This window comes from Eumetopias jubatus, unplaced genomic scaffold (assembly GCF_037043125.1).
Source record: "Eumetopias jubatus isolate StellerSeaLion01/CBP00866 unplaced genomic scaffold, mEumJub1_p1.0 scaffold_10, whole genome shotgun sequence".
NCBI lineage: Eukaryota > Metazoa > Chordata > Mammalia > Carnivora > Otariidae > Eumetopias > Eumetopias jubatus.
In genome coordinates, this window is record NW_028274816.1 from 21,103,811 (window position 1) to 21,226,529 (window position 122,719).

General features: G+C 41.6%; 3 protein-coding genes across 3 annotated transcripts in view; all 3 read right to left on the reverse strand.

Annotated features, from left to right (window-relative positions):
- The window catches only part of CMTM4 (CKLF like MARVEL transmembrane domain containing 4), a 61,323-nt gene extending 30,718 nt beyond the window's left edge, over positions 1 to 30,605 (reverse strand). Inside the window, exon 1 of the mRNA XM_028091993.2 lies at positions 30,420 to 30,605. Coding sequence (XP_027947794.1) covers positions 30,420 to 30,605 — 186 coding nt within the window. The remainder of the gene's footprint in view (positions 1 to 30,419) is intronic.
- An 18,167-nt stretch (positions 30,606 to 48,772) lies between these two features.
- On the reverse strand, positions 48,773 to 72,890 carry DYNC1LI2 (dynein cytoplasmic 1 light intermediate chain 2). The gene is made up of 13 exons (XM_028094913.1): positions 72,751 to 72,890; positions 72,502 to 72,575; positions 70,339 to 70,455; positions 66,036 to 66,266; positions 60,782 to 60,951; positions 59,617 to 59,710; positions 58,484 to 58,619; positions 56,246 to 56,357; positions 55,618 to 55,677; positions 54,804 to 54,845; positions 54,284 to 54,401; positions 53,100 to 53,216; positions 48,773 to 51,746 (listed from the first exon to the last, which is right to left on the reverse strand). The coding sequence occupies exons 1-13, from the start codon at positions 72,855 to 72,857 to the stop codon at positions 51,646 to 51,648; spliced, it is 1,479 nt and encodes a 492-aa protein (XP_027950714.1). The 5' UTR covers positions 72,858 to 72,890; the 3' UTR covers positions 48,773 to 51,645.
- A 4,469-nt stretch (positions 72,891 to 77,359) lies between these two features.
- Positions 77,360 to 118,960, reverse strand: TERB1 (telomere repeat binding bouquet formation protein 1). The gene is made up of 17 exons (XM_028091608.2): positions 118,898 to 118,960; positions 109,833 to 109,943; positions 109,517 to 109,645; positions 107,012 to 107,143; positions 106,239 to 106,299; positions 106,029 to 106,144; positions 105,809 to 105,931; positions 100,216 to 100,368; positions 99,450 to 99,581; positions 98,112 to 98,237; positions 96,580 to 96,737; positions 88,945 to 89,294; positions 87,263 to 87,327; positions 86,856 to 86,951; positions 82,544 to 82,693; positions 82,179 to 82,244; positions 77,360 to 77,547 (listed from the first exon to the last, which is right to left on the reverse strand). The coding sequence occupies exons 1-17, from the start codon at positions 118,926 to 118,928 to the stop codon at positions 77,360 to 77,362; spliced, it is 2,187 nt and encodes a 728-aa protein (XP_027947409.1). The 5' UTR covers positions 118,929 to 118,960.
- Positions 118,961 to 122,719: the final 3,759 nt, after the last annotated feature.

Sequence of the window (122,719 nt, forward strand, 5' to 3'; positions counted from 1 at the left end):
AAACAAGACCAGAGTTTCAAAACATAATAATCAAACATCCATGATATAATCCAAAATTACTTGGCATACAAAGAACCAGGAAAATCTCAAATCACATGGAAAAAGAAAATCAACAGATGCCATTGCTGAAATGACACAGTGCCGGAATTATCAGGTTACAAACAGCTGTAGTAAAAATAATCCAAGGAAAAAGGATGGATGAGTACTCTTGAAAGAAATAGACATAAAGTCTCAGCAAAGAAAATGAGATATTTATATATATTCTTTAGAACCAAGGGGCGGCTGGGTGGCTCAGTCTGTTAAGCATCCAACTCTTGGCTTCAGCTCAGGTTGTGATCTCATGGGTGACGAGATCCAGCATGTGTCGGGCTCCACATTCAACCGGGAGTTGGCTTGAAGATTCTCTCCCTCTGCCCCTCCCCTCCACTCACGCTTGCATGCGCATGCTCTCTAGTAAATAAATCTTTCTTTTTTTAAAAGATTTTTCTTTCTTTATTTGACAGAGAGAGACACAGCGAGAGAGGGAACACAAGCAGGGGGAGTGGGAGAGGGAGAAGCAGGCTTCCCGCCGAGCAGGGAGCCCGATGCGGGGCTTAACGACTGAGCCACCCAGGCACCCCTCTAATAAATAAATCTCAAAAAAAAAAAAAAAAAAAAGGCAGCAGCAACAAGTGGAAATTTTAAAACTCTAAAACACAATATCCTAAATTAAAAACTCAATGGATGGGCTAAAAAGCAGAATGGAGCTGATCAAGTAAAAGAACCTCAAGATAAATCAATAGAAATCACCAAATCTGAACAATAAAGAGAAAAAAATTCAGAGAACCTCAGGGACCTGTGGGATAATACCAAAAGGTCTACTTATTTCTGTCACTGGCGTCCCAAAAGCAGAGAAGAAAAAACGTGAAATAGAAATGAGCATTTAGAGAAATAATGGCAGAGAACTCCCCATATTTGACAAAAGACATAAATTTAAAGACTCGAGAAGCTCAGCAAATCCTAAACAAAAAATTAAAGAAGTCTGTGCCTGGATGCATCATAATCAAACTGCTGAAAACTAAGGAGAAGAAGTCCTAAAAGCAGCCAGAGAAAAAAAGATGCATTCTACATAGGGAAACAATGATTTGAATGATGCAGATTTATCATCAGAAACCATGGAGGCCAGAAAAAAAAGGAATAGCATTTTTAAAGTGCTGAGAAACAAACTGACAACCCAGAACTCTATATCCAGCAAAACTACCCTTCAGGTTTAAAAGTGAAATAAAGACATGCTTAGAAAAAAGAATTAAGAGAATTCATAGCCAGCAGACCTGCTCTAAATGAAATGCTAAAATTTCAAATCTTCAGACAGAATGGATCCCAGAAGAAAACCTGGAATGTCAGGAATGAAAGCAGAGCAACAGAAATGGTAAAAATCTGGGTAAATATAATGGACAATTTTCTCCTCTCAAGTTCTTTAAAATATGTATGATGGTTGAGAGCAAAATTTCTAACATTGTTTAATGGGGTTTCAGTGTATATGACAACTAAAATGAGGGAAAGGGTAAAGAGGTAAATGAACCTATGTGATGGTAAGGTTTCTGTACTTTACCTGAGGTAGTAAAATAGTAATTATAATTAGACTGTAAAATACTATAAAGTAATTCTTAGAGCAAACGCTTTACAAAACCGAAAGACATATATGGTCAAAACTCAGCAGATCAATTACAATGGGATACTAGCAAATATCCAAATAATCCAAAAGAAGAGAGAAAAGGGAAAACCAAGGAACAGAGCACAAAGAGAACACACAGAAAAAAAATAAATCATAAAATGGTAGGCCTAAATCAAAACCTATTAATAATAACATTAAAGGTAAATAGTCTAAACACACACCGATTAAAGATGGATATTGTCAGAATGGATTAAAAACTAGGATCCAACTATATGCTGTCTTTAAGAAACTCACTTCAACTATAATGATATAAGCAGGTTAGAAGGAAAATGACTGAAAAACATATACCATACAAACACCAATTAAGAGAAAGCTAGAATGGTATATTAATACCAAAGGACACTGAGAGCACAGAAAATTGCCATGGATAAAAAGGGATATTAGATAAAAAATAAAAGCTTCAATTCACTAAAAAGGTATAACAATCCTAAATACATATACAATAATAGAGCCTCAATACACATGAAGCAAAAACTGATCCAAATGGGAGAAGAAATGAACAAATACAGTTGAAGACTTCAACATTCCTCTCTCCGAAACTGACAGAAGTAGCAGACAAAAAAATCGGCAAGAACATAGAAAAATGATGGATCAAAGACTGAAACATAAGACCTAAAACAATAAAACTCTTAGAAGAAAGCATAGGGGAAAAGCTTCATGACACCGGACTTAGTAATGATTTCTGGGATATAACAAGAAAAGCACAGGAAACAAAAGTAAAAACACTTAAATTTAACTACATCAAAATTTAAAACTTCTGTACATCAGAGGACACAATTTACAGAGTAAAAAGACAACCTAGAGAATGGGAGAAAATATTTGCAAATTATATCTCTGATAAGGGGTTAACATCCAGAATATATAAAGAACCCCCCACAACTCAACAACAACAACCAGATTAAAAAATGGGCAAAGGACTTAAATAGACATATTTCTCCAAAGATGCACAAATGGCCACCAAGCACATGAAAAGATGCTCAACATCACTAATCATTAAGGAAATGCAAATCAAAATCACAATGAGGTATCACCTCCTACCCATCAGGATGGCTACTATCAAACAAAACAAAACACAGAAAATAACAAGTTTTGGGGCGCCTGGGTGGCTCAGTCGTTAAGCGTCTGCCTTTGGCTCAGGTCATGATCCCAGGGCCCTGGGATCGAGCCCCGCATGGGGCTCCCTGCTCCGCAGGAAGCCTGCATCTCCCTCTCCCACTCCCCCTGCTTGTGTTCCCTCTCTCACTGTGTCTCTCTCTGTCAATAAATTAAAAAAATCTTAAAAAAAAAAAGAAAATAACAAGTCTTGGGGCGCCTGGATGGCTCAGTCCATTAAGCGGCCGTCTCTTGATTTCAGCTTAGTTCATGATCTCAGGGTCCTAGGATCAAGCTCCACATTGGGCTCCACGCTCAGCAGGGAGTCAGCTTGAGGACTCTCTCTCTCTCAAATGAATAAATAAATCTTAAAAAAAAAAAAGTAATGAGTGTTGGTGAGGATGCAGAGAAACGGAACTCTTGTGCACTGTTGATGAGAACACAAAACAGTGTAGCCACTGTGGAAAAAAGTATGGCAGTTCCTCAGAAAAATTTTTTTTAATATTTTTAATTTTATTTATTTGACAGAGAGAGGAACAGTGAGAGAGGGAACACAAGCAGGGCGAGTGGGAGAGGGAGAAGCAGGCTTCCCACCGAGCAGGGAGCCAGATGCAGGGCTCGATCCCAGGACCCCGGGCTCAGGACCTGAGCCGAAGGCAGACACTTAACGATTGAGGCACCCAGGTGCCCCCCCCTCAGAAAATTTGTTTTAAGATTTTATTTATTTATTTGACAGAGAGAGAGAGAGCACAAGCAGGGGGAGCAGCAGAGGGAGAGGGAGAAGCAGACTCCCCGCCGAGCAGGGAGTCCAATGCGGGCCTCGATCCCAGGACCCTGGGATCATGACCTGAGCTGAAGGCAGTTGCTTAACCAACTGAGCCACCCAGGCGCCCCCGGTTCCTCAGAAATTTTTAAATAAAATTACCACATGATCCAGCAATTCCAATGTTGTGTATATATCCAAAAGAATTAAAAGCACGGTCTATTTTTTCAGACCGTGCTTCTTATTTAATTCTTTTAATTCTTTTAATTTTATTTATCTTTATTTCTTTTAATTCTTTTAATCTGTGCACCCTTGTTCATAGCAGCATTATTTACAACAGCCAAAAGGTGGAAGCAACCCCACTGTCCACTGACAGATGAATGAACAAATAAAATGTGGTATATACATACAATGATTATTCAGCCGTAAAAAGGAAGGAAATTCTGAGATATGCTACAATATGGATGAACTCTGAGGGCATTACGCCAAGTGAAATAAGCCAATCACCAAAATATAAATATTGTATTATTCCAACAAAAAAGTACAATGGTGGTTGCCAGAAGCTAGGGGAGAGGAAAATGGGTAGATGTTTAATGGGTGTAGAGTTTCAGTTTTGCAGGATGGAAAAGTTGTGGAGATTGCTTGTACAATAATGTGAATATACTTAACCCTACTGAACTGTACTTTTAAGAAAATGGTTGTAACAGTAACTTCTATGGCATGCATATTCTATCACAATTTAAAAGTATGTATATAGAAGTACTGAAAAATACCACAACCACCTGAATCTAACTAACATTTACAGAATACTTCACCTGTCAAGAGGATAGTACACGTTCCTCACAGGTACACTTAGAACATCACCAACTGTATCTTGGATCAGAAAACATACCTTAGTACATTTAAGAGAATCAAAATTGCATGAAGTGTGTCAACTATAACTCAACTTAAAAAAACAAAATCAGGGGCGGCTGAGTGGCTCAGTCAGTTAAGCAGCTGCCTTCGGCTCAGGTCATGGTCCCAGGGTCCTGGGATCGAATCCCACGCATCGGGCTCCCTGCTCAGCGGGAAGTCTGCTTCTCCCTCTCCCTCTGCCTGCCACTCTGCCTACTTGTGCCCAGTCTCTCTGTCAAATGAATAAATAAAATCTTAAAAAAAAAAATCACAAAAAGTATGTTCTCTGACCATAACAGAACTAAACTAGAAATTAATAATGCAACAAAAATTGGAAAAATCTCCAACATGTTAAACAACATATTCTTGAATAATTGATATGTCAAAGAGGAAGTCTCAGGAGAAATTAGAAAATATTTTGAACTGAATGAAAATGAAAGTACAACTTAAGAAAAACTTGTGAGATGTAGCTAAACCAGTGCTCAGAGGGAAGCGTGCAACACTGGATGCTTATCTTAGAAAAGAACAGAGATCTCAAATCAACAATCTAAATTTCCACCTTAAGATTACTTTTTTTTTTTTTAAGTAGGCTCCATGCCCAGTGTGGACCCCATTGTGGGGCTTGAACTCACGAACGTGAGATCAAGACCTGAGCCAAGATCAAAAGTCAACCGACTGAGCCACCCAGGTGCCCCTTAAGAAACTTTTCTTAGAGCAAAGTAATCCTAAAGTGAGTAGGAGAAAGGAAATAATAAAGAGTTAAAAATCAATAAAATTGAAAAATAGGGAAATATCACTGAAACAAACAAACAAACAAAAAAATTGGTATAGTTCATTAGCCAGATGGATACGGGGTGGGGGGAGGAAAAAATTTACCAATTACCATGAATAAAGAAGACGATATACCTATGGACCCCCACAAACATTAAATGAATAATATAGAAATACCACAAACAAATCAATACACACAAATTTGACAGTGATAGGGACCAATTTCGGGAAAGCCACAAACTACCAAAACTCACCCAGGAAGTAAAAGAGAACTTAAATAGTCTAATATCTATCAAATAAATTGGATTAATTTTAAAAATCTTCTAAAAAATAAAATTCCAGGCCCAGATGGTTTCACTGACAAATTCTACCAAACGTTAAAAACAGAATATGAACTCTACAAAACTCTCTCCCAGCAAATAGAAGAGGAAGGAATACTTTCCATCTCATTCTATAAGGCCAGCATTACCTTGATAACAACCAAAGACAGTTCAAGGAAAGACAACTAGACTTATATTCCTCATGAACATAGACACAAAAATCCTTAGCAAAACACTAGGAAATCAAATCCAGCAATTTGTAAAAAGAATAGTACATCACAACCGACTGTGATTTAATCCAAGAATAAAAGACTGGTTCAATTTTCAAAAATCAACAGATGTAATCCATCATATTAACAGCTTAAATAACAAAAAACACATGATTATGTCAATGGCTGCAGAAAAAACATTTCACAGAATTCAACATTCATTCATGATAAATGCTGCCAGCAAACCAGGAAGAGAAGGGAACCTCCTCAACCCAAAAAAAGAGCATCTACCCAAAATCTACAGTTAACATACTTAGTGGTGAAAATGAATGCTTTCTCCCTAAGGGGACCAAAGCAACAATCTCTACTCTCACCACTGATACTCAACATTGTACTGGAAGCGCTAGCCAGTGCAAGAAAAATAAAAAGAAGGCATACAGACTGGAAAGAAAGAACAACTGTCCCTATTTGCAGATGGCATGATTGTCTATGCAGACAATCCCATGGGAATCTCTAAAGACGCTCCTACAACCAAGTGAGCTAGAACAGTTGCAAGATCCAAGGTCAACACACAAAAATCAATCATATTTCTATATCCTAGCCATATATCACCAGAAACCAAAATTAAAACAACAACAATCTGTATCAGTTACAAGAGTGAAAAGACTGAAGCACTTACACACGAATCTAACGAAATGTGTACAGGATCCACATACTGCAAACTACGAAACACTGAAGAAAGAAATCAAAGATGAACTAAATAAGTGGACAGATATACCGCATTCATGGACTGGAAGATTCAAAATAGTTACAATGTCAATTCTGCACAAATTCATCTGTAGGTTTAACACAATTCCAAAATCCCAGCAAGATTTTTTGATAGAAACAGGTTGATTATAAAATTTATATGGAACTAAAATAGTCAAAAGGATTTTGAAAAAGAACTAAGGTAGAAGGATACACATAACCTGATTTAAGAATTACTACACGGGCGCCTGGGTGGCTCAGTCAGTTAAGCATCTGCCTTCAGCTCAGGTCATAATCCTGGGGTCCCTGGGATGAAGTCCCAGCATTGCATCACATCAGGCTCCCTGCTCAGCAGGGAATCTGCTTCTCCCTCTCCCTCTGCCCCTCCCCCCAACCTGAGCTCACTCTCTAGTGCTCTTGCTCTCTATCTCTCTCAAATAAAATCTTAAAAAAAAATTACTATAAAGCTACAGTAATCAAGACAGCATAATATTGATCAAAGGACGCACACACAGATCAATGGAACTGAACCGAGAGCCAGAACAGACACACAAATACGGCCCACTGATTTTTGACCAAGGTGGAAAGGCAATTCAAGGAGAAAGAAAAGCCCTTTCAACAAATAGTACTGGAACAGCTTTATATCAATAGGCATATATATGAACATCAACCTACATTTTTCACCTTGCATAAAAACGAACTCAATAGGGATTATAGATCTAAACGTAAAATATGAAACTGTATTTCTTAGAAAAAAACATGGGAAAAAATCTTCATGACCTAAGATTAATTCTTATTTATGACACCTGAAGCACAATCCCTGAGAAAAAATTGACAAACCAAATCTCATCAAAACTAAAAATTTGTTCTGCAAAAGGCATTGTTAAGAGAATGAAAAGAAAACAGAATGAGTTAAACTATTTACAAGTCATGTATCTAACAAAGGTCTTCTATCCAAAGCACATAAAGAATTCTCAAAATTCCACAGAAAATAAATTGTCAGGGCACCTGGGCGGCTCAGTCGGTTAAGCGTCTGCCTTCGGCTCAGGTCATGATCCTGGGGTCCTGGGATCGAGTCCCACATTGGGCTCCCTGCTCAGCGGGAAGCCTGCTTCTCTCTCTGCCTGCTGCTCCCCCTGCTCGCTCGCTCTCACTCATAAATAAATAGACAGATAGATAGATAAAATCTTTTTTAAAAAAACCCACAACATGAATGAATCTCGAGTGCATTACACTGAGTGACAGTCTCAAAAGGTTGCATACTCTGTGATTCCACTTATATGGCATTCTGGACTCGACGAAACTACGGTGATGGGGAACAGATGAAGGGCTGTCAAGGGTTGGGTGTGACTACAAGGAGAATGAAAGTTTTGTGGGCTGGTGAAACTGCTGTGTCCTAACTGCAGTAGTGGTTACATACGAATCTAAACAATCACAGAACCGTACACCCAAAAAGTCCATTTTACTGTATTTTAAATGAAAAAACAGAACACGTGGAGAGCACCAAAATCCTTGGCATGTGCCCAAACCTCTAGAGCTCAAATTTGTCAGTTTTCTTATGCTCTAAGAAAGAAATGGTGTGTGCTCCCTAATTAAATATGTTCTTGCTGATTTAATGCAAAACCAGAATGTGACAAATTCTAAATTAGCCTTTAAATGCTGTTTTTCCAGATTCAAATATAGAATAAAAGGCTTCAATTTTGCTATTCAGTCATCAAACAAAACAAAAATAATCTAAAGAAAGAAACAGATTAGGGCGTCTGGGTGGCTCAGTCGGTTAAGCGTCTGCCTTCAGCTCAGGTCATGACCTCAGGGTCCTAGGATCGAGCCCCGCATCAGAGTCCCTCTCCCCCTCCCTCCGCAGTCCCCCCTCAAATAAATGAATGAATAAATCTTTTTAAAAAATTCATTAAAAAAAGAATGAAACAGGGGTACCTGGATGGCTCAGTCAGTTGAGCATCTGCCTTCGGCTCAGGTCATGATCCCAGGGTCCTGGGATCGAGCCCCGCATCGGGCTCCCTGCTTGGCAGGAAGCCTGCTTCTCCCTCTCCCTCTGCCCCTCCCTCTCGCTCATGTTCTTGCTCTCTCAAATAAAATCTTAAAAAAAAAAAAAAAAGAATGAAACAGATCAATTTCCAAAATGGCAACCAAAAAGCAAGTCAGAGTCCACTGGACAGGGACAACCAGAGACAGCGTAAAGCATGATGAAGCGGGCGCCTGGGTGGCTCAGTCGTTGATCGTCTGCCTTCGGCTCAGGTCATGGTCCCAGGGTCCTGGGATCGAGCCCCACATCGGGCTCCCTGCTCAGCGGGAAGCCTGCTTCTCCCTCTCCCACTCCCCCTGCTTGTGCTCCTGCTCTTGCTATCTCTCTCTGTCAAATAAATAAAATCTTTAAAAAAAAAATAAAAAAAAATAAAGCATAATGAAGCATTCGCTCAGATGCTAGCTGTTTCTTTGGACAAAGTGTTCAACATTCACGTGTTCGATATTCAGAGTGTTAATATGGAGTATTTTTTGGAGTTATAAATATATCCAAAAGCAAGTTATAGAACTGCATGTATAATACCCCATTTCTACAAGTATGCACATAGGAACAAAGTCTAACACAATGTATACCTGCTAGTGGAAATTCTCTGTAGCTGACTGAGAACAGTATACTGGTGATTTTTACTTTTTTTCCTCATTTTTCTATATTTGTCTGATCTTTTTAAATTTTATTTTTTTAAAAGATTTTATGTATTTATTAGAGACAGAGAGCACAAGCAGGGGAGGGGGCAGAGTGGAAAAGGAGAAGCAGACTCCCCGCTGAGCAGGGTGCCAATGCGGGGCTCCCAGGACCCCCAGATCATGACCTGAGCGGAAGGCAGATGCTTAACTCACTGAGCCACCCAGGCGCCCCTGATCTTTTTTTTAAACAACAGATACAAACTAACTTTAAAATCAGAAAATAAGTTTTTTCACTTTGGAAAACAGCATTCAAGTTAAAAATGTGGCATCTGTATTACAGATCAATTTATGTATGACTTAAGACTGTGTGCTTCTTGACATAAAGGAGCTTTGTAAGCCTCATACCGTACCAGATCCCAAAAGACACTTTACCAGATGGGTGGCTGGAGAATAAGGAACAGAAATATAGAAAACTTCTCAACAGAAGCGGTCACCTTCTCTGGTGTCTCTAAATAAAGAAGGGAGAAGAAAGCAGGCCAATGGTAATGGTGTTCAGATGGAAGGAGGCCCGTGAGTGATGGTGAGCAGGCAGAATAGATCCTGATGTGGGACAAAGGCAGGGGAGCGGACCCAGGGGGAGACCAGGAAATGTGGAAGAGGTATGAAGGAAGGGAGAGTTGGAGGAAGGCGTGTGATGGGAGAGTAACAGTAGCTTCACCGGAAAAGATCTGTCTGCTCACCAAAACCTCAGAGAGTTAACTATTCCGTCCCTTTCCCCTCCCCTAGGAGAAGTGACCCCAGGCTGCTGCTTGCACAGGGGTGTCATGCTCAGGACCCTCAGTGCATGAGAGGGGTGGACATCTGAGCCCGGGGCAGCCAGCCCACAGGCCAGCCAGGCACCTCTAATTTGACCTGGCTGGGAAAGCACCACCCAAATAAAGTCAGTGGCAATCAGGCCAATCCGACGCTCTCTGTAATTCAACTGCAGTCAGCAAGCTAGTGGCAGAGACAGCAGACAGACCTGGGATGAACATTTTCAATAGCCTATCAGAGGCAGGGCCCCTGGCTGGCTCAGTCGCTGGAGCATGCGACTCTTGATCTCGGGGTCATGAGTTCAAGTCCCATGGTGGGTGTGGGGTTTACTTAAAAATAAATAAATACAATAAAATCAGAATATATTTTATAATAAGTATCAATATATCTCTATCAGAAAACAACACGACTGCAACTTTCCTAAGCATTCTTTCATGATTCTTTGGACCTTTAAGAGCTGCTTATTGGGTTATGCTATCATTTACAGAAAATACCTAAGTGTACACCCTGCAGAGTCTGAATGCTGTCCTGCACTTATGTGCAGCCATTTAACAGTGAAACGTGGTTTGTTCCATGGGGCCTCTTAATACGGCATTCCTTACAGCCAAAGATGGTGTTTCCCACTACAAACGAGTGAGGCGGCAAGGTTTTTAACATCTCTTCCTTGCAGTCTACTTAGTTTAAAACAGTATTTTCCTCAGCCAGTTTTCTCTTCTTGGAAGCAACCAAGCAGAGCGTTCACTTTCATTAGGAAAACCACCTTCCTTCACCGTGGTTTTCACCTTTTTTTTTTTTAAGATTTTATTTATTTATTTGAGAGAGAGAGAGAGCATGACAGGGGGGAGGTTCAGGGGGAGAAGGAGACTCCCCGCTGAGTGGGAAGCCCGATGCGGGACTCGATCCCAGGACTCCAGGATCATGACCTGAGCCGAAGGCAGTCGCTCAACCAACTGAGCCACCCAGGCGCCCGGTTTTCACCTTTTTCTCGGGTCCTTGACCAGACTTGCTCCTGGAATTCTTGCGGGTCCTTGGCTATGTGAGACAGATGCTGCCCTCCACAGTGGGGTCGTGGCCCCTGGGCCCCACCAAGTTTTTGCCCCCAAGTTCTCAGGCCAAGTTAGCGCTCATAAGCCCCTGCCAGATAAAAGCCCAAGGGACAGATACCTGTCCACAAGCAGCCCCAGGCGGCAGAGGAGGAAGCACTTGGGGGCCTCAGGTTAGAATGGGGCCAACATGAATCTGGGCAGAACCCAGTCCTCTTTCAGATGTGATTAGTCCACAGTCCAGTCTATGAAGGGAGGACATGGGCCCTTTGTGGCCCAGGAGCCACGGGATGCCCTTGACTGGGCAGCTAGAAAGAAACGCTGAGTCCCAGATACTCAGCTCAAGTAAAACCCCCAAGATTCGTGAGGCCCTGCCGCTTGGCCCTCCTAGGGTTCCCTCCAAGGCCTGGCTTACCTGTCCTGCAGCAAAACCCAAAGAACCTATGTGTCTGTTCCTGGCAAATGAGAGCTGACCAACACTGCAGGGATGGGCTCAGCCTCGGGAGCAGCCCGCCCAGCTGGTAACGAGGCAGCTCGGTGCACACACCCCTACGGGAACTCACAGAGGGGAAGTTGTATCCAGTTATCTGCACCAACCCCTACTACCCATCACACGTCATCAACTGTTTGACAGATGCTCTGCGCGGGACTGAAAGCTTTTAATTTCATCGACATGGGAGCTCTTGTCAAAATGAGTCAGCAAATTACTTTTTTATCTGTCTTCATTCAGTCGTGTGGTATTAAATACATCATCATCCACATACCTCACAGAGGACCACACAAGATGCTGGGAGGCCCGGCACACGCACGTGCTTATTAATTCAAAATAAATCTGTTTAAAATACTCTATCTGGAAAATTAAATTTCAAGTTTACATTTGTTGCTTTATTTGGTATTATTTAAAAATACACTTTCCTATCTAGCTTAATATCACAGCTAAGCCATGTCTCAAGTATGTTTCCCAATTAAATAACGAAAACATAAGCTGCTGCCTACAGGATCTTTGTGCCAGTTAGAAACAGATCCCAGTCTGGGTGGGGGCTTGCCCTCTTGGTAAGAGGGCAGCAAATAAAAAATGGCACACACAGGGCGCCTGGGTGGCTGTTAGGCGTCTGCCTTCAGCTCAGGTCATGGTCCCAGGGCCCTGGGATCGAGTCCCACCTCAGGCTCCTTGCTCAGTGAGGAGCCTGCTTCTCCCTCTCCCTCTGCTGCTCCCCCTGCTTGTGCTCTCTCTCTGACAAATAAATAATAAAAATCTTTAAAAAAAAAAATAAAAATGGCGCACACACACACACACACACACACACACACACACCTGGGGCTGATGAACTGGAAGAGGCAACCCTTCCTCCCAGTGGACACTGCCCAGTGCCAGGCATGTGCCGTGACAAGTGCAGCATGCAGGGTGGGTCTCAGCCCCCCTCACCCTCCCAGTTACACCTACTGTGCAGCACACAACCTGCCCAACTGTACAAAGTAGCTCTGGACAATGGAGATTTACAGCAGGATGATGAAGACTTTCCTTGTTCCTCTAGGACAATAATACTGCTGAACCATTCTGGCTAAATCCTGTATCTGGCAGGTCTTAATGACATCTGTGTTAAGTATTAAGTTTACTGCTGCAGTTGATTAAGTGACCGACTCTTGGTTTCTGCTCAGGTCGTGATCTCATGGTCGTAGGATTGAGCCCCATGTCTGGCTCCGTGCACAGCACGGAGTCTGCTTGGGATGGACTCTCTCTCTTTCTCTCTCTAATAAATAAATAAATCTTAAAAAAAAAAAAACAAAAAAACAAAAGAAGAAAAGAAGTTCACTGCTGCAAACAGGTAGAATAAAAAAAAATTTTTTTAAACTTTGTTTTCATTTATATTGATCTGGTCTAAGACACAATGATAGATTTTACAGTCCATCAAAAAACAAAAAAGAGGGGCATGTGCACCCCAATGTTTATAGCAACAATGTCCACAAGAGCCAAACTATGGAAAGAGCCTAGATGTCCATCAACAGATGAATGGACAAAGAAGATGTGATGTTACGGAATGGAATGGAATATTATGCAGCCATCAAAAATGATATCTTGCCATTTGCAACTGGAGCTAGAGGGTATTATGCTAAGCAAAATAAGTCAATGAGAGAAACAATTATATGATCGTACTGATATGTGGAATTTGAGAAACAAGGGAGAGGATCATAGGGGAAGGGAGGGAAAAATGAAGATGAAACCAGAGAGGGAGACAAACCATAAGAGACTCTTAATCTCAGGAAACAAACTGAGGGTTGCTGGAGTGGAGGGGGTGGGAGGGATGGGGTGGCTGGGTGATGGACATTGGGGAGGGTATGTGCTATGGTGAGCGCTGTGAATTGTGTAAGACTGATGAATCACAGACCTGTACCCCTGAAATAATACATATGTTAAACAAACAAACAAACAAAAACAAAAAACAAAAAAGAACTGCAGGCCTCCTACAGAATTCTGTGGAACTAGACATAGAGGAGGGGCTCCACAAACTACTGACCCTACTGGGCACCCCCAGGCTTCCCTCAATCTGGCAATTTGTCATTCTTTGTGGGTTTCACTCACCTAACTAGCTTGGCAGCCCCTGGGGCCCCCAAAGTCCCACCCCAACAGCTGAAGCTTTTCTAAAGCATCTAATGCAGATGAGGCATATGCAGGGTCTTCCCAACTACCTCACCAAAACCACCTTGAGCACCGCAATACCAGTAACGCCCTATTACCCCTCCACGGTCATCACACATTTCAGGACTTGTAAAGAGCCATCTGGATGTATCCCCTGTGACAAATGGGGGTCTGTGTTCCCAGTTTCAGCTCCAAAACCATACTCTAAAGGAAGAGAGACCATGCCGGCAAATTATCCTGAGCTCAATTTATTATCAGACAAATGAAGGGACAAAAAAGCAACTTTATTTCTACCAACTTTTGGATTTTGTTATAACCCAAACTTTGGGACCCCCAAGTCAACTGACCGTCCCAGGACATTCACTTGGGCAGTTTGCATGGGCCGATTAGATACCTGCACTTTCGGCAGGACATCGGAGGCAAAGACCTGATTTGTCCTATGTGGTCTTTACTAAACTACTGACCTAAAAAGCGCCCGAGGATACTTTACTCCTCATCCTCTCCCCCCATAATCACATAAAGGGTAAGAAAGAGGTTCTGAATTTGGACAGCGGTTCAACTGTCTTCACAGAGCGGAAGCAGCTAAGTCACAGGGAAAGAGGTTCAGGGTCCAGGGCCACCAACAAACTAGGTAGCCATAGGTAAGCCACATTCTAGGGGGTCAGATTCGTTACCCATAAAACAAAGGAGGGGCATATATGAATGGCTTCAAGTTTCCTTCTAGTATAAAGTTCTGATTTTCTGAATCTCAAGGTGTTGTGAGCCATCTTGAACCTCCACTATTGATTTATACCATGATCTCACCTGGCTACAGACTTATGTCTACCTCCCCCTCCCCAATTCATATGTTAATGATGGTATCTGCTCATGGTATCTGGGGCTGGAGCCTTTGGGAGGTTATCAGGGTTGGATGAAGTCATAAGGATAGAGCCGTCGTGATGAGATAAGTGCCCTTATAGGAAGAGGGAGAGAGATCTTGCTCTCTTGCTCTCTCTCCATGCATGCACAAAGAGGCCATGGGAACACACAGCAAGTTGGCTGTCAACTACATGCCAAGAGACCTGAGAACGATGCTTACCTTGCAGGTACCCTGACCTTGGCCCAACCTCCAGAACTGTGAGCAATAAAACTACTATTGTTTAAGCCACCCAATATATGGTATTTTGAACAGCAGATGAAGACACACCCTCAACATGAATTAGTTGTTTTTCATTTCTTCCTGGACTCAAACTCACTAGCACATCAAACTGAACTTGGATGAATTGTTAAGTGCTTACCAAGCAGCCAAGTGTTTGCTACTGTGAACACTAAACAGGAGAAAACTGTGTCTCTGCCTTGCAGGTGTTTACAGACTTACTACAATTAACTCTAAGTATACCCAAATCTGTTCAGAAAGCCAGAAAATCCAGGGGTGCCTGGCTGGCTCAGACAGAGGAGCTGGAGACTCTTGATCTCTGGGTTGTGAGTTCGAGCCCCACACTGGGTGTAGAGATTACTTAAATAAATAAAATGTAAACAAAAAATAAATTTAAAATAAACTTAAAAAAAGAAAGCCAGAGGGGCACCTGGGAGGCACAGTTGGTTAAGTGTCCAACTCTTGGTTTCGGCTCAGGTCATGATCTCAGGGTCATGAGATTAAGCCACACGTTGGGCTCTGTGCTCAGCTCACCAAGTCTGCTTGAGATTCTCTCTCCCTCTCCCTCTGCTCCTCCTGCTCGTGCTCACGCACGCGTTCTCTCTCTCTCAAATAAATAAATCTTTTTTTAAAATAAAGGAAGGAAGGAAGGAAGGAGGGATGGAAGGAAGGAAGGAAGGAATCATAGAGTCCAGAGAGTGAGGGACACATGTAGTTTAGGCTGGTGCTCCATCACAGGACACCAATCAGAACAAAGAAAACCCATGATGGGCACGGCACAGCCAGGAGGAAGAGGGGGAGGGGAGCAAACAGGGAAGAAGATACAGGACCCAGCCCTACCCCAGCCCACTCCCTGCTGGGGTAGCTTCTGGCGGGGCAAAAGGCTGCAGTGCCCTTGCAGGATCAGCGTGTTACTGCGGGAGAACAAGGAGCTTCCAGCCAGGATGAGGTGGCAGATCTAGGTCAAGAGAACCTGAAATGGGAGCGTGATTCAACTAGAACCTAGCTGGAGGAGCCAGGACTCATGGGCATGAAGGGTAACGGCCAGGATTCATCAGGTGCTTCTCTCAGCCAGGTTCCTCTCCAGGCACTTTCTATTCAACCTCACGCCAACCCTGCGGCGGCAGGTGATCCTCCTCCCTGCATACCGTCAGTTCTGGCCTGACTCAGGCCCCTGAAGACCAGGCTGAGGACTAAAGGGCATGGCCCCAAGTGTAGGTGATCAAGATCTATTTCTGTGAAGGAGAGTGACCAGGGAAAAACAAGCAAACAACAGAGACATCCAGAGTGGCGTACAGAAAGCCGTCACAGAGGCCCTTCCAGGGACCCAGCAGCTCAGCTGGAGGAGCAGAGGACGCGGAGAGAAAGGGACAAATGACACTGGGAGGGCCTTAACATGCATGCGGTGGATAAAAATCCAGCCCACACAGGCCCCTCTCCAGACATCCCACATCTCAGACTAAATTGTGAAAGATTTTGAAATGGACCAAAAGGGTTATCGAGTATCTTCAATGCAAGAACGGGCCTTGTTAGAACATAACTTTCCAAGTTATCTGATCCTATGGGATTTGTGCCTTTTATGGCCTTGGAGATATTTTGCAACTCTTTTAAGTTGTACAAAACTGATAAGCCGTGCAAATGACTCTTGTCTGTAGACAGGCAAATTAATTGTCTGGTGGAGAGACAAGTGATCCCCCTTAGAGCCAAAGTTGCGTCTATTGGAAATTCATTTCATGGGTGTGTGTGTGTGTGTGTGTGTGTGTGTGTGTGTGTGTGTGTGTGTGTGTGTGTGTGTGTGTGTAAACCCTTGAATTTTCCTTTGAACAGGTTGTAATCTTACTGCTTGACTCTTACTGGTTCCCTCATTAATTAATAAACTCATATTTGTACGAGAGTTGTGATTTTATCCTTTAAAAATTATCTTTTAAGACCCATAAACCAGCTAAAGTGCAAACGGATGCCAATATTGTGTCGTAGCTGTTCTACGGGGGAAAAACAGGTTCCAGAGGTCAACAATTCTTTTAACCCCAAGTACTTTGAAGTGCTGGCTCAAGCAAACAGGAAGACAATCTAGCCCCAATTTTTACCTCTCTACCCCTCTTCCACCAGCAGTCTCCAGCTTCCTCACAACTTTCACTCGCTCTGATCTCAGAAATTCTTAAATTTCAGTGGCAATGCGAGGAGCTAAAAGAGAAGGACTGAGAGGCTCCCCTTTATACCGAAACCAACACCTCTCCAGGCTCTGACAGATGTGACCCCCTTGCTGTGGAAGAATCAGGAGCCGGAAGGGTTCTCAAGGCTGGCAGACCTACCAGGAGCCGTGCGGGCCGAAGAGGGAAACAGAAACGGACTAAGTCCCTGTAGGACGGGAAAGACGCGTGATGTTGGTGCAAGGCTCAAAACCTGCCTAGTGGTTGCAGAAACACACACGAGGGGGTTCCAGGCTGCTCGCTGAAGGTTGGCTGCTGAGCTCCCCACCTCGTAGCCAGGGGACCATCAGCAAGTTAGTGAGATCAAAAAGCCTGTTTTCTCATCTGTAAAGCATCTGCCTCATAGGACTGCTGTAGGCATTAAAGGAGAGAACACATGCGTAATACTCAGCAGTCTGGCACATAGTAAATGCGCAATAAATGTTAGCTTCAATAGTTTTCTGACTGAGAATGAACTGAATATAATGTAAAATAAAAACAAGGACTATAATAAAACCTAACTGCCACCTATAAATTGCATTTGTCACATCTTTTCCACTCCCTTTGCCAAAAGACCAACTGGGTCTTCATTTCTCACCTGAATTACTCAACGTCTCCTATCACGCAGCCTGTTCTCATCTCATCCACCTCAAAATCATCCCTCCTCACCCCCTTTAACCCAGCGACAGCCAAGAGAAATAAGAGAACCACTTAAGTGATTTTACATTTTTTAACAGCCAGATTTTTAAGAAGTAAAAAGAAACAGAATTTTCATAGTATATTTACCCAGTTATATCCAAAGTATTATTTCAACATGTGATTAATATAAAAAATAGAGATATTTCACATTTTCTTTTCCTATTACAGCTTCAAAATCTAGCATGTATTTTATACTTACGCACATCTCAATTCGTACTATCCACATTTCAAGTAGCCTCAGCTCCAACTGCTCCCCATCTCTTTCAGGAAATCCAGATCCACTGGCCTCACAAATCAGGCCCTTGCCAACCTGGGTCCTCCTCCCCTTACCCAGGCTTACCTGTCCTCCTTACCTGCCCCCCCTTTGCTGGGATTGCCCCCAGCTCCCAGCACCTGGTATATTTCTCCCCCACAGGACACACCACACCTGTGCCAGCCACTGGCTATTCAACACTCAACACGTAAAGTGCCCGTTTCCCACAAGGGCTTCCTTGCCAAGCTGTCCCCGGCCTCTAGGAGGGTGCCCTTGGCTCTGGTGGTAAGAATGGTTTGTGTGCTTTTCCACCCCATACCAAACCCTCACTCCCAAGCCGACTATGAGCCCATCGGAGGCAAGGACTTTTGTCCTGTTTATGCAGAACAGGAGATGACCCAGCCGAGGGTTTCACACACATATATAGATCTTTTTTTTTAAGGGGAGAATACGTTATCACTTTTACCATTTAGCTACTGATCTTGATCTAACTCTGAAGTCATGCAGCCAACTCTTAAAGTATACACATATACAGGGTTTGGCCCCAAAATGGTTGAGACATAGTAGGCAAGCTAAAGAAGCAACTACCGCTGGGACCGCCATTGTTCCTGGGGCTTGGGTTGTTGGGGTTTTTTTTGTTTTTTTTTTTATTGGCACAGAAATCTTTTAGCCTTAAACTGTTTTTCATAGCTGTGCTGGAATAAACGGGAAACCACAAAAATGAAGGCTTCCACTGCGCCAGTCATCAAATTGTAGTGGTAAGAAAGAAGCCATCCAAAACTATCCACATCTGATTGAACTCTCAACGTTTTAAGTGTTTATTAACCCATATACTTCCCAAATTTAACCAATCATTTTAAATGCTCAGAGACAAAGTTCTGGGTTTCAGTATTTCCTACAGCCCCCTCCAGCCTCCAGAAGATTGAGGCCTCCCTTCCCAGGGCCCCATGGAACTGCTGTTCTTTTATGTTCATCAGAGAGCTTTATAAAGACAACCACTAGGACCAGCCTCAATCCGAGTTGACTTTTTCTTTACACATGTTAAGTTTCTGTGCTGAGGGCTCTCGAAAGATGCTGGTTTGGCGGATCCTGAGCGATCCTCTCTCTCAACATGTTAATCAGAAAGCAGACAACTTCGATAATAATCGGAGAATCCCTGGTTTTCATCTTACACTTTCCGAAGCAAAAAGCTTGGCGAGGCCTCTTATGGTTTCCCCTCCTTTTACAAAAATCTGCCTTCTAAGCAAAAGCTTCTGTTTCCTAGTAGCAATAGATACCCTTTTCAAACTCACAGTTTAAAAAAAGAAAAAAAAGAATTACAGTGGCATTTTGTTTCCATACTTTTCTCCCCAATATTTTCCACCCAGAATCGAGTCCAGAAGCTTATTTGTAAGTACACAAATACAGGTTATTTTTCCCTCATAGATCCCATGTTTTCAAATAGTTTGACCTTATAAACTACCTTAAGTAATACTCCCTTACTTTTCTCTCTTCATATTCAACTGGCTGACCAGGGCCTTACTATGTGCCAGGCACTGCTTGAGACCCTGGAGATATAGCAGGAAACTTAACACACGACACCTCTGCTCTCAAAGAGCTGAAGTTCTAGTCGGGTGGTCAAAGCTATGAAGAAAAATTAAGCAGGGAGAGGGGATCAAATGTGGGGGTGAGGGGTGCCCTACTTTACACAGGGTGCTCAGGGAAGGTCTCTTTGGAGCAGAACATAAGAACAACAGTGCTGGAGAACAGAGCCAAGTGACATTTTTTGGGAAGGGGGCAGGGAGCGGAGGATGCAAGAATAAATCTCAAATGGGAAGACTCTGAGGCAGGAGTATGTTACTCAAAATGTCAATCAAAGCTTCTGATCAACAAAAAATAATCAGTACCATAAAATCCCAGCCAAAAAAGAAATTGGCCTGATTACTATTTAATGCAGTTATATTAGTCTTTTTGAAATGTAATTAGTACCTAGCCCCCCAGACTCTCAATCTCCCATTTCTACATTAATAAACTCTAGGGGTCCCGGGGGGACCCCACTCTGAAAACCACTGCCAGACCCCACCGTTTAATGTCTGGAGACAAGACCACACATGAGAGGCGCTGAGATGAACACTGGACCCCACCTCGAGTGAGAATCTTTCACACAAAAATCTTCCCCATCAAGAAGTTAAACTGCTTAAAAATAAAGCAAGATTTCCCAAAGGAGGTGTTGCTTTCTAAATTCTGTACGCTTCCACTCATCTGTCCCTTTTCCAACCAGCTGCAGGCCTGCTCCCCAGCCCTGGACCACTTTGAACGGAGCCTTTGAAAGTTTAAGTTGGCTTTCAGCCACCACACAAGATGCTGAGGCCATCCCCTGGTCCGGGGGTGCCTTGTTCTCTCATTCTCTACCTCTCCCGTTCTATCCTTCTTCCTCCTGGGCTCTCCGAAGTCCCACCTCGCTAATGAATCCAAATCCCAGCTCATCTCGCCCTGCTTTTTACTTCTCGCGCACACACACAGCCTGTCCACCAGCCCCCCCCCCCCCGGGATAATCTTATTTTCCAAACAACAATATCAGGACACGTTGTCAGTACATGAGTACTTGTTATATGAATCACTATAATTGCAATGCTTGGAATATTTCATAATTTAAAGTATTTTTTTTTAACTTCAGATGCACTTATACATTGTCTGATGAGACAGCATGGCACGTTGGGACCATCTGGGAAAATTCAGAACCTGTGATCACAGTCACGGGTCTTTGACTACAGCTCTATTCTCTAATAAACAACTGGATTTTCCAGAGAAATCAGATGTCATCCCACAAAAGGATTTGAAGCTACTTCCAGCAATGAGGAGACGAGGCAGTGAGAGCACCTGTGGGGGGAGGGCCAGAATGCTGGCATTCCCAGGTTATTTCAAGAGCCATGGAACTAGCAGAACCACTGTATGAAACAATCAGCCTCAGCGGCCACACAGACCTCAGCCCTTTATGGAGTGGACCACCTATGTGCTGTAGCTCAGGTATCTCCAGAACTCCCTCTAGGCTGGAAATATGCCTCTCCTGAGCACCCAAGCAAGGCATCCGTTTTACCAGGAAGGACAGGCATCACGGATTGGGCAGTGCACATACACTCCCGTCTTAACTCCTCTAAGCATCCTCTGAAGGGCCATGACCTGGGAAAGGCTCTTGCCACGCTCCAATTATGAAAAAAGGCCCTCCTCCAGGGCCATCAAGGAAGAATTGATTTTGCCATGTGACTCTGGAGGAGCCAGAAGGTCTTACTGAGCTCACTGTTCCCCATTGGTAAGCACACTGGAGAACTGGAATAAACTGGGACCTTCAGGCATATTGCAGAGAAATGCTGACAGAGTCCATAATTTTTTTAATGCTCAGACATTTAATGATACTTCCCTTTGACCAGTGAAAGCATTCCTTAAAATGTAACAAAAAATAGTAACAAATCAAAATAAGAGTGCAGGACATTTACTGAGCATTCTTCTTAATAGCAAAAAATTGGAAACCATGATCTTATTGAGCCTCTGGAAGAGAAAAACTCCAAATATCTTTTCATTTGATCTGTCATACTGAGATTTCTTTTTTCCTCATTTCCTATATGCTACAATTTTTAAAAATGGAAATATAATTGACATTTAACAATTTTTTAGTTTCAGGTGTACGACATAATGATTTGATATTTGTTTATATTGGGGAATGATCACCACAATAACTCTAGTTAATATGTGTTATCATCCATTTCTATAAATTTTTTTTCTTATGATGAAAACTTTTAAGATCTACTCTCTTACAACTTTCAAATATGCAATACAGGATTATTAACGTTAGCCACCATGCTACAGCACATTACAACCCCATATAATGTTTTAACTAATAGAATGAGGGTAAATTCCTCTCAAATCAAAGTAATTTTGCCTTTAGCAAATAAATAAATCAAGTGCCCACAATCGTGCAGAATGCTTGTTTTTGTTTTTGTTTTTAAACAGGAAAAGCTACTGAAAAAATGTTTAGGCTTTTAGTTTCTTCAAGAGTTCTGTATTGTCTAAATTGTTCTCCCCAAGGGCCTCCAAATTACAAAGTAGGTAAAAGTAAGTTAAAGGTTATGGTCAGTACCTTAGCTTTCAGGCTAACGTATGTTAAGGTAGAACTTTTTTTTTAATATTTTATTTATTTATTTGAGAGAGAGAATGAGATAGAGCATGAGAGGGGGGAGGGTCAGAGGGAGAAGCAGACTCCTTGCTCAGCAGGGAGCCCCATGCGGGACTCGATCCTGGGACTCTGGGATCATGACCTGAGCCGAAGGCAGTCACTTAACCAACTGAGCCACGCAGGCACCCAAGGTAGAACTTTTAACGGCTACCGTTTTAATAATTTTTTTTAAAGATTTTATTTATTTATTTGAGAGAGAGAATGAGAGATAGAGCACGAGAGGGAAGTGGGTTGGAGGGAGAAGCAGACTCCCCACTGAGCAGGGAGCCCGATGTGGGACTCGATCCCGGGACTCCAGGACCATGACCTGAGCCGAAGGCAGTCGTTTAACCAACTGAGCCACCCAGGCGCCCTTAATAATTTTTTAATAGAAGATATTTGCATGTGGCATACAATTCAAAAAATATAAAAAGTCATACTTAGTAAAACTAAGTCTCCCTTCCACTCTGGCCCTCAGCCACTCATTTCCCAACTTGTGTCATTTTAGAGATATTCTAGAGTGCCAACAGGTCTGTAACACGTTGTATGTGAGGCACTTTGCTCAGGATTTTGTATGCTAGGCTCATCAGGGCAGACAGTACTATCATCAACCCCAATTTATAAGTCAAGAGACCTGCTTGTGGCGTGAAATGAACAAGAAACTGGCCAAACGTCTCATACTCTCAGAACCGTCCCCACCATCTTCCCACTCCCCAAAACACACACACACACGCACACGCGCACACGCACACACATGCACACACACGCGCACACGCACCCGTAACAAAGGTGACTTGATGTTAAGTTGTTCTCCCTATCCCCTAAATATTCTCCCACCAACTTCACCATCTGTTCGCCTGGCTAATTTGACTTTCCATATAAATTTTAGAATCAGGGGCACCTGGCTGGGTCGGTCGGTAGAGTATGCTACTCTTGATTTTGAGGCTATGGGTTTGAGCCCCACACTGGGTGTAGAGATTACTTAAAAAAATAAAATCCTTTAAAAAAAACCCAAAACTTTAGAATCAGTTCGTCTCTATCTAAAGAAATCTTGCAGGGATTTTGGGATTGTGTTAAACCTACTGATGGATTTGTGGAGAATATTAAACCTATACTGAGTCTTCTGTGGGGCACCTGGGTGGCTCAGTCGTTAAGCCTTAAGCATCTGCTTTCGGCTCAGGTCATGATCCCAGGGTCCTGGCCACTCCGCGAGGAGCCTGCTTCTCCCTCTCCCTCTGCTGCTCCCCCTACTTGTGCTCACTCTCTCTAATAAATAAAATCTTAAAAAAAAAAAAAACCCTATACTGTCTTCTAAACCATGAACATAGTATATCTGTCCACGTACTTAGGTTGTCTTTAATTTTTTCTTTGGTGTTTTGTAATTTTCAGTGTACAGATCCTGTACATATTTCATTAGATTTATACCTAAGTATTCCATTCTTTTCAGAGCTATTGTAACGGTCAGGGTTTTTTTTTTTTCCTGTTTCTAATGATTTATTGCTTTTATTGTTAGGATATGGAAATACTGATTTTTATGTCTTGACCTTGTATTTTCTAACTGTGCTAACTCACTTATTAGTTCTAGGAGCTTTACCTAGAGATTCCCATGGGATTGTCTACACAGACAATCATGCCATCTGCAAAGAGGGACAGTTTTCTTTCTTTTCAGTCTGTATGCCTTCCATTTATTTTTCCTGCACTGGCTAGCACTTCCAGTACAATGCTGGATATCAGTGGCGAGAGTACAGATCATTGTTTTGTTCCCCATCATAGGGGGAAAACTTTCATTTTCACCACTAAGTATGTTAGCTGTAGATTTATTTTATTTTATTCTATTTATTTATTGACAGAGAGAGGCACAGCAAGAGAGGGAACATAATCAGGGGGAGTGGAAGAGGGAGAAGCAGGCTTCCCTTGGAGCAGGGAGCCCCATGCAGGGCTCGATCCCAGGACCCTGGGATCATGACCCGAGCGGAGAGCAGACTCTTAACGACTGAGGCACTCCTGTAGATTTTTGATAGACCTTTTTTGGGCTGAGGAAGTTCCCTTCTCTTCCTAGTTTGCTGGCAGCATTTATCCTGAATGAATGAATGTTGAATTCTGTGAAATGTTTTTTCTGCAGCCATTGACATAATGTGTTTTTTGTTATTTAAGCTGTTCATATGGTGGATTACGTCTATTGATTTTGGAAAACTGAACCAGTCTTTTAAACCTGGGATAAATCACAATGGGTGGTGGTGTACTATTCTTCCTACATAATATCCCTGGATTTGATTTCCTAGTATTTTGTGGAGGATTTTTGAGTCTGTGTTCACGAGAATGATTGGTTTATAGTATTCTTTTCTTGAACTGTCTTCGTCTGGCTTTATAAAATGGATGTGTACTTACACTTTCCTGAGGTCTGGGATGATAATTTTATTATTTTGAACACCAAAAAAGTTAAGAGTGGTTTTAACTTTGCTTTTCTGTTAGAATTAATTTGATTTTAAGTCTTTGTACATGTACAACTTCCAAAGATAACAATAATTTCCTAAGTGAAAGTGAGACTGTTTTACAAGGAGCCACTTTAAGGTAGACCTGAGAACCCGCTGCAGTGAAACCCACGACTTCACCCACAGGCCCTGTCACATCCCCACACAGAGCAGGAATAGTGAGGGGTTTTGCCCGCTGGCTTGAGATAAAGAGCAGACAAGGTTTCCATCAAATAAAAGATATGTTATTACTCAACCCTGAAACGTAAATACTCATATTTGCCTTTGAATTACCTAAGAAAGCACCTATCAGACACTAACTTCTTAGTTCTTACGATTCCTAAAATGCTTGGTCATTACTAACCACATTATACTATTGAGGAAGCCAAGACAAGGATAGGTTTAAGAGATTTCAAGATCAGCGGAACTAAAATCTGAATTTATTTATTCATGAGAGTCAGAGAGAGAGAGAGAGAGAGAGAGAGAGAGGCAGAGGCAGAGGGAGAAGCAGGCTTCCCGCCTAGCAGGGAGCCCGATGAGGGACTCGATCCCAGGACCCTGGGATCATGACCTGAGCCGAAGGCAGACGCTTAACCATCTGAGCCACCCAGGCGCCCTTAAAATCCGAATTTAAATACCTCATATCACCCAACTTGGTTATAAAAAGTTCTAAAATAACGACAATGCAATGTCAGAAAGTCGATCAGGCATGGGAGAGGCTTAAGTAAAGGATCTGAGGCAAAAGAGCTTCCTGAGGGTCTTTTTAGAACTGAAATACTAGGGGCGCCTGGGTGGCTCAGTCGGTTAAGCGTCTGCCTTCGGCTCAGGTCACGATCCCAGGGTCCTGGGATTGGGCCCCGCGTCGGGATCCCTGCTCCGCGGGGAGTCTGCTTGTCCCTCTGCCACCCCGCCCCATGCTCATGCTCCCTCTCTCTCTAATAAAATCTTTACTAAAAAAAAAAATAGAAGTGAAACGCTGACTCTCTTGGCACTTTTGAGAAGGCCCATCCCACTGAGGAAGTGGACGGACCTGTTGGGTGAGGGGCAGGACCCCACACAGGAACGGCACACTGGCACAATGGCCACTGAGAAATCGAAACCCTTGTAAGTCTCTTAAGCATGCAAAAGTCACCCAAGCCATCACCAGGCTGGCCAAAAACCACAGAAATGTCCTTGGACTCAAGGTCGCCTGCTCTGTGCAACTCAAAATGACGTGTTCAGGAGGCAGTAAAGAGCGCACTCTGAAACCAGACTGCCGCAGGGTTCAAATCCCAGCACTACCACCCACCAGCCATGGGACCTTGAATGAGTGTGCCTCAATTTCCTCATCCATAACATAGGGGTAACAACAGCAGAGTAAGCTCTCACTAAATAATGCCTACTGGGGCCTGGCCTCTTCTGACCCTGTCCTAAATCATGGTATAAATGACAGTATGCCTTCCCCAACCACCCAACCCCCAACCCACGAGCAAAACTCTGCTTTCAACCAAGCTGATGAGAAAAAGCAAAAGGCCTACATTAACTATTTCATTAACCAATGTTTGGAAGCTAAAAACCAATAAGCACTCACAGAATCCACATTCACAAGGAAGGAAGGAAGTACTGGGGGCACCTGGGTGGCTCAGTTGCTAAGCATCTTGTCGGCCTTCAGCTCAAGTCATGATCTCAGGGTCCTGGAATCGAAACCCCGCATCGGGCTCCCTGCTCAGAGGGGAGCCTGCTTCTCCCTCTCCCACTCCCCCTGCTTGTGTTCCCTCTCTCGCTGTGTCTCTCTCTGTCAAATAAATAAATAAAATCTCAAAAAAAGAAAGGAAGTATTAAAATCAATAGTTGAAACTAAGTCTTTTTCCACAAAGAAAAGTACATTTTTATTGTTTTATATAACCATGAGACATTCTTCCCAGCTAAGAGATAGATATAAATTTCATTTTTAAAAATTTATAGGGGTGCCTGCGTGGCTCAGTTAAGCATCTGCCTTCGGCTCAGGTCATGATCCCAGGGTGCTTGGATCAAGCCCCACGTCGGGCTCCCTGCTCAGCGGGGAGTCTGCTTTTCCCTCTCCCTCTGCCCCTCTCCCAGCTCATGCTTACATGCTCTCTCTCTCTCTCTCTAAGTAAATAAAACCTTTTAAAAAATATTTAATTTATGGGGGCTCCTGAGTGGCTCAGTCGTTAAGCGACTGCCTTCGGCTCAGGTCATGATCCTGGAGTCCCGGGATCGAGTCCCACGTCGGGCTCCCTGCTCAGCAGAGTCTGCTTCTCCCTCTGACCCTTCTCCCTCTGACCCTCCCCCCTCTCATGCTCTCTCTCTCTCATTCTCTCTCTCAAATAAATAAATAAAATCTTTAAAAAAAAAGCTTACTGGACTGAGCTACCCAGGAGCCCCAACAATTTAACTTTTAAATCACTAGGAAGTTGGGGCACCTGGGTGGCTCAGTTGGTTATGTGAAGGACTGTTGATTTCAGCTCAGGTCATGATCTCAGGGTCCTGAGATTGCTTAGGGTTCTGTGCTCAGCAGGGAGTCTGCCTCTCTCTCTCCGTCTTCCTCTGCCCCTCCCCTGCACTAGCTCTCTTTTTAACCTCTCTAAAATAAATAAATAAATTTAAAAAAAATAAATCACTAGGAAGTAAACTATTTTTAATTCAAATATATAATTGTAATTTGGGGATGGCAATTTCACCAAGTTTCTTTAAAGACAGGAAATATTAATTAGCAGCAATGATATCTTTTATTACACACTAAGCACCTAAAATGCTAGGTGCTAATTACTACATCACTTCATTCTCTTAATCCTTTTAGGAGGCATAGGCTCGTTTTACAGTAAAACCTCAGCCTTGAGGTTGAGTATAATGGTTCTGATAGAGAACTGATTGCTAGCACCTGTGTGAAGCTTTAATATTAAAATGATATAGAGGGGCGCCTGGGTGGCTCATTCGGTTAAGTGTCTGAGTCGAGTTGGGCTCCTTGCTCGGCCGGGAGCCTGCCTCCCCCTCTCCCTGCCTCTCCCTCTGCTTGTGCGTGCTTGCTCTCTCTCTCTCTCTCTCTCAAATGCATAAATAAAATCTTTAAAATAAATAAATAAAATGATATAGAAAGATAAGTTCAGGGGGTGGCTCAGTCAGTTAAGTGTCTGCCTTTGCTCAGGTCATGATCCTGGGGTCCTGGGTTCCAGCCCCGCATCTGGTTCCTGCTCAGCAGGGAGCCTGCTTCTCCCTCTCCCCCTGCTCATGCTGTCTCTTTCTCTCTCTCTCTCAAACAAATAAAATCTTAAAAAAAAATAATAAGTCTGAAACTTGAATGTGCATGTGAATCACAGGAGGAATCCTGTTAAAGTGCAGATTATGATTCAGAAGGTCTAGGGTTGGCTCTCCAAGTCTGCATTTCCAACAAGCTCTCGGATGCTGGTAATGGTGCTGTTCTATGGACCACACTTGGAGTAGCAAGGATTGCTACAGGTTCCAAGAGGCCACAAACCACAAAAAACATCCATGAAACAACTAAAATGAAAAAGTGAGATTTTTCTCAAAAACAATATGTTAGCCATAATACAAGCTCTAAGGTAAGAATTATAACTTATCCATATTTCCTGATGGGATTTTGAACTTTGTAAACATCTTAAAAATATCTTCATGATGACTTCTTGTTTAAATCTAGAGTCCAGGGGCGCTTGGGTGGCTCAGTTGGTTAAGCGACTGCCTTCAGCTCAGGTCATGATCCTGGAGTCCCTGGATCCAGTCCCGTATCGGGCTCCCTGCCCGGCAGGGAGTCTGCTTCTCCCTCTGACCCTCCCCCCCTCATGTGCTTTCTCTCTCTCCTTCTCTCGCTCTCTCAAATAAATAAATAAAATCTTTAAAAATAAATAAATAAAATAAATCTAGAGTCCAATTTCTCGGAGCTTTGTGGGGGATCCCCCCTGCAAAAAACCCTGACTTGATATCAAGGCTGAGAAGCCAAGTACATGGAAGACTGTTTCAAGTTGCCATACCCTTCAAGCAGGTTCCTTTTTTTCACTCACCCACACATCCTCTTACTGTTTAAATTCAAACATGGGACAAATGGCAGAGTTACGTGAGATTTTGGGGGCTGGGCCCGCAAGTTTTTCCCGATGAAAAGCAAATTTCTACAAGAAAACAGCATCTTACCAAAAGGCAATGACAAATACCACCGGCTTCCATTTCTGGCCTTAGGTGACAAAGTCCCAGCGATGAGATGGCAATCAGCACTTTATACAAACTACTGATTTTCATTCTTTTACCAGATCCTTTGAGTGGCTAGTTCTCTTTACTTTCAAAAGTCCACAGAATAAACAAAGCAAGGTACTTAGCAAGGCCCTTTTTTCCACCTGGGTCCAAGTTCACGCCCTGCTCTTTTTTACTCATTTCTGATTATCTGTGCTGTATTCAAACATTGGCTAGCTGCCTCTTTTAAAAGGCAGTTATACACCACTCTCCTCCCTCCCCCACCTCCTCCATTCTCTTTGCTAACAGCGATGCCTAACTACAGAACCAACATATCCCTGAGAACATTCCAGCTTACCGGAAAAGGTCAGTTTAAAATTCTAGATAGGGGTAACCTATTCCATTTGCCTTTTTTAGAGTCCTTCAAAAATATCCCCTGGCCATCAGCAGAACAAGCCGAAGAGAGAGAGAAAATAGTCTACGATTCTGCAATTTACAAACACTGAGACCTTCATTTAAAGGGTGTCCACATTTTATATTGTTCCCAAGGGATGTTTATCTATGTACTCAACTAAGCATAAGCCCAGTGCCTGGAAGAAACAATGTACACACATTGCAGCTCTAAGCAAATGGCTTCTCTGGCCGAGAAGGCTATAAAGTTTTGCTGCCGGGCCTCAGAGGAAGGCCTACCTGTGACAGGGAATATGGGGACACGTTTTTTTTTTCCTGAATTGGAGCATGCCTTGTCCACAAGAGAGCTAAGCAACTGCCCAGAGAGGCCTGTTACAAAACCATAAAAGAGGGGCAGAGGTGGCAGGCCCCTGCCCTGAATAACCTGGAAGCTGAAAAGAAGAATTCTGAGACATGAGCTCTACTATCGGCAAGTCTGACAGAAAGTTGTTTCTGTTGCCTCCAACACTGGCTGCCCTCCTCCAGTGATTTAACTCTGGGTACCAATTGGGCAATGCCAGCCACTGTGCTGGGGCAGAGGATTCAGGGATGCTGGTTGGGTCTTCTAGGTTAATTAGCGGGAATCAAACCTCTGCGGTACAAACTGGAGACTTTGGGGGGCAGATCTGGGCACCCCCCCTGCATCTAGGCTACATGCCTCCATTCAACACATTTATTGAGTGTCTACCCTATGCCCTGCACTCTGCTAGGTGCGGAGGAGGAAATCAAGCCACAATCCCCAGTGGTGGAAGCAGACAGAGAAGGGCCTTCAGCGGAGGTGGAGGTTGTGAGGGCCCCGAAAACCTGCCACAAATTGCTGTGACCAGTAGTCACCCAGGGGACAGCATGACCTCCGCGCCGGCTTCGCTGACCACCAAGCCCAATAATGAAAAAGGCTCGCGACCGCGAAGGCGGGAGTGAACAGGTAGGCCCGGGGGGCAGGTGTTCAGGTAGGAGGCGCACAGCTGAGGCTGCAGGGCTGGAGAGGGCAGGGTCCCCCGGGAAGGTGGGAGGGCGGCCCAGGACCCCGCGAGGGAGAGGGGGCGCGAGCAGCTGGGGTCTGGCCCGGGGAGGCGAGTGCGCGGCGGCGGCCGGCAGGGCCTGCGCCCCCGAAGCGGGAGCGGGGAGTGAAGGCGCCCGGCTAGGCCGCCCGCCCGCACCTGGGTCCCCGCCCGGCACCTACCACTTGGGCGACCTTGAGGCAGCCGAGCGCGCCGCGCAGGTAGTCGGGGTCGCAGCGCAGGCCGGCCAGCCCGCGGCGCTGGCTCACCGGCTCGGTGGTGGGTTGGTACGGGCTGCTGGCGCCCGAGATCATGGAGGTGCTCGAGGCCTCGCCCTCGAAGCCGTCCAGCTCCTCGCCGCTCCGCATGCTGCCGCCCGGCCCGGGCCGCCTCGCGCGGCCGGCCCCCGGCGCCCGGAGCTGGCGGGCTCAGCGGGGCCGCCGCATCGCCGCCGCCGCCTGCCTGACCGCCCGCGGCCCGCCCCGCTGCCGCCGCCGCCGCCTCCTCTGCGCCTGCCGCCGGCTGCAGCCGCGGCTCGGTCCGCTCGGGCTCGGCTCCCGCCGCCTCGGCAGCGGAAAGGGAGGGAGGCGGGAGCAGGAGGAGAGGGAAGGAGGCGGGAGCCGGCGCAGCGGGCCGGGAGGGGGCGGAGCGAGTGCCCACCCGCCGGCCTCTCGGCGGCGCTCCGCGGCTGGGGCGAGACGGAGGCGGTGGCCCGCGCCTAGGGGCCTCGGGGGGCGGGGCCTCGGGGGGCGGGGCGGGCGGGGCGGGGCGCCGTCTCCTCGGACCCCGCCCTCACCTGCCTGTGCGCAGGGGCCGCAGGGGCACGCTCCAGGTCCTGCGATCCCCGCGTACGAGGGCGGGGGTCGTGAGGACAGAGAGGAATGAGGGCTGAGGGAGCGTCAAAGTGGACCTAGAGTACACAGGGTTGCTTTCCCAGGGTGCTGCCGTAGTTTTTCCTCTGGAGAAAGTGGGGTCCTCTGCAGGTAGGCTGGGAGAGTTCCCGCTGAAGACCAAGATGTGCTGTGCGACCCCCTGCTGCGAACGGCGCTTGGTCCAGGGTGGGTTGGACCAGAGGAGGCTAAGGGTCTGGGTTCCCACCCTGGGCGCCTTGCAACATAGCAGAACTGAAGCCAGGGACTGAGCGCGGCGGGAGTGAAAGAATGAGTGAGAGGTCGCTCAGCACGAGGTCTGCAGAACAGACACGATAAATATTTGTAACTCCCAATGTAAAGTTCTAGATCCACCGGCCTGACCGTGGAGGGGCGCTAACACATTGTAGACCCTCGGTAAGCAACGTTAGTTGCCTCTCAGCTGAAAAGATTTTGCAATCTCTGTCTAATCGTCAAGTCAGGTTAAACACAGATTTTTTCCTCTGACGGGCATTAATTAGGGACCAATTTGCAATTCAAGTGTGAAGGCTAATTTTAAGCTCGAGTAAAACACTGACTTTCTAAGAATTGTTGCTTTGGTACTGAACTCTTACACACCAGAAATATTGAGAGCTTCCTATGCTCTAGGCACTGAACAAGACGCTTGAAGAAGGTATTACTGTTCCCATTTTACAGAAGGGCAGATTAAAACTCAAGAGTGGTAGTAGCTTGTCCCCAGCGACACAGTTCCTTGGTGAGCAGAACCTGGGTTCCAACTTTTCACCACGCAGTATTGCCTAATATATAATGTAGAAAGGCTGGTGAACTCCAAGCTGAGATGCAGTAAACACCATAACTAAAAAGATTTCCATTTAAAGGGCTTTCACCTTTAGGTTACCAAAGATGGGAAAGACAAAGATCTCTAATACTCTATCCAACCCTATTGGGCACTTACTGTGTGCTAAGAAATATACTAGGATCTGGAGACAGATTGCCAGGTAAACAAGACAGGTTGGATGTAGGCTTTGGCTTCTGATGTCTCCCAAAATCCCAGTAAAATGACAGTGATGGGGATTTGGGGTGCGGGGCATAAAACCATTGGGACAAAGAATGGGAGACAAGGGCAACAAAGTGTTGGAAACAGAATAGCAAATGGGCCATTGGTAACTGACTTAGCAGACCCAAGAAAGCTAAACCCTACACTGGCACAGGGAAAAGCTGAACTACAACCTAGGTTATATCACAGGACAGAGGGCTCTGGAACAGGCAGCACCAAGCCCATGTCGGAGTAGATCACTAGGCACAGTGGAGGGCGGGGGTACCATACTGAAAATTATGTATTTGTGTGTTTCTGTGTCTCTGTGTATCTCCTTGGATGCCAAATAATATGAAAGCAAAAAAAATTTTTTTAATTCAATAAAAGAATTAGAGAAAAGGAAATCTTACGGGAGGTAGAGCCGAAAGACAAAGAAATGGGAAATGAGAGAAAAGAAAACTAGAAGAATAGTCCAAAAGAATAATAGAATAGTAAGACTTCCATAAAGTTAAAACCAAGAAAATGGAGGGAAGAAACCATAAAATAATAATTCAATAACATTTTCCAGAACCAAACATGAATTTTGGACAGTGCCCAGGACAGTGAATGAACCTGGACTTGCACCCAGGCCCATGGGACTGGCAAGGAGAAGATTCTCAAGGTTACAGAGAGGAACACAGCAGGTTTCACTTTTATAAAGGATCAGGAATCAGAAAGGCATCAGACTTTTCTACAGCAACTTTGGGAGCTACAAGGAAATGAAGCAAACCCTTCCACATCCTGAGGAAAAATGATCCTCACCTCGAAATCTGGTTCTGTCTGGAGTATCAATCAGTTATGAGAGTTGATGTCTCTTTCAGACATGTAGAGACTCCCTTTGTCCTTTTCTCAGGTGGCTGCTGGAGGACACCACCAGAACAAGGATTTAAACCAAGGAAACAAAGGACATGGGATCCAGGAAAGGGTGGATGCTGCCTAGAGAGAGGTGGTGAGAATCCCAGGGTGAGGGGACAGAGGCCCCAGTGCAGCAGGGCTGGGAGTCACCCAGTCCAGACTGGAGCAGCCAGAGCCTCTGAGACTTCTTCAAGATGAAATTCATGTGTTGAATATACAGAAAGAGAGATACATAGTTTTGGGAAAGTTTTGACATAAGGATAAATGCATAGAGAACTAAGCAAAAATTCATATATATTTATTAACTGCAGGGAAAAGAAAATGATGCATAGAAAATAGGTATGGTAAATCTCAAGGCTCAGCTGTCAGTAATATTTGCATAACTATAATAATGTAAACAAGGAATGCTCATCTAACCAGAAGTAACTGTAGCAGAAAAGATAGAGGGACAGGGTGTGTGCAGGTGTGGTAGGGAGAAGGGGAGGGTATGCAAGAGATCTAAATACTCATCATCTATCATGAGAGATCAGTAGATGCTTAAAACTGAAAAATCAAGGGCGCCTGGGTGGCTCAGTCGTGAAGCGTCTGCCTTCGGCTCAGGTCATGATCCCAGGGTCCTGGGATCGAGCCCCGCACCGGGCTCCCTGCTCAGCGGGAAGCCTGCTTCTCCCTCTCCCACTCCCCCTGCTTGTGTTCCCTCTCTCGCTGTGTCTCTCTGTCAAATAAATAAAATCTTAAAAAAAAAAAAAAGCTCAGGGGGGCTCCGGCTGTCTTAGTGGAGCGAGCGTGTGACTCTTGATCTTGGGGTCATGAGTTCGAGCTCCATGTTGGGTGTAGAGATTACTTAAAAAAACAAAATATTTTTAAAAATTTTAAATATTTAAAAATAAAAGCTAAGTTAAATACAATTTTTTTAAAAAGGAACTTGAGAGTCCGTGGTGAGCAAGGCAGATACAGGCCCTGTCAACATGGATGTGGAGAGCAAGTATTGAAACCTGTAAGCATGTGCTCTGGGAATTTCCAGCAAGGATTTAATTGAATCTCTGGATCAGAATTTCGGCTGAGATTTGAAATGTGAACAGCAGTCAGCTAAGCAAAAGAGATGATAAGGTTTGATGGAAGTGTGTTCCAGGCAGAAGGAACAAGATGTGCAAAGGCCCAGAGACAAGCAAAAGCAGGGCACTGTGAAGAGGCTCAAATGCAGAATTTAAGGGGAGGAGAATGGCAGACAAGACCTGAAGCTGGAAGGAGGACGGCAGACAAGACCTGGAGCTGGAAGCAAGCCTCCCGCCGGTCCCTCCAAAACTCTTATGGGCCATGTGACAGGGTAGACTCTGAACAGGCAGTGTTAAGCAGGAGAGTGGCCCTGGGGAGGCCTGACTTTAAGAACTCTGACTTCATTGAGGGAGAAGGATTGAGCGGAAGCAAGATTAGAGGCTTCCTCCGGTACTTATTAACTGTTCCCTGTTCCTGGATACTAGCCTAGGTTTATTTTTAGTTCTAGGGACAGACTCAAAATTTTTACTTCTGGTTTTTAACAGAAGTTAAACAGACTTCCAAAGGCTGTTGTTAGGCATCCCACATAGTAATGGTAGGTACAACTTGGTATTATGGTGCCTTCCTCAGTTTTAAATTGTAATATATCATGAGTCTGTGACTGTAGCTGGGCCTCCAAGTGTCTGTTAGTGCTGAGATCAAAATGAGGATGATAAATGTTAGAGAAGTGGGCAGCCTTCTGATAGGTTCCTTGGTTTCAGGGTCTGGTCCACATATCCAGGGCTGACTCAAGGCAACCAGACTCAGAAGAGCCTGATGGACAAACCAGATGTTACTTTATTAATTGCTGCCAGCGGATAGACTCTACCAACAATCATAATGCTAATTCGTATCTCAATCCCCGAACTCATCCTGAAAGAGTTTCTTGGAGCATAGCATCCTTAAATAGGGGCTATTCCCCAGGATACCCTGGCTCACCTGATCAGGCCCGGCCTGGCCCAAGTTCCTCAACCTCTCATTTAGCCCTGACCTTAGTTCCCTCCAAGGGCAACCATCTCCAAGTCTGGGGGCCTCCTCACTCTAGCCCCACACCACAAACACAGTGATTCCATGGACTCATGGAAAGTTCTAACCTCAAGAGCATTGGTCCTCCAAGGACTTCAGATTCTTAATTCCATGAAGGACTGGGAGCAAAACACCTTCCTGAATGGTGTGGTCCCTGGTGGTCTTTACCTCGAGGCAGTGCCTGGCGTTGTTGAAGCAAAAGGGCGTTCACATCCTGAGGCCACTCCCTAGCGCATCTCTGTGGGTGTTGAAGGTGGGGGTAGCTTTTCCTGTAACTTCAATTAAGCAATAGATCTAATCTACTTTTAATAAGCTCAATAATTAGCAGGATCCCTAGAGACTTCTTCAAACAAAAATATAGACGGTGGTGAGGAACTAGAACATTTCAAGCATTAAGTATATAGTGGGAAGATGAATTAAGTTTAGCATTAACAATGATCGGTGTTAATATCAAAATGAACCAAATGCCCAAGAAAATCTGATGTTTAATGTCACAAGACTAACAAGTTAAGTTTGAAATGATTTCACTTGTAAATGGCCTTTCAAGGAAAAGTCCCCATACAAATTCCTTATGTCTGAAGGATTAGACTCAAAGATGTAAAAATAAACAACCCATTTTTGTGTTTGAAAGAAGCAGATGCCCCTGTCCTCCATGGGGGGACTGACCGGACCCCTCCAGCCTCGTTCCCACACGCCTGGAGGGAGGGGCTGGGCCTGGGCGAATTCCAGGCGGGAGCAGTTCGGGGGTTGGAGTTAACTGCTGCTTCTGAAAAAACTTGTTCTCTTCAGCCAGAAAAATGCTCTCCAAGTCTTCTCTAAAAATAGTACTTGCTGGGATTTTCCAGTTTGACATTCCTTCAGTTCCTATGACCAAGGACAACTCGAGCCAATCCATCTGCACCCCTTCCCAGAGACGCCGATGGAACCCCACCCTCCGTGGGAGGCCAGTTTGAAGGTCCTGCTGCCACCAAACTTTGTGGGCACTTGACGATTCAGATTCAGGCAAAGATTCGCCCGCTCAGCAGCTGCCTTGCTTCTCCCTGGCGGCCCTCCACCTTCTCTTCTCGTGGCAGAGAAGAGGGAATGGTTTTCTAGGGAAAGTGGAAGGTGTGACCATAAGGAAATGTGGGTGCTGCCTTCACTTACCTCCAGTCCCCGTGGCCATGCCAGGCCAGATGCTGACTACACTAGCCTGGGAAACTCAGGGAGCTGCTGCGGTAGCCAGGGGACAACATACATAAACCCAACCTTTGCCGATGGCCCACTTCCATGTGCCAGCCACTGGGCCACATGCTGCAGCCTCGAGGCTCTCACAGCAGAACTGTGGGCATACTCATTGTGTGGCCAGAGTGCGCATGCTTGCTTCTGTCTGCCTAGCATCCATCCCCCTGCTTCTAATGACAGCATCCCACCTTGTTCTGGACTGCTCCTTTTCAACTCCGATTCCCACCTCTCACCTCCCAGGTGATGCCTACCCAGGGTCTGCCCCTGACCCAAGAATGACCAGTCCTGGTTCCCTTCTACCCTAGATTGGCTAGGGTGGGCTTGGGACATGAGTTGAGCCAATGAGAATCCTACCCTGGGCTTTTTCTCTCTAGAACGCAGGGGTATACAGACTTCAGTGTGCATGGGAATCATTCAAGGGGTAGATTTTCAGGACCTCCTCCCAAGAGTCTGATGCTTAGGCCTAAGGTGGGGACAGGAATCTGCTGCTGCAAATATCTATAGCACTACCAGACCAGTACAATTGCCTGGGGTAGGGGAGGCAGGGAAAGCTTCAAGGAGCTAACCCGAGTCTTGAAGGCTATGTAGGAATTCACTCAGCAGCCTGTGATCCCGCCAACTGTTCTGCCTTCTTGAAGCAGTCTCCTTGCCTGGTATATATGGCCCCAGGCTCTCCTGATTTTTCTCCTACCTCTCTGGTTGCTCTTTTCAATCCTCTTTTTAGGTTTGGTCCCTGGAGTTCAGTATTTCTCGGGGTACTAGCTTCATCACCCTTCTTAACTCCACACCATTCTCCTGAGCTCCAGCTACTTACATCCACTTGCCCATTAGACGTTACCCTTGGGTGTCCTGAATTCCATGAGGCTAAACATAATTCATAATCCCACCTGCTGGCACCCCAACCTTGCAACCCTGCCCATTCCTTTATGAGGCCAATAGGAGGAGGAGGAGAAGGCATTTTTAAAGTACGTTCCATGTGCCCGACACTGCTCTACTGGGTTTTCATATATTACCTCATTTAATTTTCAAAACAGACCAATGAAGAGGGCTAACTCCTAGATCTCCTGTAGGGCTCAAGCCAGATGTCACCTCACCCAGGAACACCTTCCTGAGTCCCCAGGCTGGATCAGCTGCTCCTTCCCTGGCTTTCCCAGCCTCTTGCATCAAAGTATCTACCCATCCATCTGCAGCCCTTCCAGACCATGATCTCTGTTGTGTCCTCTGGGTCTGGCCCAGGGCCAGACATGGGGTAAGCATGCAAGGAACCATTTGTGGAACATAAGACCATATTCACTGGCTATGTCACCTCAGACAAGATGTTAACATCTGTGGGCCTCAGCTTCCTCGTCTGTAAATTGAAAAGGGTTTAGAATTGTGTCTGAGACAAAGCAGAAACTCAGAAAATGTTCACTCATTATTGTTGTCATTATTCTGAACAAGCAGGGCAAGACATTCTGTAAAGAGGAGATAGCCTAAGCAAAGGCCTGACAGAGAGGCCTGAGGGGTTCAGAAAGAGGTGAGCAGTCTCAGTGTGTGTTCAGACGAGGGTTAAAGAGTCTGTGAGGGGCAGGGGCAGGGATGGATACGCAGAGAAGGTTGGGAACACATTCTGAAGGCCCCTGCACTCAGGAGAGCCATCAGAGTTGTACTGGGCTCTTTAAGCAGGGGACTGACATGATCAGATTGGGGTGAAAACAAAAAGTAGAGATGAATAATTCAAAGTCTTATCGTCTCTATCAAATGGGTAGCAGACTCTGTTACCTTAAATAATGTATAGAGCCCTTTATTTTTTTTTTTATTTATTTATTTAATTTATTTATTTGACAGAGAGACAGCGAGAGAGGGAACACAAGCAGGGAAGTGAGAGAGGAAGAAGCAGGCCTCCCGCGGAGCAGGGAGCCCGATGCGGGGCTCGATCCCAGGACCCTGGGATCATGACCTGAGTCGAAGGCAGACGCCCAACTGACTGAGCCACCCAGGTGCCCCTGTATAGAGCCCTTTAAAAGAAAAAAGTTTATAGAGCACCCAAGAGGACATCTGTGGATGCCTAGGGATCCCCAGACCCATTTGGGGAAACCCTGGTGCAGCCAGAAACACCCCAAGAGTTCAGGGAGCCTGATTCTTGAAGGGGGGACTGGAGGTCACCTGGATCTGTGGGCACCTGAGCTCAGCCTCAAAGGCTGGACAGGCCTTAGGCAAGGGGTCAGAGTGGGCAGGAAAGTATGATAGTAGGACAAGCCAGGAAGCCAGATTAGAGGAGGGAATGAAGTAGTGGCTGAGGGACTTATTTACTAAAGAAGTCATGGGGGTGGAGAGGTTTTAGGAGCTACTGTCAAAGGCACAAATGTTACATGGCTTTTGCTCTTTAGCCTGTATACATGGGCAGACTTGAAAGCTGTTTGTTTTTTAAGATTTTATTTATTAAATTGAGAGAGAGCAGGGGCGCCTGGGTGACTCAGTTGGTTAAGTGACTGCCTTCGGCTCAGGTCATGATCCTGGAGTCCCGGGATCGGGTCCCGCATCGGGCTCCCTGCTCGGCAGGGAGTCTGCTTCTCCCTCTGACCCTAACCCCTCTCATGTGCTCTCTCTCTCATTCTCTCTCTCTCAAATAAATAAAATCCTTAAAAAAAATTGAGAGAGAGCAAGTGCACAAAGTGGGGGGAGGGGCAGATGGAGAGGGTAAAGCTGACTCTCCACTGAGCAGGGAGCCTGATGCGGGACTTGATCCCAGGATCCTGAAATCATGACCTGAGCTGAAAGCAAACACTTAACTGACTGAGCCACCCAGGCACCTGAAAGTTTGGGTTTTTTTTTTTAAGATTTATTTATTTTTTTGACAGAGACACAGCGAGAGAGGGAACACAAGCAGGGGGAGTGGGAGAGGGAGAAGCAGGCTTCCCACCGAGCAGGTAGCCCGATGCGGGGCTCGATCCCAGGACCCTGGGATCATGACCTGAGCCGAAGGCAGATGCTTAACAATTGAGCCACCCAGGCACCCCTGAAAGTTTTAATTAAATGTTATTTACTTGGGGTTGCCTGGGTGGCTCACTTGGTTTGGCATCTGACTCTTGATTTCGCCTCTCTTGCTTTGTCTCTCTCTGTCCCCAAAATAAAATCTTTTTTAAATAAATGTATACTTGGAAACAATCTCAAAATTACAAAAAAACCTCCAAAAAACCAAAAGCCTGTAAGTACGGTACAAAGAACTTTTTCCCCCTTGACTATTTGAAAATAAGTTGCCAACCTAATATCCCATCACACCCAAATACCTTAATAGTGCATATGTCCTACAAACAGGGACATTGTCCTCCTTTACCAGAATACAACCATCAAAGCCAGGAAATTACTGATACGTTACTACGTGTAATCCTTGGATCCCATTCAAATTTTGCCAAATGTCCTTATGTCTTCGTAGCAAAGTGATCCCACTAAGGGTCATGTGTTGCCTTAGCTGCCCTATCTCTTTAGTCTCCTTCAGACTAGAACAGTTCCTCAGACTCGTCTTGACTTTCATGACATTCACACTTTTGAAGATTACAGCCAGTATTTTGCAGGAATGTCCTGTAATTTGGGTTTCTCTGATGTTTCCTCAGGATTAGATTCAGGTCATACATTTTTGGCAGAAATATCCTAGAAGCGATGTTGTGTTCTTCTCAGTACAGCCTATCAGGAGGCATATGATTCCTGTTTGTCCTATTACTAATGTTCACTTTGATCAGTAGATGGCTTGTCTACCAGCCTGCTCCATTGTAAGTTACTCTTTCTACCCCTTATAATGAACAAACCTGAGTCACATTGGGCACAAAAATAAATATTGATCATAATGGATAACCCATTGAATAAATCATATAAATTGAAATGATGAGGAATGAGAAATGGAATGCTGTTTCTGATTAAACTTTCAATTTATTTATATCAAATATAGACTCATGATTTCCTATTTTTTTTAATGGGTTATAATCCTTTTACAATCTTTTTTCCCCCCTCAAATTGTGTCTGATTTGACTCTGGGCTCCTGTGGGGTTTTTTTTTGTTTTTCTGTTTTTGACATGTCTCCCTATTCTTTGAGCCCTTTCTTAATTTCTGGCACAGATCTCCCAAGCTCACTTATACTTTCTCTGTCCCAGCCCTAGAATCAGCCATTTCTCCAAGGAGCCCCAATTTATTTTACTGGAGACCAGTATTTAGAAACCAAAATCTAGGCATGAGCTGCGCTCACTCAGGCTGATGCTGCTCCCAGGCCCTCTTGGTACAAATAGCTAGGGAATATACATATGTATACAAACACACACATATATGTGCATATATGTATTTATATCTGTGTGTACTGAAAACCATGAGTTCACACTAATATCTCTAACTCCATTATTCTATTTTTCTCTTTTTTAAAGATTAGAGAGAGAGAACATGAGTGGGGGGAGGGCCAGAGGGAGAGGGACAAGCAGACTCCCCACTGAGCAAGGAGCTCAACGGGGAACTCGATCCCAAGACCCTGAGATCATGACCTGAGCCAAAGTCAGATGCTTAGCCAAATGAGCCACCAGGCACCCCTCTCATTTTCTCTCTTTCCATTATTTGTTACTCCCTTCTCTGGTGGTGAGAAATCTGGCTATTATTTTTCATACATTAATTTACATGATCAATGCCCCTGTATGTAACCACTTTCCAAATCTCCATCACCCCAGGCCCTGCACAGATGCTCTCCTACCACATGACCCCACATTGGGCCCCTCCTCTCATGTGGGGACTCACTTCATCTGACTCAGGTTCTGACACTCCATGTGGATGCCCTCCTTCCCCTCTCTGGACTGATACCTGGAGTTAGGCCAGCTCCCCCATGGGTTTGCCGACTTCACCCCACTTGGGCTCTGATGCCCTATGCCCCTCTCCTCCTGAAGATGTCATCTTCACCCCCCTGAGAAGGGTGAGGAGGGTTTTTTAATGCCAGGCCATTCCCCCATCCCCACTCATAGGGACATTCTCTTCACTCTGCTCAGTTTCCAGAAACCGGCTTTGGGTCACCATAGCTTCTCACTCCAGCCCCAGCCACCTACTCTGCTCTGCCCACCTAAAAACTTTAGGGCCAAATCAGTGGGGAAGAGGAAAAGCATCAATGATCTGAGGTTTTATTTTGAGCAGAGAAGCGGACTGTGGTGGTAACTCACTGCTTGCCCCGTCTGTTGCTCCCAGAAGACTATTAGTCCTGGAGGGGCCGAGCCTACCTTGTTTACCTCCTCCTCATCAGTATCTCAAGTGTCACCCACTCGTGCCCACTGTTCCTTGGAAGATGGCAATGGTTGCTGAGGAGAGGCAGGGGGAGGCCCCAAGAGGCCACATACCCCAAGCACGTATTTGAAAGCCCACGCATGCAGATGGTGGGGAGCGGCCTTGCCCAAGAATCAGGCAGTTGCCCAGGTGATGGAATTTATAGTGTGCTGAAAGCTTGTCTGCCCTAAAATAGCTCTCTTGCTCACTGTCTAAACTAGCAATTTATTTCTTTGTATTTAAGGCCTGGTGTTTAGCACTGCCCCTGGGGGTTGGGGGAAAGTGTACAGATTAGGTACAGGAAGGCAGCCAAGCAGGAGCAATGACACCTGGATTCTCAGTTCCCTTCTGTGGGACAGTGACAAGTAACTTCCCTCCCTGGCCTTCCTCCCCCACCTTGAAAGTGGTGATTTCAAGCTCTAAGGTCTCTCTCTCACACAAATAGGTGAGGGCTGGTTCTGTTTCAGGACCATCTGCACACACGGCACTGCACATGGCATTCACCTCAACGCATCCAGCCTATGAGGTATGAGATGGATTCTCCTCACCACTTTCCAGATGAGGATGCTAAGATACAGAGAGGTTACGTGACTCACTTGTCCACAATTACACAACTCTTAAGCTCTGGAGCGAGGACTCAAAACCCAAGCCTACCTGACAGCCCATGTGTCAGGGCTGGGGCTGTGGGCTATGTTTTTCCTTTTATGTCAGAGAAGTTCCGGTTCAGCTCAATGCCAGAAATACTTATGGTTCCAAGCGTGGGCGAGAACCATCTGGCAGAGTGGCTGGTTTGAGGATGTGTTTGGTGATGCCTCCCTTGAGGACTCGGAGCAAGGAGAAGTGAGGCGTTTGCTGGATTGCCCTTTGTGCCTGTGACCGTGCCGCCCCTGGGAGTTGCAGAGACCTGCTCCCAGGGGTGAAACCTCCTAGGGGTGTCCCTGTAATGCTGATTTCCCTGGGGGCAGGGAAGGTGAGAAGAATAGGTGGGCAGGAGAGAGGAAAGTGAGAGGCCACACAGAAATATCACGAGTCCAAATTCCAAGAGTCATAAAAATAGGGATCCTGACCCAGCCTTAGTAACCCTGCACATGAATGTTCTCAAAGAACATTTTGCAGAACCTAGAGGATGTCCATAGTCAACAGCAAGCTGGGAAAGCCCACACTTGAGCTCTTCTGAAAAGTCACACCTACCCAGTCACCCATGAAACAAATCAAAACAAAAACCCATTTAACCCTGAGTCTTCCAATCCCACTCCACCACCTATAATGATACACACAGAACACATGGTGGGAAACCTAGATTTAGGCATTTATAGATGCGAAGGGGGACATCAAGAGCAAGGCTGCCCAGTGTGGGGCAGCGGCTGCACCGGAACCAGGGGCATGCTTGTGCAGTTACAGCAGTGTGAAGCAAATCTCCCTGCTGTTTGTTCCCTCCCGTGCTGCTATATATGAGACATGTCCTCTAAGATGGGTTTTCAGGGTGCAAACCACCTAAATGCTAATTGGAACCTCTGAAATACTTTCTCAACATGCACATTTCATTTGTATACAAAGTCTAAAGAACCATAGCCTTTAGTTTCCTATATACTCCAGGGTTTAATGCCCGCATTTGTTAGCTGATTCTGAGTAGGTCAAAAACGGATTCACAGTAAAATGGCGCCAAATATTTTAAATATCAAGGACAGATGTAACATGCCACAGACTGCTGACAGATGTACCAAGCACCCCCACTCTTTAAAATAAGTTACTGCCTTAAAAAAAGGAGTTTTAAGCAGTTGAATTCTTCCCCAAATAAAAATTAAGATGCTTATAATCTGAAGTTCACATCTTGCTTGCCTTTTCTAGAACTTTAAAATAGTTGATTTAAAGAAGCTGATTGGGTGAGGTGGGTTTGGAGAGGAGGTAGGGTGGGGAAGACGGAGGAACCTGATGATCATTTCCGAATGTTAATTCAGTTCTATGCAAGAAATAGGTTCAATTAAATGTTCTAGAAAAACATCATATATGAAGCTATCTCGGCGGTCTTGTGATTCATCTTGGTTGATGAAAACAAGATGTAAAACAAAGTTAAGTGTTAACAGTTCTGGAAAAATCTTAACTTTACCCACATTGGAATTTTTTTTTTTAAAGATCTTATTTACTTATTTAGAAAGTGAGTGCACGAGCGGGGGGAGGGGCAGAAGGACAGGGGGCTCAGTCTCACGACCCTGAGACCATGACCTGAGTCGAAATCAGGAGTTGGCCAGCCACTTAACTGACTGAGCCACCCACGCGCCCCAACACACTGGAATTTCTTAGGATCGGAAACACTAGAAAGGTTAGGCAACTCCTGTCTAAAATGCTGCCCAAAGTTGCAAAAGGGACCTCATGACCTCAACCCTCCCACACAGAGCCCTGGTCCCCGCTGATCTGTTGCCCACCCTAGACCCCCAATGCTGCCCTCTCAAACCTCTCCTTTCCCTTCAAGCTCCAAGATTCCCTCAGACTCAGAGTCCAGGGAAACTTCTGGGCTGCAGCTCGCCTACGGTCTGGCTTTGTACCAGGAGGGTGCACTGTCCACCCACGGTGGGCGTTTTGGCTTCCTCCTGCTACAGCTGTGTTGTTTCTGTCTCCTAATCAGCACACACCACCTGTGCCTCAAGTGGCAGAGCATTGGGATGGCACTCTGCATCCCTGTGGCTATCTGCAGGCCTTGCAGGGTGAGAACTACAGTACTAAACCGCAAGCACTGTCCTTGCCTCCAGAATCCAGGGTCAGGTGTGGCATCCCATGGGAATTGCACCAGGCAGATACCCACCAGTTATCCATTCCTTCAACCTCTATTTCCTTTATAGATGAGATATTAAACTACAAAATGTGAGATGCCACAAATGGAAGGTGTAGATTCTACACAGGTACAAATGGGGTTGCTGGAACAATGTTTAAATTATAGTTTCCGAGAGGTATCTTCAGGGCCAACAATCACACTGAAGACCAACCACATGCCAGGCACAGGTGTGCATCGTCTACTGTTCACAATGACTGGAAAGAAATTTTATTCCTTCCTTTACAGAGGAAGGAGGCCTAAGAAGGGTGTGAAGGTCCCCAATTTGCGCTGCTTTCTTCTTTTTTTTTTAAAACATTTTATTTTTTAAGATTTTATTTGACAGAGATAGAGAGCACAGATAGGCAGAGCGGCAGGCAGAGGGAGAGGCAGAGGGAGAGGGAGAGGGAGAAGCAGGCTCTCCGCAGAGCAGCGAGCCCAACGCGGGGCCCGATCCCAAGACCCTGGGATCATGACCTGAGCCAAAACCGAGTCAGACACTCAACCGACCGAGCCACCCAGGCGCCCCTCTCATTTTGCTTCTTCATCAGTTCCACATCTGTCTAAACTGTACTTTCCTGATTCAGAAGTAGTGAGACTTCTGTAAGGTCAGAGAAAGCACCCATGCCAGTCCCATCAGGCCAGCTGCCTCCCTCTGTGTGCTGCCACCAATCCAAGGAGAGAGAAGGAATCTAGAGTGGGCTGGTAGTGTGTGTGAGGGCCACCAGGCAGGCTGGCCTTGCATGCACACTCAGGGATATCTACACTCGTGAAAGTTTGTATCTTAGGGCCCGACAAGAGCCCTTACCTAACAGGTGACCCCCAAAACTCTTCATGCCATAAGAGGAAGAGGTCCTTCCAAGATAGGAGAGTGGCAGGCCCCTCAACCCACCTTTCTCAGCAAAGAAACTGTGATTACAGCCCCTTCTCCCTCTGTATAGGTATACTCTATACTTTCTCTTTGGGTGCATTCTCTGCCAGTTTTCCCACCTAACAAGAACGACTTCTCCATCCAGGACAGAAATGGAAAAAGGTTAAAGAGCAAAATACATGCGCTTAGCACCACAGATGAAAACACTTTCAATGAGTAAATTTCCCTCACCCACTTTACAGGAGTACAATACACACCAGCAGAGCACCACAATTAGCTCAAACTCCAAAGCTAGATGTCCTGGGTTCAAATTCTCACTCTGACCTTAGGAGCTGTTCAGCCTTGTTTCCTCTCCTGGAAACTAAGATGGGGATGATGGTAGCACCTGCCTCACTGAGTTGTTATAAAGATTCAGTCAGTGTATACAAAACATCTAGAGTCACTGGTATATAGTGATCTCTAATAGCTTTGCTATTACAATGCTACTGCTAGCACCATGAAATAAAATAAGCCCCCAAGTACGTCTTTATTTACCAAACTTCCAAAACTCAATTTCAAGGCAAAATAGAATGGGTTAATAATTTCTACAACTGACGGTGTTCAGAATGATGTAACCTTTAAAAAAAATGATGTAACCTTCACGGAAGGGATTCTGATAACATCTTTTTTGGGGGGATTCTGATAACATCTAACAAAAACTACAGAGGTACATTTACCTTTGACTAGGCAGTCCCTCCCCACTGTTAGGAATTTACCCTGAAGATACATCCCCACAGATAAAAACAACATATGCACAGTTATTAATTGTAACATTATGTACAAATAAGACCAGATATGTCCTAAATGTCCACCTATGAGATTGGGTGAATAAGCTGTGATACATGTGCATAACTGACTACTATGCAGCTATAAACAAAAATAAAGACTTGAAGACAGAAGACTGAACTCATAAATCAACTTTTAGGCGATGTTAAGTGAAAAAAGTATATATTGTATGTCCACTGAAACAACCTAGATCCAACAGCATCCAGTTACATTAACCATGCCTACAGTCTAGACTAAAATAAACACCGATTCCCACTAAAAAGAACCAGGACTCCTTGGAAAAAAAAACTAATTCCAGGTCAGAGGCAAGGGAAATGCAAGATGAGCCTGAAAGATCTTTTTGTGCCAGAAAGTAAGGAAATGCTCCAAGACCAATGGGGGCATATCAAAAGGACACAGCTGTATCTGAGTCTAGTAACCAGTATATATAAAGAACTCTTACAATGCAACAATAAGACAAATTCGTTAATTTAAAAATGGACAAAGGATTTGAATAGACAATTCTCCCAAGATATACAAATGGCCAATAAGTACATGAAAAGATGCTTGACATCATTAGTCACTGATACACTACTTTATGCTCACTAGGATGGCTATAATTAAAAACAAAAAACTCCCAGAAAACAAGTGTTAGCCAAGATGTGGAGAAATCAGAACCTTTATATATTGCTAGTGGGAATGTAAAATGGTTTAGTTGCTGTAGAAAACAATCCGGTGGTTTGTCAGTTAAAACAGAATTGCGATATGACCCAGCACATACTCTTAGGTATGTGTCTACAGAACATGTTTACACACAAACTTACATATGAATGTTCCTAGCAGCATAATTCATAATAACCAACTGAAAACAACCCAAATGCATATCAACTGATAAGGGGATCAAATGAAATGTAGTTTTTTATCCATGCAATGGGACGGGCATTACTTAGCCACACAAGGAGATGAAGTACTGGTACATGCTACGACATTGATGAACCTAGAAAACATTAGATTCAATAATGGGGGGGGGCAGAATTTGGACTAATAGGTATGAGGTTTCTTTTTAGGGTGATGGAAATGTTCTGGAATTGGACAGAGGTAGAGGGTACATAACATAGTGAATATTACTAAAAACCCTTGGACATTTTATTTATTTATTTTTTAAAGATTTTTATTTATGAGAGAGAGAGAATGAGAGAAAGAGAGCACAAGAGGGGGCAGGGTCAGAAAGAGAAGCAGACTCCCCGCCGAACATGGAGCCCGATGCGGGACTTGATCCAGGGACTCCAGGATCATGACCCGAGCCAAAGGCAGTAGCCCAACCAACTGAGCCACCCAGGCACCCTTCTTTTTTTTTTTTTTTAAGATTTTTATTTATCTATGAGAGAGAGAATGAGAGAGAGCCTTGGACATTTTAAAGTGGCAAATTTTATGTTGTGGATTATAGCTCAATAAAAAGGGACACAGCTGGCTGAAGGGGCTCCCACTCATTAACTATCGGGCAATTTGAGCATCAAAAAGAATGAGTTACTAGATTATAACACTCTGAATTAAAAAATTCACAGTGAAAACGACCCAAAAAGGGAGAGGGAAGAAAGAAAACTACTCTTTATAAATGAATGCCAGCTAACGCAGGAGGAATGATGGGATAAGAAAAATGACCATTTAAGACTCCTAATGAGATAACTGATTTAGGCAAGGGTCATCAGTGTGGGTGCTCACAACTGATGTGTAAAAGGTGGCTGAAGACCAAGATACTCAATGGTACCACACACAGTTTATTGGCTAGATCTGGGGGACACCACCTTTACCAAAGAATCAAACCCAACATCACCAATACAGGGACAACCCGATGTGATGCACTAGAACATAGACAACCTCACTTATGTATCCCTGCAAAAAAACATTTAACCTGAATTGAATCATGAGCAAACAATAAGACAAACCCAGAATGTGGGATTTTCTATAAGACAACTGACCTGGACTTAAATATATTTAGGGGTAAAATGCCCTGATGTTTAAAACTTATTTAAATGACTTAGGGAAGGAAAAGTGTATGCGTACATGCGTCTATGTGTGCACGTGAGAGAGAGACAGAGAAATGGAAAGAGAAAGCAAATGTGGCAAAATGTTAAAAACTGGTGAATCTATGTTAAAAAAAAAAGTACATGGGTATTCAATATACTTTCAAATTTTCTGTAGGTTTACAATTTTTCAAAATAAGTTGGGAGAAAATGTGTATAATAAATCAGCTTTAAAGAACAAAAATTTAACATGCTTATTAGTTAAATGTAATAAACTGAAACAATGTATCTCTAATACAACAAATGTGATTTTCTTCAACATATTTTACTGTTCCCCATTTAAATAGGTAAAAAACATTACGGTATAGTTGCTCTGAAATTCCTCTACGAAGCCTGAAGGCTTCTGAATTAAGTAAAAGTTAGCTCAATTCAGTTGATAAAAAAATGTATCTAAGAGGCAAGAAAATATGTTGGATAACTCACAAACCCCACTGTACTGTACCCGCAGCTTAGAACCCTACATACTTCAAAATATGGCTTCAAGATGTTTCTTCTTTAACGGAATTTGTTAATTTTTAGTGAGAGAGGTAAACATTTTTTGCTACACAGACCATATGATTAGCAGACAATTCAACTTTTATCTCCAGTGAGATGATTTATCATAAAGAAAGTCACCAAAAGTTGTAAGCAGTCTGGATTCGTGTTTATTGAAGCCAGTAATTAGAGACATCTTCTTTTCCAGCACTAGAAAGCAAGGTTCCACATGACTGCATAACTGCATCCGGTTAGAGCCACACCCCTGGACTAAGGCTGGTGGGGGAATAATCTGCAGTCCTAATTTTAAATTAAAAACACCAATAAACTTAGTATAGAGACGACAGTGAACTTTCACTTACAGCATCAACATTGTTAAAGGTCATGATGTACAGAGCAGTCACTTTCAACTTTGTTAAACCAATAAAACACGACGTCTTCAGTTTAAATAGTGATTTTAAAATGCCAATCAAAAAAAAAAAGTGCAAACAAAATTAAATAATTATAGCAGCATACCCGTTGCATTTTTAGGAAAGACCAATTCATGGCCCTTATCGTGGCCACATCTTCAAGGTTGGGCTTATTTCTTTGATTTTTCCACTTTAAAGACAAAGAGCAGATGTAACCACTACAATATATATAAATAGTCTTAAATTGTCTTTAACAGTCTACCTTACAAGTGTATTCTGCAAATAAAATGAATTTTATTTTAAAAAGTAAAGGCTGTTTACTGTTCGGCCTTTGGTTCCACTGCTTGAAAACCCCGAAATAACAGAAAATATCTCCCCTCCTCCCACCCCCCCAAAATAACCCTGCAGCTCCCCAAAGTTGGTAGACTTTGGCAACCACTGAGCACATGACATTACACGCACCAGTGTCTTCTGCTACTAGGAGCATCCACTTGTCATAAGAAACTAAAAGTGATCTCCAAGAAACCTTCCCTCACAAGACAGGTGTCTAGCATTTCATCAGTTTTAGTACATTTTATATTGACACAAAAGTGCTTATCATATTAAAATGACAAAAAATTTTTAAAAAGTAAAATTCTGCATTAAAATTTGAAATCACACTGTATCCCCTGTAGGCATGTCCCTTTCCAATAATTCTTTCTGGTTTCTGAGGTCACTCATTTTGCCCCCACCCCCACCCCAGCTGCTATAGAGAGAGGGATTAAGTGACCCCACCATCAGTGTGGCCACAGTTGTTGGGCACCTATTGGTCACTACACCACAGCTATCCTTATACAGTGTTTACTGTCATTATCTGGACAATCTAGTAATTGGAAGCCACAATACATTTAAAAACAAAAACTGAATTTAAAAAGGGGTGAAAAAGTGTATTTTTAACAATAAAACTGGCACAAGGAACATGTTTTTGTGTCGGAAAGGCAACTAAATACTCAGCTTTCTCCTTAACAGTGTTCAGACCTTTATAAAAAAGCAATTCAAGACAGTCTTAGAGTCTTGTCTTATTATATAACACAGATTATTAAGTTATGCCCAGTACTATGTTAGTGGTCAGTCAAATGTGGTATGTAAAAGTAATGACATTAGGGAAGTTATGCTCAGACACAGTACAACAAACATTCATATAAAAAAAGTAAACTCCACATAAGTGAACTGTGGTTTTTTTTCCCTTGGTTTGACAACAAATGTTTTATACATTAAATTAATGGTAGTGTTTGCATTCAAATGTTCTGTGTCATGTATAAAATTAAAAGTGCCATTTCAAATCCACAGAAGTCATTTCCAGAATGGTGGTATGACATGACGACGTGTATGAATTTGCCCTAAATGGAAACACTGAAACTCTTATTTCCATAAGAAAAAAATGCTACATTTTATGAAAAACACAAACAAGAAAAATTGTATCATTTCCATGTTCAATATAAAACATTCACACTTATTTGTCCATCTGATAGCACTGATCAGACCAGGGAGCTAGGACAAGACCCTTTTGCATCAATGGAACTCTGTGAAGGTTTCCACAGACCGTAAGGCAGGGATTGGTGCAAGCCAATTCATCAGAGTGCAATTACATTACAAACCTCCCTCAAACTTTCTGTAGCACACTGCATTATGGTAAAATGAGAGGTTGTTACCCATTCTCTATTAGTAGGCCAGCCTGTGGTAGTACAAAAAAATTTTTTTAATTTAAAAAACAAAGCAGGAGCTATTTAGAAAACAATTCAAAGGAAACTAATTTTGTAACTGCTGACTTGAACCACACCGCACAGTGACCGTCTGCCCCCATGCACATCTGTGGAGCCCAGCACAGCCCACGGGGACATGGCCTGGGCCACACACGTGACTCTGAGGCAGCTGCCATCTTCCCCACCTTTGTCAGCTCCACCTGACTCAGGCACCCCCATACTCTACATATCTGTCGTAAGTTAAAGATGCATTCGGAACAAGTCTAATTCCCATTTTCTTAGTGTTTAGCTTGGAAATGCTTTTGATTTTAAGTCTTAAAAATGATTACTGGACTTTCTACTGACCGCACAGTATTTACTCACACTGCTCATCTTCGCCTTCCTCATCTCCTTCGACGTTCAGCTTCCCCACCATCACTTCTCTCATTCTTCCTTTCAGTCTTTCTCTTTCCTGGACTTGCTGCTACTTAATCTGCTTCCCAAGAACAAGTGAATTCACCAAAACACAACCGGTCAGACTAACCACCCTCTGATCAGTGATTTCCTGGTCTCATCTGCTCCACCCTGAAAGCAAGCAGGCCCTCTTTCTCCCACCTACCTTCCCGTCCACAAGAAGCCCAGCTGCACCTGCTTCCCACAGGAGAGCCGCATGCCTGAGAGTCCAAGGGTTATCCTTAACAAAGGGGTCTGACACGTAACCTTCCCAAATGTGCATTTCATACTCGGACGAGTCAATGAAGTATTTTTTAAGTTCATCTCCCCTGCCCCAAAAAACTGATAGCATGTGCCATATCAGAAAAATCCTTGTCTTAGCAGATCAATATACATAGTTATTTGGTCATTTTACATATGTACTTTTTAAGGAGGATCAGGCTTCATTTTCTGTTGAAGAGTTTGTTACCATGGAGTCTGGTTTTCGAGTCATTCTATCCAGTTCTTCCTGAACATTTGTCAACACAGTCTTTTGTCCTTAAAAAAAAAAAAACAGCAGTGATAGGAAAAATTATTTTTCTAAAAGGAACATTTTAATTTACAGACTACTGTAATCATTTGTGGTGATACCAACCTCAGTAAGAATGAAAGCAAGTCTTTTTTCATTGCAATGATTATAAGGAGATACCCTAATTCAACCCTTCTTAATTCCAAACATCACAGGTCTGTGTTCCTCTGAATACATAACTGCTCCCTGCCTGGGCATGCCTTTGTGCCAAATATAAGAGCCTTCCTGAAAACACTCTCACCACCCAACTCCAACCCCATGCACTGTCATCACTGCCTTCTTAGAGGTGGTATGTGAGTTTCTGGTATACCACAAACTAGTTTCTGTGCCTCAGACAGAAGAGGTGTTTATGTTTTGTTTTTAATTACAACACTCTAACTCACATGGGTAGTCTGGAAACACCATGTTTCAATAAGAATATAAGGCTAAGGCCAGACATTTCAATACTGCACAAAGTCAGTGCTCATATTCTTTTGTTATCAAATGCTGAGGCCTAGAAATGACCCTTATCTCCTCCTATCAGGGGATATCAGCCCGAAGCCTGGGCCACCAAACCCAATTGAGAGTCTCCAAGAACTCAGGAGCCCCTGAAGGCTTGGCTGACCTGAGGATGGAGTGATCTCCTGCGGACCTCCTTTCATCTGAAAACAGCAATTAGGGAAAATACTCTTATTAACATTCCTTATAATCAGTGGAAAAGTAAAAGCAAAACCCTTTTTAAAATGGCCTCAAACTTCCTGGCAAAATGGGTAATTCCCAAGGAACTTGGCTCTTTTGTTTCACAGGCCTCCAAGATATAGACTGGCCCCACTGCCCACATGGAAGGACAGGAGGGTGGGCTGCCACAGACAGGAGTGTGACAAGTGGGGAGCTTCACAGAGGAGGAAAGGACAACCCTCCAGTGAGACAGGGGGGGTTCACAGGCTCCAGCTCATGGCAAGATTAGGGACAGTGAACAAAAATCTTTATAGAGCATCACAGAATATTAAATATAATAAATAAAATGCCAATGTTACACTCTAGACCATGACCTCCATGAACAGTTCCACACCAGGGTCACATGTACAGTTTAGAATACACCTCAATTCACCCAACAGTCAGTTCCTGACAACCCAACGTACATAAATTCCACCTTAAGTGCGCCAAGGAAACCTACATACTAATAAAGCAATCCTACTGTAAAGTGTACTGCTCGGTATAAGGCTGGGACGTGCTCCGGATCTGCAGGTGCAGATAGGTGAAGGCAGACACTCCTGTTCATCTCCCCACCTCCAGCACTGCTCAACCGCAAGGATCAGAGGTCTCCAAGGGCCCTTCAGTACCTGATTTCTTGGCTGTGCTCTGCACACCACCAGCACCAGGACTTCCGGGAGAACCTGTTTTTTTACTCAGCAGGCTGTTGAAGAAGCTGGCCAACACACCTTCACTTGCTGCATTATCTAAGGAAACATTAAGAAAAATAGTATCACACCACTGAACGACTCAACACCACCACAAAACTAGTTTTCAGCTTGGAATTATCCATTTGTGGCTATCATCTTCCCCAGACACTGAGCACATTCATTTACTATGATTCCTTATACACTGCCACTGCCAAGGCTAATTACATGTTAGCATGATTTATTAAGTGCAAACCTGTTTACATTTTCCATCTGTCTGGGGACATAACTCACCCAGGCGCCCTAAGATTTTTTTATTTTTAAGTAATATCCATACCCAACATGGGACTCAAACTCACAACCTTGAGATCAAGAGTCACATGCTCCACCTAATGAGCCAGACAGGCACCCCTCAAAATACACTTTTTTTTTTTTAAAGATTTTATTTCTTTGAGAGAGAGAGAATGAGAGACAGAGAGCACGAGAGGGAAAAGGGTCAGAGGGAGAAGCAGACTCCCCGCTGAGCAGGGAGCCCGATGTGGGACTCGATCCCGGGACTCCAGGATCATGACCTGAGCCGTAGGCAGTCGCTTAACCAACTGAGCCACCCAGGCGCCCCAAAATACACTTTTAGAGTGACTTCTTGGGACGCCTAGGTGGCTCAGTCAGTTAAGTGTCCACCTTCAGCTCAGATCATGATCCCAGAGTCCTGGGATCGAGCCCCATGTCAGGTTCCCTGCTCAGTGGGAAGTCTGCTTCTCTCTCTCCCTCTGCCCCTCCCCCTGCTCATGCTCATGCTCTGTCTCAAGTAAATAAATAAAATCTTTAAAAAATAACAACAACAAAAAAGTGACTTCGTCTTCCTCTCAGAAGGAACCTGCATGGCCTAACTGGGATCTTACACAGAGCAAAATGCAAAGGCCACTGATTCCAACAAAGGGACAGGCCTTGGTCTCTGCCAACTGTTAGCTCCCACCCTTTGAGCGAGGGAAAGGGGAAAGCAGCCCCTTCTTGGGGGAAGAGAACAGCCCAGCTGCCATGAGTCTCCACCTTCCAAACCTAGCCACCCAGGCCTTTCAGGGTTCAGGTCTAAGATTAAACACTCTCCATAGAGACAGGATACATACTTTTGATGTTTGGGTCCGGCTTCTTTACTGATGTGCCTGGGGAGGCGCTTGGCACACTAGCTGGCCCTCCCCGGCCCTGAGTTCTTGGAGAGCCAGAGGGTCCTCTCGCAGGGGATTCCTAAGTCCAAAACCAGCCCAAGTCACACACAGGCATAAAAATAACAGGAAATACATATTCCAAAAATGAAGACATTCTCTGCAGGATGTTTTTCACAGTCTAGGAAGAAGGATGGCAGGACTGGGAGTTTGTTCCAGCTCAGTCTCTTTCTAGACCTTAGTTTCTCCTTAGAGAAATCAAGATAATAAAGCCTGCTCACTCTATTTCCCTAAGCTATATTCCTTCATCAGACATTTCCTGAGTCCCTATTATGTTCCTGGCCCTGGGCCTTCAGGGAAACCAAATTCCCTTGAAAATACAAAAACCCACACAAATATAAGCTCTTAAAAATACTGGCATCAAGAATGAAGACACCTACAACACTGGGCCTTGACCCCCCCCCAATTAGTTTAAGGTACTCACAGAGGCTCTCGTGGGCGTGGCTGGCTGCTTGGCAAGGAGTGACTGCAAAGAGAGGGATGCACTGGCCATTAACCAAGGTCTGCAGTAACACTTACTTCCCAGTGTTCCACTAGAGGGCGCCATTAACAACAACCAAGTCATAGATTTTTATATTATGCATGCAAAAAGTTTAAATTCAGCAATTTGGTATATGGTGAAAAAAATAATCCAAGTAACCGGTTTTGGGGCTAAGGTAGCAAGAAGAGCACAGAAGGGAGGACAGGTTGGCAAAAGAACCATCAATACCCCAGCCTGCTGAGTGGCCCGCACCATCAGGCAGACCCGTGACATGGCTAAGAGACATGTCTAACAACAGTCCTAGTGAAACAGAAAGGTGAGAGTGGGTTTTCATTCCAAACTGTCAGCTTGGGGAAGTTACTCTCCTCACCTACAAAATGGATACGTCAGCTCACCTGCCTTCATGCACAGGAGGCTGTGTGGGGCTATGTAAAATAATGGAAGTGAGGTCAAGGCACTTGGTAAACTGTCAACACAGGAGGTATTAACGTGAGGAAACTTTATTACCAGAGAGAAAGGTTACTTAAAATGATAATAAACCCCTCATTGCTGAGAATCTGCAGCAGGTAGGGGATTACCTGAGCCAGATGGTCTAACCCCTACTCTGTACCAATGCTAGATATGGGAGGGAACGAGGAGACCTGGTTGCAACCCCTTTGACACTGAAAGCTCTCTGTGATGTCCTCAACCTCACCCAACGGGACTGGCACTTCATGCATGAGAAGGCCTCTGCTCTGGTCTCACAGGTTCATCTTACCTGTTGCTTCATTAGGAACACCTGCTCATCCTCTGCTGCCAACTCTTTGTCATGGACCAGCTGTGAAATGAAATGACATACTCATTTGTGGTCACAGGCCAAGAACACCCGAACTACTATCAAAATTCTCAATGAAAGAAGAATCTTGGGCTCGGGTCTCAATATGGACCTGGGGAGAGTCCCTGCTGCAACTGCACAATTATGTTTTTTCTAGCCTGGAACCAACTCTGTCCCGAGACCAGCCTTGGCATGTGGCCAACTGACATTTTTAAGTCTGGCAGGTTCTAAATGCCTCCCAGATCAGGGCCTGCAGATCAGAGGTGCACAGGAATCTCCTAACAGTTCTCCAGAGGTGTGGCGGCACTGTTAGGACTTAGTGGGAAACTTCAACCCAACTCCATGTGGGCATTCCACCACTCATGCCCCACCACCTGGAGCCATTCACTTAACACCAGACTTGAGCTGACCTTTTTTTTAAACGCCCTTGGATTACTTTTTTCTTCCCCTGAAAGTGGTTCAGTATGTAAAACAGATTTCTTTATACATTTCTTTTCTCATAAAAACAAACAAACAGACAAACCCCCAACAAAACACAAACCCTATAACTCAAAGTGACTGACTTGGCTACCTTTCTCACAGGTGGCTTCACAATAAAATCTTCATATGCATCTTCTGGCTTCACAGTTGTGAAATTTTCATGTAAAATAGCTATTTTCTTTTCATTGTCCCAACCTGCAGGTCTAAAAGCAAGGAAATAAGGATTGATTTGCTTCTCCTGGGACTGCCTCACAGCACACTTTAGAGCACATTCCAGGTTAAGAGGGCTCCTAGATGAGAGCCTTTCTCACAAGATCTGCTCTGTAGTTGCTACGGCTGGCTTCTAGCTTGTGGCAGACAAGCCAAAGTTTAGTGCTGGCAAAACCCATCAGCTTGACATCGCAGGTCCTGCTCCAGACTAAGCTCATGGGGCCCAAGATCTAAGGAACCAGAATGAGATCTTACTGACTACACATGCTAACCCACAGAAGTGTTCAGAGCTTTCACACAACACCATCCAGAAGAGCAAGGACACAATGGGGCCTTATTCCGAGAGAGTGGAGGTTGCAGAGAACAGCACAGAGGACAGAGCTCAGGACGAGACTGTCTTGGGCTTCAGTGTAGAGGAAATCTGAGAACTCTTCTGAAAACAGTTTTCTTATGGACTGCTTTATTAATGTTACTGGTGTGGGCAGATGTGGAGCAAAGGAGGGCATCAGGACCTACACTCTCCTGGGCCCCAAACCAAAGGGACACAGAGAGTCCTTGAGGCTCCTACATGGGTGCTGCCCTCATCGTTGTCACTAATGGCACCCAAGTTCCATTAAGTTGAGCTACAGTAGCCTACATTCCCACCAGACTCTCCTAAAAGAGCAACTGTAAAATGCCCTACACAACACACTTTTGAATTCTACAAGCTGTAAAAAATGCCAACTGATTGTTCTCGCAGGTCTCCCTTTCCCCACATAACCGCTGCTTCACAGCTCTATGACCCAGACAGCGTTCTTAGCCAGGGTGCTCCACCCAAATGGTTTTGCTGACTTCACCAGCTCCCAAATAGCTAAAATACCAACAGGATCAAAGATGCAAAGGGACAGGGTAGGATCAAGATACCATCAGGACTCAGGCAGTCTTCAGAAGCTGTGAGATGCTTCTCTCCAGAACAGCCCCGATCCCCAGACCACCTTCCTCAGCTTCCTGTTCCTCAGAATTCCAAGTGATTTGGGCACTCACATACCACTCACTAAGCTTGTGTCTCTGGTGCCTGCCTGATCACTCTGGACAATTCTCTAAAAATCCATCTAAGGCTCTAGCTTTGCCATCTGTAAGCAGCCTGAATGAGGCTCTCCCTGAATGTTCAGGAAGCAACCCTATTCAGTCCCCAGAGCTCTTGGCTTTCACATCTTCAGCCTTCTCAGAAACTGTCCCTCCTGCCCCTCCATTCCTTCTGGCCTGCTTAGCACACAAACACTTAGCCTTCTGCCATCACCCCCTCTGCCCTCCCTGCCACAATGCCTCCATTACTCCGTTACTGCCCCATCCCTGCCCTCCCCGTGCTGTGTGCAGGGACCACATCTTGTTTATTTCTGCATCCTTAGCATAGAACCTGGGCACCTAGAAGTACTCAGCAGTTGCTGAAGGAACTGTAATTCCCAAGAATATCTACGCCTACAAACACTAGCACAAGTTCTCTCAGAGGCCACACAGCTTCAACATTCATTCATGCAACCAAACACTCATCATTCTCCAGGGACAGAAAGACACAAACTGGAGGAAACAGGTATCTAAATCTCTGCCCAAGAACATCAGCCCCAGTGGCTCCTAAAATATGAAATGCCAAATATACAGTAAGTATTCAGTATAGCTAAAGCTCATGCTGATGGGTACACCAACGAAGGTGCCTGCCAATGAGCAGAGAAATCAAATGCTTCAACAGAAGATTATCAGGGTCTCCAAAGCCCAATTCCCTACACTTCAACTCCCTCCTCCAGCCAGTATTCTATCAGAGCTGACAATAAGTGGCAAAAATGGCTGGCTTAAGTTTTGGCACCTTGCTCTCAATGAAGAAAGGCAGCACACCTGACCTCAATCCACCTACTTCCCTTAGACTAGAGGCAGAATGACAAGTAATCTAGAGAGGAGCTGGGTCTATCTACCCCCTGTGAGGTCCAGCCCAAGCGCTTCGCCCCATGGCAGCAGAAAACTGGCTGTGTTCGACAGAGACAGAAGGCACCTTACTTGGGAAGGATAAAATGTGAAGAGCAAACGTACTATATAAAAAGAAGCATTAAAAAAAAAAAGCATTTGAGATAACCTATAAGGAACTCACATAAAAACTGCATCCTTTTCCACAACTAAGGCAGGTGTGATAAAGTGGAAGCCATACGTTTTATGAACAATGTACTTATACAACAAGTCGAGGTTTTTCTCCTCCTTCACTGATGTGTAAATCAAGGCTGCTCCATCTAATCAATCCGCTTAAGGAAAACAAATTCACTGCAGGAGGAGATAAAAACAAACACATACAAGCATAATCCTCAAAGTACTACTCATAGGTGAATCAGTTTTTGCTCAATACATGATCGATAGAAAGTGTTAAAACTTTTAAAACTAAAACGGTAATCGTAACAGATGACCACGTCAAAAGCATAAAGCATGTCAATGCTGGCAGACCATGCACTTCGTTTTTTAACACATAGATTGCTACCTTTTTACCCATCAGGTTGGTTCCTAAGCAGTCAAGTTAAAGGCTCTGAGGTTAGCCAGAAAAACACACTCGGCAGAACCAAGGTACACAGGTTTGTTCCTAGACAGATGGTTCACAAGGGATCCAGTTTATCATTAAGCCCATCTTTTGTAAGAGATGGATACCTAACATGTATCAGCATCCGCACTGAGCTGGACAAGATAAAAGGCCCAGAGGAAGTGGTAGGAACCTATCCCTCACCCCCACATCCCAGAGTATAGGACCAAAGTACCAACTGCTATTGTATTTTTACAGAAATAAGATTCAAAAGACTGCTGACACAGTATCTTTCTCATGGACAGCACAAAACAAACATATGGGAAAAACTCTGTGGCATCTAAAACAATATTGTGTTGGGTAATTAACCTTTTCTGCAAAAAAGCAAAGTTTAAAAAGATTTCCAAAATATGATAAAAGTAGTTTGGTACTAAGACTATCCATATCAGCTTTCTTCTTAATATGAAAGCCTTATCAAATGTACAGCATTAAAAATAAAAAGTGATGAAAGACAGACACAAATTAGTAAGTCTCAAATTCCAATACAGTAAAATACAAAACTTGTGAAAAGATGTATACAATTTCTCCATGGCAGAAGACTGTTCTGGATTCAGGAAGTACTTTAGCTTTTTGAAGATGCCCCAAATGGAGAGAAGCCTGAATCAGCACAGAGAAGGGAGCCTGCGCTCCTATGCCCTGACACAGCGTCCCAAGGATACACTGGAGGCAGAACCTCCGTAGGTGTGACTGGATGAAGTCAAAGTGCTCGTCCCTGTAATCATGCTCCTTCTCCAGGACACTCACTGCATCACACTGCAGGCAAGACAGAAAGAGAAAGGAGTCATCTTTTTGCTTCTCTCCCTGCTGAGGATGGGAACAGCATCTTCTTTAGAAATAAAGTATCATAGTTCCAAAGAAGAAAGCCGAAGCCAAAGGTCTAAGCATTAATCAGACAAGAGTCAGAAACAACTGGAGAGTTTTCTTTCATCCTGGGCCACAGTTTCCAGAGCTGTAAAGTGGGGATAGAACAGTCTGATCACCTCACAGTTGTTCTAAGAATCAAACACAGTCACATCAGGAAGCAGGCCCATGGGACATGGCTGTGCACTGCACACTCCATAGGACCCGTCTCACAGAATATAACGCGAATGGCACACTCTGTGGTTGAGAATAAAGTACTGAGAATAAAGTACTTTTGAAACCCAAAATGTTTTGTGTGTTTTAAGTCTATTTATTTATTTAAGTAATCTCTACACATAATGTGGAGCTCAAACTCACGCCTCGAGATCTAGAGTCTCTCAGGCTCTTCCAACTGAGCTGGCCAGGCGTCCAAAAACCCAAAATGTTTTTAAAGCTACTTTTTTTTCTTTTGCAAGAGAAACAACTTTATTTCTGACTGAATTTTCATTCTCACATCATCATTCTATAGGGTAGAAGAAACTGAAACTTTGAGTTCCCTTCCTTTTCTACTGTTATGTTCCTTTCTGAAAATCATCTCAAATTCAACAGATTTTTAAGAGACTAAAACCCTAAAGAATTCTGCTCTTCTATATTATTTTTTATAATCAGCTTGGGCTAGATCAACTGGTTCACAGAGCCTTAAGAAAACTGCTTTTAGTTCCAAGTTTAAATCACTCAATAAAGTTGACAGTGCTTCATGGAGAGATTAACTCAAACTATGAACAAACTGAGTGATGTCATGTTTCCAGCAGCAACATTAGATGACAATATTCTCTAGCCTGACCTATTCAATGTACCTTAATGAATCCCGAATTAGTACAACTCTCCTGTAGGAAGACACACAAGTAAAGCCTCTTAGTTTCTTTCAGATGATGACTGTACACTGGCCAAACCCAGCCATATTTACAATTCCCTGGCACATACCTTTGTGCACACCACCAACACTGGGATTCCCAGGTTATGAGTCAGCATATTGTCACCAAGGGGCAAGGCAACATTTTCTTCATCAGGACCTGAGGTCAAAGGTCCTCTTCTCTGTGGGGAACCTTGACAACCTTCTTCAGGCTCAACATAGTCTTGAAAATCTTTCACAACTACAGGTGAAAAAAGGAAAAGAAAATCACACATAAATAAAAAACACACATGCCAGTTTTAGGAAACCAAAAAAGGCAGTAATAAGCATAAAACATAAAGAGTCATAACAAACTTCCCAACTCTGCTCTACTGCAATATTAGGGATTTGGAGGTACTAATGCAAAATGCCAATTCTGACACATTCAGTCTGAGCACTTATAAATGCAGAGCAGCAAAGACATACCCCTGGACATCTTTAATTATATACAACTCTTAAATAGGTTTTAATTTTTTTATTTACCTACTTCTTTAAGATTTTATTTTTAAGTAATCTCTACACCCAATGTGGGGCTTGAACTCATAACCCCGAGATAAAGAGTTGCATGCTCTACCAACTGAACCAGCCAGAGGTTTTTAAAAAAGAGTAAGCTTTGGGGCACCTGAGTGGCTCAGTCGTTAAGCATCTGCCTTCAGCTCAGGTCATGATCCCAGGGTCCTGGGACGGAGCCCCACATCGGGCTCCCTGCTCGGCGGGAAGGCTGCTTCTCCCTCTCCCTCACCCACTCCCCCTGCTTGTGTTCCCTCTCTCACTGTCTCTCTGTCAAATAAATAAATAAAATCTAAAAAAAAATAAAATAAATTTTTTAAAAAAAGTTTTTAAAAAAGTTGTAAGATTTTAATACTTCCTAATATGAAAAAAGCCCCATTTCTCTCTCTTTTTTTTAAGATTTATTCATTTGAGAGAGAGAGAGAGAGCACAAGCAGTGGGAGAGGCAGAGAGGGAGAAGCAGACTCCCTGCTGAGCTGGGAGCCCGATGTGGGGCTCGATCCCAGGACCCCGGGATGATGACCCCGGGATCATGACCCCAGGTGAAGGCAGATGCTTAACTGACTGAGCCACCCAGCCGCCCCAAGACCCATTTCTTATATATCTAATATTTAAAAAATGAGACTAGTAAAATCATCTGAATTCCACAAGAACATGCTGTTTCCATAGAGCTGACATGTCTGTATTAAGGAGCGAGGCTGAGCTTGGCCAGCCCATCCACGTCTTCACCATCCTCACTCTTGTGGACTGTCTTCATCTTTAGGAGATCCTGAGTCACTGTGCAGTGCTGACCGACCTGCTCCTGCCTAACACACGAAGGAGTCAGCAGTATAATGTCCACTTCTTGGCACACACAGTCACTACTTCAGGCTAAGAGTGCAATGCCATGGGAGGGCCTTCAAGCTGAGAACAGTCCATGGCCCTGGTTAAGCTAAGTGAACACAAAGCTCACGGACCCATACCTTTTCATGGGTACTTCAAGGCTTACATGTCAGGCCAGAAAATATGCATATGATAATTAAAGCTACTTTGAGCTAGAGCAGCAAACACGCAGCTCTATACCCTTCTACACCCATTAGGACAAAAGGACCAAAATGCCTTTTAGTCTCATCCACAACATGCTCTTTAAGAAAATACAAATAAATGGATTAAAGAGAACCTAGAGAGAGGTCCACATACTCCTCTTCATCCACAGACAGATTTCAAACATTTTTTTAAGGGGGGGGAGGAGCAAAGGGACAGGGAGAGGAAAAGAACTTTTTTTTTTTAAGATTTTATTTGTCAGAGAGAGAGAGAAAGAGAGAGAGACAGCGAGCACGCATGAGCACAAGCAGAGGGAGCAGCAGGCTCCCTGCTGATCAAGGAGCCCGATGTGGGATTCAATTCCAGGACCCTGGGATCATATCCTGAGCCGAAGGCCGACGCTTAGGCGATTGAGTCACCCAGGCGTCCCACAATTTCTCTTTATTAAGCTCATTCATATAATTTCATTGTCAATATAAACACTCAAGAGATCTTCACTGCATTATAAAAAAAAATCCTAAAAAACAGAGAAATGTTTTCTGATAAACTTAGCATGGCTGTTGAAGAATTTTGAAAAAATCAAAGGTTCTCAAATTTTCTTCTTGAAAGCATTTTAACAAATCTTCAGATCAATGGAAAACACAATGGCTTAAGTGTGGGTGATACCTATCACTGTCCAACATCACATGAGGCGCTCAACCAGGAATTCCAAGACAGTGAGCATGGCAGAGCCTGGAGCAAGTTACAGGTAAGCTAAGTGGCTATGGGAAGTGAGGCAGGGGTGCACCAACTCCAACGGGGAGCTCCTCCATCACCCAGTGCACTGCATGTATTCTACATATGCCAGGACGTAAAAATAGTTGGGAAGCCTAGGGTTAGACTAGTCATTCTCTAAAGGAATGACTTAACTATGGCTATCGAACAACTGTAGGAAACACACGTGTTTTTAATAACTCAGCATTTTAGAAAATAAGTTGGAAGGCAGAGTTAAGTGTTCATAATATAGAGACTGGTGAAAAAGGAGGATAAAAACATGACGACTGTGTAATTCAGATAATAAAATTTGTATTTCCCTTAGGGTGCACACATACCACAGTATTAATTTTCCTCCAATGATGGGATGGCCAATATTTCACAGTCCACCTGGGGGATCCCCCTTTGGCATCTCAGGGAGTGGGAGGGAAGGAGATCAGCATGCTCTCCCCTAGCTGCTGCCTCTCTCTCGGGAGTGGGGAGGGAAGGGGATCAGAGTGCTCTCCCCTAGCTGCTGCCTCTCTCTCGTGTTTTCCCTCCTACCTCATTGATCACCCAATGATTCCACAGTCCTGGAAAGATTTCACAGACAGCACCTCATCTTTTTTCTCTATTTCATAAGCAAGGGAAGCCCCAGACATAAAGCAGGAAAGACTAACCTACACAAGTACCATCTTCTAGTAGCTCTGGGGTTGCTCTGCCCTCCCCGGTCACTGCCAGCCAAACAGCTGCCACAGACTCAGGACCCCTGGGGAATCACATCCTGGAAGAGGGGCCCGCTGTGGAACAGCATTCCAAACTCAGCAGACTGGAGACCGGCGCTGGACTGGAACTAGGCTGGGTGATAGCCCTTCACTCACTCAATACAATACCTAGAGTCCAACTGATCTGCAAAGTGGGAGTCTGATGTGCAAGAAGATGGATGACTGTTTTATGAAAATGTAACCTAAAGCCAGTACTAACAAAGGCATTCCTTCAACAGGCAACACAAAGGCATGACTACCATCCAAACATCTTGGAGGAAGGGCGGTGAAAACAACAGAGGCCTTCAAGGAAGGTTAACCAGAGTCATGAGGCACAGACGTGGTTCCAGCAATCGCTAGTTGCCCTCCCGTGTCCTCTTTCCTCTACTTCCTTAAAACCAAACCCAACCCTAAGACACAGAACATAGGGCCATACAGAACTACATTTCCCAGCCTCCTTAGGAAGACAACAGGCACGCACCCTTCAGCCCCTCTTTCCTCTTCCTCCATGTGCTGCCTGGAACACGGATGTAAAGGCTACAGCTCTAGTTGTCCAGAGAAAGAGAACCACACCCTAGAGATGACAAAGCAATAAATAAGGAGAAGGAGCCAGGATCTTGCAAGTCTGCCTTCCCAGAGCTGCTTTCCAGGCTTGAACTGCCTACCTCTGGATTTCATTTATAGGACAGAGAAATCAACTTCAGTCTTGTTTAAACCACTGTTATTTTGGGTTTTGTGTCACAATCAGCTGAATCTAATCCTAAGTGACAAGACATCAATGACTAAGCACAAAATAAATTCAATAGTTCATGGGAACACAAGCCCCAGGAGCAGGCATCTTATCTGCTGTGTGCATCTCCGATGCCTAGAACAGACCCAGTACAAGACAAACACTTTCCCTATCTGGGAAAGAAAAATATCCTTGGCTTGATCTTTCTTTTTTTTCTGTTTTAAAAATCTTCACAAGGTTATAACACCAAGAAAAAAGATTCAGAGACTGAAATCTCCAGGGCATTAACCCATTAATCTGAGCAAGCCTGGGGTTACCAGTGAATGGGCAGTGAAAGACAAACAGCTCTTCAGCCTCAGAACTATTCTAAGAAGTTGTCTTTAAGTTCTCTATTCCAGGGGAAAAAGAGGCATTATCTAGAAAGGTCAGCGGTTGAAGACAGACAAGCTGAGCTGCATAACAACCACTGTAGCATACATGCGGGTGACCCAGGAAACACACATGCACGCAGCAAACCAAATAATTAGATGTTAAACTCCCTGTTTTAGCTAATGTGGGACAGGAGCAAGAGGAATTTATGATAGGAAAACACACAGTGAGAGATACAATTTAGAAAGCACATCAAAATTTCTGAACCCTTCTGCCAGTAAGTGTGAAGATCCCATGTGCCATGCCCTAGAAGCCCTCATTAATTCACTAAAGGGAATGATGTCATCCTGTGGCAAAAAGCCAGGCTGAGCCCAGCCTGCCCTGGCCAAGACTGCTGCTGCTGCACACGCCACAGCCCCAGCCCCTGCCCCTCCCATTTCCCTGGCAAGTGGACAGAAACTGATGTAAGTGCACAGAAGCAAGGGAAAGGAAAAAAAAGCTTCTGAATCACAGTAAGGAAAAACAAAACAAAACAAACTTTGTTTAATTTGAAAGTTCTCTGTTGTCAAAAGGACTTGGGTGTCCTTAGTCTCAAAATAGCCTTTCATATTAATGACAAAAAAATGACCTTCCTATTTCTAACTAAAATCATACTTGCTGGATCCCAAAATGAACTAAGGTAGAAGCTCAAAGATTTGTCTTTTGTAGGGCTTCCTTTAAACCTCTCAATAAGAGAGTCCATGGGGCCTGAATGGAATCCCAGGGCAATGGACTCAAGCTGCAGATCCCACAGTAGGCCTCCACACCCACTGATGTTAACTCAATAGCCAGAATAACAGAAAAGTGGAAAGACCCACAGAACTGATCCAAATTTGAGGGGTGAGGAAAGAACCCTTATTTTAAAAGAGAACCAATGAAGATAATAAGGAATATGGATTCATTTACTTTCTTCAACTGTGATGCTTGAGAATATGACTGCTTTCAATACCTTTTGACTACTGAATTTACAAGAGCAACTCTGAAATAAATAGTACAAACAAAACCACATATTCCATAAGGGAAGCTTTCTAACCTCCTGACACTATGAAAAGGAAGGTGGCTTGAACCATCCAAAGACACTAGTGAAGTTTCCAAGTAAGAAAATCCTATTTTACTTACACTTCCGTTCCAGCTCCCTCATTTCTTCTGGTGGAATTTTCATTTTATCAATGTGCTCACGTAAAACACTAGCCCATTTCTGTAAAGATTCCATCACGGTCCAAGGCCTAGACATGTCTGCAACAAAAATGACCAGGGTCTCCGGCAAGGATTCAGCAGATACTGCAAACTTCAGCAAGCCTTTGTGGTACAGGTCTCCATCCAGAATCCACACATTGCAGCGTGTGTGATCTAAAAAAAGTAGTAAAGCTAAGTTACTACCTGACAATAACCATCAGCACAGCTGGAAAAAAGCCATATCAAGAAGAACCTGAGGAGTGCCTGGGTGGCTCAGTCAGTTAAGCATCTGCCTTCAGCTCAGGTCATAATCTCAGGGTCCTGGAATCAAGTGCGTCAGGCTCCCTGCTTAGTGGGGGTCTGCTTTTTCCTCTCCCTCCACCCTCCTCCCACTCAGCCGCTCATGTGCACTGTCAAATAAATAAAATCTTAAAAAATAATAATAATAACTTGAAGGTAACCACCATAGAATTCCAGACAAAACACAAAAAGAAATCCTCTTTGGAAAAGAGTGAGCAGTAACCCTTGGTCAAGGTGCCTAGTGAACTACCTACACTTTAAAAATTTGTAATTACCGTAATATATTATATCCACATCTAAAGAGATTCCAGCAACATCTGAGGAATAAAGAGTGAAGGACACTTTAGCTTTCAACAGGAATCAAACGATACATATAAAAGCTAAAATTCACCAGTTCACTGGTCAACTGCACCATAGTCTATGTAGTCCATTTTCCTCAGCCATCAACAATCCATAGGGCAATGAGCTGTGCCGAAGAGCCTGTGGTTAAACAAGCTCTTCTTCTCAGGCACACTAAGCAGGGAGTTCACATAACTACAAATGGTGTCAAAGACACAGGACCTTTGTGTTTAAATGCCAAGATAAAATCATTACATATAAAAATTGAGGTCTAAGAATTACTGGATGCCTGGTGATATTAAGGAATTAGTTATTTTTGGTATAATAAGAATATAGTTATGTTTTAAAAAATCCTTATCTTTTAGGGGCGCCTGGGTGGCTCAGTTGGTTAAGCATCTGCCTTCGGCTCAGGTCATGATCCCAGGGTCCCTGCTTGTGTTCTCACACTCTCTCTCTCAAATGAATAAATAAAAAATCTTAAAAAAAAAAACAAAACAAACTTACCCTTTAAACATACATATGGAAGTATTTTGCAAATGAAATGATATGTCTGAAATTTGCTTCAACATAATCCAGTGTGGAGTGAAAGAAATAAGAGTATAGTTGAAATAAAATTGCTAAAGAACTGTTTAAGGTAACTGTGGCAAATAACACACACTGGGGTTCATGATCCTAAGTCTAGGTTGTACCTATTTTTAAAGGTTTTCCATAATAAAAGGTTAAACACACACACAAATGTGCAACTACTGACATTTAATGAAGCACATGGTTCCAAAATCATACCTGGATGATCAAACCATAGAAGATAATTCTCCACAATGATAAGCTATTTTTAAAAGTTTTTAGGTATCATTTTTGAGAAATAGTTTTCTTATAAAAGTGCCTTGAGGGAGAACTCCTACAATCAAAAGTATCATTTCACTAACTTCTTTCCCAACAAATTCCAAAATACACTTAAAAACCTATCTTCTTTCAGCTATGCTTTTTGTGTAATTGATTCATTAAAACATATACTGTTAAAAATTTTATACTCACGACTTTATTTCAACAGTATAATAAGGTATCTCCACTTAACTAAACTTTCAAATTTCTAATACACTTTATTTATTTTTTTAAGATTTTATTTATTTGACCGAGAGAGATAACGAGAGCAGGAACACAAGCAGGGGGAGAGGGAGAGGAAGAAGCAGGCTTCCCACCGAGCAGGGAGCCCGATGCGGGGCTCGATCCCAGGACCCTGGGATCATGACCTGAGCCGAAGGCAGACGCTTAAAGAATGAGCCACCCAGGCACCCCTCTAATACATTTTAGACAGTGATTTTGGTTTGGGTTCTGTGGATGTCTTGAAAGATACGGCCCTGTACCTGAAGCCCACTGACTTTAATGCCTTCCCCTCACCAGGCATGGTTCCTTTCTTCAGCTTCTCTTCCCACTGCCCACTACACATAATCAGCCATGCGCATGGAGAGCACACACACCACATGTGATGTTAAATGGATGCCCACAACCCTGGAGGCAGTGGTTCTTTGACATGTCATGCCCTACCACAAACCAGGGAGAAACCAGAGACCATTTTCTCTACCTGTGTGATTGTCTGCAAAATGTATTATTTATAACCCACTCACATCACACAATAAAAAAGACTACTGATGAAAGATGTATAACTAACCACTGGTAAGGCAACTCCTCCAACAAAAAAAGACCTGCAAGTAGGTGGCCTAAAAATGCAGAGACCAGGAAATTTTTAAGGCAACCTTAAGGAATCTGAAATAAATGTTATGTTATTCAACTCAAAGGCAAGTGAATATGGTTAATATGATGCTTTGGCATGATATATGCTTATGCCATCTTGACACAAGCAGCTACAGAGATTCACAGAATGTTTACATCAGGTTTTATACTTTCAAAAAGGTACTGGAGCTACCACTGTGTCTCAAGTAGTCGGCCACCTCTCATTCCATCAACCTACAAAATAGGTATTGTTACCCAATTCTACAAATAAGGAAATGGAGGTGTGGAGGGCTTAGGTCAGTCACAACTAGTGATTATAGAAGCAGGTCTCTGAACCAGTTCTGGTGGCTCCAAAACCCAAGTGCTTTCCACAATAACCATACTGCCCAACAAAAACAGGATGCAAAAGACTCAGACAATAATGAAGCCCTCTAAGCCTGGCCCAGTGGCCCCTCAGTCCCAGACTTACCCACACTGATGCTGGTGGGCCCAGCTGAGCACCTGAATGCCTGTCTTCCTTACATAAGAAGAGCCCTCAGCACCAGGCCTACCTCCTACCTCTCTTTCACAACTTTCAGGCAATGTTCAGCATGGTAAAGGAAGCTAGGAGAGGAGCAGGAATCAGGCCTCTGGGGTTCTAAAATGACCATTCATTAACAGAATGCAGGTTTCCAAGGTTTAATAAAAGATCCTTATCCATGACCTCTATTAAATGACTCTTGGAGATTAAAGAATTATATTGCTGGAAAGGACCTGGGTCCATCTTCTTCATTTTAGCACTAAGGAAATGGGGAACCAGAGGTGGTGGGATCTACTCCCTTATATAATCACCCTTATACTGTGATCCTTACTGTTTAAATGGGTAAAGGCAAATATAAAGTAATCTAACACAGGTATTTCACCCTTAGATGAAATAACCTTCTTACAAATGGAAAGACCTAGGCACCAATGATTATTTGTTTTAGAGCCATTCATAAAGCTTAAAAGTTTATAAAAGAGGTATTACTGAGTAGTGGTAACCAAAAACAATTACTCCAATCCAACTCATCATTATACTTATAAGAAAGAATTTTTAAGTAATATCTAAACTTTATAAGAGTGTTTATAATGTACTTTTTTTTTATCATGTACTTTTAATATTCCCAACTACCCTGTAGGTAGAAACTATTACTATCCATATTCTAGAGATAAGGAATTAAGAGAGAACATCATCACCTCTAGGCCTCTATTTCCTCCACTGAAAGAAACACAGGAAATCAGCATTTCTACATTGTCGCAAAAAGACTCAGAAAACTCTACTGTGAATATCTACTGAGCTGTTATCTCTGAATCATCCGAATTTCAGATTCTCCACTAGGACATGGCAGAGTAACAATGTGCCCAAATCAATCTGCCAAGCATTTCTCTCATAGAAAGGTCCAAAGCGTTGATGTATTTATTTTTTCCAAAGCTTTTAAGAACATCTTTCTTACTACCTTTATGTGCATTTGAAACTTTACCTTCAATATCTCCTTTTAATTGGGGGCTACCCAGAGCAATAGCTAACAGTCCCAATTCCTCATTTTTATTAGCATACTCTAAAAGGGAAAAGTGGGTAGGGGTGCCTGGCAGGCTCAGTCGGAAGAGCATGCGCCTCTTGATCTCAGGGCTGTGAATTTGAGCTCCATGATGGGTGTAGACATTACTTAAAGAAATAAACTTAAAAAAAAAAAAAGTGGTGAAGTCCTGCAAAGATATACATTTCATCTGTTGCCCTGTGACTAACTCTCTTAGAACTAAACAGAAAATTGAGAATGCCTAGACACACTGCAGGAGCCACAACCACGGAGTCTGAGACATGCATATACCCCTTACCACAGATCAACATTTCACTTACCATCTCGGTCCTCATCATGGACGCTGAGGTAGAGATACTCTAGGCCTCTTCCTTTTTTGCCATGCTCAGCTCCTTGAAGTTTAGTCATGAGGGTTGTTTTCCCAGAGCCATCTTCACCTACAAACGATATACAGAAGAAGGCTAAGTGTACTGTTTATTCTAGGCAAGGACGGGGAGTCTTGACACTTACACAAGTGACAACTAAGAATTTCATGCAAAGCCTGCTGCTGAGGTCTGACCTGCATTCATCATAAACAAAGTAGGCTTTGCTCTAAGAGTGGTTGGGGGGATGGTGATAAAGATGGCAAATTCCAAGATCTAAAATGATATTCTACTGCAGTCACCCTTATTTCACAAGGGAAGGAATAAGGCAGGTAGGTCCACAAGCCCTATTTACAATTTGTTAAGACATGCGTCTGGAGAAGTGAAAGTAAAACATGGGGTCAGTTTCTTACAAAATAAACTTTTACTACAAGAAAAGCAAGAAATCTTCAAAATATAATTAACCTTAAAGCCCAGGAACTTGGAACTAAAAAAAGTCTGATCCTGCCTCATAATCATGAAGAACAGAAGCTATTATTCACTTCTGATTTTAGTACCTCTCTTTCATAAGCATCCTGGAGGCTAGAAAACTGATGAAAATAATTACAGACCTGAGCAAAACTCTCAAGTACAGTCTCAGTAATTATCAAGCTCCTCCTCATGCCCCTCCCACCAACTAACAACCACCCCCAACCCCAAAAAAGAAACCTTAAACATTAAGACAAACCACCACCCAGAAACATTACTAGGCACCCCTGGGATTTAATAATTTGCAATTACAGGACATGAGAATTGAGAGACATTCCACAGATCAAAGGCCTCTTCTCCATCCCCAGTGCCACTACTGCATTCAGATACTCCACATCCCTTCTGGGCCATGATGAACACTTGTCAGCCTGACTTCAATACCTGCTCATTTTTGCCACCTGCAATTCTGCTGCCAGAATTCCCTTTCTAAAACACAGATCTGGTGACCTTGATACCCCACTTAATGAAGATCTCTAAAGGTCCTCTATTCCTCTATTACCTTCTGTAGTGATTACCACCTAAAGACCATAAACTTCCCTCAAAAACAGTGGCAAAATTACCCTAACAGCTATTGCCAGGAGGATTAGGGGATGGAGGGGAAACAAAAGGCCCTTGAAATTGAGGGGCCTCCAGGAAAAAGCATCAACTCTCCAGTCCTCCACAATCTGCCCCAACTTACTTCATCTGTCACCTTCCACAAGGAGCTTCTGGCAGCTTCCAAACCCCCACACCCTCCTGTCACCTCTGTGTTCCTGCAAACACTAACCCTCTGTACCCTTGCATGTTGACACTTATCCTTCAAAACACCGGATGCCAAAAGTACCCTCCCGCAAAACATCAAGCAGTGTGATGCTCCCACAGTCATCTTGCCATGCCAACATGGTGTAGCACAATTACCAACCTATCAGTCTCTCAGCCTGAGATTCTTGTGCAAAGTCTGAAAGATGTCTGTGCTGTCTCTGTGCCCAGCCTACAGGAACCACTCAACAAACAGGTTCTCTGAATGAATGAACCTGATCAAACTCCCTCACTTGTAGAAGGAACTGAGACCAGACACCCTAAGGGACCTGACCCAGCAGTGAGGGCTGGAATAATGCAGGAAAGTCCCTAGTGAGGACTCCACGACCTACTGTCCTCTGCAGGGTCTCCCCGACTGTGCACTACTTACGAAGATGAAGGAATGGCCCCGGTGTCATCTCCAGCCCTGACCCCAAGTCATCTCGTTCCCCCACCTCCTTCACCTAACCTACTCATATTCTCACCCCCCCTCCCCACATCCACAATTTGGTGAACTTCGAGGCTATGAGCGCAGGGAAGCAGGGACATTTAAAACAAGGTTCATGTTGCGGCCAAATGACTAAGGAATGTGCCGACAACTCCATGCCAGCATCACTGGACTCTCCAAAAGAGATGCCCCAACCTCAGGCACGGTGGACTTCGCCATTCTCCGGCTGTCCAGCCAGGATCTCCAGCCCTCCCGGGAGAGGCTGGCTGCGGGCAGGCGGCAGGGGAGAGAGAGGCTGGGACCTGTGAGAGGGGCGCCCATCTCGCCCACCCCAGCTCCCCGGGCAACGCCCCGCCTCCGGCGCTCACCGAAGACCAGGATGTTCTTGCCGGACGGCAGCTTGGACCTGGCGCGGGTAGACACCTCGCTCAGGATCGAGGACCTATGGGGACAACAGCGAAGCGGTCAGCCTGGGGCTAGCCTAGACCCGACTGGACCTACCCTGCCCGCGACGGCCCGACAGACCGTCCGACGGTCCAGTCCAGTCCGGCCGGCTCCCCGTCCGGCCGCGCCCTCCTGGGCCCAGCCGGCTCGGCCTGGCCGCCTCGCTGTCTTACCATAGGCTCTGGCCTTCTTCCTCCTCACTGGTTAGGTCGCCGGCGGCCGCCACGGCGGGCCCGTTGGGACCCAGCAGCAGCTTCTTCTCCACCCCCACCGGCGCCATCTTGCCAACTGCAGCCACAAAGAGGGCCCTCCCCCGGGCCCGCCGAGGACCCGCGAGGACCCTGGCCGGGCCGCCCGCCGCCCGCCGCCCCCCGCGCCACACCTCACGCCGCCCGCCCTGTAGGGTCCACGCCGCCCGCCGCGCTCCGCCGGGCCCACGATGTCCGCGAGCTCCCACAGGGTCGAGAGGCCGCCGCGGTGGTGGAAGGTGGGCGGCGGTCAGGCGGCGGCCGGGGCAGCCATGCGCAGAGAGGCGACGGCGGCTGGAGGGGGAGCCGCCCGGACGGAGAGCACGCGGGCGGCCTCTGCCGGCCAAGGGGCGCAGCGGCACCCGGCCTGGGGTCCTCGCCCAGCTCTGCGCTCGCGGTGTACCGTCGGGGGCCAGGAAGCCAAGTGGGCTGACGCGAAAAGTTCAGGCTTTGGAGTGAGACCAATGCACGACAGCGCCATTTATCTGGCGCTTACCTGTGCCACAGTCACACATTATCTCACTGAATGCATCTGACCCTTTCACAGACGAGGAACCTGAAGCTTGGAAAGCTTAAGAAACCTTCCCAAGAACCCCAGTACCAGAAGATAGCATCCCAGTACTTCAATCTTATTCACTGAGGTTAAACTATTATATCATGAACTCTGCCCAATTCTCACCAAGCCCCGCACTGAAAGATCAACCTTAAACTAGACTCTCAAATCCTCATAAATATCCCGCTTTTCAACTCCTCTTTCCTTGACCCTATTCAAACTGCAAGGTAGTGATCTTCGCCGCAGTAAACAATACACTCGAGTTTATTAACGGGTTTTTTTTTAAATGGTATTTCCAGGGAGCCAGCATTTCACACCAGAATAGGCGGCTTTAATTTCCTTTCTTGGGGTGGGGGGTTGAAGGAATGAAAAAGATGTAAAGGATAAAGGTCAAGAAGTGACAAGGGGAAATAAAGTAATGGGGAAAAAACAAGTACATTTCACCTATCCAGCTTAACTTTAGGTGTGGCCTCTGAGGGATCTTGCTATCTTCAAACAGCTCACTTTATAAGGCATTTCTAAATATCACAAGGAAGTGGGATATGGCGGAAAAGCAACCACCTACATGAGTTTCAAAGCAGAATTCTGATCCGGCTCTGCCAAATGTTAGCAGCAAGAGTTACAGGATCCAACAAATGGGCATAGCATCTGCCAACCTGAATGTAAGGTTCAAATAAGACAATGAAAGTGAAAACCCATTAGGAGTTACACCCTTGGAAGTCTGAAAGTGCTACAAGTCATAAATCTGAATTTTCACAGGACAGAAGATGGAGTTTAAAACTACAGACCAGTGAACTTATCAGCCCTAGGTAAAATTCTCTAATGTGACCAGTTGGAAAAGGAAAAGATAGGACTAGATTTACAGTCTTTTTCTTTTTTGCAGGAATACCAGGCAGGAGGATGTTGCAGACACAGCAAATGCAATTTTCAACAGGGCATCTGACAATTCACATCATAGACAAGAAAGTGAAAAATGTAAGCTGAATGATAGCATTGAGGCAAGTTAAAGACCAGGCCCAGAGGGGGCCAATGAGCAGGGACAACCAGAGGCTGCTAGGAGCCTGCCCAACCTCTCATCCTGGCCCAGCCAACTCAAGTTGCCATCAGTGACTTGGATGAGAAAGCAGCAGCACACTCACGCTGTGGATGACCTGAAGCAGGAAGGGATGCCTAATATACTGGATGACAAACTGGGTGCAGATTAAATCTAGCAAGATGGGGCGCCTGGGTGGCTCAGTCGTTAACCGTGTGCCTTGGGCTCAGGTCATGATCCCAGGGTCCTGGGATCGAGCCCCGCATTGGGCTCCCTGCTCCGCAGGAAGCCTGCTTCTCCCTCTCCCACTCCCCCTGCTTGTGTTCCCTCTCTCTGTCAAATAAATAAATAAAATCTTAAAAAAAGAAAGAAGTGTCCAGTGGTCAGTGACTAAGTTCATAGGAGACATGACACTGTTCAGCGGAAGTAACTGGGGCTTATCAGCATGAAGGATAAAGCATGTAAAGGGAAAAGGGGAAAGTGATGGATATCTATCTTTGCCTTTCTCAAAGCTGGCATGTGGAAAAGGAATTCAACTTTTGTGGTTCTACAAAAGGTGCTTGAGGAAAGCACATTTCATTTTAATGTAAGAAAGAAATGACCATCAATTATTACCCTAAGTAGTAAACTCCATGTTTCCGAGGATTTTTGTAAAATTAAGGAGAGCCACCAATGGCCAGGTACAGCAGTTCATGCCTCTGGCAGCAAACTATAACTGAGGTCAGTTCCAACTCCAAAGGTCTGTCATTATTAAAATCATTTTTTATTCCCAGTTGATTTGGCCAGGTCTGAATTCCTAAAGCCATACAGTTCTCTGTCATCATTCTTCGTCTTTCTTTTTGATATGTCATTTATTTTATTACCAAATATTTCCATTTGAAGGAAAAAGAGCAGCTCGTGTTAACCAAGTTAGTCAAGGGTTAGGACAAAATTTCAGTATTTCAGAAGGCAATAGAGTATTGGTTATTTTCTTTTCTTTTTATTATTATTATTTGGGGGGGAGAGGCAGAAGTATAGAGAGAATCTTAAGCAGGCTCCATGCCCAGCACGGAGCCAATGAGGGGCTCGATCTCACAAACCCTGAGATCATGACCTGAGCTGAAACCAAGAGTCAGACACTCAACCAACTGAGCCACTCAGGTGCCCCAATATTAGTTAATTTAAATATAGCCTCAACAACTGACACAAATCAGTGTCTAAGCTACAGTATGTCATATTTCTGGGGATGCTTCCCTAAAGCAGTGTTTGATTTTTCTGTTACATACATAATTTCCAATCAGTAAAAGAACTATTGTGGCACCCGGGTGGCTCAGTTGTTAAGCGTCTGCCTTCGGCTCAGGTCATGATCCCAGGGTCCTGGGATCGAGCCCCGTGTCGGGCTCCCTGCTCAGTGGAGAGTCTGCTTCTCCTTCTCCCACTCCTCCTGCTTGTGTTCCCTCTCTCACTGTCTCTCTCTCTGTCAAATAAATAAAATCTTTTTAAAAATAAATAAAAGAACTATTACCTGAGACCCAAGTGAAGTGGAAAAATATGTTTATGTTGTATTTGAACAATATTAAGAAATAACTTCTGATTATCTAAACTGGTAAGCCTTAAACAACAGACAAAATGTTTTCCCTTTTGACCCAAAATAACTTGCATAAATCTTGAGAAGTACAAATCGAAATAACCAACCAGACTACTTAAATAATCTCCATAGTGCTTAGGAAATACTGACAGATAATGGACTAGATTCATTCACATTTTAAATGCTTTAAGGAATTTTCCCAATTGTAAATTATTCTTTCCTTTAAAGGAAATTTTGGTAAATAGAAAATTTTCTGCATATTGGCTCTCTGGAATTTTCACTATGGATCAGAAAATTAAAAATTTAATAAAAACTCTTGAGTTTATCAAAGTAGAGAGAGTCATGATGTGAAAAGGTCAAAGAATACAAACTTACAGGAAATTTTGGTAAATAGAAAATTTTCTGCATATTGGCTCTCTGGAATTTTCACTATGGATCAGAAAATTAAAAATTTAATAAAAACTCTTGAGTTTATCAAAGTAGAGAGAGTCATGATGTGAAAAGGTCAAAGAATACAAACTTACAAACTTAACTTCTGGGACTGAAGAAATCTACAATGACATGAAGCAGTGAGCCAGTGGCTATATAAGTACATGTGAGGTTTCAGGCCCTGATACTTAATCACCTTGCCACAGCAATAGCATTTTAAGTATAATAAAGGCTGCAACAGCATCCTTTGGGGATCATGATAGAAATATAAAAATAAGAAAAATAGAAAATTGAGATCAAATAGTTTGGTTTTCCACTAGAAGAAAACTAACTTAAAAATGAACAAAAAAATGTTCTCAGTTTTTGAAAAGCAAAACAAATAAACATACACCAAAAAAGAAGTGAACCTGACCATAGAATTTGGGAGTATTCAAAGGAACTACATAATCAGCCTTTAGAAGAGGAACATTTTAGTTAACAAAATGTCAAACATTGATTTAATGTGTGGGAACTTCACTTGAACAGCTTGGGAAACTATTCTAAGTTCCGGGGAAGAACTTTCACTGGGTAAGAATATACTAAAATCCAAATGTCTCACATGGTATCCATTACAATATAATGTCAAATAATGTTTAAAGGCTGATCATTTTTTTTCTCTGACCTGTGTTCCTCTTAAGGAACACAGGTAAGCTTAAGGAAAAATAAAAGCATATTCCTAAATGAATGTTTGACCTTATAAAGGAATTTTGTCTTACTAATCACACATTAAAAATGTATTGTTTTATAAATTAATAATTCGATGAGACAAAGTGTCACAAAAAGTATGTAATTAGAACAGTATTCCTGTTTTTAGATTCCCTGCTTCATGAGAGTTCAGAAGAGTATTTTAAATTGTGTTTTCTCAAGGCATTGTATTTTAAGAGTTCAAACTAAAAGCTGACAAGTATTCCGATCAAGGAGCTGCACACTTGGGACGTTTGGTCAGCTTGTGGTATTTGTGAGCAAGGTCCACAGCCTTCCGTCCTTGCTGAAAGGGGAAAGACCACAAAATTAAATTCCAGTGATTTCCCATTTTCTTAACTCCATTGAAAAGGTAATTTACTTCTTCTTCGGTAAAGTTTTTACGAATTCTTCTTTTTTCTGTAATTAAGAAGAATTGTAGACTATATTAGTACTTGCTGAAAAAAGGGATCTTCTTGAGACCCAAATAAGTGCTTAACTTATTCTAAGGATATGAACTATATAGTGAGAAAGCTTCATGCCTGCGCTACTCATCATGGAGAAATCCATGTCAATTTTAAAAACTGAGTGCCTCCTATGAAGCTAGGCCTTATCACTCTGAATTCTTCAATAACTGTAACTTAATCCTATTGTAATAATACTTGCAACACCTTTCAATCAAGAAACACAAGAATTTATAAACATTTGACTGTTAATTCTCTCAACATTCCTGTGAGGACAATTAACAAAGAGCTTACCTATCTCACAGACACAGTCTTCCCAAAGGGCTCCATTACTTCATAGAATAAAAAAGAATATCAACACTTGTTACTTTACTTAACAGGCCTGATAAATATTTTTAAAGAATAAGGGTCTTTTTTGGAATTCATTTTAAAAAGCACATTCACTACCTATATGGGTGTTCAGCTTGATTAAAACTAAAAAAATAGGCTGCACAAGGGGGGAAGGAAGTTTTCAACTATCTGGCTTTTAGGGATACTTTCTACAACAGAAAGAATAAACAGTTGGTGTTAATAACATAAATGTCTTCTAGTGATGATTACTAGGAAATAGTTTTCTTTTAAGCTTTTTCATTCATTGCTAATTCATGGTATCATTGTAGATAGATGCTGATATGGAGGACTTTTTTTGTATTTCCACTTAAGGCTACTCTTTACTTTAGGAGGACTTGAAATAGGTGTGCTGGGACAACCTTAGAAAATCCTGCCCTTGCAGGTCAAGACTGTTAGCCATTTGTCTACCTCTCCTAGGACAGGAGCCATAGTTCAGATCTTTCAAAACAGAAATAAAAATCCTATCTGAAGGCTGAGAAATCAATAAAAATAATGTGTGATTATTACTTAATGGTATTACTTAGAACGCAAGATCCATGAAGATAAGAATTCTTGTCTGTTTTGGTCACTATCATATCCCAATGCCTAAAACAGTACCTGACACATAGGAGAGGATCAATAAATACTTGTTGAAAGAAAAAACCTATCGGTAAAAAGTGTTTGAAAACTTATCAATGGGGGCGCTTGGCTGGCTCAGCCGGTTAAGCGTCTGCCTTTGGCTCAGGTCATGATCCCAGAGTCCTGGGATAGAGCCCCACATCTCCCTCTCCCTTTGCCGCTCCCCCTGCTTGTGCTCTCTCTTTTTCTCAAATAAATAAATAAAATCTTTAAAAACAAAAAAACTTATCAATGAAGTTACTCTTTCCTTTTGGGTCTACTGGAAAACTATTGTTATCCAAGAAATACATGATTTCAACTTCACTTGCTAAATGATTTGAACTCATAATCAGGACGGGACAGGTTATTATAACGTTCAGGATATGGGCATCTGTAAGTTGTTCACAGCCAATTCCCACTTTTCTAATGAAGCTGACATCTCACTGACTCCTACATCTGTGCCCAATTCCTCAAAGGTTTCTGCAGCCGAATACGGGGAGCCTAGAAGGAAGAAGCAGCTCTACCCCACAGGGCTCCCTTCTGTGACTTCTTTAGTGCTCTTCTCAATATTGATCGGGTATTAGGAAAGAGTAGGGGAAAGGAGGCAAGAAGGCTCAATTCTAGAGACCCTTATTTTTCAAACCCTCTCAAGATACCAGTCCATTCTGAACGACAGCCAAGGCTCTTTAAATGCTGAGATGCTGCAATGGTCTCTTCTCAAAAGAATGGTTTCAAATTTGAATGTAACCTACAGCCAAACAAATGGTCATAAATGCCTCTCAAAAAGAAAGGGAAATCAAGGGGGGGGGGGGAAATGGCAACATATCCAAAATTCCTAGCCTGCTTGTGAAAGCCTGCTTGTGTAAGACCAATTTACTCCATACCCCCTCAAGATGTCTTTATAAATTCTAAAAAAAAAAGCAGGCCAAATTATTAACTATTTGCTTTTAGCTAAAGGAATTCTAACCTACAAAAAAGGTGTATGTATTTATGAGCTGGACATCACTTAATAGTATTTAGGATCTGGGGCTCCTGGGTGGCTCAGTTGGTTGGGCGACTGCCTTCAGATCAGGTCATGATCCTGGAGTCCTGGGATCGAGTACTACATCGGGCTTCCTGCTCAGCGAGGAGCCTGCTTCTCCCTCTAACCCTCCCCCCTCTCATGTACTCTCTCTCTCTCATTCTCACTCTCTCAAAATAAACCTTTTAAAAAAATAGTATTTAGGATCCCTCTGTAGTATCAATGTATAACCATAATTATGTACATTTCATGAGGCTGTGCAAATGAGTTTACTATGTAAAATGATTATAGAATATTTTTAGTTGTTATATATTTGCTTTTAAGTCATGTTGTTGAAAAAAATCCATTATTAACTTGATGCCAACTCCTTGTCAAAAGCAAGTTTTCCAAGTGCAACATGTTTCTATGGAAAAGTTACCATTTTCTAACAGTTTCTACAGGAAATATTTCAAAAAAGTGGGCTGCCCTATAGGAGTACTGTATGTAATTTTAATTTGCATGCAGAACTTTTAACTTAGAAAAAGACCCAGATATAAAAAGTAAATTCAAGGGGCACCTGGCTCGCTCAGTCAGCAGAGCATGGGACTCTTGATCTCAGGGTTTTGAGTTCAAGCCCCACGTTGGATGTAGAGACTACTTAAAAAAAAAAATATATATATATATATTTTTTTTAAGATTTTATTTATTTGTCAGAGAGAGAGAGAGAGCGCACAAGCAGGGGGAGAAGCAGGGAGAGGGAGAAGCAGGCTTCCTGCTGAGCAGGGAGCCCAATGTGGGCTTGATCCCAGACCTGAGATCATGACCCGAGCTGAAGGCAGATGGTTAACCAACTGAGCCACCCAGGTGCCCTCCCCCGCAAAATCTTAAAAAAGTAAATTTGAAACTTCTTTTAAGGCTTTGGAAGTGAACATGGCCAATTAAAAGTATATGGCAGTTGAAAATAGAGCTACCATACGATCCAGCAATTGCACTACTGGGTATTTACCCCAAAGATACAAATGTAGGGATCCGAAGGGGTACGTGCACCCCGATGTTTATAGCAGAAATGTCCACAATAGCCACACTGTGGAAAGAGCCAAGATGTCCATCGACAGATGAATGGATAAAGAAGATGTCGTATATATATATATATATATATATATACACATACATACATACAATGGAATATAATGCAGCCATCAAAAGAAATAAGATCTTGCCATTTGCAACAATGTGGGTGGAACTGTAGGGTGTTATGCTGAATGAAATAAGTCAATCAGAGAAAGACATGTATCATATGACCTCACTGATATGAGGAATTCTTAATCTCAGGAAACTGAGGGTTGCTGGAGTGGGGGTGGGGTGGGAGGGATGGGGTGGCTGGGTGATAGACATTGGGGAGGGTAAGTGCTATAGTGAGCGCTGTGAATTGTACAAGACTGTTGAATCACAGATCTGTACCTCTGAAACAAATAATGCAATATATGTTAAGAAAAAAAAAAGAAGAAGAAGATAGCAGGAGGGGAAGAATGAAGGGGGGGAAATCAGAGGGGGAGACGAACCATGAGAGACAATGGACTCTGAAAAACAAACTGAGGGTTCTAGAGGGGAGGAGGGTGGGGGGATGGATTAGCCTGGTGATGGGTATTAAAGAGGGCACGTACTGCACGGAGCACTGGGTGTTATACGCAAACAATGAATCATGGAACACTACATCAAAAACTAATGATATAATGTATGGTGATTCACATAACAATAAAAAAATTTAAAAAAAAGATATGGCAAAACGTTTCCATATGTATCAAGTCTAAATACCTTTGCAATAAATAAAAGAATAACTCTATAGATACTACTAAATTCCAGGTTATTTTGACAAGTAAGGTTATTCAACTGCTTATTCTTACTCTCCAGGCATTAATTCCATATGAAGAGAATACAGTGATAACGTTCTTTAAGTCTCTGTAATAAATTTGGAATGGTTATAAACCTGAAATGTTAACCTGTAGTTAAAATAAAAATTCTCATAAATTAATTCATCATTTAAGAAGTATTTTGATTTTTAAGCAGGGTTCTATTTGTCTCTTCAATTCTGATGGTGTGAAGTGCTGTAGTTATGAACCAAAACCTTCTGCAAAATCTCTCTGAGGCACTTTTACATAGGAGAATACTTTTGTTCTTAAAATAGAAATGTGATCCAGAGGATAGAACAGGGGCTTCTGAAGAAAGACAGGCTTGCATTTGAATGTAAGCTCTGCCATTTGCCAACTCATTGTACCTTAAAGTGGGAGTAAAATAAAACCTACCTTATAATGTTATTATAAGAATTAAAGGAAATGTCTGTAGAACACCTACCATACAGGAAGTGCTTAATAAATGTTAGTTTCCTCCTGCTTCTTCCCCAGCTGGCAAGCAATGGGTGAGAAAGCAACATGAGGAAGGAAAGTGAGAAGCCTCTTTTCTTAGGAACTATGGCCTTCATCAAAGCCAAGGATTACCATTTAAGAACCATTAATGATGAGACTGAGAACAATCCTTCAGCTGTCCTCTTTTTCTCAGAACAATATGCAATTTAGGTTTATTTAAAAATTAAATATATTCACTTATTTCTCCAGAGGTAGAAGATTCACCACTGAGTTGTCGTCTTCTACGTGGGGTCAGCAGAATTTCTGAAAAATACAGAAAACATTTAGGATACTTAGAGTATCAATCTGAGTAAGAGCACATCAGTTCCATTAACATGGTATTTCCTACCCCACCCCCAATGGGAATTCTTAGATGGATTAGGAAGAATTTTTAAACCACCAGAGACTAAATCTGTTCCCTGGGTACATCTTAAAACACTGGTTGCTCAGAGACATTTTCTTTTCAACATTTTGTCCTCTAGCTTTTTAATATATTTAATGTTCTAGATCACAGTTCAGAAGGCATAGTCATAATTACAGTTTCAAAGCTGTAGAATTATTACTTTTGTTACAGATAAGTGATTTCCTTAGTTCACTTTTATATCTGTCTTCAGCTTCCACAATGACTTTATGACGATCACATTGGTATGGGCAAGAGTGCAAGAGCTTGCTAAAATTTCGGCTATTCAGAGATTTTCCTACTGCTATGCAACCTAAAAGAAAACAAATTAAAGTGATGTATAGATGTTACAAAATATCTAATAACAAAAATCTATGAAAGCAAATATCTTTATGATGGTAACTGAAGTGAAATCAGGAACTTAATTATAAATATGTCAAGAAGCTCAGTCATAGGAGAGATTAAAGACAAGGGATACAATACAGTGAAATAAGTGTTACAAAGAGGTGAACAGTTAGGGTGATATATAAAAGGACCACTTAGCTTGGTTCTGAGCAGGAGTCACTATTAGGAAAGATATCCAAAACAAGTGACCCTTATGCCCGGTTGTCTTTTTCCCCCCAATGTTTTATTATGGAAAATTTTAAACACACAAGAGTAAGGGGAAAAGTATAATGAAGTTTCACATATCCATCATTCACCTTCAATAATTATTAAGTCATGCTCAGTCATATTTTGCCTACAACCCACTTACTCTGCTCTGCCCCCCATGTATACACTGGATTATGGAGGCTGGAATTGGCATTAAAGTATCATTTCATCTGTAAATACTTCATATGCAACCCTAACAGAAAAGGGCTTCTTTTTCAAACACACAAGACCATTATCAAGCCTAAAAAAATTATGCCTAATATAATCTAATATCCAGTCAGTGTTCAAATTTCCCCATCATTTCAAAACTTTCTTTTCACAGTTAGTTTGTTTAAACCATGATCCAAAGAAGTTCCATCATTACATTCAGTTGAAATGTCTCTTGAGTTTCTTTTAATCTATCAATTCTCCTCTCTTCCTCCTTGTCATTTACTTGATGTAAACACTGGGTCATTTCTACTATGGAGCTACTCAAAGGCTAGGTTTTGTTGATTTTATCCTAGTTAGATGCTTTAAAATGTTCCTGTGTGTCCAATAAACTAGTAATTAGATCTGGATGATTGATAAGATTCAGATTCAATTTTTTTAAAGATCTATCTTATTTTTAAAGATTTTATTTGAGAGAGAGAGCAAGTGAGTGAAGGAGTACAAGTGGGGGGAGGGGCAGAGGGAGAGGGACAAGCAGACTCCTGACTCCTGCTGAGCAGGGAGCCAGATGCGGGGCTCGATGCGCAGGGAGCTGGATGCGGATGCGGGGCTTGATCCCAAGACCCTGAGATCATGACCTGAACCAAAGGCAGATGCTTAACCGAAGGCAGACGCTTAACCGACTGAGCCACTCAGGCACCCTTATTTTATTTTATTTTATTTTAGAGAGAGAGAGAAAGAAAGAGAGGGAGGAGGGGGAGGGGCCAGGGGGAGAATCTCCAAGCAGACTCCCTGCCAAGCCTGACATGGGGCTTGATCCCATGACCCTGAAATCGTGACCCAAGCAGAAATCAAGAGTTGGATGCTCAACCAACTGAGCCACCCAGGCCCTCAGATTCAATTGTTTTTAGTAGAATTCCTCACAGGCAGGATTGAAAACTTCTTTCTGCATCATTTTAAGAGGTACAGAAAGTCTCTCTCTCTCTTTTTTTTTTAAGATTTTATTTATTTATTTGATAGAGAGCAAGAGAGCACAAGCAGGGGGAGCAGTAGAGGGAGAGGGAGAAGCAGGCTCCCCGCGGAGCACGGAGCCCGATGCAGGGCTCGATCCCAGGAGCCTGGGATCATGACCTGAGCCGAAGGCAGACGCTTAACCATCTGAGCCACCCAGGCACCCCGAAAGTCTCTCTTTTTTTAATGTTAAGATTGATCAGTAGGTTCAGGTGACGTTAGCCACTTCCATCCATTATAAAATTCCCCATCTGCCAGTCACCTAATGTTATTAGTGGCCCACTCCTAAAAGACTGTAAGTTAGCCAGGAAGAAAGCTGGCTAAGATAAGGACATTTCAAGTACAATGAACATGTGCAAAAGCCTAAAAAAGTGAAAAAGCACAGCATGGTCAGAGAATTATAGGTACTTTGGTGTGGCTAGAGAGAAATGTGGGAGGAAAGTTGAAGCTAGTGAAGCTTGCAGGGGGCCAGATAAGAATGTCTTGCCATACTAAGTATATCTAACTATCTTCAAGTCAGTGGGCAGGAACTAAAGGATATTTATTAAGCAAGGAAATGATTTTCATTTGTCTCTTAGAAAGCTTAGGTGAAGGTAAGCGGATCAGTTGAGGGGTTACTTCAATAATCCAGAATATAAATGAGAGGATTCCGAAACAGGACATTTACAGGGAGAAGGTAGAGATTTCTGAGGTAAAAACTGGTGAATGATGAGCTGCTGGGGTAAGGGAAAAGCTTAGGATAATTCTTAAGTAATCTAATAGTTGATTGAATGACAAAGTTTGGAATAAGCATGGCAACTTTCTGGCAGACTTAAAGAGAACAAATATGCAATAAAATTTAACAAGTGGAAGCAGAACAAAATTCCACAAAAAGCCAGGCAGAGTTTGAGTCAATGAGTTACAGAGAAGCACTGAGGGTTCTTTTAGCTTGATGACATGATAAAAAGCACATGTTAGAGAAGTTAACAGCAACATGAACATTATAGTTGGGGGTTGGTGAGACTTCAAACTGCAGGACTGCTAGAAAGTTGGTGTAACTGAGCATGAAGCAAAAAGGGCCTATGTGGGAATGAAAGAAAGAGCCAAATTTGACAGACTAGAAATAGGAGATGTAAAGAGGAAAAAATGGTTATAGATAATTGAAATCTGGAAGGCCAGAAGAATAATAACAACGCTAACAGAAATGGAGTGGCTACAGGGAAGGCAATTTAACAGGGAGGAAGATGCTGTTTTATCACAACCACTGAAAGCCCAGCTCCACAAAGACGACATCATCACAAGGAATGTAGCGCAATCTAATGCTGAAACTGTAAATGACTTTGAGCTAGTAGTGCCTGTGGTATCCAAAAGATGTTGACTATTTTGTGTTTCACTTAAAATTTAAAGTATTGTGTAGTGCCCTTGTGAGTTCACTGCACACCTCCAGGGAGCCTGGGTGGACGATCTGGGAAGTTTGTCTTTAAACTACTGAGAGGAGAAGATTTCAAGGAATGGCAGTCAACAGCACAGAGATACTAGAGAGGATAAGAATTTTTTAAAAAGTCTTCGGTTTGGGCAGGAAAAAAAGAGACTTCAGGAAATCTTTAACATTTAGGTTTAGTAGAATGGCAATAAAAGAAGCCAGAGTGCAGGGAGTTAAGAAGGGAGTTCATACAATGAAAGAGAAAGGAGAAAGAGCAGGCTGTCTGGTAATAAATGATGAAAGAAAGAGTGGATGGATACTTGAAGAGATAGCAAGTCACATCAAGTATTTAATACTTTTTCCCTCTCTCTCTTTTTTACATTTTTATTTACTTAAGTAATCTCTAAACACAACGTGGGGCTCAAACACACAACCCTGAGATCAAGAGCCGCATGCTCCTCCAAATGAGCCAGCCAGGAGCCCTTAGATTTTTCTTTTTTAGATGAAGAGAAATGAACATAGTTTAAGGTGGGCCAAAAGGGGTTAATGAATAGAAAGGTAATGAAAAGAAAGATTTCACAAGTATTAAAGTGGGGAGGAAAAAAGAGATAGGATTCAGATGATAGTTAGATGTAGCTAATTTTAGAGTAATAGAGACAAACTCTATATCCAAGACTAAAGAATAGTGTTATTTCAAGCCTACCATAGAATAGCCTCAATTTTGTCCATAGAGCAGAGTGTGACACTAAAAGAGGAAATATCAGGGTATGGAGGAGAAGGGGCTGGGTTAAGCATTGTGGGTTAAGCATTGTGGCACATTTACAGGAGACCTGCAGAAAAAATAAAATAATGGGGCGTGGAACACTAGAAACATTTACACATTAAATATAGACATAAAAATAGATATTGTTTAATACTTAATGTCTTATGTTTAGAGCATTATCCAGAATACATACCTATTGGCTCTCTGAAAATATGAAAAATGTTTACCTTACTCAGAAAAGTTAAACTTGTAGATGGTATTGTGACAAAAATAGAATAATAAAGTAATAAAGTATTAGATGTGCTGATTCATATAAATAAATATTGGAAGCACAGGCTAATGCAGATAGGTACTGATTTGAGTGTTTTAAGATATTCCAGATTGTTATTTTTCCAAAGGAAATGAAGTTTAAATCACACAGGCAGAACTACTACAAATCCTAGTTAACTAATTTCATACAAAGTTTTAATTGCTAAACAAGTGTAATTAAAGAATATTTACCTGAGCATCTATACTTTAACATTTTGGAATGATTGTCAGTTGCTAGAAAACTGATGACTTCTTTATTTATTATATCTGAACATAATGTAAATGGATCTGGAAAAAAAAAAAACTGCAACACGTAAGATTCTTCTGATTGATGAAAATGACCTGACATTTACATGATATATTAATTCTCAAGATTTTCATAAACTTTAGCACAGTACTACATATCCAGTCACCCTGGCAGATAAACAGAAAGGTTCTGGTTATCAGTAAAAGGTGACTGAGGCACTTACACCAGAAAGAGAGTCAAAGGTGTGGCTCATATGTTAGAAGGCAAATTTACCAATGTACATTTTTAGCTATATTATCCACCTAAATATGTTTTCTTAAAAAAGTCAAAGAAGAAATATTTTTAATCATACCTGTTACTGGTAACTGCTGCTTTCTATTTTTGACGACGGGAATTGGATGTTTAAAAACATGGTCACTAAAAGAAAATAGACACCAGATATTTAAAAGTAAACATAGTGTTTGGTGTGTGGACAAATGTTTCTGTAGGCAGTGGTGCAATTCTGGGTGTTTGGCAGGCAGAAGGAGATGGAACCAGGGTCTACCAAAGTCTATCAAATTCTGCCCAAGTAGTGTTTGTAATGGTTATAGCCTCCTTTCCAAAAATGGAGTTAAATAAGACTCCGGGGGCGCCTGGGTGGCTTAGTCGGTTGAGCGTTTGCCTTGGGTTCAGATCATGATCCCAGAGTTCAGGGATCGAACCCCACGTCCAACTCCCTGCTTGGTGGGGAGTCTGCTTCTCCCTCTGCCCTTCACCCTGATCATGCTCACTCTCTTTCTCTCAAAAAAGTAAATAAAATCTTAAAAAAAAAAAAACCCACAAGACTCCAAAGGGCAATAATACTGATGCCAGCAGAAACATGGGGGAAAAGTTATAAAAGAGGAAAACATGGGACACCTGGCTGGCTTGGTTGGTAGAGCATGAGACTCTTGATCTCAGGGTCATGGGTTCGAGCCCCACACTGGGTATAGAGATTACTGAAATAAATAAATAAACTTAAAAAAAGAAAAAGGAAAACTGGAAAGAATGAGGCGGGAAAAAAAAAAAAAAGGAGAGAACAGAATCAGAGAGCAAGAAGGCTGGCCCAAGAACACATCTCAATGCTTTCCAATTCCATATCCCTGAGAAATCAAGTTAAAATTGACATCAAGAATGGTTTTGCAAAGGAAAAAAGGGGTGATGATGATGTAATCCATCTCCTTAATATCCTGTTCACCCTGCAACCTTCCCAGAATATAGCAGCATACTCTTCAGTTTCCCTCCCGGCACAGTAACCATCAGAGGAGAGAACACAAGTAAGGGTTTAAGATACACTACAATCCCAGGTCTGGCCCCACAAGCTCCCTGAGGGGGAAAGGACATCAACTGGAGGTGAGGTGCAAGGAACAAGTGAAAAGGCAAGCCTAAGCCAGATTTTCATCACACACTCCTCCCTTTTATCAAATTAAATTTAGAAACTGGTTTTTGCTACATTGCTAATGGATTATCAATGTACGCATTGTTACTTCAGGTATAGGGTTTCAGGTTAACTTTTCTGAGTATCCTTTCTAAAATTCAAATCTGATGTCACTCAATTTAAAATCCTCAATGGCTCCCGTGCCCTATGAGGGAAAACCAAAAGTCCTGAGTATGACATGCAAGGCCCTAGATGAACTGGCCTATACCTCCCCAACCAAACTCCCTTCTCAACATTTCCATTTAGGCTCCTCCCAAGACCATGTTTTATCGGGGCGCCTGGGTGGCTCAGTTGGTGAAGCGACTGCCTTCGGCTCAGGTCATGATCCTGGAGTCCCGAGATCAAGTCCCACATCGGGCTCCCTGCTCAGCAGGGAGTCTGCTTCTCCCTCTGACCCTCTTCCCTCTCGTGCTTTCTCTCATTCTCTCTCTCTCTCAAATAAATAAAACCTTTAAAAAAAAAAAAAAGACCATGTTTTATCATTTCTATATCCCAGGGCTTAACAGTGTGGCACATAGTACTGCACAAAAAATACTTGAATAAATACATAAAAGTTAGAAACAATTATTAAACTATACCTTGATTGAGAAACAGAATTCTTTTTTTCAAAAGTTGTTCCTTCATGTAAGTTTTGATTAGAGCTTGAATTGGCTTTACATAAAGTCTTACTTTGCCCACTCTCCCTATAACAAGCATTAACTGGATTTGCACTCTTTAACAGGGTTTTCATCTGGTGATCATTTGTACATGCTGAAGACAGAACTCCATGAGACTGATAACTCTGAAGTTTTATCGACTGCCTTTTATCTTTATCTTCTGCCGTAGGACCTCTGCCAATACTATCTGCATGGAGGTGTTTCAATGTATTTTGAATATTTATGTTCATAGATGAAACATTATCCTTATCTTTTTCTCTTTGTGTTTTTTCCTATAATATAAAAATGGCAAGTAAATAATCTCAAGATAATCCATTTGCTTTATAATCCAATTTACATTCCCTTTAAATAGTGTTAAGAAAAATTCATGATTAGCCAAAGAATATACATAATAAAAGGGACAGTTTACATTAGAAGAAAAGGGAATATATTTAATAGATAATCTGGGGACAACTGGGTAGTCATCTGGGGAAAAAATAAATTGGATCCCTATCTCAGAATTTACACAAAAATAAAGTCAAAATGAGCTAAATATTGTCATGTAAAAAATGCAATGTTATGTTTTAAAAGAAAACATAGTATTTTAATACTGTTAAGAGGAAGAAGACCTTTCCAAATATCACAAAGAATCAATAAATCATAAAAGAAAAAAACCAAAAATACTTTTTCAAAGTTCTGCTACAGACCAGAACAGTGTGGGTAGGTGGGGGAGGAACTCAGAAGAAAAGAAGGTCAGAAGTCAAATGATAATCAACCCATACAGAAAGAATATGTAGAAGTCATATCTTAGGGTATGATTTTTTTCTATTAACATTTATAAAAAGCTACTACGATGAAATATGAACAAGATTAACAATAGTGTAGAAAAACAGGAAAAGGAGATGAACAGTTAACAGGAAAGGAAATATAAATAGCTCTTAAACATATGAAAAAATGCCCCATCCCATTTGCAATAAGAGAAATGCACAGTAAAACCACACTGAGACAGCATTCATCTACGACACTGGCAAAGATCAAAAGGGTACAGGGAAACACTCTCATACATTACAGGTGGGAGTACAAATTGTACAACCTCTATGGAGAAACAATTTGACAGTATCTTTCATAATAAAACCTGGGCATATCTTTAAAAAAATCCTATAGGTAGGGCGCCTGGGTGGCTCAGTTGGTTAAGCGACTGCCTTTGGCTCAGGTCATGATCCTGGAGTCCCCGGATTGAGTCCCGCATCGGGCTCCCTGCTCGGCAGGGGGTCTGCTTCTCCCTCTGACCCTCTTCCCTCTCGTGCTCTCTATCTCTCATTCTCTCTCTCTCAAATAAATAAATAAATAAAATCCTATAGGTATACTTGTGTAAAGGTAAGCATATCTTACTTTTATGTGCAAGTACTCAGGTGAGTACAAAATGTTAATGTTATTAACTGCAACACTGTTTGTAATAGCTAAAAGTTGGAAATAACCTAAATGTTCATAAGAAAGAGAGCTACCATATCTACCAATAGACTATTCTGCAACTGTAAATAAAGAATAAAGCGGGTGCCTGGCAGGCTCAGTTGGTAGAACATGCAACTCTTGATCCCAGGGTCGTGAGTTTAAGCCCCACATTGGGCATGGAGCCTATTTAAAAAAAAAAAATTTTTTTTAGAGGCGCCTGGGTGGCTCAGTTGGTTGGGCATCCAACTCTTGATTTCAGCTCTGGTGGTTATCTCAGGGTCCTGAGATTGAGCCCTGGGTAGGTCCCACTCTCAGCAGGGAATCTGTTTGGGATTCTCTCCCCCTCTCTTTCTGCCCCTCCCCCCAACACTTTCTCTTTAAAATAATAAAAATTTTTAAAGATTTTCTTTCTTTACTTATTTGAGATAGAGCAAGAATTAGAGAGAGAGAGAGAGCGGGCACAGGTATGCACACAAGAGGGGGTGGAGGGGCAGGGGCACACAGAGTGGGGGGGAGAGGCAGAAGGAGAGGGAGAAGCCAGTTCTCCACTGAGCAGGGAGCCCGATGCAGGGTTTGATTCCAGGACCCTGGGATCATGACCTGGGTCAAAGGCACATGCTTAACAGACTGAGCCACCCAGGCACCACTAAAAAATTTTTTTAAATAAAGAGAGATAAGTAAATAAGCAAACAAACAAATAATGAGGTCTTCCGGTAAAGATGTTGAATTTAACACCTCTATTAATTTTTGGTCCTGAGCCCAATGGAGTAAACCAACTGAAGAACAGTTTTCAAAAAGGCATAAACCCACAAGGAGAAGGAGAAATGAAAGAAGAAATAAAGGCAACCCAAGTTTGGAAATTGGAAAGCAGGTAGGTGAATGATAACCTACTTAGCAGTCTTGATAAAGCTGAATCCAAAGCTGATAATGGGAAAAGCTAAGAAACTACCTAGGATGGGGTGCCCAAACTCTCAAAAGACTTAGGAATTGGAGGTGCTGGAACCTCTAGAAGATGGGATGAAGATGGGGCTTAAAAATAGGAAAACTGGATGAAACTCTGTTTAAGAAATAGTTGGATTACAGGGGTGCCTGGGTAGCTCAGTCAGTTGAGTATCCAACGCTTGATCTCAGCTCAGGTCTTGATCTCAGGGTTGTGAGTTCAGACCCAGCATTGGGCTCCAGGATGAGTATGGAGCCTACTTAAAAAAAAAAAAAGTAGTTGCATTATTAGATCTCAACCCGTCTATTTATGCACACTTAACAGGCAGTTGACTGACACCAGAAGGTCCTCTCCTTCCCCAAAGTTGAAAGTTCAATCTCTGGAAGGGATAAAACAGTTTCTACACTGGAGGACACCAAACAAGGCTGAAGGCAGAACACTATTCAAGAAACAAATCTAAGCAAATATTCACATACTGAATACTTAGACCCACAAGCTTTCTTCTCCCATTTTGATTCCAGAAAACTGGTTGACAATCTCTAGGCAGGAGATTAGACATTGGAGGTTCTCCCCAAAAACGACTCATCTAACTGATCCTATGAGAATCCATAATCAACAAATTTTCAGAAAGACTTTCAGTATGTGACTCTTAAATATGAGTAGCAACCAAAGACCACAGAAATATGAAGAAAGCTAGAGACCAAGGAATGAAGGGAGGGAGGGAGGGAGGGAGGGATGGAGAGAGACAGAAAGCAAGCAAGCAAGCAAACAGGCAAGCAAACTCAGAGGAAAAAGATGGAGTAGGAAGAAAAAAAATTTTTTAAAGATTTATTTGAGAGAGGAAGGGAGAGAAAGAGTGAGAGACAGAGTGTGCACATGAGCAAGGGGAGGGGCAGAGGGAGAGGGAGACAAGAAGTCTCCCCGCTCAGCATGGAGCCTAATGTGGGGCTTGATCCCAGGATCCAAAGATCACGACATAGCCCAAATCAAGAACTGGATGTTCAATCGAATGAGCCACCCAGATGCCCCAGAAGAAAAAAAATTTTAATGAAAGTTATCACTGAGGGGCATCTGGGTGGCTCAGTTGGTTAAGTGGCCTTCTCTTGGTTTTGATTCAGGTCATGATCTCAGGATCTTGGGATCGAGCCCTGCATCATTGGGCTCTGGGCTCAGTGGGGAGACTGCTTCTCTGCCTCTCTTTCCCTTTCCCTCTGCTCACACTCTCTCCTTCAAATAAACAGGTAAAAATTTAAAAAAATATATCACTGATATATTTAAGAGAAGAATGCCAATGATGTCTTAAGTCCATGAAATAAGAGTAAGATTTAAATGGAGTAAAAAAGAGGCTTTGGTAACTACAAATATGAAAGCAGAAGTGAAAAACATATTTGTTTAAAAAGTAAATATGAGGTGCCTGGGTGGCTCAGTCGTTAAGCATCTGCCTTTGGCTTAGGTCATGATCCCAGGGTCCTGGGATCAAGCCCCGCATCAGGCTCCCTGCTTAGCGGGGAGTCTGCTTCTCCCTCTCACACTCCCCTGCTTGTGTTCCCTCTCTCGCTGTGTCTCTCTCTGTCAAATAAATAAATAAAATCTTTAAAAAAAAAATAAAAAGTAAATATGAGAACACTTCCTAAAATGTAGAAAAAAGAGGATGACATGGACTCCAGGAAACAGGAAATCAAACTAGGAAGGATAAAAAGAGCATTATGAGATGACAGTAAAGGAGTATCCCAGGGTAACAGTTGTATACTTGGCCTACAGGGTGTACTAGTTATTAATTTATTGCTCCTCAACTCCCAACCCAAGCTTCTTTGCCCTACATTGTAAAACTGAAACTAGGCTCAATGGACTGCTATTCTACAACTAGCAATGATGTTAGTGTCTGTTATTAGCAAGTGCTGGGAAGACAATACAAGACTGCAAGAGAAAGAAGGGACTTTTTCTCCTTTTGGTGTTCTGTTGTTTGAGTGGTGGCAAGTGGAAGTAGATACACTATGAGACAGGTTCATAATTTCTTTAAGGTATAACTGTCCAGTGATTCCACTCCTAGGTATTTACCCAAGAGAAATGAAAATGTAAATTTCACACAAAGAAGTACAAGCCAATGTTCACAGCAACATTATTCATAGTGGCCAAGATCTAGAAGCAATCCAAATACCCATCAACTGGTGAATAAACAAGTTGTAGTACATTCATACTATGGAATATTCAGTCCGCAATAAAAAGGAGCAAATATTAATAAAACAACATTGATGGATCTCAAATACATTACACATTAAGTAAAAGAAGTCAAACACAAAAGATTATATAATATATAATTCCACTCGTGTGAAATTATAGAAAAAGAAAACTAGTGACAGAAAACACATCAATGACTGCCTGGGCGGGAAGATGGGGACTGGGACTGTCTACAAAAGGACACAAGGAAACATTTTAGGGTGAATGAACCTATCTTAATTGTCATGAGAGTTATGCAATGGTATAAAATTATCATAACTCAAACCGTATATTTAAAATGTGTGATTATCACTGTATGTAAATATCTTATTAAAAATATTTCAGAAAAATGATTGCTTAAAGGAAAAATAATATTACTGAGCAGTTTATAACAATGTAGCAGTAAAATAATACATGGCAACAACAGCACAAAGAACAAATGGAAATGTAAGCATGCTATTTCAAGCATCTTTTTTTTTTAAAGATTTTATTTATTTAAGAGAGAGAGAGAAGAGAGAGAGAGAAAGTACATGGGGGGGGAGGGTCAGAGGGAGAAGCAGACTCCCTGCCCAGCAGGGAGCCCGACGCGGGACTCGATCCCGGGACTCCAGGATCATGACCTGAGCCGAAGGCAGTCACTTAACCAACTGAGCCACCAAGCATCTTATAATACACATGAGTGGAATAATACTAGTTGAATATAGACCATGTTCAGTTAAAGATGTATAGTATAAACCCTAACACCACCACTTAAAAAAACAGGAATATTTAGCCAATAATCTAAGGTGAGTTAGAATTTTTAAAATAATATAAATGAAGAAAGGAGAGTAGAAAAAAAGGAACAAAGAACAAATGGTACAAATAGGAAAAAAGTAGCAATATGGTAGACTTAAACCCAAACATACCAATACTTACATTAAACATAAATGAAGAAGTGATCATATCAATTAAAAACTAGCAACTGTCACAAAGGATAAAAAAAGACCAAACTACATGCTGTCTACAAGAAACCCACGCTAACTATAAAGACACAGATTACAAGTAAAGAATATGTCCATCAGGGGGCGCCTGGGTGGCTCAGTTGTTAAGCATCTGCCTTCGGCTCAGGTCATGATTCCAGCGTCCTGGAATGGAGCCCGCACTGGGCTCCCTGCTCAGCAGCCAGTCTGCTTCTCCCTCTCCCACTCCCCCCTGCTTGTGTTCCCTCTCTCGCTGTGTCTCTCTCTGTCAAATAAATAAATATTTAAAAAAAGAATATGTCCATCAAAGAACAGATAAACAAAATGTGATGTATATATATCCATACAATGGAAAATTATTTGGCCATAAAAAGGAATGAAGTGCTGATACACGCTAAAACATGGATGAGTGTTGAAAATATGCTAAGTGAAAGAAGCCCGTCACAAAAGATCACATATTACATAATTCCATTCATATGAAATGTCCAGAATAGGCAAATCTATAGATATCCAAAGAAGATTGTGCATGGCTGGGAATGGGGGATGCAGGGAAATAGCTAAAGGGTACAGAATTTTTTTCTGAGGTGATGAAAATATTCTAAAATTGACTATAGTTGCACATATCTGTAAATACACTAAACACTACTGAATTGCATACTTAAAATGGGCAAATTGTATGGTATATGAATTACATCTCAATAAAGCTTTTTTAAAAGGAATGAAATACTGATATAAACATGCATAAGCCTTGCAAACATTATGCTAAATGAAAGAAGCCAGTCACAAAAGCCCACATATTATATGATTCTTTATATAAGAAGTCTAGAATAGGCAAATATATAGAGACAGAAAATAGTTTAGTGGTTGCCTAGGATGGGGAAGTGGGGAGAATGGATGGGGGAAATAGGAAGGCTGACTGCTAAAATGTATGGGATTTCTTTTGGGGTTGATAAAAATATTCTAAGATTGATTGTGCTAATGGTTGCACAATTCTGTGAGTATACTAAAAACCAATGAAATATATACTTTAAACAGGTCAATTGAATCAAATGTGATTTACATCTCAGTAAAGCTGTTACACACACACACACACACACACACACACACAGGTAGCAGGATGTTTATTCTAGAGTTGTCTACACTGGTGACAGATTGAATATAATCTGAATGTGCCTCAACAAAAGACTAGTTAAATAAATTTATGATCATCTATAATAATGAATATTACTCATTTAAAAGAATGAAATTACTATACTATTATACTAAGTTGAGCACTATGCTTTTATTTTTATAAATGCATGCACAGGGGTGCCTGGGTGGCTCAGTCAGTTGAGCATCCAACTCTTGACCTCAGCTCAGGTCTTGATCTCAGGGTCATGAGTTCAAGCTCCATGTTGGGCTCCACAGTGGGCTTGGAGCCTACTTAAAAAATAAATAAAAATGCATGCACATACAAAGACACAAAGTGTACATTCACAGAAAAAATAGTGAAATGTGCATATACACATACATATACATATATGTAAAGAGAGGGATTATTATTTCTCCATCCTTTTTCTAACTCTTATTATACAAACGTTAGATCTCTATTTTCCATGTCTCTTATTTTTTTGTCATCATTTCCACCTTTTAAATTTTTTTTTCCTATGTTCAAAGATGGTTTCTCAAGTATCAGTTGATTAAATTTGAAACCATTAAAATCTGGGGCACCTGGGTGGCTCAGTCGGTTAAGCATAAGACTTGATTTTAGTTCAGGTCATGATCTCCTGGGTAAGGGGACTGAGCCCTGTGTCAGGCTCCAAGCTCAATGGGGAGTCTGCTTGAGATTCTCCCTCTCCCTCTGCCCCTCCCCCCACTCACAAGCTCACTCTCTCTCACTAGAATAAATCTTTTTAAAAAAATATTAAAATATAAAAAATAACTTAGCAAGAAAAATCTTTTACCCTCCAACCTCTATTGTAGAAAAATACTTGAAAAAAGTTCTATATTCCTTGAAACAAAAAAGCCAACCTCATTTCTTTCTCTTTCAAGCTGTTCTATTCTGTGTAGAATTTCCTTTGCCTTCTTCCAGTACTCTTCAAGGTTCTTCTCTCTCATATTTACGTCTTTTAATTGTTCTTCATTTTCATCAAAAGAGTATTCTCCTAGACTTAGAGATAATTTCTCAGCTTTGTAATATGGGAAAAAATAGTGAATTTATCCATTACTAGAACTGTTTTTTTTTACAGTTTAAATATAATTTTAACACTTTAAATAAGAAATACCTCATACCCCACACCCTCTTCTCTAAATTTTGCCCATGCAGACTATCTTAAATGTCTAGGTGGTACTGAAAATAAATGGAAAGCAAGTACTTGGCAGAAGCCCAAGCTCCAGTCATAAGTTAAGACTTTACTCATCAGAGGAGTAGAGGAGAAAGAACATCATGAAAATACATTATGCCAGGTACATAAACATCCCCAAGTATGTAGATACCGGTTTTAGGTTTTTGTTTTGTTTTTTTTTTTAACTGTTTTCATAACACAGTTCCTTCCTTTAATCTTTTAAGTTTTATTTTTACATATTTCAGCAGCAATTCTTCTTCCACAAAGACCAATTCAATGGCCATCATTTCTTCCATGAATGCTCCCTCCTATCACAGGGTCTTTGTGCCTCACTGTTGCTTATGGCTGACCGAGTTAACACTATACATCCAGATCTCAGCTCAAGAATCACTTCCTCCGACAAATAATACATTATATGTTTAAAAAAAAAAGATAGAAGGAGGGGAAAAATGAAGGGGGGGAAATCGGAGGGGGAGACGAACCATGAGAGACTATGGACTCTGAGAAACAAACTGAGGGTTCTAGAGGGGAGGGGGGTGGGGGGATGGGTTAGCCTGGTGATGGGTATTAAACAGGGCACATATTGAATGGAGCACTGGGTGTTATATGCAAATAATGAATCATGGAACCCTACATCAAAAAAAAAAAGAAAAGAAAAAAGAATGTCCAATGGAAAAAAGAGGAAAAAAAAAAAAGAATCACTTCCTCCAAAGCCTTTTCTGCTCCAAGTCTAGGTCACAGTCTTTTGTTATATGCTAAGATCTATGCTCCATCCATTCCTAACCCTTCAGTTAATATTTAACAATTCATTCATTTTTGAGATTATTCAAGGACTATTTATCTAGTTAAACGAAGCTCTAGGGTGCAGACGCTATCTCTAAAACCTAGCACAGTGCCTGGCAAATAATAGGCGCTCGAACATTCTTTTAAATAAATAAACAAATGCACTTTATAATTTAACCATAAGTCACCTGTAGGCCTCAAATTTAAGTCCTACAACTAAACTGTCCACATTGCATAAAATAAGTGAATTATCTATACTGTTGCCCTCTTCCAGATAGGTTGAAATGCTGAAATACTCTTGCTGTCATGTCCAAATTATATACTCTGCTTTTCAAAATAAGAAGCATCTGGGAACTTAAAGGGTTTGGCTCATTAAAGCAGATATAAATTCCCCTTCATAAACTTTGGTATTTTTTTAAGTAACAATAAACTTACTAATCTTTTTGCAATTGTGAAGCACAAAAGTGGCAGCTTTGTTCAGTTCCTCATTCTGCGATTCAGTTAAGGCTTGTATCATGAGTGGAAGCCCATTGTTTTTAAAAAGATCATACTGATTTTCCTCTGGAAAACATATCAAAAATGAAAGTAGAAAATAGTTATAGTTATTTTTTCATAAACTATCTGCATAAGGTCATAATTCTTCTTTGTGATCATTATGAACATAGTTTAAATCTTTAGAATAAAAAATAGTTTCAAAAGTATTTCCCATTTAGGAAATAATCTTCTGACATAAAATACCTGTCTCATAAGTGATGATCTCTGAAATACAGCCACAGAGTAGTCATACCTCATTAAGAGTAAAAAAACAGCCCTCACCTAGTTTAAAAAAAGGTATCGTTGAAAATAAAAAAGGTATAGTTGTCAGATTAAACCTCAATAAAAAATAAAAATAAAAAATTTAAAAGGTAGAATAAATCCAGAGCACCTGGGTGACTCAGTTAAGCGTCCAACTCTTGATTTGGGATCAGGTCATGATCTCAGGGTTGTGAAATGGAGCCCCACAGTGGGGAGCCTGCTTAAGACTCTCTCTCTCCCTCTCCCTTTCCTCCCCCTCTAAAAAAACAAACAAACAAAATGGAGATAGGAGAAGAGGGAACACAAGGAGGAATCTATTCCAATTACATTGGTGAAAGATGTTGAGGGGCTGAGGGCCTAAACTGGAACTGGGCAGAAAGGGATAAGGAGGGTTACGGATGAAGGAGGATGAGGAGCAAAATGACTGGTTTGGGGCCTGAATGACTTAAAGAAAGGCAATACTTTCAAGCCTCTCATATGAAAATAAGGAGAAAACCAAAAGTGGATTTCCACTCCACTGTTTTAATAAGCACACTAAATAAATTCAATACTAGGGGAGCCTGGGTGGCTCAGTTGGTTGAGTGTCTGCCTTCAGCTCAGGTCATGATCCCAGGGTCCTGGGATCGAGCCCCGCACTGGGCTCCCTGCTCTACGGGAAGCCTGCTTCTCCCTCTCCCACTCCCCCTGCTTATGTTCCCTCTCTCGCTGTGTCTCTCCCTGTCAAATAAATAAATAAAATCTTTAAAAATAAATAAATAAAAATAAAATGAAATGAGAACTCTTGGGGCACCTGGGTGGCTCAGGTCATGATCTCAGGGTCCTGGGATCAAGCCCCACATCAGGCTCCCTGCTCCGCGGGAAGCCTGCTTCTCCCTCTCCCTCTCCCCCTGCTTGTGTTCCCTCTCTCGTTGTGTCTCTGTCAAATAAATAAATTAAATCTTTAAAAAAATAAAATAATAAAATAAATTCAATACTAACCACAATCCTCTGTGCAATGACCAAGAGTAAGTATAATGCTAAATTTTTCTCCTGAATCCAGACTTTCATGAAGCAGTAATGTCAGAAGTTTTGAAACAATCTGATACTTGGATAGTATTATTCCAAAAGTCGCTATTAGTATAAAATAGGGGGAAAAAAGTAAAAATTTAAAACTTGAAACTATACATATGCTATTTTTCAGATCTTATCCTGGGAGAACAATATCATATCAATATAATAGCTAATATTCATATCTCATACATATGTGTATGTATGTGTGAATATAAATAAATGTATTGTAATAAGATAATGGCTTATAGAGCCCTCATTAATCCCTGCTTATGGCTGGGTGAGTCAGACCTCATACTTATCAGAAAGAGGCATACCTTAATTCTTCATATAATTTTTAAAAATCTCTAAGTTGGGTTTTCCATTGCTTATGTTTCCAAGATGTCCCTTCATTTCTCATCTAAAGCTTTTCATTTAATACTGTTTTTTCAGTGAAACAAAGGTTTAGAAATGACAGAATCTTATCTTGTTCTATCAGAAGACTTAAAGTCAGAAGACCTCAATTTGAATCCTTAGGGAAATCATAATCTCCACATGAAAATAAGGAGTTGGACCAGATAATTTTTAAGATCCCCTCCTGCTTGTGAGACACTGAAAGTCCAATCTATGTTTGTGTTCAATCTATCATTTCAACACTCACCATGCTGAATTCAAACAAAACTCAATTGTAGAAAAATTACTAAGCATGTTCACTCACGATTATCAGCAATACACGCATCCACTGTCTTTGTCACCACCACCGCAAGCTTAGCACTGGAAAGAGTCTTGTGTGAATCTGATTCCAGTTGCACAAGAACTTGAGACAATACATCCAGTCCACCCACAGATATAAAGTATTTCTGAACATATGCTTAAGGAATAAAGTAGCAAAACTATTAATACCTCAAATAAGACAAGTGTATGGTTCCATTCAATTAATTTGCACTAAATATGACATTCACATGACTTTTTCAAATACTAAAAATCCCAAAATTAAAGAATGAAAAATCCAATCTTTACCTGTGCATACATATAATCATAAAATGGGTCATTTCCTTAGGTAAGAAACGAACTTTTACATAGAACAACTACATATACAGTACAGTGTTTCCTGTTAGATATGTTTTTTGTTTCATTTAACAAGAACTGGTATATTTTGCAAGAATGACATTAGTAAACTCGAAGTCTTTCAATAGAGTTATGAAGAATAGATTCATTCATTTAGCTTGGTATTGCAATTAGCAAGCTGCCTATTTTCTGAATTCCAACATAACTCATTCCTTAGATTGCTTGAATCTTCAAAGGGCAAAGTAATTATTCCAAAGGAACACATATTTTTGCCATCTTATTTAAACCTAATTCTTTTACTTCTTAGAACATAAAATTATAACATATTATTGAGAGACATAACAACTATTCCAAAAAAATACTCAGTGAAAAATACATTTTTTAAAAAAGTTTGAAGTGTCTTGTTCCACTGTTGAAAAGGATTCTGATGGGAAAGTATCCCATGGGTCTGTGCATTCAATAGTCTTCACAGCCCCTATACAAGCAGTGGGTTTATAACAAATGGATACATGGGTTAGTGATTATAATTCTGCCACAAATCTTCTTTCCAGTCTACCCTAGTATCGCAAATTGAACCAAGATTATTTTTTTTAAGATTTACTTATTTGAGAAAGAGCGAGAGAGAGCACAAGTGGGATGAGGGACAGAAGGAGAAGCAGGCTCTCCACTGAGTAGGGAGCCTGATGCAGGACTTGATCCAGGGACTCCAGGATCATGACCTGAGCTGAAGGCAGGCACTTAACCAACTGAGCCACCCAGGCGCCCTGAGCAAAGATGATTTAAATGAAAAAATTACTTGTTATACTGTTTGATAAAACACAAAGATCTTAATCTAAAGAAAAAAAAAACCATCAAGTTCAGGGACACCTGGGTGGCGTGGTAGGTTAAGCTTCCGACTACTGGTTTCAGCTCAGGTCATGATCTCAGGGCTGTGAGAGCAAGCCCTGTGTCAGGCTCCAGGCTCAGTGCAGAGTCAGCTTGGGATTCTCTCTCCTTCCCCTCTGCCCCTCCTGCTCATATTCTCTCTCTCTCAAGTAAATAAACATTTAAAAAATATGTATTGGGGCGCCTGGGTGGCTCAGTCATTAAGCTTCTGCCTTCGGCTCAGGTCATGATCCCAGGGTCCTGGGATCGAGCTCCGCATTGGGCTCCCTGCTCCGTCAAAAGCCTGCCTCTCCCTCTTCTGCTCCCCCTGCTTGTGTTCCCTCTCTAGCTGTCTCTCTCTGTGTGTCAAATAAATAAATAAAATCTTTAAAAATAAATAAATAAATAATATGTATTAAAAAAAAATCAGGTTCAGAATTTTCTCCGTCTGGGAAAGGAGCTGTTAGGAAATGTTACTGAAGGATAAGCAACCATTTTCAATATTATGGAGACTCCAAAACAGGTTTCTTTTCTGCAAAGTATTTTCATTAAAAAACAAAACAAAACAAAAACCTCTTGAAAAAGAAATAATTTTAAATGTTTAGATAAAAATGGCACTGTTACCACATTTTCTAGTAATAGCCTATGTAATAAAAATTCAGGCTTATAAGCACAAGAACATCCTAGTCTACACTTGTACACTGAATATTTCAAATTTTATCTAATCTCTTATTTCATACGAGTTTACTAAGAGTAATGAGGTCCTAAAATTATTACTATTTCAAGTTGACTTTTAGAGAAAAAGGAAATGTCAAAGCGTCATGGAAAGAGAATTTTGGAATTATAGAGATATGTTCCTTTGCATGTGAAACATAACTATTTGCTTTAAATACGTGAATATAGGTACACACCAACAATGTGTGAGAAAGTTCTAGTTGCTCCACATCCTCATCAACGTTTAATATTACTAGCCTTTCTGCTTTTAGGTCTGGTGTGTGTAGTGGTATCCCTGGGGTTTTAGTTTGGATTTCTCTGATGACCAATGATTTTGAGCATCTTTTCAAAAACTTTTTCGATGCTTATTTACAATTTAATATTCGTACCTTCTTTGGTGAAGTATTTGTCCAAATCTTTCCCATTTTTTTAATCATTAGGTTGTTTTTTGTCCTACTAATTTGTAGGAGTTCTCTATATATTTTGGGTACAAGTTCTTTGTCAGATGTACATTTCACAAGTATTTTCTTCCAGCCTATGGTTTTCCGTTTCATTTTAACATGGTCTTGTGAAGAGTTAAAGGTTTCAATTTCACTGAAGTCCAATTTCTCACTTTTTCCTTAGTGGCTCATACTTGTGTCCTAAGAAATCTTTGTCTTCTCCCAAATTATGAAGATTTGCTCCTATGTTTTTGTCTAGAATTTTACAGTTTTAGTTCTTACACTTAGGTCTGTGGATCACTTCAGGTTAATTTTTATAAACAGTATAAAATTAGGGTTGAGATTCATATTATGTGTACAGATATCCACTCTCCAGAAGCATTTTTTGAAAAGACAAATTCCCACATGGAATTATTATGGCACCTTTTTAGAAAACCAGCGACTATATATGTGTGGGTCTATTTCTGGGTTCTCTATTTTGTTCCATTGATCTAGTATGTCTACACTTAAACTAATGCCACACTTTCTTGATTACTGTATGATAAGTACTGAAATCAAGTAATATAAATCCCATAATTTTGACCTTTTTCAAAAGTTTTGACTATCCTGGCCCCTTTCCATTTCCATGTAAATTTAGAATCAGCCTGTCAATTTCTACAGCAATGCCTGCTGGTATTTTGATGGGGAATGCCTTGAATCAAGAGATGAATTTGCGAAGTGACATTCTAATAATATTGAGTCTTACAATCCATGAGTGTAATATATCACCCATTAATTTAGGTTTTCTTTATCTCAGCAATGTTTCATAGTTTTCAGCATATAGACATTGCACATATTTCATTAAATATATCCCTAAGTAGTTTTTTGATATGATTATAAATGATAGTTTAAGTTCCCGATTGCTTGTTGCTACTACATAGAAATACAGTTGATTTCTGTATATGACCCTGTATCCTGCAACCTTGCCAAAATCATTTATTCATTTCTGTAGCTTTATTGTAGATTCTTCAATCATGTCACGTATTAATAAATACTGTATTTTCTTTTCCTTTTCAATCTCTATGCCTTTTATTTTCTTGTCTTATTTCACTGGCCTGAACACCCAGTAAAATGTTAAAGCATTGAGAGTGGCCATCCTTGTTTTTTTCCAGTCTTGGGGTTGGTGGTGGGTACATTAAGTCTTTCATCATTGAATATGTTAGCTGTGTTTTGTAGAGGCCCTCCATCCCATTGAGAAGTTCTATCTATTTCTAGTTTACCAAAAGCTTTTGTCACAAATATATGTTGAACTATGTGAAAAGCTTTCCTTGTATCCTTTTAGATTGTATAGTTTTTCTTTTCTGTGATAACCTGTGAATATGGTGAATTTTCCAATGTTCAACCAATCTTGCATTCCTAGGATAAATGTCACTTGGTCATAATATATTATCCTTTCTGGATATTGCTGGATTTGATTTGTTAATATTTTTTAAAATTTTAATAACTTTTTAAAAATTTCTTTAAGTAAGCTCTGCACCCAACATGGGGCTGGAACTCATGACCCCAAGATCAAGAGCCACATGCTCTACAGACTGAGCCAGCCAGGAACCCCTTATTTGTTAATGTTTTGTTAAGGATGTTTGCATCTATATTCATAAAGGATATTGACGTACAGTATTCTTGTAAGGTCTTTTTCAAGTTTTAGTATGGGAATAATGTTGATCTAAAATGTATGGGGAAAGGGGCGCCTGGCTGGCTCAGACAGTAGAGCATGCGACTCTTGTTCTTGAGTTGTGAGTTCCAGCCCCATGTTGGGCATGAAGATTACTTAAATAAAATAATAATAAAATAAAATAAAATAAAAACATCAAAATGCGTTGGGAAGTGTTTCTTCCACTTCCATTTCCTGGCAATTTATGTAGAATTTATTTTCCTTAAATGTTTGGCATAATTCACCAGTGAACCCATCAGGGCCTGGAAATTCCTGTTTTAGGTTTTCAACTACAAATTCAATTTCTTTAATATATATAATAATATTCAGATTATCTATTTCTTCTGAGAGAGCTTTGGTGGTTGGTGCCTTTCAAAGAATTTATCCAATTCATGTAAGTTGTCAAATTTAGTGGCATAAAGTTGTTTTGATTATTCCTTTATTATCCTTTTAATATTTGTTAGGATCTAGAGTGATGTCACTTCTTATTCCTGATATTAGTAATTTGGGGCCTCTCTTTTTATTTTGTGGTTAGTCTGGCTAAAGGATCCATTTCATTGATCTTTTTAAAGAACTAGCTCTGGTTTCATTGATTTTTCCCTATTCTGTTATTTTTCTATTGCACTGATTTCTTATCTTCTCTTTATTATTTCCTTCTTTACTCTGAGTTTAACTTGATTTATTTTCTAGTTTCTTTGGTGGAAACTAATATAATTGATTGAGAGCTTTCTTCTTTCCTTATACAAACTGTAGTGCTATAAATTTCCCTCCAAACACTGCTTTTGGAATGTTTTTGCAGCAACCCAGCTTTTATTTTTTATTCATTCATTTATTTATTTTTAGCAACCCAGTTTTTTAATGTTGTGCTTTCACTATCATTCAGTTAAAAACATTTCTAATTTCTTCATGACTTACTTTTTTTTTTAAAGATTGTATTTATTTATCTGACAGAGAGATATAGCGAGAGGGAACACAAGCAGGGGGAGTGGGAGAAGGAGAAGCAGGCTTCCCGCGGAGCAGGGAGCCCGATGTGGGGCTTGAATCCAGGACCCTAGGATCATGACCTGAGCCGAAGGCAGACGTTTAATGCCTGAGCCACCCAGGCGCCCCATGACTTACTCTTTTACTCATGGGTTTGTAGGGTTTTTTTTTTTAGTCTCTTTTTTAGCACTAATTTTCAGATATTTGGGACTTTTCTAGATGTTTTATTTTTATTCATTTCTAATTTAATTATGTGTGATCAGAGAATATACTGTGTGGGGCTTTAGTTTTGCTATCTAGTTGCTCTGTTTTGTGAGGGTATCGGGAGAGATTCAAAACTATGCTGCTACCTCCATCTTTCCTATTATCTTCCTAACAATGTCTCCTTTCAAGATTTTCCTATCTGTAATAGTCTAAATGCAACCAAAACGACCCAACTTACTGTAATAAAATTATTTAATTAATTCAATTAACTCCATAATTAACTCATTAGGTTTTTGTTATGCTTTGAACTATGTTTCTTCAAGTAAAACTAGAGAATAATGAATACTTACTGTTATTTGCAAGAGTGAGTCCAATAAATGAGCAAACAGGGCGAATTATCTCAGGTTTGATACAATTTATTAGCCAGTCATTGGCATGTGGAAAAAGTGAACAGCAAAGCATTTGATTTTCATCTGAAAGGAGACAAAGTCAATCATGTTTTAATATATTTGGAAAATATCAGTTCATTTGTTTTATTTTATTTTTATATTTAAATATTTGAGATATTACCATTTTGAGGATTGTTGACACAGACACACAAAGTACTACACACTGAAGACCATAACTGATAGCTCTGGAATGCATTTTTATCCGACAAATTCAACTCATATTTTGAAAGAACAGTCCTATTTGGTTAAAAAAAAAAGGAAGAAGCAAATTAAAACAAATGTGTTAAAGTCTTAAATAATGAATAAAAACAAAAAATTTGTATTTTCTTACTTGAACAACTGTGTCAGAACTGTAATACAACCTGTTTCTCTTACAAGTGTTTGTCCAGTCCCTTAAAAAAACAGACATATAATACACAAATAGGACTTCTGTTTATAAATAATTTTGCAGAAATGAAAAACATTTAAGTAGTATTTTTAATAAATAACTTGTAATCACTTTAAAGTATTGCAATAGATAAAAATCTGTAATCGGGGTTATACGCTACCTATGCTCAGAAAAAGACAGCATTCAAATTTCCTCCAAAACTGAAATAAATTTTAGCTAAGAGCTACATGAAATTTAAGGCTATTGTTAGCTGATATAATAAACACTGTAACTAAATGGCTAATTCAGTGGAAAATCAACCAAACTAATCATCAAATGCCTCTTTTGCTTTTAAAGCTGCTCCTTTTCAATGTTATTTAAATAAAACAAATCACTTTACTATTTCTTATAATTAATAAATATCAAACAATTAAATATATGTGATTCTCTTTTCTTTAAAGCTAGTAGTTCTCAGAAGTTAGTAAGATTTTTTAAAAAGACACTGATATAGGGGTGCCTGGGTGGCTCAGTCAGTTAAGTGTCCAACTCTTGATCTCAGCTCAGGTCTTGATCTCAGGATTGTGAGTTCAAGCCCTGCGTTGGGCTCCACGCTAGACGTAGAGTCTACTTAAAAAAAAAAAAAAGACACTAATATAAAGACTAGAATAAAAAGAACAAAGACTATTTCAAATTATTATTTTTTTAAATGTTTCTACACCACGAAAGAATGTACTTACTATTATTTGAAACTAGAACCAAAATAACATAGACAGACATTCTTTTCAAATTTGTGTTTGAATCATCATTAGATAGGAACCAAGTTAAGTCTTCAAATAATTCTGAAGTGCACAAAGTCTGCTGACAGTAAACTGAAAAATAAAAATAAAATTTCAATTTCTATGCATTAGCATAAGTCTTAAAATATGCTGAATAAAATATAAAGTTGCCAAACAGATGGTTCTCAACCAGATCTCATTTCATTGACATTTATTAGTCATGCAACAAAATTTCTGAAAAATTGCTATGTGCTTACTCAATTAGCAGACCAAAAAAGCAGTACCTTAATCAGAAGTACTTGACTGAGGCTCTAAAACATGCACAAAATCTCCTAGAATTTCTAATAAATACCTAACTAGGGATGCCTGGGTGGCTCAGTCGGTTAAGTATCTGCCTTCGGCTCAGGTCATGATCCCGGGGTCCTGGGATCAAGTCCCACATTGGGATCCTTGCTCAGTGGGGAGCCTACTTCTCCCTCTGCCTGCCGCTCCCCCTGCTTGTGCTTGATCGCTCTCTCTCTTGCTCTCTCTCTCTGGCAAATAAATAAATAAAATCTTAAAAAAAAAAACAAAACCCCAAACCTAACTAAACAAAAAAATATGAAAAAAAATTTAAGAGGATGAGTAAGTAACAAAACATAGCAAGAGAAAAAAATTTTTTTTAAAGATTTTATTTAAGGGCGCCTCGCTGGCTCAGTCGTTAAGCGTCTGCCTTCGGCTCAGGTCATGATCCCAGGGTCCTGGGATCAAGCCCCGCATCGGGCTCCCTGCTCGGCAGGGAGCCTGCTTCTCCCTCTCCCACTCCCCCTGCTTGTGTTCCCTCTCTCCCTCTCTCTCTCTCCCACTCCCCTCTCTTGTGTTCGTCTCTCTCTGTCAAATAAATAAATAAAATCTTTAAAAAAATAAATAAAAATAATAATAATTTGAACACAGAGATGTAATTTGTATTTTATCCAGTATTTAGGACAAGCTATTAGACTTTCCCTCAAAGCAAAGGACTGTGTCTCATTTATCCCAATGACTAGCACACAGCTTGGTTCCTACCAAATGATGAAGAAATATTTATGGATAAAAATTTAAGAGGCATCTGGGTGGCTCAATTGGCTAAGCTATTTGACTTTTGATCTCAGCTCAGGTCTTGATCTCAGAGTCAAGTTCAAGCCCCACATTAAAAAAAAAATGAAAATTTAAGAATAGAAAGTTGTTTGACAAACCAGTACTTTAGATTCAACTTCATTTCGGGTATAATACAGGAACAGTTTTTACCAACATGAATTTCTATACCCAGAGTATATTTATCTATATACAAGATGCTGTAGGTTATCTTTGTTTTTTGACTCAACTACCTAGTTATATAGAGAATGAACGTAACAGAAAAACCAGAGATAGACCCACCACATATGCAAATTCATGAAGCACTAATAGCATCTCAAATCAACATGAAAAAGATCTTTTTAATAAGAAGTGTTAGAATAGCTGGATTGCCACATAAAAAAAGATGAAACTGGAGCATATATCATGCCATACCCCAGGATATTCAAAAGGAATTCAAAAAGGAAAATGTAAACATAAAAAATAAAACCATACTAGGACCAAAAGTCAATGTGGGTGGATTCCCCTAGAATCTTAGAGTACGGAAAACTTTCCTATGACTCAAAATCCAGAAGCAAAAAGAAGAAAGAATGATGAATTTTATTTTTGTAAAAATAAACTTTTGCATGACAAAAAAAAGATAAGCACAGTAGAAGACAAAGTGAAACAAATGTTTCCGACTAACAGGAAGAAAAATTATGAAAGATTTTGAAATGATTACTGAATGTCCCATCTAGCACACCCTTCTAGATTATCTGTGTCTTTCACTGTCTTTGGGCTATTTTACATCTCTGTAAATTGCAGAAAACTGATAGTAATCCAAGTCATACTTTAAAAAAATATATATATTTATTTATTTTTAGAGAGGGTGCACGCACATGAGCACATGAGCAGGAGGCGCAGAGGAAGAGAGAGAGAGAATCTCACACAGAGCTCCACGCAAGGCTCAGTCTCACAACCCTGAGATCACAACCTGAGCCGAAACCAAGAGTCAAACGCTTAACCAACTGCACCACCCAGGTGCCCTAGGTTACTCTTGATCATAGAAATACAAAACATTTTGGCCAGCAGAACGCAATTGATTGTTGCCCTGCAGATACTGACCAGTTATATGCCTACATACAAATCTATTTTAGTATTCCATAACGCCTAGGTTTTTTTTTTGTCATTGCCTTTCAAACAGTTGTCATATTTTACTGGTTCCTTCATTAGTTAACAAGTGGCATACATGAATTTAAACAAATAAATAAAATAACTAGATAAAACTATTCAGACATGTAAAAAAGGAACTTAATTCTAAAATTACTTTTTAGTAGTTTGTTAAAATATAGCACAGTGCTTGAAGGATAATGAAAAAAAGTTTTCATATATTACCATTTTGTTCTGCAACAGCTCCTAATGTGTATAAGGCTGCTTCTTTTACCATGCTATGTTCACTTGACTTTGCAAGATTTTTTACAAACATCAAACCACCAATTTCCCTAAAATAAACACCTGCATTACCTATAGGGTGTACAGAAAAACAAAACATAAATGATATTAAGAATCTTTTAAGGAGAAAATAAATCACATGAACTTAGTAACAAAGCATATAGAGTAACTGAGTCAAAGAGAAAGAACTATGCATATTTCATATATCACAATACTAAAGAACTAGAATCACAGATAAAAATTCAGTATCATGTCTTACTATTTTGTTGACAAATTGAATGAATAGTGACCAAAGCTTCCTTTTGTGAGAAAGGGTTGTCCATTTGATACTTCAGGCACTCCAATAATAAGTTCAGGTCAGTCTTCATTTCTGAAGAACAAAAATTTCTTCTTTTTTTAAACCAAATGTTTCTTTTCAAAAACTAACCATTTAAATTTCACTTTCTAAATGTATCTTTGTAATGTTTGTTTTTAAAATAATAAGTATATATTCCTTTTATAATCTATCAAACAGTAAAGATATATAAAAGAAAGACGTTCCTTAAATAAAAGAACTTGAAATGAAATTCTTACAACTATTAGATTTTCCCCTTGCATGAAATAGAATACAAAATTCAAATATTATTTTCTTTAAATAAATCTACACTGGTTTAAACATCTGCCATTTAGAAATGAACTGAATGAAAATGAAAATACAACACATTATAACTTGTGGGATGCTACCAAAACAGTATTTGGGAGGAAATTTACAATACTAAATGCTTATATTATAAAAAAAAAAGTTCTTGGGGCGCCTGGGTGGCTCAGTCGGTTAAGCATCTGCCTTCCGCTCAGATCATGATCTCAGGGTCCTGGGATGAAGTCCCAAATCAGGCTCCCTGCTCAGTGGGGAGCCTGTTTCTTCCTCTCCCTCTGCTGCTCCCCCCTGCTTGTGTTTTCTCTCTCTCTGTCAAATAAATAAATAAAATCTTTAAAAAAAAAGGTCTCGAATTAATGACCTCAGCTTCCATCTTAAGAAACTATAAATACAGTAAATTAAACCCAAAGTAAGTAGAAGGAAGGAAATAAAGATCAAAGCTAAAAATCAATGAGATTGAAAGCAGAAAAACATTAGAACTGGTTCTTTGAGAAGATCAATAAAACTGATAAATCTCTAGACAAACTGATGAGGAAAAAGGAGCAAAGACACAAGTTACCAATACCAGAATGAGAGATGGCATCATCATAGATTCTATATTCAAAAGATAAATAATAGTTATGCATAACTTCTTATCTATAGATTCAATGACTTAGGTGAAATGGACAAATTGCTTGAAAGACACAAATTAGGGGCACCTGGCTGGCTCAGTCAGTAAAGCATGCAACTCTTGATCTTGGGATTGTAAATTCGAGCCCCACATTGGGTGTAGAGATTACTTAAAAAAATAAAATCATTAAGAGAGACACAAATTGGGCACCTGGGTGGCTCAGTTGATTAAGCCTCTACCTTTGGCTCAGGTCATGATCCTAGGGTCCTGGGACAGAGCCCCATATGGATCTCCCTGCTCAGCGGGGAGTCTGCTTTTCCTTCTGCCCCTGCCCATCTCCTGCTTCCTGCGGATGCGCAGGCACGCTCTCTCTCTCTCTTTCAAATAAAATCTTAAAAAAAAAAAAGAAAGAATCAAAGACACAAATTATCTAAACTCACCCAAGAAGAAATCAGATAACCTAAATATTCCTATATCTATGAAAGAAATTGAAATCACACTTTAAAAACCTTTTGTAAAGAAAACTCCAGGTTCAGATAGCTTCATTTGTAAACTCTTCCAAATGCTTAAGGAAGAAGTAATACCAATTCTACACAAACTTTTCTAAAAGTTTGGAGAAAAGGAATACTTCCAAACTTATTCTATGAGGCCAGCATTACCCTAATACCAAAACCAAAGCCATTAGAAAGAAAAAAAAGACAACTATAGACCAATATCCCACATGAATATACATGTAAAAAGTCTAAATAATTTTAGCAAACTGAATCTAAAAACATATTAAAATAACAATACATTATGACCAAGTGGGTTTATCCTAAAATTCAGGGTTGGCTTAAGATATGAAAAATCAATTGATGTAATATGACAAACTAACGTGGAAAATCATATGGTTATCTCAATAGATGCAGAAAAAGCATTTGATAAAATTCAACATTCATTTCTGATAAAAAAAAAAAAGTTCAACAAACTTGGACTAGAAGAAAACCTCCTCAATTTAAAAAAGTGTATCTACAAAAAAAGGCCCTACAGTAAACATAATACTTAACAGAGAAAGACTGAATTCTTTCTCCCTGAGATCAGGAACAAGACAGAGATGTTTAATATTGTACTGGGGAGTCTAGCCAATGTCATTCTATTTAACATTCCATTTAACATTGTACTGGAGAGCTTAGCCAGTGCCATCAGGTGAGAAAAAGAAACAAAAGGCATTCAAATTAGGAAGGAAGTAATAAAACTATCTACCTTCATGTATAACATGACCTTCTATACAGATAATCTGATGGAATCTACAAAAGAGCTACTGAGTATAGTAGGGTTTCAGTATATCCATTTAACATACAGAAATCAATTACATTTCTATATATACCAGCAATAAGTAATTGAAAATTGAAATTGAAAAATAATGCCATTTATGGGGAGCCTAGGTGGCTCAGTCAGTTGAGCATCCAACTCTTGATCTCAGCTCAGGTCGTGACCTCACCAGTCATGAGTTAGAGCCTTGCACTAGGCTATGCCTTGGGCATGGAGCCAACTTTATTTTATTTTATTTATTATTTTTTTGACAGGGAGAGACAGAGAGAGAGAGGAAACACAAGTAAGGGGAGTGGGAGAGTGAGAACAGGCTTCTGCGGAGCAGGGCGCCTGATGTGTGGCTCAATCCCAGGAACCTGGGATCATGACCTGAGCCGAAGGCAGATGCTTAACGACTGAGCCACCCAGGCGCCCCTGGAGCCAACTTTATTTTTTTATTTTTTTTAAAGATTTTATTTATTTATTTGACAGAAAGAGACACAGCGAGAGAGGGAACACAAGCAGGGGGAGTGGGAGAGGGAGAAGCAGGCTTCCCACGGAGCAGAGAGCCCGATGCGGGGCTCGATCCCAGAACCCTGGGATCATGACCTGAGCCGAAGGCAGACGTTTAACGACTGAGCCACCCAGGCGTCCCGGGAGCCAACTTAAAAAAAAAAAACAACAATGCTGCTTATAATAGTATCACAAATATGAAATACTTAGGGATAAATCTGACAAAAGATGTGAACAACATGTCTACTAAAACTTAAAAAATACTGTGGAGACATATTAAAGAAGACTGAAATAAAGGGAGTAAAACACCTCTTTCATGGGTTGGAGGACTAAATATTGTTAAAATGCCGATTTTCTTAACTTGATCTATGAATGCAATGTAACCCCAACAGGCTTATTTTTTTACAACGGCAATGCAGAGAAGAAAGGATAGTCTTTCCAACAAATGTTACTGTAACAACTAGATAACCACATTAAAAAACGTAACAAACCAAACTCGAATCAAACCATATACAAAAATTAACTCAAAAGGGATTGCAGACATAATGTAAAATTGGAACTATAAAACTTTTAAGAGGTAACACAGGAAAAAATCTTTGCCATCTTGGTTTAGGTGAAAATTTCGTAGACACAATGTAAATAGCACAATCTGTAGAAAAATAAGGAATAAACTGTATTTCATCAAGATTTAAAACTTCATTTTCTTTTTTTAAGATTTTATTTATTTATTTGAGAGAGAGCGAGCACAAGCAAGGGGAGGGGCACAGGGAGAGGGAGAAGCAGGTTCTCCCCTGAGCAGGAAGCCTGACACAGGGCTTGATCCCAGGACCCTGAGATCATGACCTGAGCCAAAGGCAGATACTTAACCGACTGAGCCAACCAAGCACCCCTTAGCAGTTTCATAAATTGTTAAATATATACCTACCATTTGATCCAGCCATTCCACTCCTAAGAATTTATCCAAAAGAAAAGCAGGTATGTGTCCATACAAAGACTTATACACAAATGTTCATGGCAGCATTATGTGTAATAGCCAAAAACTGAAAACAACTGAAATGTCCATCAACAGATGAATGGAAAATAAATTGTGGTATGACCATACATTATGGCCTAGTATAACAATAAAAAGGAGTTAACTATTGATATATGCAACAACATGGAGGAATCCCAAAATAATTAAACTGAAAGAAACCACAAAAAAAAAATATATACTGTATTACTCCATGTATTGGAAAAAAAATGTAAACTATAGTAAGAAAAGGCAGATCAGTGGTTGCTTGGGGGAAAGGGGTCCAGGAAAGGACAAAAAGAGGTATTAAAAGGGTGCATGAGATATATCCCCTATCCTGATTGTGCTACTGTTTGCATATACATATGTGTGTGTCAAAACTTATGAAAATATAAACTTGAAATATTTATTTGCAACTAAAAATGAAAGACAGTCATTTTCCTATAAAACTTTTCACTACGGCCTTTTAACAATTTCATCTCTTGGTTTTAAATAAAATTGTATGCAGATTTTGACATAATGTTTGAATTAAATTTAAAGTTCTCAAAGATATAGGATGAAGAAAGAACATAAAAATATAGAGGAACACTTTAAAAGAAACTTAGATCTATTATCAATCAATATTTAGTCTTCCTCTTAAAAGAAATTCAACTGACAATTTGGTTCAATAAAATTACTCATGACTCAACTTGTTAGTAAAAAACCATAGTACAAAGGTTATTATTACATTATCTTGAAGCAATAGCAAACATTTATTGATCATTTTCTACATTAATAGAGACTGTAAGAAGGTTAGTTTGACTGTATGGATAGCAATAAGCCACTCATCAACAACAAGCCAAAGAGGATTTTTGATGGGGCATGGTGATTTTCAATTCTAGGTACAACTGCAGAAAACAAGAAACTTCTTTATGTATTCCTCTATTCCCTCCTGTACCCCCTCTCCTACTTTGATATTTTCTATTATAATCCCTCCCTTCCCAGACAAAGCACCTAATAACATCTACAACTCAGTTTTATCTTCTCCAGCCTACACAACCTAGTTCCTTCAGTCATTCCTGAAGAAAATAAAACAAAAATTCAAGTATATACAATACAAAAGCACAAATTATAAAAAAAAATTGGATAAATTGGACCTAAAAATTGAAATTTTTTGAGCTTCAAAAGATATCAAGAATATGAAAAGACAACTCACAGAAGGGAAGAATAGATCTACAAATCAGATATCTGATAAGGGGCTTGTGTTCAGAAATTATAAAGAACTCTTAAAACTCAATAATAAAAAGATAACCCAAGTAAAAAGCATATAGACACTTCTCCAAGAAAGATACACAAATGGTCAGTTAGACTATGAAAAGACACTCAACATCATTAGTCATTAAGAAAATGCAAACCAAAACCACAATTAAATACCACTTCATAGGGGGCGCCTGTTGGTTAAGCAACTGCCTTCAGCTCAGGTCATGATCCTGGAGTCCTAGGATCCAGTCAGCATCAGGATCCCTGCTCAGCAGGGAGTCTGCTTCTCCCTCTGACCCTCCCCCCGCTCTCATTCTTTCTCTCTCAAATAAATAAATAAATAAATAAAATCTTAAGTAAAAATAGTTAAAAAAACACCACTTCAAATCCACTAGGATGGCTATAATCAAAAAGACAGATTATGACAAGCATTTACCAAGAATTTGAAGAAAATGGAATCCTTATACATTGCTGTAGGAACGTAAAATGGTACAGCCACTTTGACGAAAAGTCTAGCAATTCCTCAAAAGGTTAAATATAAATTTACCAGACTCAATAATTCTACTACTAGATATATACCCAAGAGAAATGAAAACGTCACACAAAAACTTGTACATGAATGTTCACAGCAACATTACTCATGACTGCCAAACAGTGGAAACCCAAATTTCCATCACCTCTTCAATGCATAAACAAAATAAGATATATCCATTCAATGGAATATTATTCGGCAACAAAAAGGAATGAAGATACTGATAAAACTTGACTAATACTTGATAATACTATGCTAAGTGAAAGAAGCCAGCCACAAAAACCCATATACTGTATGATTCAATTTATATGCCCAGAATAGGAAAGTCTAGAGACAGAAAATAGATTAGCAGTTGCCTACAGTTGGGGGGCGGGGTGGTGTGACTGCTAAAGAGTACAGGATTGCTTTGGGGGTGATAAAAAGGCACTAAAATTGATTGTGATGATGGTTGTACAACACTGTGAATATATTAAAAACAACTAAATTATATACTTTAAATGGTTGAATTGTGTGGTATGTCAATTATATTTTAATAAAGCTATTCTATATACAAAAATCAAATTACTGGGGGCGCCTGGGTGGCTCAGTTGTTAAGTGTCTGCCTTCGGCTCAGGTCATGATCCCAGGGTCCTGGGATCGAGCCCTGCATCCGGCTCCCTGCTTGGCGGGAAGGCTGCTTCTCCCTCTCCCACTCCTCCTGCTTGTGTTCCCTCTCTCGCTATCTCTCTCTCTGTCAAATAAATAAATAAAATCTTAAAAAAAAAATCAAATTACTGGTATGCTTTGCAGGTGTCCAAATGACCAAAGTGACCCCAATCTCAGTTCTTTTGGGTGACAGATATGGATACTGGGAAAGAGACAGTCTCTCTTTTCTAAATCTCAAACTGTATGTAAATTTGGCTACTAATTTCCAAGGCCAAACTTTGGAACCCTGTCATTAGTCAGAACAGATCTATCGGTAATATTTTCAAATCTATCATTTTACTTTTGGAACATTATCCCTAATTCTTTCAACTGTCTTACTTTCTTATTCTTATATTTACTCCTTGACCCCTAACATCTCTATAATCCCTTTACTCCTCCTGCACTGAGGCTTCTAGTTTCATTTCCTTCCCTATTCCTCCTAGATCCCATGATTCATCACCTCAACCATTATCTTGCTAAGATTACTTTGACCCCTGTCCTTCTACTAAACATGTCCTATAATTGTAACCATGACTCAAAAACACTTTCCTTTCTCTGCTCCTTCAGCCCAAATTTGGGCATTGCTAAAAGAAAAAAAAATCAAGCAATTATGCCATTACAAATATTTGGTATGCATTCCAAGTTATAACCCCCAAATCTATTCAGCAATCCCATCCAAGGTCAGCTCTATCTCTCACACCCTTCTGCTTCCTCTGCCATTTTCCACAGTGGCTATTCCAAATCTTCAGCTATCTTTAAATCTCCAACCCCTGTCCCACATCTCCTTCTCTTCCACTTTGTTTTATTTTATTTTTTATTTTTTTACAATTTTATTTATTTGAGAGAGTGAGAGAGAGAGAGAGAAAGAGCACGAGCAGGGAGGAGAGACGGGGGGGGCACAGACAGAGAGGGAACACAAGCGGGGGGAGTGGGGGAGGGAGAAGGAGGCTCCCAGCTAAGCAGGGAGCCCGATGCGGGACTCGATCCCAGAGCCCTGGGATCACAACCAGAGCCGAAGGCAGATGCTTAACCAACTGAGCCACCCAGAAGCCCCTCTTCCACTTTGTTTTAATTGGGTTTCCCCAGAAGTAGACCAAGAGACAAAGATTTGAGTGTTAAGTACTTTTTTGAGAAAGTGACACAGGACAGGAAGGCAGACAGAAGCAAGTTATTATTAAGGTAACTGGAGCTTCACTCCACAAGGGAACTCTGGGAGCCAGGGTGGAGCCACATGTCTCAGAGATATCCCCACCAAAGGGTGAAGAGTATTTGTCCATCAACTCCAATGAGTCATTTGTTCAGGGCTGCTCCCAGGGAAAGGGCCATTAATTATCTGGCATCTCTGGCTTGCTTTGCTCTCTGGGCAAAAGCAGGTTACAAATGCCAAGATAAATCCTCAAAGACACAGATGTTAGGCCTCACAGAATTCCCCACTTTCCACAACACAGGATTCCTACAAAATATTTACAGCCACACTCATTCTTATCTCTTCCTCTACAATATCAGAACAGGTATCTAGCACCCTTCCTGTTCGTAGTTAATCCATTCACCTGTGTTGTGGGACCCTATAGTGACTACAATTAATATACTTTGGTGGGTTTTTTTCCTGCCCAGAATGATTTCCCTCCTTTTTGTGCTTTTTTTGGAGAACTCTTCCTCACAACTCTGAGTTTCCCAGTGGTATGAACTGATATATTTCCTTTCTTGCTTGTACTAGTTTGACTTGATTTCTCTCACATGCAACTCAAATGGCACAATTACAGGCCCATGACTTCCTTAAAAATCAATTCATTTAACAAATATTTATTGCCTGTCTACTATGCATCCACTCTGTACCAGATAGGGATTCTGATTCCAAGGAACTCAAAATCTGGTGATGGAGACCGAGAAAGATGTGAATAATTCCCATAGTGTAAAAAAGGGTCTGAGAGGGGCATCTACAGTTATCCCTCCTCTCTTTTCAGTTCTCTTCAACCTCTCCCTCTTCAGAATCTCCATTCCCTTTTCATATATTCTCTTGTCTCTACTCCCTTTCAAGGCTCCCTTAACATTACAGTCTCCCTCTACCTATTGCCATATATCTTCAGTCAAGCTTTTAAGAAGAGTTAGGTATTCATACTGTCTCCAGATCCTTATTTCCCACCCAAAAGTCAATATACTGCAACCTGGCTGAAATGTATTAAATTTACTGTTAATAAAACAAATGATCTCCTAGATAGAAAATCGAATGATAATTCAGTCATCATCTGTGGACATTTGACACTGATGAGCTCAAGCAATCTTTCTCATGAAGTATTCTCCTAAGGCTGATTTCCAAAATTCCACATTCCTAAACTTCCATTCACCTTTCTGAAATGTTTTTCTCAGTCTTTGAGAGCCCTCTTCCTCAGCCAAACCCTTACGTGGTGTGCATTGAGGAACACTATTTCCGATCCTTTTTTTTTTTAAATATTTCCTCTCTGGTGAATCTCCTCCATGCCCATGGATATAATTTCTATCTTTCTAAGGACAACTCTGAAATCTGTACCTCCATGTATACTTTGGTGGTGGTTCTCTCAGGTTCCCACTGTTCTTATATATATCTCTATTAAATCAGCTATTATGCGGTATTCTAATTATCAGCATGCCTTTACCCATTAGAATGTCAGTGTCCTGAAGTCAGTGTGACAGGCAGGGTGGATGCACAATAAATACGTATGTAAATTGCTGAATAATTCTCTCATTTCCTGGATCCTGTCAGATAATCTGCAGTATATCCCACTAATAGATTATAAAATTAATTCCAGATAAATAATCCATTAATTTCTCACCTTGTATCTTCTTTGTGTCCTCACTTTCCATACTCGTCTGTATTCTTTTTCCTTATATTCCATCTATAAGATAAAGGTATTCTCTCAATTTAAATCAATGCTTGAGAATTCCAGAATTATAAATGCAAAGGGGTAGGGAAAAATAGTTTTCCTGAAGCCAGAGAGCGAGGACTGAATCTACAACTTATTGAATATGTGATAAAGGTTATACTTAAGTTCTCTGAGGCTCAATTTCCTCATCTGCAAAATAGGAAATTCCTACTTTATAAAGTTGTTACAAGAATTAAATTGAAAAACATACATAAACACACGTGGCATTCTTAAGTACTACAGGCATTCAACACATTTTATTAAATAAACATAAAAATGGTTGATTAACTGAATCTAACTGATCCTCTTCTGGTACTCCTCCCTTATTTTCTCTCCTGTAAATTTTCATCCCATCATTTCTGATTGGTCACCCCTCCATGAATCAGAAATTTAACACACACACACACACACACACACACACACACACACACACACACACAAGAACTCCATTTCTCTACACAAGCTAAGTTTAATATTAAAATATTTTTTCTAACAACCCATTTTTTTCAACATAGTATTCTACTATTAAGCTAAAATCTTTGTTTATATATCACTTGTTAGAAGAATTTTTAAAATAACCAGCAACCCTGATATGGCATCTCATATGCTAAACTGATTTTTTAGAAAAATCTCTGAGAGTCCGATTAACTTCTTAGAGTCATCAGGACTCACAGAACTCTAGAATTCTTATTTACTCCAACACTATCAGGTTAAAGGGAGATAGCTACTTATCCTTTCTATTTTTTTCTCATCCTCAGAATGGAAATAAAATTCCCAAACAAAAAAATAATAAATGTGAGAATCTTTTATAAGGTAATATATAAATATACACCAGTTTTGCCATTTTTTTAACCTAGATATTCCATAATGATGTAATGTATGGTGATTAACATAACATTTTAAAAAAAAACCTAAATAAAAAAAAGAATGGTTAGGTACATTATGGTACACTCACAGGATACTGTTACAAGAATACTGATGTTTGCTTGAAATGTTTAATAACAAGGCAAAATGCTTATGCTACAATTAATCTAAAAGAAAAAAACTCAAACTTTTATCTACAGCACGACCCCAATTTTGTAGAGGCAAACATAAAATAAAACTACATAGAAAACAACAACATATTAACACTTGTCTTTAGCTGGTGGTTCTATGGTGTCTTATCCCACTTTTTTCTATTTTTCACAATTTTTATAATAATAAAAGCTTCTAACATTCAAGTCCTATCATAGGCAAGTTTGTGTTCTGTAAACCTTATAAATATTACCTTTTTAGTTTTTACAACAATCCTAAGAGGGAGCTATTGGGATGAATTCTGATGAGGAGAGGGTAAATAATTTGCCCAAGTTCAAACAGAGAGTATGTGCCAGAGCTGGAATGGGCACCAAGAAAATCTGAGGCCAACCCCCACACTCTTATCCTCTATTATACGGTCTCCCATATGTAAACATGCATTACCTTTGAAAAAATGGGTTAGGATTTGGAAAAGGAAGACTAAATTAAAAAAAAAAAAAACTTATAAAAACGGACTACTATACCATATGTGGAAATTTTTGCTTTGTGAAGGAATGTAAGGACTATTTCCTTAGTTTTAATTAGTCAGAATTATTCTGCTTTAAATATGATTTTATTTTTAAAAAGGAACATAACTTTAAAATCTAAACATCTTGAAACTGAAACTGACAAAATACACTACCTTCTATTCCCCTTTGTCTTTCCTATACTTTTTTCAAATAAATGGTCACTTTGCACACAAAAAATAGAGTTTTCCAACTACCTTGTAGCATTAATACAAGTCATCTATTTACTAGCTAAATGCTTTAGAAACATCCACAGCAAAGGACAGACTAGAACTTTCAAGGAATTGATAATTATATAATTACATTTTAAATTACATAGTCTCTTCCCCAACACCAAAGTATCTGTTCAATAAAGCAGACAGTGTTTTCAGTAATTTAGTGAAGATGCAAATTGTAATGAACAAGATTTCAAAATTATCTGCTGTGTTCTCACAGAGGGGAGAAATGATTTTTCCAGGTAACAGGAAGAAACCACCCCACTTACAGGTTTAATTTAATCTACTCCCCAAAACAGTGCTGTTAAATTCAAATTTAAGCAAGAAAACTAGCTGAAAATTACTCTTTCCGTAGGCCTAGAAATTGTTAACATGAAAAGCTTTTTTGAAATGTAAATATTACCCCCAAAATATCAGAACGATAAATGGCATCTTCCTGTATAAGGCTGGCAGGCTGAAAAATCCCACCATTAATTGCCATCACTAAGGACAGCAGATACCCAGCCTGGACTCATACAGTGTGAAAATTTTCCTTACAGTAGGAGAAGCGAGGGAGAAAGGGCCAATATGCAAATAAATTAGCTTTTACAATAGTTTAAATAGATTGAGAAATAACAGAGGCAGAAAAGCGAGGGTACCACGAGTGAGTTCACACTACATTTACATTCCCAGACTCAGGAGGTCGAAGCAGCTGTTTCACATTCATCCTCATCACCTCTTCCCAGTTGGCACAGGCGGGCGATGCCCGATCTTTCCAAGGAGGGAAGTCTACCTCCACCCTGTGTGCCTCATTAACACCAAGACCTGGCTCACCTAAAGAGCCGGGAGATCTCCTTTTGAAGGGCAGAGGTCTTTCCCAGGCCCTCTCGTCTTAGGCCAGGGCTCTCCAACTCCTGCCGAGGACAGGATGCTGGTTAAAGGCGCGAGTCCCGGCCCTTCACGGGGGATTCACCAGCAGCGGGTGCGCCCGTCAAGGGCTGCAGCCCACGTGGCCCGGCCCAAGGTCTGAGAAAGGGCCTCACCACTGGTTCCCGCCCCTCCCATAACCGGAATCACCCATTCTCAAGTACAATCAGGGTCGGAAACTGCCGGGCTCCAGACGCCCGACTACATGGTACGTGACAATTCTCTTTCTGCCACCAGCTGCTGTGGGGACTGCGGCCGGGGTCTGCTGCCTCCTCAGGGAGGCCCGTTCCCGCCAGCTCAATCCACTCCCTCACGTCAGGGGGTTGGGAAGGGAAGAGCCGGGCGTCCCGCATCCCAGCCGCTGTGAGGGCAGACCCGGGCCTACCGACGGCAGCCCACCTTCCACAGGAGGCCACAGCCCGGTTCCCGCGCGGGACCCGGGCAGGATCCGAACGCGCAGGGGGCAGAGGCCGTGACCTTTACCCTCAAGTCGCAGCGCGCTGGGATTCCGCCCTTTCTCCCTCTCCGCCAGCCTACAACGACGCCAGACTCGGGTTTCCCGCCCAACGGGTCGGGCCCACTTCCGTGGGGCGGGACTTCCGGCCGCGCCTACCCGCTCTCTCTCCGCGGACCGCCGCTCCCCGATATGACCCAGGCGGGTTCCGGGTATGAAGAGGGTGGATGCAGTGTCATTGAGTGGTGGCAAGTCACAATGTGAACGGGAAATCCTCTGATCTCATCGCCCCCAGTTTTTAGGGCTTTGCTCAGAGGGGCGTTGGCAGCAAGGAGTCAAGAGAGCAGGCTCCGGGACGATGAGGCTGGTTCTGGGACAGTGGCTGCACGGCACAACATGGGTTAAGAGGCCATCCGAGCACCAAGCCTGGCCTTATTCCTCTCTCCCAAGCTTCCCGTCCTTTCTAATAAAACTATACATCTGAAATATTTGTCTTTTCAAATAGTGATGGTCCTAAGATGTCCATAGCTAAAATCTATGCATGGCTTAAATTCATTGCTTAAGACCGTAAGAAAAA

Coding starts and splice junctions, on each gene's coding strand:
- DYNC1LI2 (XM_028094913.1), bottom strand. CDS start 72,857: ATGGCGCCGGTGGGGGTGGAGAAGAAGCTGCTGCTGGGTCCCAACGGG. Junction 59,711..60,781: donor TGTTGGTGGTGTGCACAAAG/GTATGTGCCAGG, acceptor TCTTGCCTGCAG/TGTGATGCAGTGAGTGTCCT. Junction 56,358..58,483: donor GAAAAGGATGCAGTTTTTAT/GTGAGTTCCTTA, acceptor CCTTGCTTTTAG/ACCTGCAGGTTGGGACAATG.
- TERB1 (XM_028091608.2), bottom strand. CDS start 118,928: ATGGAAAGTGAGGACACAAAGAAGATACAAG. Junction 99,582..100,215: donor TGCGTGTATTGCTGATAATC/GTGAGTGAACAT, acceptor TTATACTAATAG/CGACTTTTGGAATAATACTA. Junction 98,238..99,449: donor TCATTGCACAGAGGATTGTG/GTTAGTATTGAA, acceptor TATGTTTTCCAG/AGGAAAATCAGTATGATCTT.